We start from the raw sequence: 108,966 nt of genomic DNA, 5'->3' as shown, positions 1-108,966 counted from the left end.
TGGCAGAAAACAACAGCTTCACAATGGAGTCCATGTTAACTGTCCGGCTGAAGGATGAGCTGGCGTTCACGTCATCTGCACGGACACTGTCCCGCAGTTGAAGTGCACTACACGTTTTCAGTGTTTCATGCCTAGCTGACAGGATGCGGGTGCACGTTTCCTTGATCCTGAATATATGGACAGTTTCTGCTTTTGATTTATTTCCTAACCAGGACAAGGTACTCATAGGTAAGTTGAAATATTTTACTTTCCAGAATTTATTTTAAAAAATACAAATGGAAACAAAATATATGTTTTAGGAAACTTTACAAATCGCCTTAACTGTAACAGTTTTACACTTACATGCTAGTTTTAGACACCATCTGTGATCCTCTAGTTACTTTACAGTCCTTCGATATTTAACAACTTATATTTATTGAGTATGCAACACTTTTCTCGTCACTATATGGCTGAAATATTGCCGAGGTGACGTTAAATGTTAACTCACTCACTCATCTTTCACTGTTGCTTGAGTGGATGGGGTGGTAATGGACACAGCCGTCAAGGTTTGAATCCACGCTGCAACTACGATCATACACAGTGACTGATAAATGTAACTGATTATTTATCAGTGGGATGGTTTAGAAGCACAAAACTCCACATATTATTTTAAAGAATGTAAGGGTACTGCTGTGTGCTAGACTAAGAACAGGTTCTGTATAACGTCTATGTTCTAATTACAAAGTTTACACATTTCAATTTGATGTGATTGATTCGAATCTCGACAGTATCTGTTAGGTTGTATTTTGTGTTTGTTGTCTTAATAAATTATGGCAAAATATGTATTTTTTTCGAAACAAAGAAACTTTCGGTAGTTACATTATCTTTTACTCTGACGGTAATATAATCGTACGAAACCACTACGGTCTTCATTTAAGTACAGTTGCATGACCATATCATCATAATCAAGGGTGATCATTTTCAGTTATGAATATTTATCAAAATGATCTCATTATCTCAGTAAGGGAGTGGTGGTGGTGGTGGAATTGGGTTTAACGTCGTGCTTGAGAATATTTCGCTCATATGACGACGTGCATGCGTGTGTATGTGTATATGCGGCTGCTTGTACTAGCCCAGACTGAAGCTGGTTTTATAGTGCTAGCCCACTGAGAAACCATGCACACTGAAGCATGAATACCCCACTCAGACACATTATACTGACTCCGAGCCGACCAGTCCTTGTTGTACCCAATAATGCCGAGCGCAGGCAGGGACCACCAAGTACCATATTTTAACGTCTTTTGGTATGACGCGGCCGGGATCGAACCCGCGACCTTCTGCTCTCCGGGCGGACGCTCTAACCACTACACCACGGAGGCGGTCAGTAAGGGAGTGGTCAGACTCGGGTTGACACATATAATCTTATCCCAGTAGATCGATTCTCATCATGTCACTGGATTGTCTGGTCCAGCCTCAATTACCGTATAGCACAAACAAACATTGCATCAGTTTCTTGGTATATGACTACATTGATTAAACAATAGTATCTGGGGTTTTTTGTTATCAGGATCGGTGTCGGTGGACCTGCTGTGGGAGTCGACTTGGGAGCCCGGGGGTCGGGACAGACGCTCAGCCCTAATTCTTCCAGGCCAACTTGCCTTTCAGTTTTCCATGGGTGGAGAAAAGGTTGAACTTAACCTTAAGAGAAATCCCGACCTCAACACTCACACCCCAGCGTTTGTTGTTCGTGGGGGCCAGGTTGTGTCCGGCTCACAGTATGGGGAACCAGACACAGTAAGTCATTCACAATTACAATCCGACTAAGTTCTAATAAGAACACAATTTCTCCTTTCATATCATATTGCACATATTAGTCGCCTGGATCCATTATGTAACTGGGTGAATATCACTATCGCATGACTACGTTCACCTGTAGCATGTTGGTTATACACTACCGCTAAGTAATTAAAGGGAAATATACACCCCTATTTCATGCTGGTTAAAAATGGAATAAAAAGAAAATGTTGATTCATTGGATATGGGTATTATTGTGGGTTTTTGACCTTCTGGTTACAGCGTTACGGCGACTACTTTCTGCGTTACAACGTTTTGATAACGTTTGTAATTTCGGGTCAAATCCAATTTTCACGTGTATACACATAGGAAGTCTACATCTAAATAACCTTTTTTGCTTAATTTATAGATATTTTTACCACTATATGACTCAGGTCCACTCATTGCTGTTTTTTTTGGTTTAAGATTGAATTTCTCGATTTCAATGTTTCTCTTTGAAATAAATTTTTCTACAGAAAATATCTCTTTTAATACCTTTTTATAATTACTGAATTTTGGAATTGATTTTTTTATATTACATAAATTGATATGTTTTTTGGCAGAGATAACGATTTGATTTAGTAATGCATCATTATGCAATGAACCAAACCAAATCAAATATTTTGTGATGTTTATTTTTCGTAGTAAATAGTTATTAATCCAGAGTTCTAGATCATTCCAGAATTTCATGCTTTCACAGCATTCCCAATAAACATGACAAATGCTCTCAGAAACATCATTGCAAAAACTACACAAATCATTGTCAATCAGGTTCATTCTCGATAATTCCTTTTTAGTATAAATAACTCTTTGCAAAAATCTGTATTGAAAATTAAGAAGTTTAACGTCTTTCAATCCATGTCTATAAAAGTTAAAAAAATTGTACCAATCAAACTCACAATCATTGAATATAATGTCCCATTTAGTACAAATTTCAAGTTTATCAATTTTAGAAATCAGCTTGTCATAAAATATTCTTGAACCTTTGGAGAGCTTTAACATATTTCTTTGGTAAACATTGATGTATAAATTGTAGGAAAGAATGATTCTTGTCCTTTTAATAACATTTTTCCAAAATCAGGTAAGATGTGAAGTAGATAGTTATAGTCTAATAGTGTCCCTCTTATTTTGTATTTTATCTTTAACTTATCAAATGGCATAAATCCATGTTCATCACATAAATCCTTTACTGTCAATAAGCTCTTATCCGCCCAGTGAATAATAACATGGCAAGGATTTTTATAATTATGATTGAGCCATAATGGTTCTACAAAGAATGTAATCAATATTGTCAGAATCAGCATTGAACTTTTTGCAATAATTGTTCCATGCTTTTAAAACATCCTTCCAATAAGGGTTTTCAATGTTGAGTATTTTGTCAATATTTGCTCCATACTTGAAGATATCATTATAAGGTATATTACAAGGATTATTGTCGGATGATTTTTTACAGTAGAGCCTAAGAGTGGATAATTTTAGAGCTTCAATAAATATTTGTATATCTACCATACCTTGTCCCCCTTCAGTCTTTAATCTTTTCATTGTGGTTCTTCTTCTTTTTATCATTTTTATCATTCCAAATGAATTTGAAAAATATCTTTTCAAGGGATTTAATAAAGTCATCTGGGGGATTGGGCAATGAACTGAAAATATGTACTAATTTTGAAAGGGCTAATGTTTTTATGACAGTGATTTTTCCTATCTATGTCAAATGTCTTTTTCTCCATACTGCTAATAATCTGTTTATTTCTTCCAGTCTTTTTCTTGTATTAATCACCCATAGATCAGCAAGGTTTTGGGTAAATTTGATTCCCAGAACATCAAACTCTCCATTATACCATTCAATTTTCAAACTTTTACATAATATTTCTTCACTGCCTGCCTTTGAGCCAATCCAGATAGCTTTAGTCTTATCTATATTTATTTTTAGACCTGACATCTTATAAAAAGTATTGATTGTTTCAATAGCTGCAAGAAGTCTCTCATCTATACCATCAAGAAATAATTCGGTATCATCAGCATATTGGCCTAACTTGTATTCTTTATCATCAATAACAATTTTATCATTATTTCTTATCATTCATCCCAAGATTTCAGCTACAAGGAGGAATAAATATGGTGATAAGGGATCCCCCTGTCTACAACCTCTTTTATTTACAAAAAAAGTCAGAAAAGTGGCCGTTTTGTATCACGCAAGAAGTTGTGTGATATGTTAGTAGATTAATCCAGCGTATTATTTGTGGACCAAACCTAAACTTCTTATGAACTGAATTGATAAAATCTTTTGAAACTGTGTCAAAAGCATTTTCAAAATCAATTAGAATAAGTAATCCTGGCATATTTCTTTTTTTCGTTTCAAACATGATGTCATATAATAATCTTGTATTTTCACTAATAGTCCTCCCTTGAATAAAACCTGTTTGGTTTTCATGTATAAGTAAATCTAAGTCTTTTTACACGGTTTGTTATACATGCACTAAGTATTTTATACAGGGCATTTAAAAGAGTGATTGGTCTCCAACTTTTTAATTGAGTTCTATCTTTATTTGCTTTGGGTATGCATGTTATAACACCTCTCTTCATTGTCAAAGATAATTCATTCTTAACAGAAACATCATTAACAAATCTGAAAATCCATATTTTAAGGCAATTCCAGAAACATTTAAAGAAATCAACAGGGAATCCATCAATACCAGGACTTTTATTGTTTTTCATATTTTTCACTGCAAAGGTGATTTCATCCATATCAATATCTTTTTCGAGTTCTTCTTTTAATTCATCATTCAGAGTAGGTGTTTCGACATTCTGTAAATTAACATTTTCTTCAGAGTTGCTGTTTGATGAATACAGAGTCTTATAAAATGTTCTCAGCTGCTTTAAGATTGAGATGCTATCTGTAATCTCCTCATTATTGTCAGTAACAATTTTAGTTATAGATTTGCTGACAAAAGTTCTTTTTTCTAGATTACAAAAGTATTTGGTTGGTTTTTTCTCCTTCTTCATACCATAAAACTCTATTTCTAATCTGAATACTTTTTACTTCTTCTTCCTTTATTTGTTCTAATTCCATCTTATGTTTAGAAAGTTCTGACAGCATGGCCTCATCTATATTATGGAAATCTTTCCTTATATTGTCTTCACAGTCTCTTATTTTCATTTGCAATTCAGTAGTCTTATTATTTTTTTGCTTTTTCAAAAAAGATGCAAAAGAGATAGATTTGCCTCTGACTTTCATAAGAAAAGTTTCCATGAATAAACTATCACTTATTTTAAGTTTAACCTTATCGCAGTTCTGATCAATATTGTTAATCTCAGATGTATCATGTTCAGAATATTCTTCAAATGTTTCTTTTAGAATTTTCTTAACCAAATTACTGTATTCGGGATGAAGCAATAACGACGTATTAAATTTCCAATAGCCCTTGCCTCTTTTCTGATTAACAGTGTTTGAGAGGGTTAATGATATAGCTGAATGGTCGGTTTTATAACCTGGTAAATTAGCAGAATCCAAAGTTATATCAAACATATCATGAGAAATCAGGAAAAAATCAAGTCTAGCTTGTTTCGTTGGATTCTTTTTCCACCATGTATATTTTCTAGTATTTGTGTTCAATTCCCTCGAAACATCAAAAAGGTCATAATTTTGCAAGTTTTCTATGACAATATCCCTCGATTTAGGATTATTTAAATGTCTGTAATGTTCTAAATCAAGTGAAGGGTCCAAAACAAGATTCCAATCTCCAACAATTACTAATGAATCATTGTCAAGAGAAAGTATATTTTCAAATAGCTTGATATAGAAGTTAGGATCGTCATTGTTTGGACCATATAAGTTTGTTAATGTAAATCTTTTGTCTTCAACAGTAATGTCTACAATAATGAAATTGCCATTTTCATCTTTGATGGTTCTGTGGTTCTCATTGCTGTTGTATACAATCAGTGCATTAATACCAAAAAGCGATGTTCGTAATAAGGCTTTAGTATGTTCCGTGAATTTGTGTAGTTCCTAAGAATCCTTAATTGTTAGCCATTTATACGTGTAAACGTGTATAAAATTATACACTGCAGGATTTTGTCTTTTTCCATTATATGGGCTTGCAAGAAATATCTATTGATCCAAATTTCTCACGCTTTGAACTATTTGACATGAACTATCATGGCTAAAAGTGAATGAAATTTTGGTAGGAACAAGATGCCTGTTATCAAATAATGTGCGGTGGGAACTAGAAGAACGCAGTGCTATACGACCTTAAAATAACAAAAGAAATCACCATGCTACGCCCACCTTTTCACAGGGGATGTTCATGTATTCACATCGCTACTATGTTTTACCAGAAAGATGTCATGGGCTACTACCAGGACGTGTCCAAGGCGGCCGCCATTATGGTGAAGCGGGAAGTCCGCGATCAAGCACAATATGAATTGGTATGTTGCCATGGAAACGTAGATACATTGACAGACATGGCACTAGCTCCAGAACTTCTGTGATAAAGCTTTAGACTGAACAAATCACTCACTCAGTACATTACATATTTAACGATATGTTCAGTCTATGCAGTGTGTTGGAGATGTACAGCGCTCTTCTTCATCTTGTTACTGGTAACACATGTATTTGTTTGAACATATTTTATTAGTAGTATTATGCTAACATTTGTATAGCGCCAATATCCAGCTCAGCTGCTCAAAAGCACTTTGATTTTCCTTCGATCATTGGATGTCAAACTCAAACGGCACATCGTATTATCAGTCTCAACTCCCCGGGGATCATACAACTCTTGCAACCACTAGGTGCACCGAGTTAATGTGGCTTTCCCATCCTTACGAGGTACCCATTCACAAATGGGTGGACTGGGACACATAGTCACGGTACTTTGTCCAGGTTTTACTGCACGTTGCTGTACCCGCGACTATGTGTTTGCACGTATTCATGTGGCTACCATCTGGTCATTCGTGGGTTCTTTTAAGTGCACAGGGTTGTGTACTGTACACTAGGGGTTGTGACAACACTGAAAGAGTCAGCACACAAAGTTGACTCCAAGGGTTTTACACCCGGTCAAAGGTTGAACCAATCAACGAATAGCAAACAATGAATTCCCTGGAAACACCTTTAGTCACCACAAACTGGTTTTTAATCCGTATTAATATTTTCCTATATAATGAGCAATCAGATTGGAAGTTTTCATCATTTGATTTTATCCTGTCACAAGAACATTACAGACACATAGTTCAAACACTGTTCAGAGTTTTCTGATAAGGAACTATCTCAACGTTTCATAAAGTCGTCGGCGGCTGACGTGAAACGACCGTTATAATCGCTCTCAAGCTAGGCAAGCCGGCCTCACTCAGCCGACGTGTAATATGTGACACCTCCTCAAATTGTATGCAGTCGTAGGCCTAACATGTTGACACATGTGTAAAAAGAAATTACACGAGTTCAGTTCACAGGTTTCATGACACATTTGTTAAATAGAGATTATTACACGAGCAAGTGTGTCATACGACTTATACGAAACGAGTGCGAAATTTTAAACGAGTGCGAAATATAAAATTTGGCACGAGTTTCGTATACGTCGTTTGGCACTCTTGCAAGTGTAATAATTTCTTTATTATCCATTTTATTCATTTGCATTTGTGCAGTAAAACACGGTAAGCAAGGTTGACTGCCCAGTTCATTGACGTCACGTTCATTTGTTTAATGGCGTCACAGAGGACGAAACACAGAAATAGTGGTTGCTAGGCAAAAGTGATATGTGCACATGTGCACATATGATATTAATGACACTGGTTATGTTTCCCCATAAAATGGATAATAAATTGCCGTCTGACTAAATATAACTATACTATTGAAATGTGAAATTCAAATGAATACAACGCCCTACCTTCAGTCCATGAAACACACATTGTAACACAGGCATAAGATTAAACTTTTCATCATCATCAGATTAAACGATTGAACGAGTGTTTGGGATTAACACTATTCTAGTGTACATGAACATGAAGTCAGCTTACCCTCGTTGTAGTTCATAATATCCATATGAATGTCCATTGAATCAGCACGGAATAACACATCTATTGGGAAAGTACCAATCCATGATGTTTTGTTGGGTGTGACAAGACACTCATTCATGTGGAGAAAACAGATTGATTCACACAGTTCACCAACTATGAATAAGACATTTGCCCACCCATGACTTCAATGTAAACACAAAATAACAGCAACTCAAGACTACTATCCCATGACAAGAGGTGAATCGCCGTCCATGCCAGTCAAGTTTACTTAGACTGCACGCGTGCAAGCATGAAAATATGTCATAGCTCGCCGCGGTAGTGTCCCTCGTGGGTCTATTCTAAAAATAGATTTGACCCTTATAAAGGCTTCATCAAACACAAGGCCGGGCCCCGTTGCTCAATGATCGTAACTCCCATACTTTAACATAGACTTACGACTGTCGTAGCGCTACGATCGCTTTGAGGAACGGGGCCCAGGTGTTGAAACAATAGATGTGACTCATAGTCTAAATATAACCTGTTACCAGGGGCCTAATCTAAAAATAGATTTGACCCTATAAAGGCTTCATCAAACACAAGGCCAGATGTTGAAACAATAGATGTGACTCATAGTCTAAATATAACCTGTTACCGGGGCCTATTCCAAAAATAGATTTGACCCTATAAAGGCCTCTATACTACTGCTTACTAACTGCAATGATTTTATGGACTTGACTAAAAATATTTTCATTTATAGATTGTATTCGTCCGGTGTTCTGATATGATTGGTTTTATTGTCCGAGCCTACTTAGATACGAGTCTCCGTTTGTCCAAGTGTATATACACTGTAGTTGCTGAGCCGGCCAGTGTTACTCCCTCAGGCAAGGTAACAACAAGCTTAATCGTTAAGTCTCTTGTTATGATGCGATCTTCCGCTTTCCGTTCCGCTTTCCACCTCACCATGGAGACGGCATATTTGGAAGTAAATTGTTCAATTTTGAAATATAGGATTAGATCACATATAGTTGTATGTATAGCCCATCTGACATTCATCACCCGTATTGGAATTTCTTTCTAACGGGTCTCAAAGTAGCCTCCATTAATGATAATAATAATTTATATAGCGCATCATTCACTAATAAATGCTCTGTGCGCTTAAGATGGCAATTGACACTTGAAAAGAAATGTTTGGAGGCCAGTCTTAAAAGATGTTAGTGACTCGCTGGTATTTAGTTCAAGCCGTAGCGCGTTCCACTTCATTGCTGCATTGAAAGCGAACGACCTTTTGCCAAAGTTGGTTTTGATGTTTGGCACTGTCACTAGCATTTGGTTTTGTGATCTCAGTGAGCGTGAGGGCTGATACAGGGGCAGTAACTCTGCGAGGAACAGTACTTTTAGTAACAGTACGAAGAACATTTAATAGTAAACAAAATGAGGGGACAATGTATCTGCAACTACCCACAGTCTTGACTGCATGACCTTCACCTTGACCATGACCTTGATATTCTCGTGCTGCCAGATGGGGACGTACATCATGGCGGAGGAGCAGTACACTATCCAGCCGCTGAGAGTTGACCATGGCGGTGGAAGTGGACAGAGGGTCGCAAATCATTCCATAGCGAGGCTCATGACACACCTTAGCCTCAGAAACGACATCCTTGATTTTGGTAACATTGCTTAAATTATTTAAGAAACTTGCGTACATATTCCATTACATTATTGTAGTTCCTGGATTGCAGTCATCATCAGCAAGGTTCGTGACCCACGTTAGCCACAGAAATGACACCCTTGAGTTGGGCAAAATTGTGTAATTGGCAATAAATCTTGTAACAGATGAGTACATGTATCTGTAAGGAAAGATACAGTCTAGAGATATAGATTGGTTTTTACGCTGCATTTCAGTCCGAGATCCAGCAACAGAGGACATGGCTGCCAGCAACAAGAAGTCTTCAACAGAAGAATCACCCTCCAACAGGAGGCGGCACAAGAGGCAGGCCACGGTCAACAGGGTGGAGTTGTTGATCGTCACGGACTACGCAGTCTACGCCACGTAAGTCTCCAAGCGGATCGACTTCCGAAAGCGTACACTTTAACGTGTTAATCATTAGCGACAGACTTTCTGTCAGAAGTGATTTGTTGTTTCAGATACTTCCACGCAGCGCCTTCACGTGGAATAATAAAATATTATAGCAAGGAAAATACTTGTATGGATGTACAGCGTCTTTATTTCTGTGAATGTGACGTTTCAGTGGACTGACTGACTAACTGAGTTTGGTTTTACGCCGTTTTTAGCAATATTCTAGCAACATCACGACGGGGGACACCAGAAATGGGTTTCACGCATTGTACCCATGTGGGTCTTCGAACCCGGGTCTTCGGCGTGACGAGCCAACGCTTTAGCCACCAGGCTACCCCACCGCCCCGACGTTTCAGTGGTAGTAAAACACCGTTGTGTGACTGCTTGTGACGTCATATATTTCCCACTTCTGTTAAATTTAAGGTTATATCCAAGTATGTGCTTTGTCCGATTTTTTTAGAAATCCATTTTGGACTACCGATAAAACAAAAGCCTCTTGGTGTTTGTGCAAAGTGAAGCCTGCTGCAATGTCCTTTATTGGAGTAGTAACATGTGTTTCAGATGGTTTGAAAGGACTAAAGGTTCGTCACGGGCAGAGAGGAGGAGTCGGGCTCTTGAGAACATGAAGCAATACTACGCTTTTGTCATCAATGGGGTAGGGACATCCAGCTTGTAATTTGTTTGTCTGTACTATGCCGTCGCACGCCATATTCCAGCTGTATGACCGCGGTCTGTACCGGGATCAGACCATCCAGTGATTGAATTCATGCGATTGCAAACACTATAAACCAAACAACCCGATAGAACCGTGGAGCGTCTCTTTACGTCGCGTTCCCTGGAGATACCTCGCAATGACATAGCGATAACCTCAATACACCGATCATGTCAGCGGTAATGCAAGTCAGAAGGTGCATATGGACCGTTTTGAAGAAATATGTGTGAATATTATTATAGATATACGTACTGTTTACTTACAGTTATGTTTGTGAATAGCTCGGTGATATAAGAAGTCCCAGAGACATTGCAAGGCACGCTTGATACAGAGTGTTAGCAGATCTAGAGTTATGCCTACGATGAATCAAGGTATCATGTTTATCAACATATCACTGTCACAGAATCTTCCGGTTTCAGATCGACCTTCGGTATGCGAGCATAAAGGAGCCGGATTTCAGGATTGACGTGACCTTTGCTGGAATAGTCATGATAGATGTGAGTACATGTGTCAGTATAGTCATGATAGATGTGAGTACATGTGTCAGTATAGTCATGATAGATGTGAGTCCATGTGTCAGTATAGTCATGATAGATGTGAATACATGTGTCAGTATAGTCATGATAGATGTGAGTACATGTGTCAGTATAGTCATGATAGATGTGAGTTCATGTGTCAATATAGTGTGTGGTATATTGATGATAGACGTGAGTGGCTGTGTTGGTATAGTCAGTCAATCAGTATGCAATATATACAAGGTGTTACATCTTCAGGACCCCCAGGAATCTCTATGGACGGTGAATCTGGCCGGGGCACAGGACGGCGGAGGGGAGTTCGTTGAGTCATCAGACGCGCTGGAGTCCTTCCGGTCATGGGTTCTAAATAACGATACGTCATTTCCGCCAAATGATCACGTGATGTTATTTACAGGGTGAGAATGTGCCAGTGTTGCCATAGACATTGCGGAAACATACTTATTACCCACGTGGTCAACGTATGGGTAGTTGTATACTAATCTCGTACGTCACACGAGTGTCGTATCGCGTTGACCTGTGTCGTAACGACTTGACCTGAGATTCTAACGATTTGATTGGATAACCGATGACCTCTCAATTAGGTCACATTCTGACGTAACTATTTTTTCATTCATAACAAACACGTGAATTCATTCATTCTACAACTTAAATGCATTGTGGGAATGTAAACATCGCGAACGTTGCCGTGTCGCTGTTTAATTGTGAGTCGAACTGAGACATTATATCCGTCGAAAAACATAAACGCAATGTTTCCACCAGTGATGTTAGCCGAATGTAGCAACTGCAAACCAAGAAACGGGGTGCTACGGAGTAGTTTACTGTAGGAGGCTGTACGAGGCGATGACAACTGACATGCATCATGACGTCGGTTACCAAGGCAGTGACGTCATTACAGTGTGTCGTCATGCAAATATTGTACTAATAGTACAAAACTCTTCCGCAACCTCTTTATGAAACCGGTTTCGGTTTGAAACCAAAATATTAACAAAAAATACACTATTTTTCAATTTAATGCATGTAAGACGTGGGTAATAAATAAAATACCACACTCGGTCTCATTACATACGAATTATACGAAACTCGTGACCTTCCTATGTTATCTGACCTCGCTTTCGCTCGGTCAGATACCATAGGAAGGACACTCGTTTCGTATAATTCGTATGTAATGAGACCTCGTGTAGTATTCTCTATTTATCTTTGATAAATGTGAGTCAAACCCTTCACGGAATACATCACATTCACTCTTATCATGCTTAAGCTGGTCGCCATTTTGGCGAATATAACGTTCCGGAGCTCAAGTCAAATATAACAAAATGAATTAGTGCATATCAGATTTATCTGATCCAGTGATAGGGATATTTCATAATGTATAACGCACTGCTATGTTTATCTGCACCTGTTACAGATACAACCTGACGTATGGAGGGTCGACCGCCAACGCTGGTGAGTCTGCATGACATGTAACATCAGCAACCTTCATCGCTTCCCTCCCTTTGTTATAACTGACACGTGGGGTGGTCTCAGACCACAGTAATCTCCCTTACGATTTATATGACCCGGAAGGAAAATGGGAAAATATAGTGCCTGGTTTAAATGGGCTGTTCAGTTTTTTCAGTGTGACTTGTGTTAGTTTAAAGGTCACATAAACCCTAGGGGGTACAAATACATAAATCACTAACTGGCATCGTTATAAATGAAACCCCGTCATTAAAACTACTCATTTCGACCTTTAATTGACTTAAATCGACCTTTTAGACAACAGTGCACAATTCTCACCCGCGAACGAAATTTCAACCAATCAGAGCGGAGCGCCTCTGTGACGTCATATGAGGAATAGCTTTGAGAGCCGATGCAGAATTCATCTACATTTTAGGGGGTAAATTATCGTGTTTACAGGCTTGTATAAACCTGAAATCGTGACAACTGTTGTGGAAAATGAAAGCTATATGTTCTCACAATCTACTGTCATTTAATTTTGTCTCCTGCTTTGCCTAGTTTCCGAGTTACAACTTGTTTTCATAGACGATTCTGTCAAAATCGATTGGTGTCGTTAGGCCTTATTTGTATAAAGACTGATCCAAATTGATCCCATTTCTGTGTTGTTTTACCTCGATATTTAATCATGTCATGTAAAAATCTGTTTGTATTCTCAAAACAGTGTCGGCCCATAAGTTTTCACATGCAATACAGCAATTAATACTCCCTCGTTGTAACCCGTGTTAGGTGGTATAAACCTACACATGTTATTTGTCATCATTCACTTGATGGTCAGTTAATGAATTTATAACAGGTATAATTAGTGGTAACACACTTAGATTACCCGACAAAGGTTCCCATTTGGCATTTCTTGTGTCTGGAGTAAATATTCAACATTATAAACATCGATCAAAGGATTAACCGATAACACGCTGATTGATTAATTACTTTTATCTTTCACAGAGGAATTGTCAAAAGGTAGTGTTTATGTATGTAGATTTACTAATCTATACTGAATACACTCTGTCGTGTCGGTGTCTGCGTAAAAACAACGTCCTTCTTTCAAAGGATTAACCGGCAATACATTGATTGATTGCCCATTATTGGCTAACTAAATTACTGTTTTTAAAGAAAGGCGGACATTATGCAATTAGTTGCCAGGTGTGCTATCTTGGGTGACCAATGAGACTATACACCAATACCTGAAAAGATTTATCACTTTTTCGTATATTAAACTGTTAAAAGACACATCATTTGGAACAGTTTTGTGGATATTGATGGATACATTCCTCGAACAAGGTAATGGCCTGATATTGTTCCTATAACTTTAATCTGTTTTAATTTTAATATTTGCATTTTGTTTCTATTCATTTGTCGTAGCATTCAACAGAATCATTGTTTTCGCCGTGAAGTGTAATGAGACAGACACCATGCACTAGGGTGTGTGTGCGAATTATGATTCACATTGGCAAACTATAAAATGTCTAGATATTACAGTTTTGTTATAAATTCACTTTAAGTATCAGCAGATCGTCTGCTTTTTATTTAGTTTCAAAATGCATACAAGTGTGATGATAAACTAATTAGGATTATAAGACCAAATATAAAGACGCACATTGACTAGTATCTACATACTGGTGAGTGGACATTAACCTAATGGGAATGTAGCAAGAAATTTATCGCGCAGTATTGTGACTTCGACCCCCACCTCGCTTCCGTGGAAGAAATCGTTATGTTATAAGTTGTGTCATGCAAAATCCGTTTGGTTATGATTCCAATACATATTTAACAACGAGTAGAAAGTAGTCTTGATTTTCTAACTAGATGAAAACAAACTATAATCTCATTAATTCTAACAGATTTTTTTATTTTTAAAAATGGCGGCGCCCTGTCGGGAACATCCGCCAGTCTGAGGATAAATGGTATTTAGGTTTGTTTTCACCGAGTTACAAAATCAAAACTACTTTCTACTGGTAGTAAAATATGTATTTTATTGATGGCCAATAGGATTTTGCATGACATATGTATATCATAACAATTTCTCTCGTGGCAGCGAGGTGGGTGTCAATATAATACTACTTACAATATGATTGTTACTTCGACCACAACCTCACTTCCGAGGAAGAAATCGTTATGTTACAAGTTGTGTCATAGAAAATCTTTATGGTCATCAATCATATGCATATTTTACTACAACTAGTAAGTAGTTTTGATTCTTTAACTTCCGTGAAGCGATCTGAACACAAGTAAGATATCGTTTCAGGCTTCCACAACGCTCGCTTCGCACTCACAAACATAACCCATTTAGCACGAACTGCGGGGTCCTGTGGAAATCTGTGCATGGGGACACCATCGCCCGACCCCTAGGAGCAATTGACGACAAAGCAACGATTCGGCATGTCGTCGTTGATGTCGAGAAATCATCAAAATGATGAGCGTGCTACACATTTTCTATACAACTAACTGAAAATCGTTCCTCATATGACGTCACTGTAGTGCTCTGGCGACAGAGTTACGTAACCTGTCTGTGGTTTCGTTGGCGGGCGAGAGGGAAGCAGGCGACTTTTTTTGGCCACTTTTAATCGCTCGGTATTAATTAACCACAAGTTTTTAAAGAATAAATTTGGTGTTCCGCATAAGACTAACCACAAATCTTTCATATGTAATGGTTAAAAGAGTAACAAAAAAACAAAGTTTAGTGGTTCTTTAAATGCAAGATCAGACATACTAGTAGTACTTTATTGCAAACCATTTTGGTCCACAATCTGCACATGGTATTGACACCAGCCTTCCATGATTTGACCTCAAGTTCAAGGCTGTTTAGTGTGTTTCGGCTCGAAACTTCCGGTGACCATTTGATACAGCAAACTTGAGATGGTGTATCCAGGCCGATATTTTGCCGCTTAAGTGACAGGATATTAAGTATGGTGGACTGGCAGTCCACTGTAGATAGCAAAGAAGGAAAATGTATGTGATCTGGGGCCGGATTACTGATCAACATGGCGCTGAACCCAATCATGAGTATAGTGTATCAATGATGAACAAACTCAAAAATCACAAAGAATAATCTTTATCTCATACATGTGTCCATTGTGTACAATGAATGTTTTCTATAAATATATGAGTCTACAGGATGAATCGTGTGACTTCAGGTTTGGCGTACATCAAGTCAATGTGTAATCCGGAGTTCTCCATCTCGATCGTGGAGGAATTCTTCGAGTTTCGGATTGTCGCCATAGCTGCTCATGAGCTCGGCCACAGGTACACATTACACGACATTGGGTGTTCTGGTTAGAACTGATTAGAACCTGTCGTTGAAGGCGACGTCGTGGGTAGTGATGATCATGTATGGTGTCTTGGCTGATCGCGGGTCACGGTACCCCAACGACGTGTTTCGCTGTTCATGATATCAATCTCTAGTCCACCTTATTTATAGGCCACGTAGGTAGAATATTGTCAGTGTGGCGTTAAATACCAAAGGCCCATCCACGTACGCAGTCACTGTCTATAAATTACCAATTACCAAAAGTGAGTGACTTCAGTTTTACGCCGCTTTTAACAATATTCCATGAATATCAAGGCGGGAGACACCAGAAATGGGCTTCGCATATTATACCCATGTGAGGAATCCTACCAGTGTGTTTGGCGTGACGAGTGAACGCATAAACCACAAGGCTACCCCACCGCCACAATTACCAAAAGCGGGGATATTTGTGGATTCAGCAAAACTGCCCCTTCAATCCAAGCATGGTAACAATAATAAATATATCCCTGGTAACAATAATGGAAAGACGCTATAGAGATAATTTATAAGATAATAGAGACATTTTGCTGCGTATTTTGTATTTTCATGAAAAGCTTTCACCTTAAAATGTTTTAATTTGTATTTTCAGTCTCGGAGCTCGCCATGATATGGACGGAAATAAGTGTTTCGCATTTTTCCTGTATATTATGACGTCACGTTTCCGGTTCCCGTCAAGGTCAAAGGCTACAAATCCATGGCGCTTCTCAAAGTGTTCTATCGATTATTTCCGGAAATACATAGAGACCCTTAACAGGTAAAGACAAATTAGACGGATTGTTATACTTCAAACAGTCACTTCAGTGGACTAAAGGGATGAACGTTTGTCCGGATCTGCTACAGCACCTTGTCAAAAAACGCTAAAACACGATGTTTCTTGTTTCTCTGCCATGCATACACAAGCACGTGCGCGCACAGTCACACGCACACACATGTACATCCAGGCGCCCTTTTAGTGCGATAATCTTGAACACGACGTTAAACTCCCCTACATATCACCTAAGACAGTCTGCCGCATTAACTGATTCTCTGGGTGCTGTTTCAGCAACAACACCAACTGCATGCTGACTCAGGACGCCAATACTGACATCAACGAGATTGCTGGTTTCCTCGGTGACCAGCCTGGTCAGGTGTACTCCCCGGACAAGCAGTGCGAGGTCAAGTTTCAGAGTGAGGACTCGCATGTCTGCAGGGTGAGGAGCTCAGACAACACGCCACGTGTGGTGTAAACGTGTGTATCTCAATGTGAGGCCAACATTAGGGCTGAAGGGGTAGTTGTCGGCACAGGTACTACACATATTTACCCCAGGTACGTTTCTGTGTACAGACATGTACCCTAAACAAAGACAAACTACAGAAACGTACCCGGTACCCTAAACGACGGACGAGTACCTGGGGTACACATCTGTAGTACCCGTGCCGAAAACGACCCCTTCTGCAGCATTAGGGTTCACTGGGCTTATCCCGTTACCTGCATAATACCGGTTGAGCATAATGCCTTTTGCAGCAGCGGAGTAGCGAATGGTATTACTTCATTATAAACTACCCATAACCCGACCACACACTGCCGGTTTGGGGGAAACCTTATTTGGCTGAAGGGGTCGTTGTCGGCACAGGTACAACAGATACGTACCCCAAGTACGTTTCTGTATACAGAAATGTACCCTAAACAAAGTCAAAATACAGAAACGTACCCGGTACCCTAAAAGGCGGACGAGTCCATATTCCGCAATCCAAAACCAAAACCGTATGTAGTTGTTCCCGTTCAACTGACTCCGAGTGGTATTCATGTGCATCGCGAAATATCCGTTACTGTGTATTCTCATTACTTACCTAACGCAATCAAATGTATCTAATACAACAGTATGACAGTTCCGGTCAAGAATACGACACAATGGGAATGGATTCGTCCTAGGGTATGTTTCTGTATTCTCATTATTGCCAGGTACATATCTGTATACAGAAACGTACCTGGGGTACATATCTGTAGTACTCGTGCCGACAACGACCCCTTCAGCCTTATTTTGGTTACTAGAAATTGGTGTTTACATTTTTCAATTTAGTTGAGGATAAGTACTCACGCCAAATTGGGTACTTATTGTGTAGTCTGTATTTCTTTACCAATACGGAGTCTTCCGAGTAATTGTCCAGATTACTCGGGCGATGTAGATGAGCCGAGTTATTTGGGCGCATGCTCTGTCCGATGTCAAATGAGTGAGTGAGTTTAACATCAACTTCAATTATATCTGTAAACAAGTCTTTGCTTGAATGTTGGTTATCTGGTTCTTTGTTACGTGAAATGCTATTTTTCGCTCTGTTGGGTATCGGAGGGGCGATGATGATGATGATGATTGTATCTGTCCAGGATGGCCACAAGGATAGATACACCAACATATGCAGCCAGGGTCTGCTATGTCGGGTACCCGGGGGTGGTGGCGTCTGTGAAAGGATCGTCCCAGCTGACGGAACACCATGTGAAAAGGGCAAGGTACTCCACTTTCTAGACTAACAACTGGTCTCTGAAATGAACATATTTTACAGGAAAAAAACAGTTCGTAATAAAAAAAATATGTATAATGAAAAGGAGCCTTGAGACTTTCTTCATTTTTACTGTGGAAATCTAGACTTGCCACACTTTCATGGGCTTTCTTGGATATATTTGTTTCAGGGTCTGTATGACAGACTATTCACTTTCATAAAGATCAGAATACTGCAAAACTCTGAACTGACGAGGATTTGACAGCGTGGTCTCGCTGAGATAGCACGAAGGATTTTATGGCGCTTCAAATGATAAGCTCCGGCGAGGAGAGATGTAGTGATGACAAAGTACAGTTGTTTCTCTATTTGTTTCCAGGTTTTTGGCATGCTTGTATTGCTGGGAATCTGGGAATGATCAAAGAAACACTTGTACTTTCATGTCACTTCATTTGTTCTCTTGTCGTTTCCATCGATATATTTACGGATTTAACGGAAGGTTAAGGAAACTCTGACAGGTGGGATACCTTGCATCTGGGCTCTGGGACAGGGTATGTAAACATTCCACCTTCCCCACAGTGTAAGGGTCACCATTCATGAATGAATATGACGGAAGGATCTACAATAATGTGTGTCGATGTTTCAGTGGTGTATGGGAGGCAGCTGTGTAGCATCCACGGATATGTTGGAATGGACAGGTGAGTAAACAGAGATCTCAGGGGTAACGTTACAGGTACAACTCCGTCATCAGCTATATATATCTACTTCTTTGTACAGTTTAATCATTGTGTTAAGACTATGTTGCTGGATTCGTGAAAGCTAATACCCGTGGTCGTAACGCCTGCTGTGCCCGTCAGGGTTTATCTGAACTTCCCTTGGCCAGATGTGTGTTACTCAATATTGTATCTATTGGGATAAAAAACAATGTATCATTTCACCTCCCATCCCTCTGTAACAGGTTTCACCGTCCATCCCTCTGTAACAGGTTTCACCGTCCATCCCTCTGTAACAGGTTTCACCTTCCATCCCTCTGTAACAGATTTCATCGTCCACCCTTCTCTAACGGGTTTCACCGTCCACCCTTCTCTAACGGGTTTCACCGTCCATTCCTCTGCAACACAATTTACCCTCCTTACCTCAGTAACAGGTTTCATCGTCCACCCTTCTGTAACGGGATTCACCATCCACTCTGTAACAGGTTTCACCGTCCGTCCCTCTGTAACAGATCTAGATTTCACCTTCCATCCCTCTGTAGTAGGTTTCACCGTCCATCCCTCTGTAACAGGTTTCACCATCCATTCCTTTGTAACAGATTTCACTGTCCATCCCCCTGATAGAGGTTTCACCGCCTCTCAGCGTAAAAGGTTTCACCATCTACCCCTCTGAATCATGTCACCCGTAAGAGATGTCAGTATCTTATCTGTCAACATCAAACTGTGTTTAACGTTCCGTTTATTTTACCATCCGTCTGTAACAGATTTCATCGTCCACCCATCTGTGACAGATTTCACCGTCCACCCATCTGCGACAGATTTCACCGTCCACCCTCTGTAACAGGTTTCACTGTCCACCCTCTGTAACAGATTTCACTGTCCACCCATCTGTGACAGATTTCATCGTCAACCCTTCTGTAACAGATTTCACTGTCCACCCTCTAACAGATTTCACTGTCCATCCTCTGTAACAGGTTTCACCGTCCACCCTCTGTAACAGATTTCACCGTCCACCCATCTGTGACAGATTTCACCATCCACCCTCTGTAACAGATTTCACCGTCCACCCATCTGTGACAGATTTCAACGTCCACCCTCTGTAACAGATTTCACCGTCCACCCTCTGTAACAGATTTCACCGTCCACCCTCTGTGACAGATTTCACCGTCCACCCTCTGTAACAGATTTCACCGTCCACCCTCTGTAACAGGTTTCACTGTCCACCCATCTGTGACAGATTTCACCGTCCACCCATCTGTGACAGATTTCACTGTCCACCCTCTGTAACAGGTTTCACCGTCCACCCATCTGTGACAGATTTCACCGTCCACCCATCTGTGACAGATTTCACCATCCACCCTCTGTGACAGGTTTCACCGTCCTCCCCTCAGTGCAACAAATTTCAACCCGTCTGTATCATGTCACCGTCCCTACGTCTGTTAGAGATGTCAGTATCTGTATCTGTCAACATCGACCTATATCTAACTGTCCGATTATCTTGTCAGATGGCTGCCCATTTGGAGACACCCCCGGGGTGGTGAGAGGGGCTGAGACGTGCCAGGACCTTGTGACAGCTGACCCCCGAGTCTGTTACAACGACTCCGTCAGACTCAAGTGCTGTGATACATGCATCACCGTCCACACAGGGATTGCCGGTACAGATCATGTAGATACACACCTGTTGCGTTAAACTACACAAATACATACTTTCTAAAGTGGTACTACGTTTTCCATATGTTGTCCCTGCCTTGATTCATGTGTTGATTAATACAGTCTTGCCTGTAAACATTTCAGTCTGGATTACTCAATGGTCAAATAAATGCTATCTGAACTAAAACATAGCTGTCCTCTCTACACCAGGTTGTGACTATGGAGATCGCCAGCGTGACTGCCAGGCAGACTTGTGTCCTTCATACACCTTCGACATTCAGAACGTCTCCTGCTGTGCCACGTGCCACAACTTCTTCAACCCGACCACGCCCACCACCCCGGGACCATCTACAACGCCCACCACTACCACCCGGCCTTTAACTGTGTCGTTACTGACCACGCTAGCCGTCGGAGATGTTGCACGTGGTAGCACAGGAATGGCCCTGGCGTCTTCGGGGCCGTTTGAAAGTATGGGGGACGTCAGCACCAAGAGTGAGAAGCTCATGAAGTCGGAGTTGATGCCGACAAGTGAAATACCTGTTACCATGACCACCCGAGATACAGTAATGACAACAGAGCAGCCACGGGTATATACTTCAACATTTTCTGCACAAGGTCAGACACGAAGGTCAACTGATGAAACTGCAGTTCCAGGTGTTCCTATTTCGCCACGGTCCCCTCCAGGGTCGTCAAGAGGTGAAGGTTTAATGACCCCTACCACAGCTTCCATACCTGGTTCATCCAATGGCATGGCTACGTTAATCCACTTGGTGACGTCACCACAAACGGTCCAATCACCGCTGACCTCAATGAATACCCTGCGCCAGTCGACGACAAGAACGACGTCATCCACAGAATCCCCAAACAGCGGGACCCACAGTGGCGGTAGGTTTTGTTTGGGTTCGAGGATTAATTTTGCTGTATGTTTGACTTAAGTAAATTATTTGCTTATTTCGTATTTAGCGTCGCATGGTATGTAGCATCCTCCTTGTTAATCCTCCTTGTTAATGTATATATTGCTCTCATCATCTGGTTGTATTCACGTTTACCTTGATAACGATATAAGTATCTACTTCGAAACGTCGCTCTATGCAATAAATAAGAAGTTGTCATCCATAAAGCTGTATGTTTCATTAAGAGCATTGGTCTACGCAGGGATCCGATAACATGCATCAACCGAGTCAGCAACGGTGACCTCCCATTAGTCGTCTCTAACGACAGGCATCGGTTACTGAAGACCAATTCTATCTCGGAGCCCCACTTTTTTCCTTTAAAATCTGCTTGTCCTGTTTTTCAGGTGTCCCAAGTAGCAATATCGGAGGCTTTAAAGAAATGACACGGAAGAGGAAACTGGCGAAACTCAGACAGCTACGTGAACTGCACCTGCGCCAAAGTATGCTTCACGTGCTCCAAAACTATCTCTGTGTAACCTTTTGGATGATATGAAAATATCATACCCATGTCATGTTTTAAATTGGACCTAGAAGGGATGATGTACCGCATTTCGTAATGCAGAGTTAGATCCCTTAGATGTACCAGGACCCGCTGGTCATGATTTCTGTTCACCTCCGTTATGATGTTTAAGTGAAGACAATTTCATAACAATATCCCGCAAAATGTTAATGATCCGTTTTCACTGTAAATGATTTCGTATTACAAGAAAATATGATGTAAACTTTGAGTAAAATGTAAAAAATGTTATTATGTTACTTACTGCTTGTTCAAAAAGGTCAACTACGATAAGGTCAATAGCTAGGTGAACTTCATGTTTCATGTGTCCATTACAGCAACCTCTAGCCTCGTGAACATAGGTCGCCTTTCTACGGATGGTTATTGACAACATTTCCACAAATGTTTTCCAGCTTCATCTCACTGTTTCGTCAAATATTGCGTCTTAGTTGACCTTTATGTTGCGTTGGCTTGCGTGTGCTTGTGTTGCCTGGGTTTGCTTATCTGCTTGTGTTGCCTGGGTTTGCTTATCTGCTTGTGTTTGCTTATCTGCTTGTGTTGCCTGGGTTTGCTTATCTGCTTGTGTTTGCTTATCTGCTTGTGTTGCCTGGGTTTGCTTATCTGCTTGTGTTTGCTTATCTGCTTGTGTTGCCTGGGTTTGCTTATCTGCTTGTGTTTGCTTACGTATTCATTGTGCTTGGGTTTGCTTATGTTACTGGCCTCGAATATGCCCATACTCGGGGTGCCTCATCCTTGCTCGGGTGCTTCATACAATCCTCGGGTGTCCCACATTGGCCCTGGGGTGCCGCATACTGGCTTTTGGGTGCCCCACATTGGCCTTGGGTCCTTCATACTACCCTCAGAGTGCTGCACACTGGCCTTAAGATTGTTCATATTGGCTTCAGAATGCTGCATGCTGGGTACTCGATATTGCCACTGACTATATCTTATATTAACTTTGGGTGTATCATGCTACCCTGAGAGCGTCGCATACTGGTGTTGGGTGTGTCATGCTACCCTGAGAGCGTCGCATACTGGTGTTGGGTGCTTCATACTACCCTGAGAGCGTCGCATACTGATGTTGGGTGCTTCATACTACCCTGAGAGCGTCGCATACTGGTGTTGGGTGCTTCATACTACCCTGAGAGCGTCGCATACTGGTGTTGGGTGTCTCATACTACCCTGAGAGCGTCGCATACTGGTGTTGGGTCTCTCATACTACCCTGAGAGCGTCGCATACTGGTGTTGGGTGTGTCATGCTACCCTGAGAGCGTCGCATACTGGTGTTGGGTGCTTCATACTACCCTGAGAGCGTCGCATACTGATGTTGGGTGCTTCATACTACCCTGAGAGCGTCGCATACTGGTGTTGGGTGCTTCATACTACCCTGAGAGCGTCGCATACTGGTGTTGGGTGTCTCATACTACCCTGAGAGCGTCGCATACTGGTGTTGGGTCTCTCATACTACCCTGAGAGCGTCGTATACTGGTGTTAGTTGTCTCATACTACCCTGAGAGCGTCGCATACTGGTGTTGGTTGTCTCATACTACCCTGAGAGCGTCGCATACTGGTGTTGGTTGTCTCATACTACCCTGAGAGCGTCGCATACTGGTGTTGGGTGCTTCATACTACCCTGAGAGCGTCGCATACTGGTGTTGGGTGCTTCATACTACCCTGAGAGCGTCGCATACTGGTGTTGGGTGTCTCATACTACCCTGAGAGCGTCGCATACTGGTGTTGGGTGTCTCATGCTACCCTGAGAGCGTCGCATACTGGTGTTGGGTGCTTCATACTACCCCGAGAGCGTCGCATACTGGTGTTGGGTGCTTCATACTACCCTGAGAGCGTTGCATACTGATGTTGGGTGTCTCATGCTTGTATCTCTATTATATACATGCAGCTGTAACTGAGGAACACATCTGGCTACAACTAAGCCCTCGTATATATCCATGTATGGTGAAATCAGTTATTCTCCAGATCCTTGAGTACAAGCATCAAAGTCATAAACGTGGATTTCATATCTACCACGGGCTGTTTTCCCTAGACCTTAAGCTAAGTTGTCGTGACTTAATTGAAACAATGGTCAAACTCACTTGTTTTGCCATGTTGCTTGGAATTCAGATTCTCTATACTTCATTTGCCATAGTATCGTAGTGAAACAATGTCGTGTATCCTCTGCTTTCAAGACATTATTTCTCCTGCTGCTAGTACCGAACATGCTCTGTGTCTGCACGTGCTTTATGTGGCTTTGTGTGTAGTTGTGCAGCATCAACCTGTGACTACTGACAGCTTCTGTTCCCAGGACAGGCGGCGGTAAGGCGGCAGTGGCTGTATTACTACACCTTGCTCACCCGCAGCAGACACAACTGGAGGTGGCGACCAACGGGGAGGATGTATGGACGAGGGAGGCAACGTCTAGGTCGGCTGCATCAACAGACCTTCTCGTGGGAACATAGCATGGAGGAGATGGAGAATGATGAAGATACTGACGTTGGGGACGGGGTTGGGGGTAGGGAGAGACGCTCGGTTCAGAGCTACGTAGGTAAAATGTTAGAAGGAGGACGTAGAAGCAGACGACAATCCGTGACAGCAGACGACAATGCTGAGAGTGATGGTGAAATCAGGCATGAGCACGACACGAAAGACATCGTGTTGGCAATTGCAATGGATACTCATGGCTTAGATGCAGACGCATATAATAGCAGGAAGAATGGTTTAAATGATGACGTTAGCACTCGTGAAAATGCAAAGTTTGAAAACCACACAGGCAGCACAAGCTGTCAAGGCATGTGTAATCACATCCTTAGAATGGACCCTTTAACCACGGATCACAACCAAGGGTCTGCAAGCAATGATCGCGGCAGACATGTAGAGGTTGATGATGGTGGTGTGAGTGCTACAGAAGCCGACAATACTTCTGATGTGGCACCCATGAACACATTGCCCATGGTAACTGTTCCGTTATTGCCCAGTGTACCACCCGGAACGTCCTTAAATCGTATCTCTGACAGTTTAGATTATGATGAAGTGACTTCTACATTCACAGCTACTCAATCTATCACAGATATAGGTGTAACTACAGGGGATCCAAGGTCGGGTAGAAGTAACGAATCGATTTGGTTTTCTTTAAAGCCTACATTTCCCCAGACAAAGCCAGTTACTGCCAAGGACGAATTAAAAGGTCGCACTGTCAATCCACTAAGGGGAGGAAAACACAGTCACAGTCTACCACCATCAACTCCGGCCATATCAGCGTCTGTTACACCAAACTACAAACTGTCCAGTCCCTCCAGTTCTAGCAGCACACCTGCTTCCCCTGACTTTCTCCTCCTTCATAAGCCTCGTTCTGGTGGTTCGAGAGACTCCTGGGTGAGCGGAGTCAGGCTAAAATACAACGTCATCGACATCAGCAAGAACACAGAAGGCAAGGACCATGAATCTTGGATTTTCCACGCCATGATAAACCCAGGCATGATTCCCATGCAAACCAGACTGATCAACCTTCAACAGAAACGTCGACACCGCATGATGCCCTTTGATGGGGAAATTGTGCGTGGGAAGTCCAAAGGAGAAAGAAACCCTGAACGCCATCGAAAGGAAACAGCTTCATCTGACGCTCAAAGGGAAACTGTTGACATGAACATTCCCGGGAAACTGAGACCAAATCTTGGCGCCACGGAGGACACCAGAGGTATGATGACAGAGGTGAGCTCTAAGGGCGAGGACACACAACCAAACGTCAGAAAGGTTCCTAGGACGGACACGCGGGTTTTTAACGCGATAGTTCGGGGACAGAATCAAGATGAGACGATTCTGGCGTCACGCGACGAACATGGGAGAGTGGATCCCGCTAACCTGGGAGATGGGAGCAGGGTGGTTGTCGATCACCCATCTTTAGCTGTATACCACACAAGTCGAGACAACTCTGATGAAATCTCTAAGGACATGTATCTTATGGAAGATGCTGAGGATGACAGTTTTGAAGATTTGGAAGAGGAACATCCACCAGGTGGAGGTTTGGGAAGTACCGCTGGACTCAGTCATCAACCCCAGGACACAATGTCGCCTTACCGGAAGTGGGACAGTCACGTGGGGATGCTACGTCAAAACTGGGTATTAAAGGGAAATGAAAACGTCCGGGAAATAGGTAACGGAGAGCGTGGAGAGGATAGTGTTGGTCGGGGGTCAAGCCCACTGGTGATCTGATTCGGTGATGCGTACATGATTTCATCCTTAAACTAGATCTACAGACACTCAGTGGGTTGATTCAGACACTCAGTGGATTGACTCGATGGTCGGCAGTAGTCTACACACACCAGCTGTAAGTGCAGATTGTGAAAGTCTACAGACGCTCATACACCACTTTTTTTTAAGTGGTTAGAATATGTTATGTCTCATTATGTCTCATTACTCTACCACTCTAGTTATAAATAATAACATGCATATGCAATGTATGTCCGCGTATGAAAGTTAATATATACCATGTGCGCACACACGTGTAGGCATGTTTATCACCTTGACAAATAGTGTTGCAAATGATACATCACGTATTTATTATACTCTGCGTATAACTCAGTTTGGAATATCCAAGTGTAGTATATGTATATTAAAGTTGCTGTGAATGTTTGTTAGGTGTATGGTGGTGCTCTATTGTGAAATCTTATAGTATATAGAGGATACTAAACGACCTTCCGTTTTATACCAACCATTTTTATTAAACGAGTTAATGATTTGGTATCAAACGAGCGAAGGCTAGTTTAGTTTTCTGTTTATTACTCTCCAACATAAAATGATACAAACTGCCTACAGTGTGATGACTTTCAGCTTTCTTCGAGTCAAGCATGGTTTAATACCATTGTGACAGAGGTATTAGCATTGTGACGTCATAAGTGTAACACATTTTGACGTCATACGGCCGGCATCACGTGATGTTATTACACAATGTGTAATACCGGGTGAGTAATAAAATCATGTTCGTGAATGCGTGACGTCATAACTTGTGACGTCATCACGACAATGATTATCGCCTCTGTGTCAGTTACAAGCACTCTAAGCTGGGCCCCGTCTCGCATATCGCAATATACTAGCTTTGGCGAACGTTAGCGCGCGCAAAGGGAGCCGGGAACCAGCTTACAAGCACTCCGCTTGCCCCGAACTGCCGATAAATCGATATTTCGGAAATTTCTTGTAGAGTTTCAGACTATCGTGGTATCGCTGTGTACTTATACTCATAAATTTAGGAATGTGTATATCTCCATAGATCATGTATATGAACATAGTCGTGGTAGATTTGTTTCTTCTTTGAATCAACAGTGTATGTTTGACTGAATAAATGTTTACCTATATTGAGAATGTCACCCAAGCGTCTACTGATGTCAATTATATCAACACGAGTTGATAAAGTCTATTTATCATCCAAAATCACTCTTCATTGGTTTTTAAAGAAAAATGTACATCTCTGAACAGGGTACTGCCATTAGACTTGCAGTGAAGCGATGTCATAGCATTGTGATTTTATCAAGTTCATGACGTCATAGCATTGTCAGGGCATTGTACAATATCTGCTGTCAAAACGATATCTCCTAGGTGATATCGTTTGATCTCAAACAAGCAATATCTCCTGTGGAACACAGTTTTGGATGATAAATCATTTTGACTAACCACCAATCACGGAAATACCTACCAACCTAGTTACATGCCTGCCTAATGAGGCTACACACACACACACACACACACACACACACACACACACACACACACTCACATACAATATGAGGAATTTCCCTGAGACGTCATGAATTTGACGTCACTCTAGAAACTACGTCATACCTAATGATTGTTGACCTTATCCCACGATTGTAATCAGTGCATTTTTACCAAAGGTTTCTCAGAAAGATAAGCAAATAATTGGTAGTAAAAATACAGTGTTACTCTCCCATGTGTGCCATGCTGACTTTTATAAAACTAGTATATGAATTCTGACACTCTTTAATATCAGAATGACGCACACTCTCGCATAATAATCTCTATGTTCAGATTAATGATTTAAAGTATTGGAAAGGTTGGGTAATAAGCCAGTAGGTTAATAACTGCTTATGGTCTCAGCATGGATCCCTTGTGATCCTTTGACGACTACTTTAGACCTTTCACAAGTTCTGGATTGGTTGAAGAATTAGCAGCCGTCCTGGTTCATAATTACCAATCCCATTGCTACAAGCAGAATGTATTTTGTTCTCTCAGCGCTGCAAGATTAATTTGGTTGACATTATTTTCCTGCCTGTGCTATTACGTTTAACGCGAGTATGTGGCCTACGCATCCATCAGTATATGAGTATATATTTGCACTTGATCAAGACTGAATATTTTTAACTTGTAAATTTATGCGCACTCGAAAATTTCAGGAAAATTCATGTATTGAAATGCTAACATATTTCAAGCATAAATAAAAGTTTAAATAAAACAAAATATATTTCAAGCATATATTACATATTATTCCATACTGTTTGATTGTATCGTTGAGTACAGCAAGCTCTTTATGTTTTCAAACGTGTTATTTTAGTCCACTGTTGTATCAGTGGCTTGTACCCAAAATATTAGTAATTCCGTCATTTGGATCAACGTTTTCGATATGTGTGTCTTTCTGTTTCATTCAGAAAATACTAACGTTGACTAGCTATGGAAAAGTGTCAGATCAATGTTTTACAGAATCACCGATTTACCCATTTCAAGTAAAAATATACCAACACTTATAATTTCATACGAAACGTTTTGCTTACGTTAATATAACATCAACAAGTCTGCAGTTTAATAGCATGCGCGGTATTATAAAACAGATGAGACTCACTTTATTGATGTCTTTTTCATATTTATTCAAATTCGCATTTTCAGAATTATAGGAAGAATTTTGAGAAACTGGCCAATATTTCTAAAATATATTTACGTATTTTTTCCAAGTCATCAGATACCGTGTCAACAGATATGTACGTGTCATTTGGTGCCGAGCTGTGACATGCTGTACATCCTCTATATACAGTAGTAGCCATGACTTCGGGAACGTTCGAGACTACCCGTGCATTATTGAAACTTACAGAGCTAAACTGTACACACGTATACGTGATGTTGTCGGTCATCAGAAGAAACCCATAACGTTACTAGATTCTAATGGTCTCAGTCCACGGGAGAGTTTGTCAGTTGTAACAGGGCCTCCCTCTGCAAACCACGGAAACAAGCAGCTGGAGTTATCGTTCTTGGATTGTGTGCACCCACACCATGTTCATCATCCTGTTAGATTTCACAAGATATACGAGTTAAGGGTCACGAAGTAGACTAACATGTAAATGTGTAATGCCTGTGGTAAAACAAAGATTTCTCCAGCGGTCATCGTTATTGATACAATTAATGTGAATAATAAGTTTTAAGAAAACGGCCATGGCGCTCGAGGGCCCGTTAGCTCAGTTGGTTAGAGCGCCGTGCTGATAACGCGGAGGTCGTGGGTTCGACCCCCATGCGGGCCACGAATCGTTTTTGCTTTTTTAAATTTTTGTCCTCACCTATTGTTACATAGGACATGATGATGAATGACTAATTCAGGATAAAACTCAATTTTTATGAAGCTTTCACTTCACTTTCGATGTTACACATTGGATCTTTGGGATTTGATATCACTTTATTGAATGCGCAATCATACCCAGTGTCACAATCATTAGGCATGTGAGAGACATGCCGTGGGTGACAAGGTTGGGGGTGGGGGTGGGGTTGTCACGATATCAGTGACCGCAGTCTTCTTCCTGAAGGTGCAATTCAAGTAGGACTTACGTCGCATAAACCAAACACAATCAAATCTACAACAATGTGAACTTAAATTTCCTTCACTTTCAATATTTATATGATCAGTGATAGAGGTAAGGACACTCTCAAATTGCCTTACAACATGCTGATCTATATACGACAGAATTAATATTTAAACTGATTCAGTATGTCGACTAGAGAATGCTGTACATTGTTCTTAGATTGATCAGTTGACGTCTCACAGAGAGATGCTATGTTTGTTGGTTTAAAGACTAGTGTACACAATAGAATACCATTAGACATAAATCTCATTTTACATGGCCAAACTAAACGATTTCTCTGATTGTGTTGATTCCGTTTTGTTCCTTACTCCCCGTACGGATCCCTGTTTCTAAACAGTCTGTTTTATATATATTGCAAATGTATCCATATACATGCTGGGATAGTGCACAGATGGATATATATATTGTGCCCAACCCTTTTCTTTTATGAATAATCTATGTTTAAATCAATATTTTCTTACCCCAAAAAAGATAATAACGGTTTAATTCAGATGCATTGTCCTCAGTAAATACTTAGGTCGTAATTGTCAATTTGAAAAAGAATATTCTGCTGTTGACGGATTCTATTTGTGAGTATTGGTTCATTGAACTTGGTGTGCTCAATCGTTCTTTGGATTAAATTTGGATACAACCTTACTCCTCTAAAATAGGCAAACCGAAACATAAGTCTCAGTAACTAATTCAAACAATGACCTACTTTTCAGCCGATCCGAATTTTCTCGTGTGAAAGTGAAAAGAGACACTACAAACAACTATGGTTACACTGAATTCGAATTCCTTGCTTAATGAGAAAATGGTATTTACAAATTAATCTTAATTTTAAAGTTTAATAAAATCGTAATTCTATATTTTATGTCGAGGTTTAGGCAGCATGTCGTTAACTAAGACTTCGCAGACTGCCCCTGTTAGAAGATGTCGTACAATGATTCACAATTCATCTGGTTACACCTGTTATGTGTTTTTGCGCTTATTAAACGTGTTTTTGTAAAGTACAATGTGATTGATATAATATCAAAGCCGTAAAAGACCGACAAACCTTTCTAGCGGCCGAGCCTTTATTTGAGATTTCCACGATTTCAAGATTTCCGTTTGTCAGAGAACGTCGTACGGCAGAGCACGCTGCACGACGTGTTTGCAAGGATTAGAAGGAGCGTAGTGTTGCGATATACAAGTGATTAGATGTATCAAATAATACTGATTAATATCTATATATCCAGTTGAATGAGCTGGTCTCAAATTTCTGGACTGGTTATTGTAATAAGTTGCGCAATAGGGCGGAACCCAGTCAGCAGGAAACGAGACAGTTGTGTAATCAATGTTTTGACTTGCCGTCATTAAGCCAAGGGCTGAAAACCGTGCAAATCCTTTGTCAAATTCCAGATTCCGAGGCGACGAATATCGTAACATTTTCCAAAGTATTCATTTAGATGTCAAAGGATATATTTACCGAAAACCTTACGATTTTGTTAGACCAAAGTTTCCAGAATGAATCAGATATGCTGTAGACGATCAGAGTCCGTACAAAACATTCTCTGCTATTTTTTTTACGTATGTTATTTTTTAACTTGTGTATGTGTACAAACTACTATAATCACTATACATTCTACCATGAATCAAGAAAATACTAGATTCTGATTGGTTGTTCAGAAAAATCAGACGGCATCAATTGTGGATTGACGCTCATCTGATTGTAAGGCCGCTTCACCGCGCATTGACAAATCTTATTGTGAGAACTACTTCCGTTTGACCACAATGATGGCGGATCATAACAACAACTCCATGGATTTTGACGCTGACTTTCGAATATTCCACATAGGCAATTGGAAATTTTTGGATTAAAAATGCGTTTGATTTCATATAGATTTCGTATAGAACACTGCCGCACTACTTCAGCTTGACCACCAACATGACTAATATCAACACAACAGACGTGATGGAAATGCTGATAAAACATTTATTTAAACTCGAAAAATACAATTATATTTCAAACTGTTGCGTAACTGTCTACTTCGAAGAAAATATGTAGGTCAGACGATTCCATTATAGTGTGGCCAGGGGGGTACAGTTTCACGGCACACAAAACAATAGGCTGGTTTTAGTCGTGTGGAGTTGGGATGAAAAAAACCCCAAGATCTCGGGTATTATATAATTGCATTGAATAAACAGTAGTTTGATTTCTTTGGACAGAATATTGTTATGTTGTAATGTTAAAAAAATACGAATGGCACCTACCGCTCCCTTCACAGACGAGTTCAATTCGCCTCTCGTCCCATGCCGGATTACGCAGTGTCTTCCGCAGAGCGAGGAAGTTCGATTTTAAATGGGTCATGGTAGAATGGATTGATAACCCTATAGTGTGTTTGAAAATCAGAGACATATTTACTGAATTGATGGCGACTAAATATTTCAATTGAAACCTCACGCTACGCGTTCGGTTCCAATTGAAATTTAGTCGCCATCAATTCAGTAAAGCATGTCTCTGATTTTCAAACACACTAGGGTTATCTCCTAAATAGCCAAAGATATTGTATTAAATATGCAGTGTAATACAATGTACAAATGGCTAGTTCACTTATCGACAGGTTAGCTGCCTTCGCAAGTTCGAGTAGTTGTAAAGACACTTAGTTTCCTTAATGAAGTTGACTTAATTAGCAAAACGATAGCCCGACACACAAAATATCTTGACGATTATTACAACAATCAAACAGCCTCATGATGGCCGCGTTAATTGTGAGCGTAACTTATCATGTTCAACACACATCTGTAACATACCTTTATGACGTCATGGCATTGCAGCATGTCCTAACTCAAAACGTCAAAAATTCACCATCCCGTACATTTAGTGAAGGCAAACGTAGAGGGTAGGTTATGGTTTAAGCATCCGTTCATCACATCGAAGACCAGGGTACGATTCTTCAAACGGAGCCCCCCCCCCGTTTGATATTGCCCACACTTTTTGTAATAATAATTGATTACTAAAGTGGGGGATGTGTCTGTCTGTCTCTCTGTCTCTCTGTCTGTGGGGGCGGTGGGTGGGGTAGCCCAGTGGTTAAAGCATTCGCTCGTCACGCCGAAGACCCGGGTTCGATTCCCCACATGGGTACAATGTGTGAAGCCCATTTCTGGTGTCCCCCGCTGTGATGTTGCTGGAATATTGCTAAAAGCGGCGTAAAACCAAACTCGCTCACTCGCGCTCGCTCTGTCTGTGTGTGTGTCCGTGTGTGTGTGTGTCTGTCTGTCTCTGTGTGTGTGTCTGTGTGTGTCTCTCTCTCTCTCTCTCTCTCTCTCTCTCTCTCTCTCTCTCTCTCTCTCTCTGTGTTCTATTTGAAATATTCCACTCTGCATTTCTGTGGTTCGTCAAAAAACGCTGAGTAAGGTAATTGTTTAGTTGGTGCAAGAGTTGTAGGTGGCTGATAACCATATGTAAAGGTCTATTTGTGCTCAGTCCATTAACTAGCTGGGTGTAAACAATTAAGGTTAATGAAATTCATGTTTATATGATGGTTACCCAGCTTCCTTTTATACCAATTAATAATTATATAACACCGAGTAAAGCCTCATTATCTCTGAACCACTGGTACTCCTTGAAAACAAACACGATAATACAAAAAAGAATCTGTTAAAATGGTTCCATTGCACAACGTATCATACTTGTCTTCTAATGTATATACAAATCCTCGATTGAGCTGATAAGTGCCTTAATGAACCCTAGCTGATTTTAGGATTCAAGGGAAATGTGTTCTGTTCATCAAGAACTGCATTTCTTAGTATCCATGTACTTGACACAAGTTGTCTCCCCTACCCTGATCGCAATCCCAGCGTTAAGTACCAAGATCGATACATCAATGGAGCAGCTAACCTTCGCAGTAAGCTCCAAATAGTGGGGCCAAACCAATCACAGCTTAAACATAGCGTTGTTACCCCCGGCCCCATTACGGCGGGGTTCAGCCAATCAGCAGGGAAGACGGTCCACCACGGGTGACACAGCAACACGGAGGGCATCGTCATAGAGACGGGGTAGTCACAGTCGTTCTCCACCCGATAGTAGCGACCCACACTAGCTCAGGGAATTAAATAGGAGAAAACAATCACACTCTTCCACCATGTCGGACGGAAATACCAAGGAAGCACAGGTGAGGACGATAGCTTGGTTTGATAGTTTCATGACTTCCGTGCCTGTATGTTTGGGGAGAGGGTATACTTTCCGTGACAGTACTTTAATTTGAGGGGGATGATTTGCTTGAGTTCCGCTGTTATCTGTGAACGGGGTGTACGTGTTTGATAATATGAGTCGCAGGTATTCCGATACTTCCAAACTTAAGATCGTCATGTAGGTGAACATGTACGATTCACTATCTGGACAAAAAGTGTGAGAATGTATTAAAATACTTTACATGTTCCTTTGGACGTTTTATACTTCCAGTATTTAAAATACTACTTTCATGCACTTCTATGAATTACAAATCAGTTTTGATGGTATTGAAATCGTTGGTAATAGGAGTAGTGTATAGGCATATAAAAAACGACATATTCCTCTTATGTTGAAATATACAAACGAACGGTAAGGACATTGTGTTTAAAATACGGCACATTAATCGAACGTGTGTTTATATTTGCGTAGAGTTAAGCGATGGTGTTATCAGCGATGTTTCGTACCCATTGTACTGTTATTCCGTAAAGCATTAATTTTGCTTATGATATATACGACTAAAAAAAGAACAAGAACGCGGCCCGATTCTTTCATATTACTAAAGTTAATATGTCACACTGTGTCAGATTAATGATAGTAATATAGAAGATATGGATGTTCTTTTGAGTAGTATATTTAGCTGTATGCTACTCAACTCTGTGTGGGGGCGGTGGGGTAGCCTAGTGGTTAAAGCGTCCGGTCGTCACGCCGAAGACCCGGGTTCGATTCCCCACATGGGTACAAGTGTGAAGACCATTTGTGGTGTCCCCCGTCGTGATATTGATGGAATATTGCTAAAAGGGGCGTAAAGCTAAACTCACTCACTCAACTCTTTGTGCTCAATATGACAGAACCCAAGAGACGTGTTGAAAGGGAAAGTCTAAATCAAACCAACATTCGGTGTACTGCAAGACAATGTTGATATGATGATCGTACAAACGTTTTGTTTAGGTTTTCTTTTCTTTTCGTACCCCGATCTCATCAGTATTCAGCTATATGACACGCTCTGTAAAGATTCCAGTCTGTACCAGACAATCCAGTGATTACAATCATGAGCATCGAGCCTCAGCTCCAGATCTACCCGTGAAGATCCGGGCTGGGACTGATCTTCAGCAACCCACTCTTGTTGTAAGAGGTGGCTAACGGGTCCAGGTGGTCAGGCTCACTGACTCGACCCGTTAGTCGCCTCTTACAAAAGGCATAGGTTGCTAAAGATAATTCTAACCCTGATCTTCACGGGTTCTTATTTTCTGTATATGCGGATGGCAGTATAAATGATACTTATAGGTACACGTATATGTCTCTAATTTTCAGTATATTTTCATCTGACAACTACAAGCAAGTACTTTCTACAGAAACCCAATATCTCGGAGTCTCTAGGTACCACTGAGTTATACGTAATCTCTATTTTTGTTCAACATATTTTAAAGAAATTATATTCCCTCAACCAATTTCAAAACCTTTGATGTGTCGTATTTTTAACATGACCGGACTTCGAGTGCAAATATGCATTTTGCTTAGGCTGGAAGATAAAACGGTGATATTTTGTGAAAGCAGGCGTTGGATGTTAACCTAACTACTTTCTCGTTAAAGCCATTATAGGTAAGTGATAGTGCTAGTTTTACAGGGACCTCTTGTCGATATGGATTGACTAAGATCAGTATAAAGGAGGGGGTAGGGGGAGGGGGTGGGAGACAACGGGGAGATCACACCAGCAGTGTTCACCGATACCACTACACCGATACCCAGGTATACATCAGGGAGTTTCCTTCCTTAAGCGGCATTTAGAAGCTGGTATGATGAAGTGGAGCACTTTTTATGGATAGACAACTTCTTTGTTGCAGTAGTAGTTGCGACGTTTCGGCGTAGATCCTAACACCGTTATCAAGAAAAGGATATCATCATTTGTTGTTATCAAGCAATCATCAGGAAGGACAGTTTGAATTCCTTTAAATGGAATTGAACATGTACCTATATAGTTCTCAGACATATATATTACTGATGTTTTGGCTGCTATGGTAGGTGGCTGTTTGCCTAATAGGGGTGGGTATTGCACAGAATTTTCATATTGCAATATGTTGCGATGCGAAAGCATGTATTGCGATATGTATTGCAATATATTGCCTGAAGTATTTTTAAACAAAATACTACTTATAAGCGAGTTAATGCTTGATTTATAGAGCAAAAACACAACAAAATCACTATGCTTGATTAAGCTTTAATAACAACTTTTAATCATGATAAAATAGAAATGTGAAGAATATTTGGCACAAAGGAAATATCCGAAGATTTCCGAGTGTTACGAAGTTTTCCGAATGCAAGTCAAAATACCGGTTTTCAACCAGCGTATCGCAATACGCATCGTTTTCATGTCTGAACCGGTAAATACCGGTAAACCGGTTATATTGCGCAGCCCTATTGCCCAATGTATTTTGTGTTCTGAACAGAATGGATAAATATATTCCCCAATTTTTACGTTTCTCTTTGAAACATATGGCATTTTGGAGTATTAGTTTCATTACCGCTGTCCGTGCATGTCACAGCCGTGTTAATCGATGATCCGGCACTCCAGTGAAGTTTTATTGAGCGGAGTTAATTGATTCTCACCACATGTGGTATAATAATGTGATCACGCGAGTTAGGAATTAAATACTAAATAAAGTTCTTCTCGTGGCAAATAAAACGTGAGCGTGGTGATTCAGACATGTTACCTGTGAGCAGTGTACTAAACTAATTCTAGTCACTTTTTCCTGTAATAAAGGCAATCAAGCGCCTAAGCAGATTAGAACTTGCAGTGAAAGTGACACCTATATAACACGCTTTCCCACTTTGTGATAGTTGTGGCTGCGTTTCTTAGGAAGATAGAAAGAGGGCTTATCGATGGCTTCCTAGTGACTCTGAAATTGAAGTGAATGGGTGTAGTTTTAGTCTGACTTTAATATTCATGCGATATATAATCAGGATACACCAGAAATGAACATCATGCACCCATGTGGGGAATCGAACCTCGGTGTTCAGCGTGACGGCTTCAACAACTGAGCCACCCCTCGTCCCTTTTGGACGGAACTGTTCAGACCATACGTTCCTGTGCATTGCTGTAATCTCGGATCTGATTATACCGTGGATGCATCTGTGTAATATTAACGTCTTCAGTATATGTGGCCAGAACCCGAAAAGATTGGGATTATAATTGGTCTTCAGTAACCCATGCTTGTCATAAGAGGCGACTAACGGGATCGGGTGACTTGTGACTTGGTTGACACATGTAATCGTATCCCAAATGATGATCGATGCTCATGATGCTGATCACTGAATTGTCTGGTTCAGATTCGATTATTTACAGACTGCTGAAATATTGTTGAGTACGGCGTTAAACAACAACCAAACAATCCTTTGGCCAGGAGAGTTGCTTAGTGGTACAGCATTCACTAGAATAGAGTGGGTGATGGGACGTTGACCCGGACGTTTCACCACGAGAAGCAAATTAACACCCTTTACGTTCCCTTCAGCTGTGTACGTAAAAGACACATACAACAAAAGTACGACATGGGTTAATGTAAGAGGACATATTTATTGAATATAAGTAGGATGTTCGCATAAGAAAAATACACTGACTGTAAAGTCCTTTATATAAGCCATATTAACGACCTTTCCCTCGTGCGTCACAGCAAGTGATTTACCGCCACTGTGTGATTTGTAATGCCCTTAAAGCTGTTGCTTATTGTTATTGAGAAGTCTGGTATTTACATCACTATGCATAACGACAACTCCCAGTCTTTATCTATTTCTTTTTGTAGGGAGGTAATTAGAACGCCTTTGTGACAAAATGTAATGCCTTGTTGAACAGAGTAGGTTGTTGCTATTGTATCCTTGGTTTGCTAATCATGCTGGCAAAGCCTGACTAAACTGTCTCATTGTGCCGGGTCATGACACGGGCTTAAAACAATGGGGACGTATACAACGATGGATACATGCACAAACTTGCCTACTGTCTGTGCGATCTGTTTAAGAATTTACATTACACGGTTCATTTCTGAGGTTAAACCATCGACGGTTCGCGTTAAGGTTGTTGACAGAATTCCTGCAATGCGATATCAGAATGCAAACACACCTGTATGTAAACAATCTGACCACGGTTATTGTCAAGCCCAGTCAGTGTATGTAATAAACAAGTTATACAAGACATGGGTCTGTCTCTTATTGATTTCTTTGAAACAACAGCAAACAAATACAACCATTTTATGTTTAGAAATTAACAGGCAGTGGAAGATAAGAAACACTCAGTTAAATTAAGATGTCCTCAGGTAATTCTTCGCTTTGTCCAGTCCCCGTAATTATTCACCTGACGGTATAGTGGAGAATCACCGAAGAGGTGACCACTACAACCACTCAACATCAAGTTATTCAAGCTGTTCTTTATAATTGTCATCGTTGGGAACGAAACGGTTTAGATGTTTGTCAATACACTGACACCGAGATTCTTCATGTGACATACTATCTGGTAGTCTTTGACTGTATATATTGATACCGACTTCTACTGAGCTTTGGGGCAGCCTTATAGTCAAACCGTTCGCTCGTCACGCCAAAGCCCCGGGTTCCATTCCCCACACGGATACAATGTGTGATGTCCATTTCTGGTGTCCCTCCGCCGTGATTTTGCTGGAATATTGCTCAGAAGCTGCGTAAAACCATACTCACTCACTGTTACCGACTACACCCGCTAATGCCCAGTATCATGATGTGTGATATCTTGATGATTAAATCGACGAAGTGGAACATTGACAATGACCTCTGCCGATTATGACTAACTGTTCTCGCCTGATCCCATGAGGAGTCAATGTGGGTCACCTTCACCCAGTGGTTAGAGGGTGTGGGTGTTGTGTTCTAGTAGGATTATCTCCCTTAGCGGCCTCCAGCTCACGTTCGGCTTTCAGTAAGAATTTCATCATCTCTTACAAAAAATGAAGGGGAAAATGTTCCACCCGTTACTACGCCTCTGCGTGTACATATATTCCAGTTATACAACAGATTACAGCAGTTACAGACGAGAGTTTTATGATGTATACTTATACTGAGAATCTGTACAATCCCTTAGTTTCTTCCCTCTGAAGCCGTTGGTGGTTCGAATCCAAGTGACGTCGCAATTGTGACACTTTCAGCATCAAACCGTCGATCATGTGTTTAACCAACTGGTAGACGCGTACAAACAGTATGGGCATGTGTGACACCTGAAGGTGACAAGCCCTGATGTACTACCTCGTGTAGCTAAACCAAACTCACTCCCTCACTCACTCCTACATGCTGATACGTCATATCCGTCTTGTAGAAGGTGCTGTAATTATATACACGGAAGTGACTGAACAAGATCAATAAACCCACTCAACTAATGATAAGGATATTTTACGATCCGAAAGTAAGAACACCTACTCATGTGTTCACACGTATACCGTGTCCTGAAATATACGCATGTTAACTCCCAGGTAACGTCGAATACTACTTGTATTCCCACCATCCATGATATGAAGCGTTCATCTGGAATACTGCTATATCCATATCCCACGCTGAGTTGAGTAATGCGTGTATTGATTCCGGAATATTACAACGTGGAGCCTAATTGTATAGGTGGAAATCGAATACGTTGAAGTTATCAAAGTCCACCATATATATATATATTTCCTCAGAAATACCACACACAAAAAATCACCTTTAGGAATATTGGTTACATGTTGTGCTCGTTGTACAGGCTGCATGAGTTGAATACTCCCCAGGGAGTTGATTTGGTTAAAAGAGAATGCCAGAAAAAAAGACATACGTTGATCAAGGGAACACTCTAGTGCCTTGAGCATGAGTTGCGTGGATATGTGCTCTATATGCATATCCTATAATAATAATAATAATTATAAAATCAAGGCCCACAGATCACAGAGTCGAGTACAGTCGAGTAGACTAGCGTTGACACGAACAGAAAATGCATTTATACGCTAATCCGATCACACACAAAGTAGATCATGTCCTCTCGCCATACATGCCCCCAAACCTTTCTGTTCCCCAGCAGATCTGCTATATAAGTATAATATGTTAATATGATTATGTGTATTAATTCTCAGCTCAATGTAACTGTTAGCGACGACAAAGAGACTCGGTAGAGCTTGACAAGGCGAGGTATTACTGAGCTAAGCCAGTGTCAATGGGTTACCTGTACAAGTCCCACCCGTACCCTGAAGACAATCCCTGTCTACTGACATATCAGTCGTAGCTGATAGATCCCTAATGTCTTATAATTATCCACCCTTAATTCTTTACAAATATATGTGCGTTATTGCAAATGTCATTGAGTGAATGATATCAATATCGACTTGCTGGTATATGCCAGTCAAATATTTGTTAGCGGGTGATAAAGCTTAGGCTGTTGGGAGCTGGTGTACTGCCAAGTGTTTAGGCGCATGATGTGGACATGAGATTTGTCACAACCCGTTGCTCAATAACGATTATTACAAACAAACGTCTCGAGTTAGACACAGATAGTAGATTAGATCTGTCGGTTATTGAATTACTGTCATGGAGCAGTGGGTTACGTGAGTGATTTATACCATCATAAACTGAAAGACCGTCCTTGACGTAATGGGTTGGTATGAGGTATACAAGGGAAATTTTCTCGAGCTCGCAGAGTTTACGAGCTTTTTAATTATCTTCAAGCAAAATCACAGCTGGGGACACCAGAAATGGGCTACACACATGATAGCGCTTTAACCACCGGGCTACTTCACCGCCCCGCCTGCCTATTGTGGACGGAGTTAAGAGTATTTTGTAAAAAGTGTGATCTGCAATACGCACTAAAACACTCTGGCTTTTTTTTGTTCAATTATTCGATTTTTGTTGCTGTGATATATTTTTTTCTCTTTTTAGGAAAGCATATTATTCTGAGTAGAGCCATGCCCTTGCGTTTCGATTGTTCTAGCGTTGATCTGGGATCCAGTAGTCAGACTCGCTGACTTGGTATGTCATCGTATCCCAATTGCGTAGATCGATGCTCATGCTGTCTATCATTGGATTGTTTGGTCCGTTCTCGATTATTTACAGACCGTCGCCATATAGCTGGAACATTGCTGAGTACGGCGTTAAACAACAATCAATCAAGTATTGATAAAATAATGGCATAATAACCCCTTTTTATCATGTAAGCAAAGATATATGTTTGTCATGATTAGACATTTTCTCTTCAACGTGATTACTGACAGATAACTGTATATAATATGAGATGTGTAGGTATTCCCATGGCAGTCTTCTACACGCATTTCCAAAACGTCCACGAGAACAAACCCGGTTGGGTAGCCCAGCGGTTACAGCGTTCGCCATGACACTGAACACACGGGTTCGCTTCCCAACATGGTTTCCCTGCATGAAGCTCATATCTGGTCTCTCCAAACCCTCCGATGTCGTGATATTGCTTGTGTATTGATACGCAGAATAAAACTCCACTCTTTCAGTATTTACGAACATGTGATTCATTACAAACTTCACATAGATAACACGGCCGGCGTTTATATGGTTCTAATGTTCAGACACAAGAGCACTCGCTGTTCAGGATCTCATTTCAAAGTAAACACAGTACAGTTAGGAGTAGGTTGAGGGGCCATGTATAAAATTGGAGGAGCCATAAATGTGGACGCTGCTTACATAGCGGTGCGGCAGTTGTTGAGTCAGATCACTTCTCAGTGGGAAGCTCTCCTGGAGCGGGCCTGTCACTTGATATGCCCAGACCTATGCACAGGTGATCAAGGAATGTTTGTGTTTGGAATATGCTGTCACTGACAGTCTGCCCTCAATGGTAACGGTTTAACTTCTGGTTCAGACAAGACATTTAACTCTTTGTGTTTATTCATGCTAATGTTGTCTCACACATGGATACCAGATTCTGATTGGTTGAGACCTATTCTGTAATACCCTTACATGTAAATTACGTTTCTTGTAGTGTACGCGGGAATTGCCGAACTTGCATTACATTTGCACCATACCAACCAAAACTTTAGTATCTCGACTTAATAATGTAAGACGCCATTCTCAGGATATTTACGATATGTTTACGAATGAAATAGTTTGGGGAATAGCTTAAGTTTGTTTTCTGCCACAACCAAGTGGATAAATACCTGTTGTATTCTTACCGCTTTGGACAAAGGTATATATGCGGATTACATACCAGCAGAAATTGGGTGTGCTGTAATATATATTTGTAGTCAACCTCACCGTCACATGGGATCAACGACATGGGTTAATATATCCCTGGGGTCCGGTAGACAGTGTATGATGTATTTGGAATGTGATACCGGGGCGCGGTGGGCGAGCTGTCTCGCTAGGCTAGTGACCCAGCGGGGCCTACCTGTGACCGAGGGTAAAAATACCAGCGCCTTGAGCATGCACGAGTTGCGTGGATATGTGCGCTATATAACATAAGTCCTATAAAATATCCTCAGTTGCTTTATGATAATAATTCCCGACAATTATATTATATTGCTAAATTAGTAAGAACGGCGTTAAACCATACCCACTATTTACACTTCAAAATTCGATTGTTTATTCCAGTATGAATTCACTGTATAACGTCATATTTCAACATCCGTATAATAGAACTATCTTGGTTGTCCACCGTGATGTATAGCTCCTAGGCAGGCGTTTTAAATACAATATATTTTATATCGTCTTGTTGTTAACAATACAAATCGGACAAATGACACCATAATGATGTGAAAATGTTGGAACTGTTGATGACATTCATAGCGGTTACATGTCGTCATACATGTTACGCACCTTAAACGTGATAATATGCTCAGCGTCATTATTGAGGGGTCACCCAGATAACTGGAGTGACAGACGTCAGTAGGTCTAAGTATGTTACCTATGTTATTTACAGTTCAAGAACATGGTGTTTCACACTGTGTCATTTGATTGGATGCTGTACTGAAACTGACAAAAACAACGGATGACTAATAAAAACGATGAAAATATCGCCTGAACCCAGTGAGGGGTATTAAACCCAACTCACGCATTGAAAATACCTCAAGTGAAGATCTAAATGAGTTCGAATTTGTTTCACATATTTTCCATTTCGTCATTTTCTAATGTCGCCATTGTTCTACCAAGCATTGAATAAGTGAAGGGTACCCAGCTCGTCGTGTAAACCATGTGAATCACTTACAATAAGTGAGTGAGTGAGTTTAGTTTTACGCCGCACTCTGGAAATAGTCGAGTCTGGGTCAGACAATCCAGTGATCAACAATATGAGCATCGATCTGCGCAATTGGGATGCGATGACATGTGTCAACCAAGTCAGCGAGCCTGACCACCCGAACCCGTAAGTCGCCTCTTACGACAAGCATGGGTTACTGAAGATCAATATTCAAACCTGGACCTTCACGGATCCACTTGGAACGACCTAACATGGTTAAGAATAACTTTCTCCTGTCAAGAGAAGTGATCAACGTGCCATTTGACCTCCCTGATATTAGAATGAATGTACTTTGTTAATGAAAAAGGGAAATGAGGCGAAAAAGCAGTTCCGGCAGCTGGAGATCTTTTGACTTAGTGGTAACATCAGTTTTACATTTTCTCGTGAAACTTGGTCTAAGACTTAATTCGTAAATAAACCGTGAAATGGTTTTGGACTTTCGCCAAAATAACACGTACATTCCCATAATTATGTTGTAAATCAGCGTTACATTACGACAGGCAGTGGTTGACATATAACCTGGCGGTACCGCTTATGTCACATGACTGTCACATGACGTCTGCTGGTTCCTCCAGTTTATCTTCCCTTCACGTTTTCGTGGTTTATTAAATGCTGTGTAAATTAATGAATATTTACGAGGTTCTTTCTTCGCACACTGACCGTAGTCCCGGATCGATAACCTAGCATGCAATGCATTCATCTTTCTTATCGAGTCCAAGGCACTAGCAGCGTCTAGTTCGAGTGCTAACTCTGGTTTGACATCGATACACCATTGATACAAACTGGAAAAGGGGCTGATCAACGTTGTTGATTGAGTGAAACTTTTGTCAAACGTCGCTTCAGAAAAAATACTGTAGTGTATCGACCGTTGGGAACATGCCATTAACACGAAACGTAAAAACAGTCTTGTGCAACAAATAAACATGGGCTGATTGCTAGGGTAAACACGAAAGTGTTTACTTCTGTTTGCGAGTCGTACAAAAGAACAAACTGCAGATAACCTTACGCTGGTGTCGACCTGTATGCTGGCGCTGATGTTGTTGTTGTTGATGCTGCCATTGATTACAAGATTATGCATCATTGATTGTAATAACAAAATATTCCCAGGTTATGCTAACATCGATGTTTAGGATCAGGTTAACAACGATGCCAAAGGTATACTATCATTGATGCCGTGTTATAATGGCAATTCTACCATGACTTCAGTAAACACTGGATTGTGATTGGTTAATTAAAGTCATTCAGAGGTATATAATCACGTTATACAGGTCTCTGTTTTCCGTGCGCAATCATACATGGTTTACGGTAATGCACTATTTTTGTCTGCCCACTAGATATCTAACATGGCGGACACCAAACAACCTACCGATGCATCGATAAATTACGGCGATTTACTGTCGGAAATTACACATATGTCTTTAAAGATGGATTTAGCGATGACGGGCTCGACTCACTACTTGCGTAAATCACAGCAATAGGTGTTTATACATACAAAAGTACTTCGAAAGCATGGAAACAAATATTCAGTCGAACAAGATCAAAACATCGTCTGCTTTCCGAATAAAAATTCAGCAAAAACAAATATGTTTACGTTGATTCTATGTTACGTTAGAATAGATCCAGCAATAGACTGCTACATAATTTCCGTGTTAAATTTATTATCAGCTTTCGTCAACGATATCGCCACTGATCTTGATCCGGTAACGGAGGATGTATTAACATCGAACGCCGAAGAAATTTTAATGCCTTCCGTCCACATAAATAAACAGTTGGGTTATCAATTCAAACAAAATGATATTTTGAAATTTGTACTGTTTCAAATTCAGCGGTAGTAAAACACAATTACTGAATCTGCAAACCGTTCTGTTTAGCCCAACATATATTTTTTCTAACAGTGTAATATCGTTGAAAAGTTATTTGGCTTAGTCATGATCCCTCTTATCCGTTACACTGCTTGATCTAAAGTAGTCTATTAAAGTATAATTAATTACCTTACCGTGTTTATGCCAGAGGTACACCCTCATGTCCTGGTCCATCCTTTCGGAAATATCACCACAAATCTGGCTCTTTGTCAACAGACTCGCGAACATGCCAGCGAATCCGATTCAATTTGAATTCACTACACTTTGAAGCCACTAGGTCACAAAACACTTTCCAAAATGTAGAAAATAATATCCGTAGAATCGAATTTGAGCACAAAGTACACACATGAGTGTGTAAGAGTCACCACAGCTGTCGCACGCAGACGTAGAGGTGCGTGAAATCGTCAAGTTGACAGGGCGCAATATTCAACAGCATCTAATTCGGTACAATCCGGACTTCTCGTTACAGCAAAAGCGCCTCTACTCTTAAATTTTGTACCAGTACCAGTAATTAGATATCAAAGACTATCTCAGTCATACAATCAGGTTAACCTTGCTCAAACTGTCAGTGGCTCTCCTGTCGCATCTTTCCAAATGTAAACAATGACTTCGAGAAAAGGTCAAGGCCATGAGGTTGCTGCCACTATTCTGGTGGGGAAAGGGTCTACGTTGGAATTTTCAAATGTGAACCAAGCTTTTGAAACTTATTTGATATATGTTTTCCAACTTATCAGTTAATGATTGGTGATTGATGCATTGAAAAACAAAACGTGATTTGTTATTACTGAATCTGGAGTTTGTTAGTCATTGACGGTTTGGCCACCAAACACCCGTTTCGGGCGATACCACTTGAGATTGGAATGCGAGGCCGCTTCACGTATTGACTCGTAACCAAAGAAAGAGCTCCACCTGAAATTGTTCATAAAATTGTCATAGAATGGAGATAACCTATGTGGAAAATCAGAGGTATATAACGAAATTATAATAGTTTCTAAATTTCATTTAAAACCGAACGCGTAGCGTGAGGTTTTAAATGAACAATTTAGAGCTATTATAATTTCGTTATATACCTCTGATTTTCCCACACAGTAGGTTTATCTCCTAATTATTCCAAGGGTGTTATATAATAGATTTCATATTATGAAAACAATAAGCCAATGCTATGATCATATCGATGCCAGAATTATGTTACCATTGATGCCAAAGGCTGTATTACCATTGTTGCGAACGTTATGTTTCCATTGATGTAAAGTGCACAGTCACACTGATGCCAAATCTATATTACCACTCATCCCACGTTCATGTTACCACTGATGCCAATTTTATGTTACATTGATGCCAAGATTACGTTGAATTTGGAATAGATTATGGTAACGCTGATGACGAAGGTTACATAAATATGTATTCCAAGATGTTGAAATTAGTGTCTGGGTGATGGTACCATTAACGCTGAGATTATGTTATCCTTGGTTACCCTTGGTTACATTATGTTATCCTTAGTGCGAGCGAGTTTGGTTTTACGCCGCTTTTAGCAATAGTTACCCTTAGTATACGCTAGGAGTATACGAAGAAAAACTGAAAAATGAGAAAACTGAAGGTTTGATACGATGATAAACCCACATAAAACAAGGGTAAATATCTAAATGTAAATATGTTATCCTACAGGACAAAACAGAGGAGTATTCCAAGGAAGACAACTCCACCAAGGACTCACAACAACGAGACGGCGACGACCAGCAAGGGGAGGAGAAAGGGGGAAAGTCGGAAAGGAAGAACAGTTCAGACCGAAACCCGGATGAAGGCAACCGGCAAAATGAACAAACAGACACTGAATCAGGTATGTGTTTATAGATGATAAAATGTATATTTTGAACTAGATGTGAAAACCTATGTCTGGAAATATTTTCTTTAGTTGGTAAATGTATAAATGATGGTATTTGTCACTACGATGATGGTGGTTTGAATGAGGGCGGGTCTGTATGTTAAAGGTTCTGGTGTTACTGTCTGAAGTAAACCTATGGATGTAATTGTTTCCAAAATTGTTACATCTACTATGAATTGATTCAGAGGCAGGTCAAGGCTGGCCATCATGCAGACTCGTTTCTGTTAAAGTGAAAGCCGGCGTTTAACGTTTTGGATGATATTAAAGACCACTCGATAGCTCAAACGGGACCTCCTCTGAGGTCAGTGTGTGTCTGTGTGTCCCCGGACTTCTGATAGATACTTCTGTTACATCAAACACTGGCTCACTGACGCGTACCTGGGATCAGTTACCTAGTGAAGAAAAATTATTACGATGCCTCTGTAACATGGGACTTGCAACAAGGCTATACATAGCATGTCTATCTGGATAATGGATGTGTGCCTCCTGTATGATATATGCGTCACGAAACTACTGTGGTCTGATATGAAAAGGTCACTGTACGGGCCTCTGTAAACCAATGTACCCTCCTTACCTGGCAGGTTGACTCATGTCATCGGTTCCCAGTTGCGCAGATCGATGCTCATGCTGTTGATCACTTGGTTGTCTGGTCCAGACTCGATTATTTACAGACCGCCGCCATATAGCTGGAATATTGCTGAGTGTGGCGTAAAACTAAACGCACTCACTCACTCCTTACCGGGCATGACAGAACACACTCGAGTGGCCACTTCGTCACCTTATCTATACGACCTACCGTTTAATATTCGGGTGTGCAGATTGTGGACATTTTGTACTGACAGAGAATCTCACTTGAGTCAATTTGATATCAAATATATCAACGCGCATCGATGAAAGTTTAAATGTTCTAAACTTTTATCCACTTGATATAAAATGAGATTATATTTATCATCCAAAACCATTCTTCAACTTTTAATAACAGTAACAGCCAGTACCTTGCATGTATTAAGTACAGCTGACATGTCTAACAGTCAGATAATGTCAGTGTGACGTCACAGTTATCTACAAAGGATTCTGATGCAATTGAATTGAATCCTAGTAGGTAACGTGGTCAAAATCAAGCGATACCTCCTATGACGCCAGTTGGGATGATAAATTATAAGGTCTATCACTTCTGAAACAAAAGTGAGGGGAACGAAATAAATATGCCCTTCTCCTTACAATACAAAATGGTCAGTTGGTCCCTGATGGGACAAATCTTCCAGTAACTATTCTGTCTATATATATCCATATATCCATGATATATCTATGTACAGGCGCTAACTTATAGCTTACACTAACCCAGCTTTTTTACGTTTCTAAGGGTGCATGATGTGGTTAATAATACCTTTATTTATTTCAGTTTTGTTGTGTAAATATTATGTTTTATTTTTCGTTACAACATGCGCAGTAAGTCCTGTAAAAGTAGAACAGTGTCGATTAGATTTACTCCAACTTCCGAAGTAGACAGCTTATGTCAGTTTTATACATTTTAGGCATTGTAAGTCAACTATCCACGCTTTCCTCTTTAATACATCTAGAGCATAGGCAACATGAACACTACAAACCATCCCGCAGCTGTAAGTTCAACTGCTAGTGTTCAACCAGCGAAAACAGGTGTGCCAGAAGGTATATTACATGATAATAAGGTTCTTACAACGTTAATAAGGTGCTTACAACGTTCCGGTGAATGGGTATTACACATGACATCGATGTGTTAGGTGTATGGGTGGGATTTACGCTGATTTCAGCAATATTCTCACTGAGGACACTAGAAATGAAATGCACACATTATATTCATAGAGTATTCTGCCTGGAGAATCAACCGCATTAATCTCTAGGATAACCCCGCCCCCCGTTGTGGACGTTTGTTTGAGTAACTCCGGCGACGTGGGATTACAGAAAACAAATGTCCCTAAACTGTAACAATGATATTCCTGGGATGAGAGCATGCCCTAGCAAACAATGGCTGTCCCAAACACCGCGTTGTGAAGCAGCAGCCTTGTACAATTGTCTTGAGTAAGTCGAGCCCCGAGACGAAGCAAGATTCCAAGTAAGAGCGTTCCCCAAGCACATTTTGTACCACACAGTGACCCTAATTCCTACGACTGCTGATTGACAACTCCTCTGCATTACCTTTGCATGCACCCGTCTGTCGAGAGCCCAAACGATGACTATAACCACATGACAACACTCCTCACAGTGTCATTACATGCACCAACCCTGTGCAGAACTTACGTGTCACGCTGACGGTGACCTGTAATAAGACTCCTCAACATCCCCCATGCACCGACCCTGTGTTGAGCCCGCACACTAAACGTCAACCTGTTGTGCCCATGACATACACCAGATCAACAACGTTATAAAACAGTAGTTTCAATGCTGATAGTTTTGTTGCACATTAATTCTCAACTGACTTTTCATTAACATTTAATCAATGTCTGATGATACGCCTGGTTCTGTTAAAGATGTATTAATTCCATCGCATTATCGAGGGCTGGTTTACCACCAGATATTGTTTTGTGGTGTAAAAGATCAACAACGTTATAGAGAATGAAGGCTTGATCACGGGCTGATGTAACTGAATCGTTGTTTCCAAACCAAAACCCTGTCGTGTTTCCTAGCAACGTTTTCGTCGCTATGGCAATATATATTTCTGTGCTGACTTTCCTCTTTATTTCGCTTGTTTGTGTCAGTTTGATGTGTTGTTAGCTCGCTACAGCTTCGCCTATTCTCCGCCGCCATTTCCTAGCCGACCCCGGTAAGTAACCATCTCAGTGATCAGCTGTTTTTGATTTGATTACCAGCCTCTGCTATGGACGCGCTTGAGCCAGAATCAGGGCAGGATGGGAGTAATGACGATGGAAGTTTACCAAATACCGGTAGTAAACCTGTGAGTAAAGAAAGTATGGACGAAGCGAAGGTCAGTGTAGGTAGTGACGTAGAGCAGACAGGTTCTGCTATACAAGGGGAACGGGCGGAACTGGGGGACCACGTGGACGACAGTGACAATAAGCAGAGGGAGAAACGTTCAGGTGAACATGTCGATGCCAGAAATAGCAGCAATGATTCTGGATCACGAAATGCTATGCTGGGTTCAGAGGACACAGCCACTGACAAGTCTGCGGACGATAAGGGTCAGGATATTGCGTTAAGGGGAGATAATCACATCGGGGAAAGGAGAAGGAGGAAGAAGGAAGTGAGAATGAATTACAATCTAGGAATGATGGTTCCGGGATGAGGAAAATAAGGCCGATGACGTCACGACTGAAATTAGCCAGTCACAGTGTCAAGATCTTAATCAGTCACAAGAGAATAAATCAGAAAAGGAGGAGACCCATAACCGCCTCGATGAAAGAACGGAAACAGAGGAAACACAAGCCAAATCACATGACCAAAGTTCTCCAGACAGTGATAGTACAACACCTGAACGTAGCCAAACACAGACTGAGAAGTCCGACACGCCGGGCAGAGAGGAGGAACATGCTGAGACAGTGAACACACGTATGGATACGAACGATTCTAACCCTTCACAGGCACAGACTCAGGAGGAAACGTCCGACAGTAGAATAGCGGAAAGACTTGACCTTAGGTCGGAACACATTCAACCCCTGACTGAAGACCCGGACCAAGTCCCACAAGAAAGGCCTGCTGAAGGTGAAGGTGAAAATGTTGGTGAAGGTGAAGATAAAGGTGAAGGTGATGCTGATAGTGGCGCTGGTTCAGACAATAAGGCGTCAAGTTTGTCTGAAGAAGGACCAGCTTTACAGTCTCGCGATGACGAGAGTAGAGGGGAGGAACGGGTAACAAGTAATTCAGATGATAAGGAAAATGGTGAAGAATTACAGGAAACAGGTAGTATTCGGGTAGATGAACGGCCAGAGCTGCTGGTGGAAAATGGACATTCAAATCAGGGCAGCGAGTTACAACAAGGAAACGATTGCAATGATACAGATGAAAGGTTGCCAGCTAGGAGAGAGTCAGAGAATGGATCACATGAAGTGACTGGAACAGATTCTACAGAGGCCAAGGATTCAAGAGGAAATGCCGAAGACGACAAGAAAGCGTCCTGGCAGCGAGATATAGACAGTCGGGAATACCAGGAGTCCTCCTCACTGGATGGTCGTAAGAAGGATGAAAATGGAGACATTGAGTTTGAAACGTCTAGTTTGAGTCATTCTGAGAGTGAAGCCACGAGAGGCCGGCCGCCGATATCAACCGTGTACGTTAAGGCTCCTAGGAAACAATCGAATCCGGAATCCGACACTGCACATAGCCAGGATGAGATCGAGATTGTCAGCCAGGCCAACCGACAAGATGGCGATCAGCAGGAAATACCGAATGAGGAGAACGGGAATGAACCCGATGCTACGGAAGAGGTTAGGTATGAGGCTGAGGAAAACAGAGAGGCTGAAGTTGAGGAAAAGGTAGTGGATGAAGTTCAGGAAAAGGATGAGGATGAGGTGAAACAAGAGGTCCAGGAGGATGTTGCCAATGACGATGTTGATGGGGAGCAGGGTGAGGTTGGTGTTGAATCAGACGTTAATGCAGAAGAAACGGCCGAAACGGAAGATCAGAGTGAGGTGGTTGACAATGGTGGGGCTAAAGATGCGGTTGGAAAAGACGTTGATGAGGATGGGGAAGTGGGCGAGAGGGACAAAGCGGAGGTAAGAGAGGAGGTTGAGGTTGAGCATAGGAAGGAAAGCGTGACTCGTGAGTCAGTTAAGGATGACGATTTGGATAAAGAGGTTAAGGTTGAGAGTGAGGTCACAGATAAAGTTATGGGGAGGACAGGGTAGGGTTGAAAGCGATGAAGGTGAAAGTGTGGAGAGTGAGGAAGAAGAGGACTCAAGTAGCGAGGACGAAGACGGGACAAGCGGAGACAGTGAAGACGATGCCGAGGATGACAAGAAGTCTGCTTTAGTTCCAGGTGAAAAGACTGTACAAAGTACAGAGGTCCAAGCTGGGCAGCAGACAGAGGGGGATGCCAGGGGGAACACGAGGAAGGAGTCCACAGTCTCCGATATACCTCCTTCTGCTACAACTGACAAGAGTCAGGCCAGTATCAAGACACAGTCCAGAGGTAGCGTGGGTAATTCAGACAGTCTCTCTCAGGGCTTCGAGAATCAGGTGCTGAAAAGGACGTCCAACCTGAGGTGAAAGACGCGCCGGTCGACGCTGCACAAGCCCCAGAGACGAGAGGGGAAGAGGAGGAACAGGATAAGAAATCTGTGGCTACGTCACGAGCGTCACTGACAGAGAGATATGTGAACTGGCGACAACGATGTGGAAAGCTGACTCTTAAAAAGTAGCGAAGTGAGCATGAAGGAGAGGTCGTGCCGCATTAATGACGATTAATGACGATACACGCGGATGCAAACTGACGTTACGTGGACAAAGAACCCGCAAAGAAAATTCCCAGTTTCCAAACCAAGTGCTTGAGTCAAGAAAAAAAGAACCAGTTAGGGAAACAAAAAGATACGAAAACAGACAAGAGAAGAAGAAGGCCCCACCTAAGTCGGATGGTCGAGGGCGAGCTGTGGGTTGCCTTAATTTCGGAGATCCTTTGTCCCCAGGAGAAAGTTTCGATGGTCGTTAACGGAAAGTGCTGAAGCGCTATAGTTTGGTATGAACTCACCTGAAGTGGCGGAAAACGCTGATCCCCAATGAAGACCCCCGCACGACCCTCGGTGATCAATAGTATGACGAAGAAAAGTGACATTTCGCGAAGTGTTATAACGCTCCTCGAAGTTGATAAAGGTATACAAAAACCCGCGAACGCGCGTATCCTGCCGTTATTTAAACATTTATAACAGGAAATTAGCGGAGTTTTGTTTAAGTTAGTTGAATGGTACCGAGGAAGTTCAGGCACGTCTCTTAAGATTATTCTCTTTTAGGTAGTGTGAAATTGAGCGACAGATGAAATTCGGTGAAGTCGGCCCGTTCATGTCGTCTTTGTCGTCATTCGCCTGTTCATCTCGGTGAATGAAAAGCGCGGCGGTCCACCGCGCGGCAAAAGTACGTTAGATGCGACGCTGATTTTGCGAAGAACCGCCGCGCACGAATTCCCTGATGCCTTCCGATATGTTTGTGGCGATAATATCTGTTGTATCGATTTTGTAATTGACCATCATTGCATGTTTTCGCCTCATCGCACGGCCCCAATGCCGCATCGCCTTAAGTCGAATTATATGACTTTATCGCGATGCGCAACCTACGAGCATCATTGGCGATTAACATCCTTTGTTAGCCACCGATTATAATGGCAATGCGCCATACCGGACGCAGCACGCCGACATCCTTCATCGCACAGCCTGCGTCTACGGTGTCCCAACCCCGTACGACCCAAAAATGGTTTACTTCCATCGAAGTTAACATTTATTCCAGCTCTTAACGGATTCCCTTTCCTATCTTATGGCGATTTCCGCCCCAAAGTGCCGCATCCCCGCGATCCTCACCGCCTCTGTTTGCTCTCCTTCCGTCTGCTCCGCACCTCTTTACGATTGATCTGTTCTTTACCCAATGCCGCAGCACCGTCGCCAGTTTTCATCTCCACCGCGCCTTCCGCCGCTATTTTGACTCGCATGCACGTTTAAGCCTGCGTTTTTACGTTTCCGGCCAACCCAGTCCCTTTGATTTGTTTTGCAGACCGGCTATGTCGACCGTTCGATACGTCCTCCTGTTCCGGCCATGGAAGCGAGTTTTATGAGGAATTGATATTAGGGTGGAATATATTCATAAAGAAATGGCGATACTGCCAGCGCAATTTAAACCGCATCGCGCGTCCCATGTTTGTCGTTTATATTTCTACAGATACCCAGGTGCGCCATCCAGTAACCACACTGGTATGTGCTACCCAAATTTATTTTGCTACGGCCTGGGCCGGCGCGATCTCTACCATACCGCTAAAAGTTTGACGACTCAGTCTTGACCTAACTCTTTTTTCTCAAAAACCATCACGAAGCAACGTACGCAAATATTACCGAGAAGTGCCTCTTTTCCCAAATACCCGGCCGGTACGCAGCAGTCCAAAATGCAGCGTCCCCGCAGCCCCAAGTCGTTGTGCGGTCCGCTTTATCCAAAGCGATGCTACGATTCTTGTAGAGCTAAGATAATTGTAAATCGGTATTGATGAACTGGATTTCTGATGTTCATAAAGCAAAGAAAATCGTGAATTTCTGTTGAAGTACTATAAAGTATACGGGCGAGACGATTGTCGTAGAGCTAAACCGATTGTAAATCTACATTAAAATAATAAAATCTTTGTTGATGTATGGAGGCTGCATGAGATCGAGACAATTATAAATTTATATCAAAAGGGGCTACGAATGTTCGCGGAGATACGAATGTGCTGAGAGTAGCTTGAAAGTGGATAGCTGGAATATTGCTAAGTGCGGCCTAAAACTAAAGTCACTCACTCACTTGAAAGTGGAGGTACAGCAAACGTAAATCCTCCACAGTTCTCCTACGATTGCTTTGTGAAGCTATGTCCTGACAACCAGTTATAACCATTACAATCATATCTCTCAACCATAGATAATGATTAGTTACCTTCCTCCAACTAGCACCAGATTCCTGACTATAATCGCCATACTTTTGTAGTAGAGTCCGGTATCATTCCGCTACCCATAATTTCATATGTTTCTGGTTCCCTTAAAATTGAATAACGTAGGCATTTGTACTTCTTTGGCTTTGCGACCCGTGAAGATCCGAGGTAAAATAGGTCTTCAGCAACCCATGCTTGCCACAAAAGGCGACTGTGCTTGTCGTAAGAGGCGACTAACGGGATCGGGTGGTCAGGCTCGCTGACTTGGTTGACACATGTCATCGGTTCCCAATTGCGCAGATCGATGCTCATGCTGTTGATCACTGGATTGGCTGGTCCATACTCGATTATTTACAGACCGCCGCCATATAGCTGGAATATTGCTGAGTGCGGCGTAAAACTAAACTCACTCATTCACTCTTTGGCTTTGCTGACGGTTAAATATGTCCTTAGGCAACAAAAAATGACTTATTTGTTCATCTAAGTTTCCAAGATGAGGGGATGGAGGAGCATCGTTCAAAGGTTTTAATGTCTTCTCACAGTGTAATATGAGCTAAGTGCGTGTCATTTTTCAATATTTTATTATTTTCGTTTAGAAATACATGTATTTTGTAGGAATGGTGAGATTCTGATAACTAATAAAATTTTGTTGTGGATCAATCTCATATAAATGTTAGGTACGTCAAACATTTACCATTCTTTCTTTGGACATATAACAGGAAACGTCTTAACTGAAGGAATGAATTACCGTATAGCTGACAATGTAAGCATAGCTTATATAACCTTTATATGAGTTGTAACGTTTATTTCGTCACTATTGTGACAGGGGGTAAGAGTAAAGGGCGCAAGACAACAAAGAAGAGTCCCAGAGAGGAAACGTCCGAGGAAACGCCTCACGGTAACTATTTCGCATTCGTGACCACTCGGGACAGATACGGAAAAGGGCGAGTGGTCACGAATAACTATATATGGCAATACTGCTTGATGTAGATATAGACTGTAACCAAGTTGTTACCGTGGTTACATAACAATATAGCCACCCTCATAACCAAAGCTAAATACACCCTCTTAGAATTTGTAGAGGCTCAATACCAAAGCGACGGTTAACATTACGCTAAGTGCAGATAATAGCAAGCTGCTTTCACAACGTGAAGAAATGGCAAAAATACCCAGTGTCGATGGATACTGCTAGTCTGTATGTCATTACCCTGGCTTTGATGTTGATCCACACAGTGTTATATCGAGTCAAAGAAATGACGTTTTAATGTTTATTCCCTGTTGGACGTAACATGTAGATGTTAATGGCTATGAAGGATCAATGTGAAAGAGCTTAGCTTCTTAATCGGCTTGTAAGATTTGCATATGGAGAGACTCGTGTGAGCGAAGTGAGTCAGGAGATAATCCCCTCATTGCGGTCTTGATTTACTTGCATGCTAACATGGCACTGGGTACCTAACACAAATCTATTATGCATCGATTAATTTCCTATTAGCGAACACGGTTTATAATATGGACCTATGTCGAGGGTCTCTCATGAAGATCTGTTGGAACTGGTCTTCAGTAACCCGTGCTCGTTGTAAGAGGCGACTAACGGGTCGAATAATCAGGCTCGCTGACTTGTCAATTGTGTAGGTCAATTGGACCAATTGCGTAGGTCAATGCTTATGTTGTCAATCACTAGAATGTATGGTCCAGACACGATTATTTACAAACCGCCATCATATAGCTGGAATATTGCTCAATGTTGCGTTGAACAGTAAACAAACACACCAAACAAGAGACTCGGATGTGATGAAGTTGGCAACGATGTAACATATTAAGATTCAAGACCAGTTTACGTTTTATGGTGGTTTGGCCTAAAACCTACGAGAGGAAGGCATCCAGAATATATCAATGAAGTATATCAGTATAGGATTCGAACCCGGACCAAACTTATTAAAATAGTATGTTTACATACCAAGGACGCTCTATGACCTAGACTGTCATACTATCACACCTACCCCTGCTTATGCTTTGCTTAACCGTCAAACTAGTATGTGGATTTAAAATCATTCATTAAAATATTTACAATAATTATATTTCTGTATGCAAGATGACTATTTCTAAGATGTATTAGACATATATTCACCAACAGTTCCAGACATTAACGCTGGCGAGAAGCGTTTCGAAAACAGACCTTGACATTTTGTCGCACTGTTGAACCCAGTCATTGTGATCAGGCAGTTATGAAGTGAATGATAACCGCACGACATTGAAGCGGTGCCCACAAGGTATAGATCCTCGTTGAGGATACCGCCCTGTCACTATAGACCCGACATACAGAGACCTATCCTGTACAGGGCTCACAATGCACGGGGCATTTCTTAACAATAACATCAATGCCTGTGACGACATTCGTTTAAAGTCCTATCAATCTTTCAGTACAGCTATCAAAACGTGTCATTATATTCGAACAGTCCTCCTATTGATTTCAAGGCGGTTCAGATGTAAGGGTGTATGTGTTAGCACTTGGCGCTGTCTACCCGGTTATACAGCTGCCTCGATATACCGTCGCAACCTGAGACATTCTGGCAGGTTTCGCCAACTCTCGGGATCGATGCCCGTAAACAACAATGTACACGAGTGATTGCTTCACTGTTTGAGTAATAGGGGACGTGTGTGAAGGTAATAGCCCCGATGTTGATATCAATGAACAACAAAGGTAAACGATATTGAATACCCCGAACTCCCGTTATGGAAACATACCTGGGCCTAGATTTTCGAAGCTCTCTTAGCCCTAAGATAGTCGTAAGTAAATGTTAATGTATGGCACTTACGACTATCTTAACGCTAAGAGAGCTTCGAAAATCTGGGCCCTGGACGATTACCCTTGGGAGTGAGTGAGTTTAGTTTTACGCCGCTTTTAGCAATATTCCAGCAATATCACCGCGAGACAGCAGACATGGGCTTCACACATTATACCCATGTGGGGAATCGAACCCTTGGGAACGTCTATAGCTGGTAATGGGAATTTAGTACCTACCTGTGATGCGTTTATCCGAACATATGTTAATTAGGACTTTAACAGGGAACGTAGTGGTCTATGGGTATTAGCCCATTAGAGTTGCGCCCCTTAGTGGTACCAGAACCCTATGAATTCGAATCTCGGTTTACGCTCATTATGCCTCTCTAGGTTTGTCAGCACCCGTCGTCACGAACGCCTAAGACCTGGATTACTTCGTGTGTTCCTCTCTATCCTACTGACACGTCATAATGAAACTGTATCATGATTCAAAGAGACGTTGATCTCACGTCAGTCACACTGTTCACGTTGTTGAAGGCTGCATATGACCTTGACCTTTACCTTTGCCCAATCATGCAGTTGGACCTATATACACTTTCAATTTTATCGGTTTAAATGTACAGAACTTGTCACCGAACACTTCCGGTGAGTTTATGTGTTCCAAATACTAATCCGTGTATATACACATGTGTAGAGTTCGATGGCCGCTCCAAACAGAGGGAGTTCTTCAAGGAGGAACTCAAACGCCTGGAGGAAGCGCTCAAGAGGGAGAAGTCGAAAATAATCAAACCTGACATGTAAGTTGGCCGTTGTGACGTCATCCTCATTTACGCTGTCCGTATTTAAAATATATGTTTCCCATCTGCCACACGCCTTGAATTTCCATTCCGACGTAATGATCAAAAGATGTTTGTTCGTTTATCTCAATTTCCCCGCCGCTTGGTTAATTTACGCCCTGCATGATGCGATAAAATACTGTAAAAAGATCGGGTCAGCTTAAGCCTTCTCCTACATTTATTAAGAATTGTTTCCGAAGTAAAGTGACTAGATCTAGATCATAAATTAATTCAAAGACAAGGGTGAACTATAGAGTTACGACAGGTCGTAACGTTACGAACGCTTTGTGGATCGGCACCCAGTATCCAAGTGGTATCTAAATTGTACAATTTCATAAAATACGTTACACAATTAGTGAATTACATGTTTCTTAGTTTTCCATTTTGTTTTAATTTCGCCCGACTGCTCTGTTGCTGGTTGAGATTGGAGATGAGAAACATGAAAAATACGGATACATAACATTCAACCATATAATACTAGTTGAACGTACAATTATACTGATACAAAACATTTATACCCATGTTTGATGGTGGTTAACAGTGGTTATTCCACGGTGATGTGTTTGATACAGGAACATTGTTGTACTACATGCAGTGTATGGGTGACCGTTTCTTTGTTTAGTTTTTCTATTTTGCGAAAAAGCAACAAGCATGTGAAGCAAATAATTTATTGTTTTTCATAATCTAAGGCAAACAACAATTCTGGTATTCCCCGAAATATATAGCTTTTTTATAAATATATTTTATTGAATCATGATTAGGTTTCCCCATCACGTTATATGTCACTGAGTTCTCAATATCACACATAACAAGATTTGGAGATTTGCAAGGAAACCATTCCAACCAAATACCAAGAAGAGATTCTGTTAAAACATACTTTCACCTCTCATAAACAACAATAAACAGATCCTTGTTAAGCCTACATATATAGGAACTGATCATAAGTGATCATGGCGTGGTATGAAAAACTGGAGCGACATGCACGCCATCGAACACGGCTCCGATCACATCATCAATTAGGAAGTGCAGTACTGATCTACTAAGCAAGGCAGTTATTGATCTGACTACATAATCAATACGTGTCCCTGGGTTATATATAATTGAAGTGGCTGATTGCATCGCTCGTTGTTTCAGTAAGAAACATACACCTTACATCTTCAACACCCTGGAGCCCTACTACAACACATCGACCGTCCGGTACCTGGTGGAACTGGTGAGTTAGTGAGTGAGTGAGTGAGTGAGTGGAATGGGTGAGTTAATGGCCGCGTGAAAAGGTTAATGTGGTGTGTGAGCTGGTTGCAGAGGCGTGGTTCTGTTTGTTTGTTTTTCGCGCTCAGCTGTATTCCAGCTTTATGAAAGCGGTCTGCGAATGATCGAATCTACAATACAGCAATCCAATGGTTGACATCATGAGCACCGTTCTACGCAACTGGGATACAATGACGTGCATCAGCCAAGTCAGCGGCCTTTAAACCCGATCCCGTTAGTCCGCTCTTACGACAAACATAAGTTGCTGAAGACCACTTCTAACCCGGATCTTCATAGGTCTGGAGTGAGTGAGTGAGTGAGTGCATTGCTGGTCAAATATTACATACCTATCTATCAGCGATTATGTCGCCTTGAATATTATGATTATTAAGTTGCAAGTCAGTAATGACTGTTTGAAGGGTTAGCCTTTGTATAATAGTACATACACCAAGAAAGAGACCTCGAGAGACTTAAATGTTGCCAGCTATCTCTTTCTTTTCTGGCATGCGAGACCATTGTTGTAAGGCGCTCACTTGTGGAGGTGTGTCCCTTTGTCTGGTCAAATTCAGTTGGTCGCGGGTTCGAATTCCAGATTCTACCCGATTATGACCTGTGGTGTTGCCGCTCATGCAAGTGTTAGAGAATTTCACCAAAGAAGTGACCCTGCGACAAGTGGCGTACACAAATTCGACGAATTGTAGATATTTTTCAAAGCGGCGTAGAATCTCACTGATTCATCTCCATCGTGTACATAATTGTGCTGAGATTCTCAACCAACTGTTGCTGCAGACATATTGATGTGAGTGATACTTTCTTATAGGACAGATTTCCGTCATTGTAATATATACCCATCATGATCTCTGTGGCAGCCGGAAGAGGTACAGCACCGGTTCGTGAGCCGGAAGACCGCTATCGGCCTGTGTGACCCGTGGGTGGACTACAACATGGACACCAAGTTCCTGCCTCGCATCTCCACCTCCGCACGCGGCGTCAGCAGGTATCATGATATGGAGAAGCGAGAGTAAGTATACCTATCTACTTTGAATAACGGGCGCTCAGTCGCCATGTTTGTAATTCTGTTCATAGTTGCCTCCCTTAGTCGACAAAGTGAGTGAGTTGAGTTTTACGCCGCACTCAGCAATTTCCCAGCTATATGGCGGAGTTTGTAAATAATCGAGTCTGGACCAGACAATCCAGTTATCAACAGCATGATCATCGATCTGCGCAATTGGGAACCGATGACATGTGTCAACCAAGTCGGCGAGCCTGATCACCCGATCCCGTTAGTCGCCTTTTACGACAAGCATGGGTTACTAAAGGTCAATATTCTAACCCGGACCTTCACGTGTATAGTCGACAAAGAATCATTTGATCGTACGGTAGATCTCAGTACCAGATTCGAGTGAGTGAGTTAGGTTTTACGCCGCACTCAGCAATATTCCACCTTTATGGCGGCGGTCTGTAAATAATCGAGTCTGGACCAGACAATCCAGTGATCAACAACATGAGCATCTATCTACGCCATTGGAAACCGATGACATATGTCAACCAAGTCAGGGAGCCTGACCACCCGATCCCGTTAGTCGCCTCTTACCACAAGCACCAGATCCTGACCCTTGGTCTGTCTGTAGCATACCCTTGGTTGTGGATTATCCAAAGTGAATTGTTTTCACGTTGAGACATTACTTAACTGAAAGATGTTCAAAGCGGGTTTATCCCATGAACTGAATGCATCATGCCTTACTTGAGTAGATGACTGTTACAATTGTGTTGTTCTCTGTGGTCAGCGAGAAGATCAGAGAACGCGAGAAGCGCTCCAAGAAGGAAGGGAGCACCAGACTGCCCAAGTTCCCTGTCGTCACGCTTGACTCCAAGGAGTACGCCACCAAACCTTTATACTACAGTGATGTTCCTGAACTCAGGTAAGTGACGCCACGCCACGCCCACTTAACCTACCATCACGCCCACGTCCATGCCCATACTAACATTTATACTAGTAACCGGAACGACATAATCCCTCACTGAACAAAAGTGTTTACTTCAATAAAGGTGGCTCTGTGAATGAAATAGAAATATTAGTATTCGGTATTGACATATGCTAATGAACGGACAGAGGCGGTGCGGTTTCCAGTAAGCTAGGCTGACTGCTGGAGTCAGTTCCCTGTCGACAAATGGTTTACTGTTATAATGCGATGGATGTATTATAAACTGGATAATTGAGAATGGTATAAGTGTAAATAGTGTTACATTTATTTGGCTCTGCGGTGCTATTTATGTCCTTTATTATATCCACGTATAATTAGCTAAGACATTAATCAACTAATTAATTAAATAGCATTCACAGTTCACAACTCGTGTAAGTACCTTACAAGTTTTATGTATAATCGTCACGTGTTGCATGGCTGTATGATCCCCAGGGGGTTGAAAAAGTATCGAAAAATACGATGGTGTCCTATGACCGGAGGTAGTAATGTACGTAGCGCCGCGAGCAGGCAATATGCCTTGAAATGAGCGCCATATAAGCGGGCTATTACTATTACTGTTGTCATGCTCAGTGATGTATTATCATTATTATTATCATTTAAGGAGGGAGCTCCGCGACAAATACAGCCAGAACGCTACCAAGAAAATCGACGAAGATTACAACAGGACAAAACAAGACTTCTACCGCATGGATCTTGACAAACTTGATGAAGTTCATCCAATGAACCGCCCGCACATGCGCAATGCATATTTCGCCTACCTCCAGAATACCCCCGGCTCCCGGAAGGCGGTTGTGGAGTGCGTGAAGGGGTTGAAGGCGGAAGGCAAGGCGAACTAGGCATTGCGCATGCGTTGCGCAAAGACGTTGTAAATAATCCATAGCAATATTGTACATAGCATTTGTGTCGTGGAAATAATGTTCAGTTATCAGCTGGTACAGCATTTAGCGTTAAGCAGACGACAGTCAATGCATTTTAGAAAGTGATATTTCTAATAATGACAGACATTTCATTGTGAGTATTATTTAAAATATGAGCGTTAGGTTCATCAGTTATACATTGAAACAGCTTTTATACGATAGTATAAACGATACAATGTTTACCATGTTCCATATGTAAATAGACATGCCCAAGAAACTGTCTGAACGACGGGTCCAGCTCAATGGAGTTTCACTGTTGGGATATGTAGCCACGACGTCGTTAACAACGTTGACGTCGACTGTGCAGATGGATGCTAATATTAGCGATTATCACTTACTGTTTCCTGTCAAACATCGCCATGGTTTGAAAAGCATTTACTACTGTCAGTTAGAAGAGAGAACATTTAGGTTCCAAAATGGTGTCTTGGGGAGAAGCAGGTTAGATCAGCGGTGTCGATGGTGGTAAGCCAGTTGATGTTTGTGCATCTATATATACGTGCCTTACAAAACCACTGAGACACTGCGCTGTGTGTGGAATTTAGTCTACGATCCCCATACGTCAACTGATGTTAACGTTATTTTCACGACTTTTGTTGAACTGTTATATGTATGCATTTGTTTCGTCATCTACAGACGTGTTCAAGAGTCACGCTACATACAGTGTACCTACATATGTATATATTTCCTGTTACAGGCAATAACGTTGGGTGAAATATGCCTCACGCCGTTAACGCTTGCTTTCTTCAAAGCGATCTTAGCGATACGTCCATCTTAAAAGATGGGAGTTAAGATAATCTTAGCGCCAAGACTGTCATAAGTCCGCCTTAACTTATAGGATGCGAGTCATGGTGGATCATCTTAGCGCCAAGACTGCCATAAGTCCATCTTAAGGGATGGGAGTAAGTATCGCCTTAGTGCTAAGACCGCCCTAAGACCATCTTCAAGAACGGGACGATCCCTTCTTGGAACGGGGAGGAAACGTATGATGAACTTAACACCTTCTCGTCGGTAAGGGGCGGTGGGGTAGGCTAGTGGTCAAAGTGTCCACTTGTCATGACGAAGATCCGAGTTCGATTTCCCACATGGATACAATGTCTGAAGCCATTTCGGGTGTACCCCGCCGCGATATTGCTGGAACATCGTTAAAAGCGGTGATAAACCATACTCACTCTTACTGATACACTATGAGCGGAACACATCATGGGGTTCCGACAAAGATCCGTCCATTCTGAATGAAGTGATTTAATGTTTGTACCACGCTCACTTGAGTACCAAATCAGCATGTACCGCCCAAGAATTAAATAGCATTATATCAACTGTTTTGTCTGATTACAGTGTGGTCGAAAGGCTGCCATATCGTTAGTCATTCGACTCCAGGATGAACCGAGGTAATGCACAGTCCGTTATACGATTACATTGTCACGTCTCCAATTTGAGACCGGTGTGATCACGTGATTACATTATAACTGGGATGGACAGCGGCGAGTCCTGTTGTAAGTCACGGAAGTCATCAAATCGGCATCCGATCCAGGCGACCTAACCAGGAGCATCTCAGTCATTGGTCCTGGTCATAACTGATATAATCGGCATCCATTATCCAGTCTGTATTTTCGACGTGTCATAACCATATATTTGAGCCCTGGTGTATCATGTATAACTGATCGTTATATTATTACGCCCTGGTGTATCATAACTGATATCTTTCGTTATATTATTACGCCCTGGTGTATCATAACTGATATCTTTCGTTATATTATTACGCGCCTGATATCCTGGTGTCCGATAATTTCGATACTGATATCTTTCGTTATATTATTATTACCGCCCGGTGTCATCTGATATCTTTCGTTATATTATTACGCCCTGGTGTATCATAACTGATATATTTCGTTATATTATTACGCCCTTGTATTATTGATATCTTTCGTTATATTATTACGCCCTGGTGTATCATAACTGATATCTTTCGTTATATTATTACGCCCTGGTGTCTAACTGATATATTTCGTTATATTATTACGCCCTGGTGTATCATAACTGATATCTTTCGTTATATTATTACGCCCTGGTGTATCGCCCTGGTATTACGCCCTGGTGTATCATAACTGATATCTTTCGTTATATTATTACGCCCTGGTGTATCATAACTGATATATTTCGTTATATTATTACGCCCTGGTGTATCATAACTGATATCTTTCGTTATATTATTACGCCCTGGTGTATCATAACTGATATCTTTCGTTATATTATTACGCCCTGGTGTATCATAACTGATATCTTTCGTTATATTATTACGCCCTGGTGTATCATAACTGATATCGTTATATTTTCTGGTGTATTAACTGATATTATTATTACGCCCTGGTGTATCATAACTGATATATTTCGTTATATTATTACGCCCTGGTGTATCATAACTGATATCTTTCGTTATATTATTACGCCCTGGTGTATCATAACTGATATCTTTCGTTATATTATTACGCCCTGGTGTATCATAACTGACATATTTCGTTATATTATTTGGTATCATAACTGACATCTTTCGTTATATTATTACGCCCTGGTGTATCATAACCGATATCTTTCGTTATATTATTACGCCCTGGTGTATCATAACTGATATATTTCGTTATATTATTAATGTTGTACAGTATGCATGAGCCTGCCTGTGATATATTTAATGCTTTAACCAAATTGTAATAAATATCTAATACGTCCAAAAATTTTGTCCAACCGTCCTTGTTCTTTCAATTAATCCACCTATAGTTCCGGCGAATGGAGTCCCAACGCTGAAATTGTTCTCAGAACAGGAGCGTAGCTAGCCAGTTTGTTCATGTAAGCCCGATAGGTTGCAAAGCTTTGTATTTAGATAGAATTGAGGGCTTGCCCAACCTTTTCAGCAAAAATCATGTGTAAGCCCGGGCTTTTTTTTTATAATGGTAACTACGCCCCTGTAGAACATTCGGCAAATACTTGTCGGTCACATCGAAGTTCGGTAGCTATTCGCTAAGACCCCGTACCACAAAGCGATCTTATCACTAAGGTGATCCTAACTCCCATACCTGAACATTTACTAGCGACAATCGGAGTAATACGATGGTTTAGTGGAATTGGGAAGACAGTTCGTCTTTAATGCACTGACATGTTTGTCGTTTAACATCACACACAATAATTGTTTTTAACATCCAATGCAGCAGTATTATTGATATAAGACAAACGATGCAAGACCTTCCAAGTCGGTAACCGTGCTTTAACGTTCATCAACGATTTATGTTCCTTATGCATTAATACCCGTGTTGATCCGGGTTAGAACTGGTCTTCAGTAATCCATACTTGTAAGAGGTGACGAACGGGATCGGTTGATCAGACTCGCTGACCTGGTTGACACATCCTCGACTCCCAATTGGCTAAGATCGATGCTCGGGCTGTTAAAGTCATCACTGGATTGTCTGGTCCAGACTCGACCAGGGGCGTACCTTCCATTACACAAAAATGGCTTTGAAAATGAGAGGTTGGAAGCTCTCAAAACAATCTAAATATACAGCTTTGCAACCTATCGGGCTTACACGAAAAAATGGCTTGCTACGCGCCTGTCGATTATTTACAGAACGCCGCCATATAGCTGGAATATTGCTGACAGCTTCGTTAAACAACAAACCAAACAATCTTCATGCATTAAAACATTACAGGTTACACCTATCGAACTTCAGAAAGCCCATGTAGGAAGACGTCACCGCACTGCTTCACGCAGAGCTGGATCGAACAGCCGTAGAGTACTGTCTCAAGTCTTCTGATTGCAGTGGGGACAGGTCCTCTTTCAGAAACAGATATGGATACAAGGATCAACTGTCTTGTATATATCATATTTGGGAGGATGGAGTTAGAAAACCATCACTAAAAAAATTAAATTGATGAGTCACAACTCTGTTGTACATCTGGCTCATAATACCCAAATGGACACCTTTCTGACACCCTTACTGTATAAAGTGTCGAGAAACAGATTATGAACGATATCGGATTGTCTTTAACCTCTTTTGAAGCGTTATGCTTTACACACACTTGAAGCAAGTAACTTCCGTTGTTCTGGCACTGTAATAAGTAATATTTCATTTCCGAAGGCGAGTTCAACTGAGCGAAGGGTTTATGATTGGCTTTTTCATCAAACTGTACCAGTTAATTAATGTAAGATTATTATTCGCTATTATAAGCATGAGAGGACTCTTTGCTTTGGTCTAGTCACACAGGAGGCCCCCCAGTCTGGGTTCCTGTACAGCGCACGATACAAGGGAAGTAACTCTTGACCACTTTGATCATCCCAAGTTCAAAGGCAGGCTTTGTCAACCCAGATTGGGTCTGACAAACTGCAAAAACAACACCCAAGGGTTAAAAGGAAAAACATGTCAACTAATCGTTGATAACAGACCTACAGTGAATATTAACCGATACAGATAAACACTAAGACTTTTCCTGTATTGAGTCATAGGACCACCTTAGTTCTGATAATACCCAAAATTGTTTGCTGTGAAAAGTCATATCAAATTGTTTTGTGGAAATACTGTTAGTTACGCACTTCCAGCTAGCTGTGGTAACAAAGGGGTCCAAGATATGGATCACGCAAGCTGGAAACATTAACGCCCAGAATAATCTCACACACTCAAGCCTCAGCAAAACAAAAAAGAGGTAATACTTCAGTCTTTTTTCCAAACATACCTCTGAATACACCTGGATTTAAATGATCAGATAAATTTCCCCTTTAAGAATCTGTCCCTACACACTAAGAGTATGTCTGGAGTTCAGCGATCAAACTTCTTTCAAAATGGCTGCCTTATACAAAAACACAGTGTACTGTTGCTTCATACTTTCACGCAATGATGTGGAATGCAATATGCCTCATTAAATGAGGTGAGGTGAGGTGAAATGGGGTTTTACGTCGTGCTTGAGAATATTTCGCTCATATGACGACGTGCATGCATGTGTATGTGTGGTTGTTTGTACTAGCCCAGACTTAAGCTGGTTTTATAGTGCTAGCTCACTGAGATACTATGCCGCAGTGAAACATGAATACCCCACTCAGACACAGTATACTGACTCCGAGCCGACCAGTCCTTGTTGTACCCATTAATGCCGAGCGCCAGGCAGGGACCAACAAGTACCATATTTTAACGTCTTTTGGTATGACGCGGTCGGGGATCGAACCCGCGACCTTCCGCTCTCCGGGCGGACACTCCAACCACTACACCATGGAAGTGGTCCCTCATTAAATGTAATATGTAAACATGTCATCTGCTGCCTGTCACAGCACCAAGGCCGCAACAAGGAGTTAAAAGTATGAGCGGAACACACTTATATGTTCCAACAAAGTCCCTTCCATTTCTAAGACAACAATGTGATTGTATCACATGCACTTGGCTTTGCGTTGGCATTACATCACATCGCAATGTCAAATAATGACTTCTCACTGAATTGTTGTGAGGTTGTATATCAGAATTGACTGAAGTCAAGAAGCTTTAAATCTTAATGACTCATGTTGATTTTGCAGTGTTTGATCTCTTTACAGGGATTGGGATAGAGAACTTTGACTAAAGGCCATTTTCAGGATTATTAGCCATTAATCTGAATTTAGAATGGGCCACTGCCCTGGTATCAATAGTAAACTTCAAATTATTAATGGGCCATTTTTTATTCTAATGTGCAAAATGGCCAAGGGCCCCTACCTTTCCCAATCCCAGTTTATTCTGTTCTGGGTATTTTCTTTCAATACCAAACATGACATGAAGAGACATTGGTTCCCAATTGCCCAGGTCGATGCTCATGTTGTTGATCACTGGGTTGTCTGGTCTAGACTCAATTATTTACAGATTGCCGCCATATAGCTGGAATATTGCCGAGTGCGGCGTAAAGCTCAACTCCCTCACTCACATAAAGAGACAGGATACAATGTTGTTTTACAGTGAGACCACACATGAACATCTACTGAATGTCCACAAGCCCAATTGTCTGCTTAATTCTCTGGTCACAATGAGACAAGGAATGAATTAGAGACCATGATTTATTTATTTCTGTGTCTGTACAAAGTCGGCTCTTTTTACTTGCCAGGAAGGATGATTCCATCATACTGAAAGAGAAAACCACATATGAGCACAATGTCAACATCTGGGATATACATAGTAGAACATGGCTTACTGAGGACATGTCTCACCAAATGTGTATCAAAACAGATAGCAAAATCTGTCTTGAGTTGCAACGGAGAGTTTAGTTTTGCATGAATTATAAAGTCAGGCTGTAATGAATATTAATACAACCCGTGCCTTCATGCATATGACAGATCTTCAGTAAATTGCTAACATTTTGGCCAGATTGCCAATGGCTCACAATGTTGCCAACGGGCAACAAGGTACACATTGCCTATGTACATTCCAGGTGAACTAAATAGTGTAACTCAGTCCATGAGCTTGTCATCAGATGGATATTCTGACCAAAAATGAGAACTCAAAATAAGAGCAAATGCTTGGATGTTAATGATTGACATGTGGTACCTATAACCAGTCAAGGTTTAAAATCTTTATAAGATAAAGGCCTTACTCTATAGTAAACACCAAAAATGTAAGAAGACAGATTCAGGGTTGAAGAAAGTGATACCTTCTTTTTGGTCAAATGGGCCCCAGGACAATTGACAACATTAAAACACTTTGCAGGTATTTGTTATTGCGGGAACATCAAAAAGGAAGTGTCTCACCAAATCAGTATCCATGCTAACTATGATTAAGTCAGCTAGAGTTGCAGAGGTGAAGTTAGTTTTGCACAAATTTAAAAGTCAGGCAGCAGTGAGAATCACTGCCACCCGTGCCTTCGTGCTTCTTGACTTGAAAATAATTATGTCCACATGCACCAAGCACACGTGAAACCTCAAAGTTCTGTCTGATGAAACCTAACTTTTCCACAAAACAGATTTGTGAACACTCAATACCTCAAACCAAGTCTTGTGTAACATACTACAGCATAATTCTCAGTATCTTGTGTGATGGTTTATACTTTCTTCTAGTCAGGAGGTTCTGCAAGATGATTTATCTGTCTTCAAGGTGACGAGTATGCTACACAGCAGTCAGGAGGTTTATTCATGTAGTGTGACATCATGTGACATCATGAAAGTCACAAGTTACATTATGCATAGGTTAGAAAGAAAAATGAAAACTTTTACAATAACCTTAGGGAATTTCTAAGTTGTTTTGAAACATATGGTTCATATTTAACTTCTCAACTTCTTAGCTACTTTCCAAGATATACTTGAAATATGCAACTCCAAACGTACATAGCCAAGACATCCCCAAAACAATATAAATCTGTCTCACCAACATTGTATCAAAACAGAACAATCTGTCTAGAGTTGCAGAGGTGAATTTAGTTTTGCACAAATTAAAAAGTCAGGCAGCAGTGAATCACTGCAACCCGTGCCTTTGTGCTAAGTTCCCAGAACACAAATCCCAACACCACCAGATACATTCAATCAAAAATTTGTAGTCATTAACTGGTTGCCATGTGTCTTTTCAAAGGGGATATCAAGATCCTTGAGACTATAAGCAAAGGGAACAAGAGTCATCAGAAGATGACAAATCCCCCCAGCCCCCAATATTTGAAAGAACAAATCATCCGACAGTTGCTTAAAGTCCAACTTGATTTTTTTTAGACTAAGTCCAAATCGTTTCCATGGAAATCATAAAAAACATAAATGCTAAAAATCTGGAAACAGCAAAAGGCACCACTTCAAGCTCTGTTTGATATATCTGCCAAGTCTTGTAGAAAGATGTTGAACAGTTTTCAAGTGCTCTGGAAACGAAGCCCACCCCTCCCTTTTGAGACTAAGTCCAAAACATTTCCATGGAAACCAAGAAAAATAAAAATGACAAATCTGTAAATAGCAAAAGGCACCACTTTAGGATCTGTTTGACATATTTACCAATTTTTTAATTCTTTTTCACATTTTTATTCATTTCACTTCGGCAGGGGTAGATACATATATTATATTGTTTTTCAAAGCATATACAGTGAAGCGCTCATAAAATGTTGGACATGTCAGGTGTATAATTATATCTGTAATACATGTAATACATGATCTATTTACCAATTTTTGTTGAAAAGTATTGGACAGGGTTTTTATTGTTATGCTCACACAGATGAGGCATCGACTATATCCTTCCACATTGCATGCCGGAGGATAACAATATTTAAGAAACATACTTTCATTGGGGTCAGGGGAGCAGCTGAAGACAATAATGCTGGAATTGAACGGTGAGCAGAAGGTTTGCAGATCCAACCATTAACCCATAATTTGAGAACTATACTTTCTAAATCCAACTTATTACGGCATCTGTTAATTCTCGAGACTTCAACCATCGGATTATGCTCCAACACTATCCATGAACTTCACTAAAATTATCACTGTCTAAAATTGTCAAGACACCATTATAAACATCTGTACCTCTAGGGCTCGCACCCTTGTGAACATCAGGTAATTCCTGGATCCATTTTTTGGTTCTTGTGATTTCAGAACACCTGCCCCTGATTTTCATTACAATTTTACCTACTAATCAAATGTCGAGATATGAAATTGTTTCAATGGACATCAACACATCCTTTATTACAAAAAGATTTCTTGATGGCCTTCACTGCATGTCCATCAGCTTTTTCACAGATGAATTTCTAATTAGTCAGTGGGACTTGACTGCCATTATGACATTGAGGCTGGTTTGTAACTTACATTCTCACAGGTATGAGAGTTAAGTAGCAAATCAAATCAAACTGACTCATGGAAATAAGGGGGAATAATTTCAGATTGCACGAACAGGAATGGACTCTTGGGTTAGTGTATGCATCATAATCAACAAAGTAACTGTCTCACCAACATTGTATCAAAACAGAACAATCTGTCTAGAGTTGCAGAGGTGAATTTAGTTTAGCACAAATTAAAAAGTCAGGCAGCAGCGAATCACTGCAACCCGTGCCTTTGTGCTAAGTTTCCAGGGCATAAATTCAGCACCATCAGACACTTAGTTTTTGTTCTAACTTCAGAATTATTGAATAACTGGCCTCATTTCATATTAGTTTAATGGGAGTCTCAAAATTTCGTGGATTCTGTAACACCCCTCATGCTGTTCCTAGCTAAGATTTTGTAAATTACCTTCTGCTGGAACCATTTCATGGACTCTTCTTTGCCGATCTTGTGACTGGTTCCAACGCGGCCACGCTTTCTCCTTCTCTGGGCGACATTGAAGCCTATAAGGTAGACCAGTTAAACATGCTTAACACGTTCCAGGCTCAAGTCAGCTATATAACAGGCACATGTGCAAACTATTCAAAAACCAACCTAACATATACTTGTACATACAAGTGGGAGCGATAGGACTAACTTGAAATGATTTGCCCAAAGATCTTTCAATTATTAAAAAAACTCAAGTGAACTTGAAATGCCCTCGCTTTTCCAGTCCCAGCTAAAAATACATCTCTTCCGACAGTCATACCTGGACTAAAATCTACTGCCTTGCGTTAGTGTCCCCATTGAGTTTAGATTGATACTATAGTATATTTGTTCAAGACGATTTGACTAATTAGCTTTCAGCATACACAATGTATGGAGTTGGCACCAGATAAATGAACTTATTACTATTAAATCTGTTTTTTAAAACAAGTATACAAACATCAGCATTCCAACCTTATTTTTTTCATACATAAATCTTCACCTAGCAATGTGGTTACTTGGGAGTAATGAACAGTGAATCCAGTACACATGCACATTTCAAGGTGACACTTTTGAGATCCTAAACAAGTGTATTATTTATTGTGTCTTCCCCCTTAAACATACCTGGTCTGCCAAGGACAATGTAGAAGTCCATTCCGTAGATGCCGATGTTGGGATCGTATTTGATTCCCAGATCAATGTGTTCCTGAATGCCGAAGCCGAAGTTTCCAGTGTCGGAAAAGTTGCATTTTCTCAACTCATATTCTCTCACCTGTAATAAAGTACAAAAAAACATCCACAAAATGAAAGAAAAGGTTCTGTAGTTGACCTCACAAGTGAGATGTCACCAGGTTGTACACAGAAATACATATCTGACCCATTCACAGAGGCCCAGATAAGCTGCCTATCCGGGTAAAATATGCATACAAAATTCCAATTACGCATTGAAAAATATTTGTTGGGTACCAATTACGCATTTAAAATGTTAGATACGCAAAAAGTTTAAAACAAATGCGTACGGAATATATTTATAACAACCGCTTGCGTAATGAAAAAGACATCGATTGCTATCAAGTTGTACTGTTAGTATAGGACAAGTGTTGTACTGTCAGTATAGGATGAGTGATCTTTTATGAAATCATTTCCATTATATTTAAGTTGGTTTTGATTAGGTATGACATAAGGCAGAACATACCTGCTTAGTAAACTTACTCAATGGCATAATACTTAGGTGAGTAAAATGACTGAAATACGTACATATCTGAAAGCAGTGGGTAACGGAAAATGAAATATCCACTCAACATTCATAATACCCACTCCAACAAAATACAGTGGGTACATAACCCACATGAGCTAAATCTTATCTGGAGCTCTGCATTCACCAGGGTAATGAGGCACTTTCAGCAGACTTCAAAGGAAAAATTTGTGCATTGTAAAGAAGCACATTGTTTTAGATGTAGTTCACCAATATCCACAGCCACTGGTGCTTAAAGTTGTATGTTTCTAGACTAGTGCAAAAAGAGGTACATACAGCAACAATTGTCATTTACATTTTTATTGTCATAGGCCAAGGTACTGATAATAGCTCACATCTGCCTTACCAAATGTGTTTCAAAACATAACAATCTGTCTAAAGCTTAAGAATTAAAATTTCTACGAACTTAATATTCATGCAACAGCGAGTACCACTACAACCTGTGCCTTCATACTGAGATTAAGAATTTAAGTAATATATCATGACTGACAGAGTGAGTTTGGTTTTACGCCGCTTTTAGCAATATTCCAGCTACATCACAGCAGGGGAACACCAGAAATAGGCTTCACACATTGCACCCATGTGGGGATTCGAACCCGGGTCTTCGGCGTGACGAGCCAACGCTTTAACCACTAGGCTACCCCACCGCCCCTTAATAGATCATGAAGAGTTTGGGGTTCAATGTCACTTTGAATATTCTGTGTGCAGTCCAGTAGTTGACAGTATGTGCATCTGGGTTAAGATGACATGCAACAATATACCTAGCGGACCTTCGCACACAACCCGCTAGACACCTCAAGACAATCATATGTTGTTGGAAACAGATTTTCACAGGGCTTCAGGTACTAACACAAAATTCAACAAAAACACACCTTTCCAGTCTTTCAAGTTGTAGATCATTATGTTTTTGTGTCACAGCTTTGGTCAAGGTCGGGAGCATTATTACACTAGGTTTACATATTTCACATTTAAGAGGTTATAAGGGCCTATTTCTTTGGGGTGGACAAGATGGTTGCCTATAGCCTCAAAACTACACCATAGAGTCAAAACCAATATTTGGATTAAATATACCTCTTTAGACTAAACCATCAACTTAAAAGCAAATACTTCCAATTAAATTAGTAGGGCTGCGCAATATAACTGGTTTACCAGTATTTTCATGATGGCTAGATGTCCAATACATTAATCTGAAGCTAATATGTCTCACCTAATGTGTATCAAAACAGATTGCAAAATCTGTCAAGAGTTGCAGAGGTGAACTTTGTTTTGCACAAATTATCAAGTCAGGCAGTAGTGAGGATCACTACAACCCGTGCCTTCGTGCTGGGTTTCAAGAGCACAAAATTCAACAACACTAGATATATTCAGTTGAAACTTTGATGTCAACATTAACTGGTTGCAATGCATGTCTTACAAAGGAACAATATTTAAGAAACCTACATTACTTTACTACTGGGGTCAAGGGAGCAGCAATGGACAGTAATCCCAGAATTAAAGGTAAACAGAATGTTTGCAGATCCAACCACTAACCCATGACTTACCATCAGATAACGCACCAACACTTTCCATGTAACTTTGCTAAAATTATCACTGGCAACAAGTTTCATGATGGCTGCAGATGCTGAATACATTAATCTGAAGCTAATATGTCTCACCTAATGTGTATCAAAACAGATTGCAAAATCTGTCAAGAGTTGCAGAGGTGAACTTTGTTTTGCACAAATTATAAAGTCAGGCAGTAGTGAGGATCACTACAACCCGTGCCTTTGTGCTCCCCATATTGGGTATTTGAACAGAATGTCAGCAATGACACTAGCCAAGATTTCATTTGACTTGTCCCATTTGAAATTTTTATTTCTTAAATTGTATATCACAAATACCTTGAGTCCCTTCTCTAGGATCTCCTCAGCCTTGGCTCCTCGGACAGTACAGTGGACAGCAATTCTTTCATTTCTTCTGATACCAAAAGATCGCACAGTGTAGCGGGCTGGAAGTCAACAAATCGAGGTTAGTGCCATAAACATAAGGCCGACTGGCATGAGCATCTTCCCTTCGCATGGTTTATCATAGTTTATCATTTCACCTAGTAGTAAGAACCCTCACTAACAATGGTCAAAAGTAACAGATTTATTGATCCGTTTCTGATGAAACATTCTCAATGTCTGCATCTAGTCACCACAGAGTAAGAAATACAACTTCCACCATTCATAATAAAACTATAAACTATATAAAAGATATTTTCAAAACAGACACTTTTTACTGGATCAAAATAGCATATTCCTTGTTAAACTGCCCATAAGATAATCTGAACAGAATTTGAGATAAATATCTTTATTCTCATCTGTAGTATGGCTCCTGATTAGTGTACAAACATACCTTTAGAGAAAACGGGCTGTTGTCCAGTAAGTTGTTCCAACACTTTGGCTGCTCTGGTCAGCCTGTCACCAGATTCACCAACACAGATATTGAGACAAAGTTTGCGGATGCGTAGCTCTCGCATAACATTTGTTTTCTTCTTATCATCAACCTTGCCCTTAGGCTTTGCCTTGGCCTCTTTCTACAAAGCACAAATCTTAACATCACGAAATGACTATATAGATCTAGAGATCACTAGAATTGGTTACACACAAGAATCGACTAAGAATAGTTTGTACTAGTATGGTTTCAAGCTGCATTGAAAATTAAGCCTTTTTGATTCATTGCAGTTTAATTCCAGGTGGTTAGGTTTATGTTTGATAAAACCCTGAACAATGCATATTTCAGATATATGCATGGGCCAATATATGTCCTCCATGTGTCAAAACCCAACTTCTCTGACCGAAGTGTTTACACTCACAGTAGCACCTTATTGCAAGCCTCACAGGATATATATCAATTTAATCATTACCTTTCCACAACAGACATTTAACTGATCACTTTTATCAAATTATGCATCTTGCACGTCAATGCTAACGCCCAAACTATTTAGCAACATAAACGTATCTGACCTATGCATTGAACAATCCCTTATTTCAAACGGTTCTGGGAGCAAAGAACTGACAAAAACTTTATTCATAATGCAGTTTTTATATCCGCTAGTGATCCCTTTGTATCGGGTTGACTTTGATTACATCTTCAAAGAGACTAAAAGCCACGATGTAAGCAGATTCGTGACGGTATCCACAAAAACAGTACTGACCGCCATGATGTGTTGTTAGGAAAAGGAAGTTGACGGTGGACTGCATGCCGGAAGAAAAACATTTTTCGGATATATCTTATTTCTTTACCAATTATGATACTGATAATGCATGCATACATATGTTCACAATAGACTATTCCTAAAACTATACAATTTCAGTAAAATTCTTTAGTCTCGTGTTACCGTAAGCTTGTCACGTGACCAATGGCGGCTTCCCTCGCGACGAACGAATACAACAAACAAATTCTCATGCATAGTCAGTAATCGGACTTCAGACTCGAAACCACATTGCAAAATGAGTTCCAGTGGCGAAGAAGAAGAAAATAACAAAAATGACCCTGAAGCTCGCATTGCAGCCCGTAGATTACGCATTCAAAGACGAATCGAGGCAGCAAAACGGTATGTCACCCTTCAATAATATACACAATAGTCGACCATCCAACAAGGCTGATATATGAAGGCTGTTGTGATCGTCCATTTGAAGCTCCTACTTCTCATTAATTAACTGTGATCATTATATAAGTTCAAGATACAACACTGGGCTCTTTTCTTTATCTTATTAGTCGTTCGTTTGTATTTAAAAAGAGCAGAGAGAGAGAAACAAATCAAAACACTGTAGACTAGATATTATTAGATAAATATTAAAACTAGTTTTTGATTCATAAGATGAAACACAGTGATTTCCAGGGACATTTGGATATTTTCTTGATGGGATTCTGATGGGAAATTCCGATTCAGAAGGAAAAACGGTAAGACTTCCGCGCGTATCCCCCCTAAATTATAACGATGAGAAAATATTTCTTAGAGTGGCATTTTTAGAAGTTGGACATGTCTTTCAGCATGTTCAGATACAATTAAAGAAATATGTTAAAATTCATCCTTATCAGATGAGAAATATACATTCAGGTGATATGGTTTAACTAGAATTAAATTCAAGGGGGGATACGGCGGGAGTCTTTCCGGAAAGGTTTTTGAATGACAATTATTTAATGTCACAGAAAATAAGCCCACGTCTCAAAGCCTGTATACTGGTACTCTCTATTATCGGAGAAGCACCACACCCCATGTCGGCTGTTTACATATGCAAATTAAGTAAAAATAAATAACCTCTCTTGAAAAAGTAATTTATTTCATTGGATTGTCATGTCGAATTGTAGAAATATCAAAAGTATTCATCTTTGCAGTAACTTCTGGAACATTTTGAAACAAGTAAGACCCCTACCACCATTGCATATTGCAAGAATCAAAACTTTACTTCACCCTGCACACTGCAGCAAATTGTATGGCACATTTTAAGGCTGCAACAAATTATTTTGTTACCAGGGATTGGGATAGAGAACTTTGACAATGGGTCATTTTCAGGATTATTAGCCATTTTCTGATTTTAGAAGGGGCCACTATCCTTGTATCAATAGTAAACTTCAAAATTTTAATGGGCCATTTTTTATTCTAATGTGCAAAATGGCCCATGGCCCCTGTCTTTCCTAATCCCTGGTTACGTTATCTTTGCCTTGTATCCAAATGAATGGAAGTTTCAGATGTTTTGTTTAAAAACATGATGATATGACTAATCTTAATGAAATTCCTAAATAATTTTTAACATCAAAACTACTTTGATTCGTTACTTGTCCTAAGTAAATGTTTCACTGTGTCATTTGCTTGTTAACCCTGGCCATAGAAAGAAAATAGCAATACCGCGATAATAGAGAGTTGCTTCATTTTCCAGGTCAAAAGAGGCAATCGGGATTGACACAATCATATTGAGCGAGTTGCGATTATTATTGCGACAGAAATGAAGATTAAACATCAGTCAACTGAAAATATATATAAAATGCCAACTGTCAGGTGGCGTTCATAATCTATCATTAACTACCACGATAATAGAGGGTCCCATGATATGTACTTGTAACCTATTTGGTAGGGGTGACTATTGATGGTGAAACAACTATTGCAATAGCTGTAAATAGTCTATTGCAACATACTGTTAACTGATAATGATAGTCTATTATGACCAACTATTGCAATAGGGTTTTTTGCAATAGGTTTGAGTGAGTGAGTGAGTGAGTTCAGTTTTACGCCGCTTTTAACCATATTCCAGCTATATCACGGCGGGGACACCAGAAATGGGCTTCACACATTGTACCCATGTGGGGAATCGAACCCGGGTCTTCGTCGTGAGGAGCGAACGCTTTAACCACTAGGCTACCCCTTCGCCCTTTTTTTTGTTGTTGCTTGAATTGTCTCATTTGAAGTCATTTCCCAAATGATTGTTTATATGAAATAAAAACAAGTTTAAGTAGTTTCAGACTGACAAGAAACTTGAAACCCAGATCAAGTAAACAGTTAAAACAAATATTAAACTCAATGAAGCTGCAAGTCTGCACCCAAACAATATTTGTTTAAGAGGTAACAGGGGCGAATAACTCTAAATCAAAGTGAACGAGTCTGGTACTTCCTGTATTGTGCACTGCGCATTTATCAAAGGAAGCCAATTACAAAACTATCGATAGTCACACATACTATCGATGCATCGGTAGTTTTTAATTTCTACCATCGATTAATTGCTATCGGAGACTCAACAATTTTAATCCATCGATAGTTCGATGCATCCTTACCGCCCTACTATTTAGCATGTTAAATGTTGAAAAATATGTAATTCCAATGACCAAGATTACCCATGAGATACCTTTAAGACGTTAGAGGTGACTAGGGATAATGGTCAGGCTCACTGACTTGATTGACACATGTCATCGTATCCCAACTGCATAGATTGATGCTCATGCTGTTGATCACTGGATTGTCTGGTCCAGATTTGATTATTTACAGACCGCTGCCATATAGCTAGAGTATTGCTGATTGTGGCGTAAAACTAAACTCACTCAGATACCTTTAATATGGATAGGATTATTTTTGGCTAATGCCTTCTTTTGATCTATTATTCAGCTGATATTGATGATGTTTTCCTATTTATTATAGTATTTTGGAAATGAGCAAGTAAAGCTTTAATCATATTAAGTGCACATAACAATTATGTGTCATCTGTAATTGACAGGGCTGCGATGGGTGAAGACCCCGAATGAAAAGAAGGAAGTGAAAGAAGAACTGAGCAAGAGCAGGAAGCAGATTGAAGACAGTCGGCTCCGTTTGACCAAGCTGGACAAGGATGGATTTGAACTGGTCACTAATATACGAGTGGCTGGAGATGCTCGGGAGGCAATGCGGAGGACAGATGAAGAAGAAGCCAAACGACTGAGGTGATTTTTATAGAAAGAGATTACTGAAAAAATGTCATATTTTCGAATAGAATATCGTTATTTGTGTTGTTTATGTTTGAAAGCGATGTAGTAAAATTGAAATGAACTCTTTATTGTCCATGCATTAGGATTAGCTGTAACAATGCAGTAGCTCTGATGTTAAATTTGTTGTGAGATTCTAAGAAAGAAAATCAAGGGTATGTCACATAGTCTATAACATCATCACATAGGTGCTGTGACATTATGTATCACAACAATCACCAATTAAACAGTTTGCATCAGCATGTGACCAATTATGTCATTGTTAAATGTGCTGTTCCTATCATTTTCATGAAGCTTGCTTTGAGCTTCAAAATTTTTGTGCCTCTAATGCTTGTATACTACTTGTTGATGAAGATGATTGATTTGCAGAAAAGAGAGGTTGGAACAAGAGGCCAAGTCAGGAACAGAGAGATTTGAGGAGGTGAGAACAATGACTGGGACTGGGATGTCCAAAGCACACCCTCATGGGTAATCCTGAATCAGCACTAGTTTGAGCATGTTGAATTATTTCTTTATAAATAATGTATTTATTGCTGTTTTCAGGGTATGTATGACTTTTATGTTAAAATGGCACCTGCACTCCCATCCGGCAGCCATACCATCCAAATCATTCATATTGTGGGCTTGTATTGCAGATTACAAAGAAATGGGAGTCAGCCCTGCAGAAAGAAGTACCACAGTCACTTCATGAGGTTTGTTTGATGTTGCATTTCTATTTGGTTTTGATGTCAAAGTAAGTATTAAGTTTGATTGGAAACAAAACAGGTACTTGTTTTGAGCATGTGGGACTATTTTAATTACTCTAAGATACCATCAAAGGGATGTCTACCTGCAAGATTGCACCACATAATAATATAAAGAGATCCCACATGTTTTTGAGCTTGTAAAGATTTCTTCTTCACAAATCTGTAAATTGCCTAAAATAATATGTTTTTCTTGCAGATGTTGAAACTACAGAAGACAGCATGTGATTCCATGATTGATGAGAAAAATAAACTTATTAATGACTTTCAACTGGTAAGACAAACATTAAATACCCTCATGTTGGCCAGGCATTTCGTTAAACAGGGGAGAGAACTCTTTCAGTCTCCACATGTGTTTAGTTTCTACTCTGATATATATATTTGTTTGTTTTATGTACAATAATACTTGCATATTTTATGCTTTGCCATTCATTAGCAATAAATGAATCATTGTACTAAGAAAAAAATAGAGTGAACTCTTGTTTGGAGTGACCATGTTTGGTGAACCGCCTTAAAAGAAATTTGTGTAAATGGCTGTCATGATACAATATGGATTTTGACAGTGACGTCAAAATACACTTTCTCCTTCAGTAATACAATTTATACAGCAAGGTGTCAATATAAAAAAAATAATTGTATTTCAATAGTAAAGGTACAATTCAATACCAATATCAGCGGGTTTGACACGTTAAGCTGCATATGAGCCAATGACTTTGGACCCAAGGTTGTGTACACTGCCTGGGGGAGACTCTGACATAGACTCATAATTGTTATGACACAGCCAGTGGAAGGAAAACAGCTCTATATTGTGAGTATTACATCTAGATATTTATCAGTAAAGACAATTACACAAGCACTACTAGTGTTAAACCTGGTTTACAGGAACTGAAGTCCAAGGATGAACAGTATGTGAAGGACCTGAAGAAGATGGCAGAGGACATTGACCTGATGAAAGAAAGGATGGAGGAGCAGACGCGCAACCTGAAGAAGGCATACCGAGAAGAACTGGAGGAGATAGAGGTAAAATATCTCATAGAGGAGAAGATGAGGTAGAAACGGAATTCATCATCTCAGGAAATATTGCTCTGTCTTGGCCGGTGACATGAGTGAAACAGTCAACAGGCTTTAATGTTGTGTCAGCTTTATGTGGGAGGGAAGTCCTAAGTGATGCAGGTCTGAAATGTTTACCACTTCGCTGAAACCCACAAGCAGTGGTATGGTGTTTACAGACCTCACAAGAAGATCATACAAACCAACCCATTATCATAGGTTTCTGGCATACTCATGGGATACAATTCTTAAACTGAAGGGCAACGCCTTGAACAAATGTCCAAGCTCTATATGCCCATCATGGTCCAAAGCCATATGAATATAAGTGAAAAAAACTGTAGACTGATTTCTACGTAATAGGTTTGACAATAATTGATGACTTTATGCCAAATTCAGTTTTTCATACCATGATTAAATGACATGACAACACTGGATAACGTTAAAACATAGTACTGGTTGAACACAAATAGAAATTATTTTTTGTCAAGTATATAACACTAATTCCTTCTTATGGTGGTACAGGATTGGATTACATGAAATGACCCAGGAGATACCACTTTTTATAGTCATTGATGTCAGTAAAATGAGTGATTTACTTAGGGCAAAGCGAAAAATTTTATCATATATTTTTGTGTGTATATTACAGAGGGCATTTGTGGCTGAGCGTAACGAACTGCTGGGTGATGAGCAAGGGCAGTGGGGTGAGCAGATGAAGAAACGCAGCGACAAGGAAGACGATTACATGAAGGCCCGGGAGAACTCAGTGGAAGACTATGAGCAACAGCTGCAGCACCTACGTGTACATGACGCAGAAGAATACAACATTGTCAAGATTAGGCTGGAGACAGATGTACAGGTAGGGTCACACATGTAGCTCACTTGGTCCATGTACAGGTAGGGTCACACAAATAGCTCACCTGGTCCATGTACAGGTAGGGTTGCAAATGTAGCTCACCTGGTCCATGTACAGGTAGGGTTGCAAATGTAGCTCACCTAGTCCATATACAGGTAGTGTCACACATGTAGCTCACCTGGTCCATGTACAGGTAGGGTCACGCATATAGCTCACCTGGTCCATGTACAGGTAGGGTCGCAAATGTAGCTCACCTGGTCCATATACGGGTAGTGTCACACGTGTAGCTCACCTGGTCCATGTACAGGTAGTGTCACACGTGTAGCTTACCTGGTCCATGTACAGGTAGGGTCACTCATGTAACTCAAGTAGTCCATATGCACTCACTTACTCACTGAAATGTGAAATGTACATACACATTACAAATCAAATGCAGGTACATGCTTGGGGCTTTGGATTGGGATGAAGTGTAATGACCTGTGTCAAATGTTTCATGGTAGTAAAAATATCACCTGGGATGTATAATCTACAGCAGATGTAATGTTAATGACATGTGTGAGGATCTGTTGGCTCCATGACTGACTCCCTCTAGACGCAATATTACTAAGCTTTGTTGCGATCTTTTTACTTCGTGACTAGTTGTCTGACTGACTGACTGCCTTCATAACTGGCTCTGAACTGTTTGGTTCCATGACTGACTGACTAATTGCCTATCTGACTGACTGGCTCGTTAACTGTGTGGTTCCATGACTGACTGCCTATACTGTTCTAGACTTAGTTCCTGGCTGGAAGAGAATAAGATTCTAGTGGAAGAACAAAATGGTTTTCGCTCAAGACGTGGAACCTTAGAGCACTTGTATAGCATTTACTCAGTCATAAAAAATAGAAAACAGTCTAATAAAGTCTACTTTTGTCTGCTATATTGATGCTATGAGGTGAGGTGAAATTGGGTGAGGTGAGGTGAAATTGGGTTTAACGTCGAGCTTGAGAATATTTCGCTCATATGACGACGTGCATGCGTGTGTATGTGTATGTGCGGCTGCTTGTACTAGCCCAGACTGAAGCTGGTATTTTAGTGCTAGCCCACTGAGATACCATGCCGCAGTGAAGCATGAATACCCCACTCAGACACATTATACTGACTCTGAGCCGACCAGTCCTTGTACCCATTAATGCCGACGCCAGACAGGGACCAACAAGTACCATATTTTAACGTTTTTGGTATGACGCAGTCGGGGATCAAACCGTGACCTTCTGCTCTCCAGGTGAATGATGCTATGTAGGCCTTTGATAAGGTAAATAGACACTGTCTCTGGTATAAACTACTGCAGCTTGGCATTGACGGCAAGTTCTTACACGCAGTTCAGTCTATGTATGACAGTACCTAGCCCCAGGTCCATATTAATGATGAGTACACAGACAGTTTCTCTGTAACCTCCGGCGTTCGTCAGGGGTGTAGGTTGTCGCCTTCTGTTATTAGCAGCTAGTCACAGCGTTTAGCCAAATCATGGGATAACATAGTTTCATCTTTATTACAATTGTTGCATCTCCCAGTACGAGAACTGCTACACATGTCTAGTAGTGAACTGACTTTGTCATTTCAACATGTACAGTTGTTAGATCATCAGGAGTGTCTACAGGAACTGTGGAATGACCAGGGTAATCCTAACGGTAATAAGTTACGCACATATAGACAGTTTAAGTACACTGTTACTCCAGAACCATACAAAACTTCTATATTGCCTAGATGGCACTGTGACGTTCTAGGTAAACTTTGCTGTGGTACACTTCCATTAGAACTAGAACGTGGTAGATTCTCTTGTCTTAAGACGCCACTGGCACACAGGCTTTGTCATCATTGTAGTGATCATTCTGTCGAAGACGAAGTCCATTTCTAAGCTTTACTCAGTAATCAAACACTGAACTGACCCCGTGACTGCCTGACTGCCTACATGACTGACTGGTCCTGGGTGTGACTGGCCCCGTGACTGCCTGACTACCTACATGACTGACTGGTCCTGGGTGTGACTGGCCCCGTGACTGCCTGACTACCTACATAACTGACTGGTCCAGGGTGTGACTGGTCCTGGGTGTGACTGGTCCTGGGTGTGACTGGCCCTGTGACTGCCTGATTGGCTCCATCACTAACTGGCATCTTGTGTGTACAGATCCTGGAGCAACAGCTGCAGCAGATGAGGGCCACATACCAGCTGAACCAAGAGAAGCTGGAGTACAACTTCCAGGTGTTGAAGAAACGGGATGATGAGAACACCATCACCAAGTCCCAGCAGAAGAGAAAGATTACTCGGTAAATCAGATTCACTACCGCCATTAGGTGTCTCAAGGGATGGTTATATATTGTAGTATCAGGCCAGTACTGGGTAAACAAATACTAATAGACATTGCCAAAAAGGTTTTTTCAAGTATTCATATCTAAGCATTAATGCTGTCATGTAGTATCAATCATGGGCCAACTGCAGTAGCTTTTATCTTCACTGTCAACAAAACACTACCCAATGTAGTTCTGTGACTTACTTCGCAGCTGACATGCTGGATCTAACCAAACTACTGAATTCTCTCTCAAGAAAACATCCAATGACTATCTTATTTTCTAACTTATTTTAAGAAGCACTACATAGCTGTGTACTGATATCAATATATTGATGTAATATCAATTCATTCTGGGTAGAGCCGAAGACCCGGGTTCGAATCCCCACATGGGCACAATGTGTGAAGCCCATTTCTGGTGTCCCCCGCCGTGATGTTGCTGGAATATTGCTAAAAGCGGCGTAAAACCAAATTCAGTCAGTCAGTCAGTCTTTCTCGGTAGAGTTGTGGGAAGTAACTAATGATAACAATGGTCACTTGTGGAATGCTTCACACACTTTTCATCTTGTTGTACATGTGTGTATGGTAAATACAGTACCCTCCTATGCGCCATGATTGTTGTGGAAATGTACCTTGGTATGATATAGTGTGTGTTTGTAGCAGCCAACTCTCTGTTGCCAGGTTACAGGATGTCCTGAATGGAGCAAGAATCAAACTGGCAAAACAGGAGAAGCAGTACAGGTAAAGTTTCAGAACACACAACCCTGTGCACTTAAGAGACACCACAAATCAGTTGGTAAATGACCAGATGGTGGCCGCATGAATACGTGCAAACGCCTAGTTGTGGGTACAGCAACGTGCAGTTAACTTAGACAAAGTACTGTGACTATGTGTCATGGTCCACCCAACTGTGAATGGGTACCTCGTAAGGATGGGAAAGCCACATCAACTTGGTGCACCTAGTGGCTGCAAGAGTTGTATGATCCTCAGGGAGTTGAGATTGATAATACGATGTGCCGTTGACATTCATTGATCGAGGGAAAAATAGAAGCGCCTGTGAGCAGCCTACCTGGAACTTGGCACTATATATATAGAGTATAAATAAATAAATAAAAATTAATACATAAACAATAAATACATAGATAAATAAATTCAGGTAACATTTGGGTGTGTGGGTGTACTTACACCTCATATTGCAAGTGGAGGTGTACTGAGAATTTTGAAGTAGTACTGACATTTTTTGAGAAAGGCCATCTTTTACTGTTCATAGAAAATGTAGACCTATGATTATTTCAGAGGGTTACATGATATCATGTCTCCGAAATATCTAGTTGTGTGGATTCTTTGATGTGGTTGTGTATCCATTACTGCTTTCAAGTGTTTTGTTAATTAACAGCTTGTCTTATCTGATTAGCCTGCACTTTAATTCATTCACAGCACTTGTAGTGATCCCAGGGCCAAACAGGTCTCCAGCATCCAAGCTTATCTTTAGAGAAAACCAAGGAGACTGTTAGTAGGTGGTAGTGTGGTATGTGGTTGACAGTAGCATGAACCTTGGCTGGACAATATTACACCACTTCATCATTGGTTGTTTCCAGGGATGAGAATCAGCAACTCACAGAGGATTACAAGAGAATCACAGAACAGTTCCGGGACCTGCAGAGGAAGTCGAAGTAGGTTTGCAGCATCCAGAGATTCAGCTGCTAATGTTAGGGATTTCTATGGATATATCTCATACAGATCAATCATCGTTAAATGAATATCAATCGATTATTGATAAAAATCGGAGACGTACCTCTGAGTAAAAATGACTAAAATTTTGAAAGAAATCAACATATTTTACACCAGTGGTGATGGGTGACATATTATGGCTTGGATTACCAGCAAAATGCCATCCTGAACATACTTTAGGAGCAGTCCATGAATAAAGACCTAACTTTGTGTATTTTCTGAGGAAATTTTAACACTATTTCATCATATACGATTCTTTATGTAAGATATTATAAATATTAATTTTGTTGTCGATAATCATTAATAATCATTCTCATTGACGATATTACCGATTATCAATCATTTTAGCCAGCCCTAGCTAATGTTCAATTAATTATTATCATAAATAGACTCTACAATTGCTGATGCAGCAGTAAGCGATAGTCACTAGGGCTTGGAGGGCAGACTGTCTGCATAGACACATGTACCCTAGTGTGGGGCATTCTGAGCCATGCCAGGATTGTGGTTCTTACAGTCCAAGATTTCTCATCATTGGGATCTTTGTTTCATCAACACCATGACTGTACTAATGGTTGTCACAAAGGTTGATCGTCTCTGACATTCATCACTTTGTGATTGTATTCCACATTAGGTTGATACTGATGAAGGGATTATTTCACACAGTCCTCTCCTTGTCATGGACTCACTAGTAACCTGTGTGTGATGTACTAGGGAATTCATCTCTGTATCACTATTATGAGGGTGGACTATTCATCACTTTGTGATTGTATTCCACATTAGGTTGATACTGCTGAAGGGATTATGTCACACTGTCCTCTCCTTGAGTCATGGGCTTACTAGTAACCTGTGTGTGATGTACTGGGGAATTTATCTCTGTATCACTGTTATGAGCAATGTCTTCTGCTGTTTTGGATAATGGTTTCAAACTGAATTTACTACATCACCTACATGTGTTGTGTTTCAGACACTTCATGGCCACTGATGAGAAGAAGCTGGCTGATGTGTGGTGTATGAATGAGGAGGAGTGCAAGACTCTAGTGGAGGCCATTATGGAGGGTGACCGCATCATCCATGAGCAGCAGTTGGGTCTAGACTGGAAGCCCCCAGATCTGTGAGTGCAGACCCAGGGGGAGGGGATAGGGGGGACTATGTTATCCATGAGCAGCGGCTGGGTCTAGACTGGAAGCCCCCAGATCTGTGAGTACAGACCCAGGAGTAGGGGAAGGGGATAGGGGGGACTATGTTATCTATGAGCAGCGGCTGGGTCTAGACTGGAAGCCCCCAGACCTGTGAGTGCAGACCCAGGTGTAGGGGGAAGGGGATTGGGGGTACTATGTTATCCATGAGCAGCGGCAGGGTCTAGACTGGAAGTCCCCAGATCTGTGAGTGCAGACCCAGGTGTAGGGGAGGGGATTGGGGGACTATGTTATCCATGAGCAGCGGCTGGGTCTAGACTGGAAGCCTCCAGATCTGTGAGTACAGACCCAGGAGTAGGGGGAGGGGATAGGGGGTACTATGTTATCGATGAGCAGCAGCTGGGTCTAGACTGGAAGTCCCCAGATCTGTGAGTGCAGACCCAGGAGTAGGGGGAGGGATTGGGGGACTATGTTATCCATGAGCAGCAGCTGGGTCTAGACTGGAAGCCTCCAGATCTGTGAGTACAGACCCAGGAGTAGGGGAGGGATAGGGGGTACTATGTTATCCATGAGCAGCAGCTGGGTCTAGACTGGAAGCCCCCAGATCTGTGAGTGCAGACCCAGGTGTAGGGGGAGGGGGATTGGGGGGACTATGTTATCCATGAGCAGCGGCTGGGTCTAGACTGGAAGCCTCCAGATCTGTGAGTGCAGACCCAGGAGTAGGGGGGGGGATAGTGGGGACTATGTTATCCATGAGCAGCAGCTGGGTCTAGACTGGAAGTCCCCAGATCTGTGAGTACAGACCCAGGAGTAGGGGGGGGATAGGGGTACTATGTTATCCATGAGCAGCAGCTGGGTCTAGACTGGAAGTCCCCAGATCTGTGAGTACAGACCGAGGAGTAGGGGGAGGGGGAACTATGTTATCCATGAGCAGCGGCTGGGTCTAGACTGGAAGCCTCCAGATCTGTGAGTACAGACCCAGGAGTAGGGGGAGGGGATAGGGGGTACTATGTTATCCATGAGCAGCAGCTGGGTCTAGACTGGAAGTCCCCAGATCTGTGAGTACAGACCCAGGAGTAGGGGGAGGGGGACTATGTTATCCATGAGCAGCGGCTGGGTCTAGACTGGAAGCCTCCAGATCTGTGAGTACAGACCCAGGAGTAGGGGGGGGGGATAGGGGGTACTATGTTATCCATGAGCAGCAGCTGGGTCTAGACTGGAAGTCCCCAGATCTGTGAGTACAGACCGAGGGTAGGAGTAGGGGAGGGGAACTATGTTATCCATGAGCAGCTGGGTCTAGACTGGAAGCCTCCAGATCTGTACAGAGTACAGACCAAGGAGTAGGGGGAGGGATAGGGGTACTATGTTATCCATGAGCAGCAGCTGGGTCTAGACTGGAAGTCCCCAGATCTGTGAGAACAGACCCAGGAGTAGGGGGAGGGAGGGGGGACTATGTTATCCATGAGCAGCAGCTGGGTCTAGACTGGAAGCCTCCAGATCTGTGAGTACAGACCCAGGAGTAGGGGGAGGGGATAGGGGGACTATGTTATCCATGAGCAGCGGCTGGGTCTAGACTGGAAGCCCTCAGATCTGTGAGTACAGACCCAGGAGTAGGGTAGGGGGAGGGGGGACTATGTTATCCATGAGCAGCAGCTGGGTCAAGACTGGAAGCCCTCAGATCTGTGAGTGCAGACCCAGGAGTAGGGGGAGGGGGATAGTGGGGACTATGTTATCCATGAGCAGCAGCTGGGTCTAGACTGGAAGTCCCCAGATCTGTGAGTACAGACCCAGGAGTAGGGGGGGGATAGGGGGTACTATGTTATCCATGAGCAGCGGCTGGGTCTAGACTGGAAGCCCTCAGATCTGTGAGTACAGACCCAGGAGTAGGGTAGGGGGAGGGGGGACTATGTTATCCATGAGCAGCAGCTGGGTCTAGACTGGAAGCCCACAGATCTGTGAGTGCAGACCGAGGAAAGGGAGAGGGGGATAGGGGTTATCCATGTGCAACATGCCTTTGGCAAGTGAGGTAAAAATACAATTAAATTACGGCAGTTATTCTAGTTTTCATCATAAATAATTCCAATTTGATTTAATTAAGTATTTATTGATAATGATTGCCAAGTTTAGTGACGAGTGACTTAACAATCGTCTAGAGTCTAAGAGACTATTTACAAAATATTTATTAATAGTGATCTCTAATAGTGGAACTTAGTAAATTTGACAACAACTGAAAATCTATATGGATACTATCATTAAAGTTTGGCTAGTAAATTTTAATTTTCACTTAAATAACAAGGAAGCCAAAATATGACCTTGGAGGCCTGTGTAAACATCCATGTGAAGGGAGGAATTGTCCTGATTTGATAATAAGTGTCTGATTGTATTAGTATTGCTTGATTTATTGCAGGTCATTCATGGACAATGTTGGTCCACTACGTGGTGGCGAAGGTCCTGACGGTATGACGGCCACACAAGTGCTCCATGAAGTTCTCTCCCAGACTGGTGAGTTGTACCAGAAGCTCCTTACAATGCATTTAACAGCTATGTTTAAACCTTACAGTAACACATATCTAGATTACTTTTGACCTGCTGACAATAAATAAATATAGAATGTATAAACAACTAACAAAGCTTTACAAACATAAGGAAGACTTCAGCTGTTCTTGGTTTACGAGTGGGTTCTTTCTGAAGATTTCCCATAATAATGGATGACCTTCATCAAGATGTTTAATGTAGATTGACAGCATCTGTATATGTAGTTTTATCCCACCGGCATGTAATGCGGGTGGGTTATAGTCATCGCCTCGTCCGTCTGTCCGTCCGTCCGTCCGTCGTCCGTCCGTAATCATTTTGTTTCCGGAGCATAACTCAAACACCGTTCGATATTTTTCAGCAAAAATTGGTTGATATGTCAAACATAACCTAAGGTGGTGCCTTTTGCTATTTCCAGATTTTTGTCATTTATTTTTTTCATGACTTCCATGGAAACGATTTGCACTTAGTCTAAAATCAAGCTGGACTTGAAGTAACTGTCAGATGATTTGTCTTTCAAAGATGTAGGGGCCGGGGGGATATGTCATCTTCTGATGACTCTTGTTGTTTATTGTCACTGATATTACAGGAAGCCAACAGGAAGTGGAGGAACGAGAGGATGAGGAAGAGCTGGACGACTCAGTCGAAGAACCTCATCAACTTCACAAGAAAAACAGTATTTTCTCTAAAATCTCAGCACACACAATCAAGTCTATCCTGGAACTCCTGTGTGATGAATCTGTAAGTGTCATATACTTGCTTGGTCATAAATCATTTGTACATTGCAGTGTCTCATCACCTTGGATATCAATAGGGCTTGACTAGTGGATGTCAGTGAGCACAAGATGACACAATGTACTTGGGTAGATAAAAATGCCTGCTTTGTTCATGTTGTTAAGCCACAACTACCTGACTGGGTGTTTGACAAGGTCCTTAACTTGTTCTTTACATAGATATGGCAAACAAACTGTTACAACAAACTACAAAAAGCTGTAGATATTATCATTTACAATTTACATGTATTGCAAACTGATTCTTAATCTTGTTTACCTTTAGTGAAGAAAGTTTGCAAAATGTGTGTGTACTATCTGTAACTTTCTATTATTTAAAAGACATAATTGTTGCATATTACGATATTAGATATTTTAATTTTCAACATAACTTTCTTTTCAATTTACCCCCAGATTTTGGTGGGGGATCAGATGCAAACTTAAGAATATGTTATAATCATACTTAGACCATAACATGGCATCCATCTTATTTTACAATGACTCAGTGTGGTTGTTTGTATTGCAGGGCTTCCTGGTGGAGCAGAAACTCAACAAGTTGCTGATGCCCCTGGAGAAGGATGAGCAGTCACTGATGAAGCTAGACGCCATCTTCTCTGTAAGTTACATCTTGTAGTTGTATATATGCATGTATAGCCTGCTACAATTTGCATGCATACTTCAAGATTTGTTAGCTTAAAACCGATTCTAGCTTTGGACATGACCTGGTGATCTTTTATTTCATGATATATTCTTTTACATGATCAGATACAAATAATTGCATCTGTAAGTCAATAATCTGTGCTGTATTCCTGATGAGATGTAGCAGGGTATATGCACTATCATGGCATGATAGCTGATAGCTAGGATTGGATGCTGTTGTGTGTATACTTTGACTTGTGTGTTGTAGGCACTGGGGATCGAGACAGAGGAGGACATTCATAAGTTGGCCACCTACTTCATGCACTTCCAGGAGAAGATGCTGGTGGAGGTTGAGAAGGTACTCTTATATACCTCGCTGTACATCACAAACAGCCTGCCTGTATCAAACATATGCCTGTACTTTAGATGCTGTACCTGGACAGCACCCATGTACCTGCCTGTACATCTGACATTTTACCAAGACACACATATGAAGGCTTTCTATTTAAATGTCATTGTGGTTATTGTGTGTTCGATGTGCAGCCCCTGTGGATTAAGATCCCTTATGCACCAAGTCTATTTGTACTGTGTTGCTATTTTTTATTCTGATGGCTTGTTCCTTGTTTCAGAAAGATGATGTTCCTGAGAAGTCTGATGACCAGTCTACCAGGGCAGATGTAAGTAACAAGACTTGTCAATAAGGGCAACATGTACACTAAAGGAAAGCAAAAATTGCACGACAGTGTAACACAAACACTAATGATGTCTACATGAATGTCCTGTTACAGTAGGTGGTGTTTCAGGTGGATGAGTTGGATGAGGAGATACAGCAGCTGACAGGGAGGAGGAGTCAGGATGAGGAAACAGAAGATGCACAAGGAGATGGGGAGGAGGAGAAAGTACAGCTGGTACATCCCAATGAAGTCCTTAAAGCTCTGAGGGCATTTGTGGAGGATCACAGAAAGCCTGTCAAGTGAGTTGTATATGCAGCTGCTGATGGTGATGGTAGCCTTGGTAACCTTGGTAACCAGTTGAATGTGTTCAGTATTTAAAATATACATTTAATTATTATAAGAATGGGCGATGAAGGAGAGTGATGAGAGCTAGGCTCAGGTCATGAGGGACCGTCTTGGCAGAAAAGGGGAGGCTATCCGTGGGTGAGTGATATTACGATCGCTTCAGGGAACTAGGGATTCAAGTTTCTTCTTAACAGTCGAAAGGAGAAGGGAGAAAAGCAATAAGCATGAGTCAGGATAAGCATAAAATATCAATTTTATCATAAAAATGACATTTTGAGTGAATTTGCAGGTTTCAGATCTCAAAATGTTCCACAATAAAATGGAGATTTCATGGAATGAGTAATGATGGGCACTGAATAGTGTATTTCTGTCTGCAACAAAGGCTCACACATTGTGGTTATGTTTGTGGCATTAATCTGATTCAGGGAGAAGGGAGGCAAGTCACAGTTTAAGATTGCAACTCTGGAAGAACGAGATGACTCGGATGATTCTGAATACTGGGCCAAATATGCAGGCATCCTCTCAGACAAGAAGGAGAGGATGTGGGATGCTCTGATTGATGGACTGGACAAATACAGGTATCACACGCTCTTCGGTTTGGCATCTGAGGAAATCATTATAAATGGTGCATAAGCTATGATGATATGGAGATCATCCAGATATTTGTAAAATAAAATATGAATGTCTGTTTCACTTACCAGTAAGGAGTAAAAATTGAAGTAGCGAAAATGTGAATTGTCCTTGCCAGGAATTGATGTAAATATGAGAAGAATACATTGCCAGACAATACATGTGTAAATTTGTGTGTTGCCAGTGAAGTGCTGGGCAGTAGGTCCAGTCTGATCACAGAGACAGATGCACTTCGACAACAGAATGCAGAACTGCGCATGTTGCTGCACCAGTATGTCAACTCCAAGGTGAGGAGGTCACACCAGACAACATCAACAAGTGTTTTAGAAGTGCTCGAATATATTGGTTTGAGTTATTTTTTCCATATGTATGCTACATCCCCTGTGTTGGAAGCAATACTTTACAGTCAGGTTTCACATAGAAAAGTCACATACAAATATATAGCACATGCCAATACTATACGCAAATCTTGATATTATGTTTGATCCAGTAACCCAACCGGCCCTAGGAATTCAAGTCATTGTGAACATGAGACATGTCAGGATATGTCATCACTAAAGTCAGGAAGTATTTCAGGCAGCAACAAAAGATCTGCAAAGTTGTGAAAATACTCTTGTGTGAACTGAGCGTTATGTAGCATTGTGAGACTTCAGAGACTGCCATTATTATAAGACTACCATTATTTAACCCAAAGAAATATATCCTAGCATTGTGTAATTTTAGTTACAGTTTTTGCTCTATAAATTAATTAAGATTACCGTGTGTGTTTGAGCCGGAAATAGCAATCAGCTGTGCACACGTTTCCCGGCAAACAAGTTCAAACATGCACAATAATATAACGGGATGAATTCTGACGCAGTCGTCAGTAAAATATAATACAGAATATTAATTAACCAAAAGAAATATATCCTAGCATTGTGTAATTTTATTTACAGTTTTTATGTAAAATATATATAATCAACACTAAGGTTATACGGACCCTCATGAACGTGGTAAGCACATGGAATGGGGTAGGAAGCCATTTAAATTCACACATTTTTACCGATGTTACTGTAAACTAGCAGTCAATGGAAAACGAGGCGGTAATCAGTTCGTGATTGTTGAATGGGGTAAAATAAGCAAGCCAGTTTGTTGCTACAATAAATATATTTAGAGAAGCAAAATATATAGAGCATTTTCTGTCAACTACACTTTGTTTCGATCCGTGAGTAGACACAATATATATGACAGTGAATTCTTTGAATAATGTTGTCTGTGTTTGCCGCGATTAGGACCCCATCGCGGGGGATCGACTTATGCACGAAACATACCATTATGACACTGATTTTAAGGGTCAAGTTTGGGGGTTGTCTTATCCATGGGGTCGTCTTATAGACGGTCATATACGGTACATGTGAGTGCCTCAAGTCATTTTTAACATTGTTACCACATCATTATCGTGCAGATTATCACCTTCTAATAGCCCAGGGAGCGGTGGGGTATCCTAGTGGTGAAAGTGTTCACTCGTCACATGATTCCCCACATGGGCACAATGTGTGAAGCCAATTTCTGTTGCCCCCCTCCGTGATATTGCTGGAATATTGCTAAAGGCAGTGTAAAACTAAACTCACTCACTCACTCACTCTAATAGCCCAGATGCTTATTCAAGGGTGATGTAATGTAATGAAGTTACCTTTAGCCATGATTTTCTGCAGATGTAAGTGATATTGTTTATGCCATGTGAATAATTATTTGCTGAATAACTCTGTAACTCAGGTTTTGGACTATGACTAAAGTCACAGATGTAGACACTGAGATTGAAAATGTGATTCTCACAATACTAAACCATGAGCAGGTTGAGATTTTCCTTGGCCATGTCACTAAATACCATGGTAGAACAAAACTTTCATTTGTATTTTCTTTTTTCAGTTGTTTGAGAGAAAATTATGGCTTTGTATTTACAAGCAATATATTGAAGATACTAATAGAAATTCAGTACAGTGTGAATTATTTTCAGCAAGATTTTATAAATGAGGGCAGACTCTGATACTGTGCTCTGTCTGTTGCAGGTAAATTCAGAGCTTGAGATTCCACCAACCCGTGTTCTTCAGCTGGAGATGAATCCTCAGTGAACAGTCTCACTGACTAAACTTGTATATATACAATTGTACATTATAAGAATATTTGTTTTCTTAGAAGAAATTATTATTTATGCTGAATAACAAAGGATGGATTTGTAAATAAACACAAATGTAAACACTTACATATTCATGTTGTTTGTTATGAAACTGAATTAGGTAATGATAGTATCATTTCATTACTTTGTGTGTACAAATTGTGTATCAGAGCAAACATGAATAGCAGCTTATTTACAAAAAATATCCACACTGAAAACAAGTGTTCACGACTTCTGACAAAAGTTGTGACTGCCATAATCAGTGTTCATATAGCTGTCTCCAGGCTGTTGCAATGTTGTCTTACTTATGTCACAAATCTTGACGTCTTTTGTGACAGGTAAAGTCAGCAGTGGGGTGCATTCCAATGATGTCATCAATTCATTCAATGAAATTCATGTGTGCATTTAGGTAGTTTTAAATTCTTTGATTTTTTTGCCAGAGGTGATTTTTCCTCCTGCAACTGTGTACAACTTCTGAGTAAAGGATGCTGTTGTAAGCAGTTGTCCTGACAGATATAACAAGCACTGAAGATTAATACACGAATGTAGAATTTGAAAGGAAGATGTGCTCTGGGAGCAATGCAGACACCCAGTCACAAGTCGGTAGTGACTTTGTAATCATACATGAGGGTGACTTTTTGGGACATTCCTTTTATCTGGTGTAATGAAACAGTATCAAGGGTAGTAGGCATTAGAAGAGGACAATGCTCAACTTGTGAAAATGTTTCATAGCGAGATGATTCATTTGCAATATCTTTTTTGATTCCAATGTATAACAATGCTATCTTGAGGCCACTGAAAATCACAAGGACAAGTAAAAAACAGTTAAGCACCATTATGTTTCTAAATGTTAGAAGTAATACCAGGCTTAGGTAACAAATAATTAGATTATTTGTGCACAGCTTCAATGCATCTAAAAATTTAAACAGCAACTCAAAGTTGAGGAAGGTTCATGAGTTAGTTTCATGGATGAAACTAACACCAAAGAAATAAACATAGCACTTTGTGGATATCCTGTATGTATTCTTCTAGTTGTATATTCAGTAATTCCTTGTGACATCTTGTATCATATCTCCTGGAAAGTTTCATGTTACAGAATCTCACATCTTGCAAAATGGAAAGATCTCCACCAGAATATGCATACCTTAAGTATATATGCATTTTATCAGTATGGCCACTAATAAAAAACAGATTGCATTGCACAAAAAACAATATAATGATGGTAAATTTTAGATAATAATGCAGTCTCATTAAAACCAGATCTTCGACTCCCAGTATGATGCCTCTAGTCTTCATCAAGATGTGAAGATATCTGTGTAACTCAGCAAGCGTAGCAAATGTTTACTGAACATTCTTCAACAATTTGAACAGAAATTTAAGATCAGATTACAATCTACAAAAACAGCTTTTTGTCTGAAAATATCAAGTACCCTTAATACAACACTAATAGAATAAATTTTCTTTTTTTCAACTCTTAATGAAATATGCTTTCATGGACTGAATGCTTTTCAAGCAGCATGCCATATTCATGATGTTGAAGTGAAACCACCGTTTATATGAATTGACTGCCCTTGACATGAAAAGGTCAGTGATTGTTAACATGCAAACATGCTGATCATGCTAGCTGCTATGAAAACAAAAAGGTACCATATATCGCTACGTATAAGGCGAGAATTTCATACCTGAAATTAGGGGGTTAAGAAAGGGGGTAGCTTTATACATGGGCGGAAGACCTCTCTATTTTTTGACTGGCAATGTCAAAAGGTTCCTGACAGCCAGTGATGTTGTATACAGTATGCTGTTATCAATTGCTGAGGACTTGCTCAATGAGGACACATTTAAAATAATTTGCATCACACATATCCTGGACAGTATTATCATAGAATGACAAGTCATAACAAGAGTCATCAGAAGATGACATATCCCCCCGGCCCCTACATCTTTGAAAGAACAAATCATCTGACAGTTACTTAAAGTCCAGCTTGATTTTAGACTAAGTCCAAATCGTTTCCATGGAAATCATGAATAAAATAAATGACAAAAATCTGCAAATAGCAAAAGGCACCACTTTGGGATCTGCCTCGCATATCTGCCAAGTTTTGCTGAAAGATATTAAGAAGTTTTGCGTTGTGCTCCGGAAACAAAACCTACCCCTCCCTTTTGAGACTAAGTCCGAATTGTTTCCATGGAAACTGAGACAATAATAAATCACAAAAATCTGCAAGTAGCAAAAGGCACCACTTCAAGATCTGCCTCACATATCTGCCAAGTTATGCTGAAAGATATTGAGAAGTTTTCGAGTTGTGCTCAGGAAACGAAACCCACCCCTCCTTTTGGGACTAAGTCCGAATCGTTTCCATGGAAACCGGGAAAAATAAAAATGCCAAAAATCTGCAAATAGCAAAAGGCACAACTTTAGGATCTGTTTCATATATCTATCAAGTTTTGTTGAAAAATATACAGTTTTTGAGATGTGCTCTGGAAACGAAAGCAATCCTTACTTTTGGGACTAAGTCCAAATCTTTTCCATGGAAACCGGGAAAAATTAAAATGCCAAAAATCTGTAAATAGCAAAAGGCACCACTTTAGGATCTGTTTGATATATCTACCAAGTTTTGTTGAAAAATATCGAACGGTCTTTGAGTTATGCTCCGGAAACAAAATGATTACGGACGGACAGACGGACAAGGCGTCGACTATATCCCACCACATTACATGCCGGTGGGATAAAAATCTGCAAATAGCAAAAGGCACCACTTTGGGATCTGCCTCACATATCTGCCAAGTTTTGCTGAAAGATATTAAGAAGTTTTCGAGTTGTGCTCCGGAAACGAATCCCACCCCTCCCTTTTGGGACTAAGTTCGATTTGTTTCCATGGAAACCGGGAAAAATAAAAATGCCAAAAAGCTGGAAATAGCAAAAGGCACCACTTTAGGTTCTGTTTGATATATCTACCAAGTTTTGTTGAAAAATATTTAAAGGTTCTTGAGTTGCTCTGGAAACGAAACCCACCCCTCCCTTTTGAGACTAAGTCCAAATCTTTTCCATGGAAAAGGTTCTGTTTCATATATCTACCAAGTATTGTTGAAAAATATTGAGCGTTTTTTCAGTTATGCTCCGGAAAACGAAGCCCACCCCTCTTTAAGACTAAGTCTAAAACGTTTCCATGGAAACCGAGAAAAATAAAAATGATAATAATCTGTAAATAGCAAAAGACACCACCTTAGGTTATGTTTGACATATCTACCAATTTTTGTTGAAAAATATCGAACGGTCTTTGAGTTATGCTCCGGAAACAAAATGATTACGGATGGACGGATGGACAGACGAGGCGATGACTATATCCCACCGCATTACATGCCCGGTGGGATAAAAATGTATTGACACCAACATAGCACGTACCAAAACTCTATATTATATATATCCATAAAGCTGGTTTGTTTATAGATATATATGTACGTGCATCACTGAGGATGTGTGTGTGTGTGTGTGCATGTGTGTTTGGAAATGAAGGGGTCTTTGTCACAACTTTCATGGACAAGATTTAAGGGGTTCCTAGAATTACACAGCCCAGAAAAGACCCTAGTCTCTAGGACTCTCTTCACAGGGTACAGAGTTAAATGGTCCATGTAATTATAAGAAACAAATGTTGATATTGACCCGTGAAGAATCGGGTTAGAACTGGTCTTCAGTAACTCATGCTTTGTCACGTGAGGTGACTTGCTGCATTGGGTGGTCAGGCTTTCTTACTTGGTTGACACATCATCGTATCCAAATTGCACAGATTGATGCTCATGCTGTTGATCACTGGATTGTCTGGTCCAGATTCGATTATTTACAGACCGCCGCCCTATAGCTGGAATATTGCTGAGTGCAGCGTTAACAACAAACCAACCAACCAGTTCTTGTAATTCCAGTCCGCTACTGGATACTCTGCATCCCCATGTTTTTCAAAAGCATCCAGGTAATCTGAGGTGATGTAAATATATAACAAAAGAAAAAGGCAAATATCATTCAAAGCTTTATTGCTAAGGAATGAGACCATGTTTATAAAAAAAACAGTTTAACAATTACGTGGAAAGGTCCCTCCGGAAATATGATGATAGGTCAATGGCAAGCATTTCATCTACAGGTTATACGCAGCAGTCTATGTACAGATTAATATATACACAACCAGGATACACACAGGGCAAAGACACTGTAGCTGCCAAGAGGACCAATGAGAAAGATGGCAGGTGTCAAGGAATCATTACCTTTCCACAAGGTGTCAAAATTACCTGAAATAAAAACTTAGGACACACCTTCAATTTTTCATATTATTTAAAAGCAGATATTAATATCTACTAAATTTCTGACATTCTAGTGTGTCTCAATCAATATAACATTTATTGAAAATTTGATTCATTGGTATCATTGTTGACAAGACAACTGGTAGTTGTGCACCTGCGACGCTGGTTCTACAAACTGCACACCTTGTAAACAAAGCTTCACAGAGAGCAGGCCTATAGAGCCGTACAACACACTACAAGCAAGACGGCCTAGCTAAATGCTCAGTCAGGTGCTCGCTACCAGCCTATAGCTAAGGTTTTAGCAACATAGGAAAATTAAAACAATTACATTCAATATTGGTGTTACATAAATTCCTTCCTTTGTGATATTTATTTTAATGAAAAATGTTTTCCAATATCAACATTTTGATGCATAAAATATATTAATAACCAAACTTAATGACTTAACAATAACCATATTTTGAAGTTTCATGCTGGAATTCATTGGAATGTAACTGCGATATGATTTCTAAGTTCTTCTTGATGTTATGTACAATATATGTGAGTAATCTACACAGGAAAAATGAAAGTGACATTGCACAATGCAGGATACACAATGGTTAACATGGTATTAATGTACAAGTAAAAAATGATTTTGCCATCCCATCGGCTAACACCTTTCGCACGTGTAAGGAAGTATAAAATAAATAACTTTTTATATACACGGAGGGTATTCAGTTAACCAGGATGGCAGTTCATATAAAACAACATTTCATATAAAATTCACTTAAAAGTGACTAAACATGTAAACAATTTGAAACAACTCAAGCATTTGGTTGTCCTCTACGTTCACCAACCAATACAGGACACATACTCAATGTCATAAAATCATTAAAGACAATAAAGGAAATTGTTTTGCATAAAACATATACGGCTAGTGAGGAATGACCAAAACCTGAATTAACAAAAGAAATTACAAAAACACACAACTAATGTGAGCATAGTTTTCACTGGAGCAGTAAATAAGTATGAAAGGTAAATATTATCACTTACACAACACAAATTAAACAATGTAAACAACATTACGAATGAACTGCTCATACAACATTACTATCTAAATAATATCGGCACAGTCAAAATGGTGACCACGAAACTCTGCCACCAAAATAATGTTACCTGTCACTTAAGAATAGCATGACAGACGAATTTCAAAGCATATAAAACTTGAACATTCTTATTGTTATTACAGAAGAAGGAATCTGTTGACATGATTTATATAAATTTTGACGCATAATTAGCATAGATTGAACGGATGACTACAACCAATATTTTGAGTCAACATAAGTGCACTTTTCTTCCATTACACTGCTTCATCCACAACAATCAAATCCAGCAAATGATAAATGGACAAGCATGTTTGTTCAAGAATGCAGCATGTTGGGATATTTTCTTGAAACATGCTTACGTAAAACACATGCTCAATACACACTCCATGATGTATGATCGAATTTGACACCATTCAGTCAATGAACATATGTAGATACATTTGGATACAACTTCTTCGCTTGACACAACCAAGAGGAGTCATTCAGAACACACATGTATAGCATCAAAGTAACAAAAAAACTATTTAAAAAACTATTAAAAAAACATACAAACAAAAAAAACAGTTGAGTGGAATGGGAACTTTTCAAGCAAGTTAAACTGGAATACTGATAACTTGAAATCTCACGAAATTTTACAAATCCAACAGGAATGTTTCAGATTACCAAGTAATGCCTCAAAATTGCACAAATATACAGATGATATAAAAATAGACTTTGTTCCCATAAAAATAGCTTTTACGGTTTCCAAATCAACATTTTATTTCTTTAAAGATGGTAAATTAATTGTCATGATTCCGTGCAAGTACTTAGACATACTTCAGCTGATGATTCGTTTGAAGACCAAGTACACCGGAGCACCATATGAACCTACCGATCTTACCAGTGTTCTGCTCAAGGCATTCACTAGAGTGAACAGTACTACAAACATTTCGAACATGGGGCTCGTCAAGTTAATACCACACTCAGTTGCAGCTACAATAAGATCCTAACAACATATTTTATCACCATCATGGGATTCAATTCAAATTTAAACAGTACTTCAGTGATGTTAGCTGGAAAGTTTCAGGAAAGTCATCTAAATTAATAACCCTTTACTTAGGTATGCGAAAATCTACAAGGGTGATATATCAGTGAATAATAGATTCAAACCTTATGTTGCTGCGAGGGTATGTAGCTCTGTACACTTAACAGCACCCCAGAAATATAGACGACTGTACTACCTTCCTTTTGACTAAAATCATGTATCATAGTATATACTTACTTTGTATGATATAAGAATGTGGAAATATCTTGCTTACTGCAAGGTGATGCCATGGAAAATCAAAGGTTCTTGTACATGTTTCATATGGTGAAATAAACACCAGAAATATCAACTAAGAATATCAAAGGTTACCCTGACATCATCAATCTTCTAACTCTTTTCAATACCATCTCAAAAAACAAAAATACTATATTTTGGAGGATATGGTTCTCATGGAAGCTGAAGAGTTTGCAGCATAGAGAGACTAGAAACAGAACCTAGCTAGTCATAATGCTAACCTGTAACCATGGTAACAAAGGTTAATTAACAATACACTCCTAATATCTTCACTTAAGAAAGTCCATCTTTCGCAAACTTCAAATGGTCATATATCTCTACTCCTTTTCCCTGAATAGGACCGCTGTAAAACAGGCCAAGATGTGTGCGTAGCCAGCGCAGAAAGGACTGCAGAGCCTTCAGGCACTGATCAGGCTAGCTTGCCCTATTTGCTATAGTATCTGCATAAATGATTCATGCTGCCTGCTGCTTCAAAAGAAGGATAACCAAACCAGCACTCTCAATAAATCCCAAATATTACCTTAATAAATTAAAACATGTGATCTCATTTCATTTATCAATGCCAAATTTAAAATTATGTAATTTTCTGAGTAAAATTGATATTTTATACTTATCCGGACTCATGCTTATTGCTTGTCTCCTTCCTCTTGCGAACTTAGTGGAACACTTGTATCTCCTATTGAAGCTCCCTTCAATAAAACAGACGTAAAATCACTACTCACCAAGAGTTGTCTCTATTTCTGTTTTGGCGGGAAACCGTGGCGCCACCGTTCTCCCATGCTTCACTCTCTCCTGATTATGAGCCCGGCACCAGAATTTGCAGGGAAATCCAAAGTGTCTAGTGGGGAGGTTGGGAGGGCTTACCTCATGAGTCAGGATAAGTATAAAATATCAATTTTACTCAGAAAATTACATATTTTTCCTTATCCTGACTCATGCTTATTGCTTGTAGAATTTGGCGGATTGGCGACGGGCTGTTACTTTGGATGTCATGTAGTGATTTACATCATCTATACCCCCCTATGGAAACTTCGTATTGGCACTGTATGTAACTGCTAATCTCTGCTGCTGCTGCTGCGACCATGTCCTTCCAGCTGCCTTTTGATGGCGGGACCACAATAGTTAACTTTTGGTCCTTTCTTCTGTTAACATTTTATGTGGATTTTTGCGACTCCATTTCTTGATGCCAGCACCAAGTGGAGAAGCGACCCTTTTCCGTACGAGTATCCTTACAAGTACTGGGTCATATCACTTATGCTAGTCGTTAGACGTGCATTGAGACTTAAGCAGAACTCTGCTGAGTGTAGGCTTTGTAAGTCATGTGATAAAAGGGCGAGACTTCGTCTCAACGCCTTTGCGGGACTGTCAACTGTTGTGCTACAACCAGTGGCCCGAAATGGTGAATGCCAGAGACGTCTTCGGTGGCGATGTCCCTCAGGTAGTGGTTTGCAAACACCATGTCTGATTTCCAAAAGCAGCCCTCCATTATCGTCTTGAGCGAGCAATTCCCATGTAGAGCGAGTGTTGACGCCAGAGCTCTAACTTCGTGTGGATTGGAGGCTTTTGGAGGATCTAGTCCTGCTGCTTTGTAGGCCCGTAGTATGATAGTTTTGATCCAGATTGATATCGTAGTGCGGAAGACCTCCGCCTGTGTCGCTGTTGATATCAGGACGAAAAGTCGTTTGAACTTGTGTCTCCTGATTCTGGATCGTTGTAGATATACTTTTAATGCTCTCACTGGGCACAAGGATAGGTCGTGCGATCTTGTGGTCCAAGGACAGAGGATAATGCTGGGACGTGGAATTGTCTGTCCGGCTGACCTGGCACTTGATTCTTTGCAATGAAATCCCACCGTAGTCCCATATGCACTGTGTTTTGATTTTCATCAAAGCGTGTTCTCTCGTAGTCCAGAGCATGTATTTCCGACATCCTGGCTGCTGTTGCTAGGGCTAGCAGGAACAGCGTCTTGTGTGTCAAGAATTCGAAGGATGTCCTGTCTAATGGTTCGTAGACGTCACTGGTGAGATGTCGCAGAACAACGTTGAGGTCCCACGCCGGAGCTTTGAATCTCTGTTGTTGGTCCTCCAATTTATAAGAGCGTAGCAAGGCCAGTAACTCTGGTACTTTCGTTAGCTTGGCACCTGTCCTCATAGTGATGACTGAACTCAATGCCGCTAGGTATGTTGAGAGTGTAGACCCTTTTAACCGTTTTGTTTGCAGTAGGTGACAAATGTAGTCCGCCACTTGAGGGTGCGTCGCCTTTCTAGCTGAAAACCCGTTCCTTGCAGCGTATGTCTCAAAACTTCGCCACTTGTCATCGTATGCATGTAGACTTGCGTAGAGCTAGTGTCACTGCTTTCGCTGCTCTGGCGGAGTACCCTCTCTTGTTCAAGCACGCCTTGATACAGTCCACACGTGTAGTCGGAACGCCCCTGGGTTGCCGTGTGCCTGCTTTGTGTGAGGATGTACTAGTAGATTCGTCCACTCTGGTAGTTGCAGTTGTGGTGGTCCTAGTTCTTTTATGAGAATGGGGAACCACACTCTCGCTGGCCAGTAGGGCGCGACCAAAATCAGTTGTAGGTCCATGGTCTGGCTGATTTTCTGCAACACCCTCGGTATTAGAGCTGGCGGTGGAAACGCGTACGAGTTTAGTCCTTCCTAGGATATGCTGAGAGCGTCCGCTGCCCACGCTCGTGGATCTGGTATTGGTGAGACGAATGTTGTTAGCTGACTGTTGAAGCTTGTGGCGAAGAGGTCTATTAGTGGGGTTCCCATCTCCTTGATGATCTGTTTGAAGATCTCTGGATGTAGCATCCATTCCCTTGGAGACGGTTGAGTTGGACGGGAGAGGGCGTCTGCTATCACATTCATGGCTCCTGGAATGTGGCATGCTTGCATGTGGATGTTCAGATCGCCGGTTAGGGTCGAACAGTTGAAAGCAGAGGTCCAGCAGGTTCGATGATCGTGTTGATCCTTGCTTGTTTATGTAAAACGCCACTGTGGAGTTGTCCGTGTGCACCATTAGATGAGCATTCTGTAGAATGTTGGTCCAGTGGAGTATGGCGTTGACGCACTGCTTTCATTTCCAGCATGTTGATGTGCAGATTTTCCTCCTCGTTGTTCCATCTCCCGGCCGCCACTTCGTTGTCGAGGTGTGGTCCCCAACCTTGGAGTGACGTGTCCACGTACAGATGAGTCTTGCACTGCGGCTCTGCTAAGTAGGTGCCTTTGCAGACATTCGATCTCTGGGTCCACCATAGTAGATGTGGTCTTAGGTAGTCCGGGAGACCGAAGGGGTCCGGGTCGTCGAGATGAGCATTGACAAAGACCTGTAACAGGCGTAGTTGTAACCGACCTCTGGCTGTCATGTCTTGAGCTGACGTGAGGAGACCCAACAGACTCTGCCATTGTCGTAGTGGCCATGGAGAGAGTAGAGCTTGTGAGATTGTCTGTTGAATCTTGAGCCATCGGTCCTCTGGTACTGACGACGCGGTTCTGCGCCGCGGAGAAATCTGATGCCTAGGAACTGCAGGTCCTGTGTAGGTTCTAGGTCCGACTTGAGTAGATTCACTAGCCACCCCAGTTGTGTAAGCAGCTTGATGGTGAAGTCCAACTGTAGTCTGAGATGCTTGGGATCTTGATGTACTTGAATCCCGCCGCCGCAGGTAGAATGCACCTCGTAGACTCCTCGGATGATGTAGATATGTGACTATGGGCTTCGGCCACCCTTGTAAACAACCAGGGGCCGAATGATATTCCAAATGGCAGGACCTTCCATTGGTAGTGTAGACCGCCCAGTGTAAACCTGAGGTACTTCCTCGAGGCCGGATGTACAGGAATATGCAGGTAGAAGCGCCCTGTATATCTATGCTGGCCATGTAGTCCATCGGACGGATGAGGTGGAGTAATTGAGGTAGATGTATCATGCGGAACTTGGGAGGACTGCGTAGATAGTCTCTGTTGAACGCCCTCATGTTGAAGATATGTCGGAACTTTTCTTTGGAGTTTTCTTGGGCACTAGGAAAACTGGGGAGTAGAACCCTGGTGTGATGTGGGCTGGATCCATGACTTCTATGGCTTGCTTCTCTAGTAGAGATGTGACCGCCTCTCGTAACCTCTCTGTCAGATGGGTCTTGAAGCCGAACTTGTGAGGGTCGACTGTAAGCGGTGGAGATGCTTTTAGTTGTATACGATATCCGTTTCTTAGGATCCTGGATACAAACGGATCTTGCAGTAGTCCCCAGTTTTCCCAGTACAGTTGAAGACGTCCACCCACTTGTGAAGGTTGTACGGGAACGGCTGGGGGTGGAAGACTCCAGTCGTTCAACCCCTCTTTCATCGCCGATGATCCCTGGCTTCTGGGTGCCCTGCCTCGCCCGGTCGCCCTCTATAGTTGCCGGTTGGGCTAATTTTAAAAGAATCTTTTCGCCTCTGAGGTACCTCATTTTCTTGTCCCTTGCCTTCTGGATCCCGCTAACTTCGACCTGCCCGAAAGTAGCTGGGATGTCTGCCTGATGACGCTGGCCAGTGTATCAATGGACTTGATCATGAGGACCTCTCTGGAGCTCCTTTGGTGACTTCCTTGGCAACGCTTGTCAAATCTCTCCAGCTTAAGATGGATAGAGTTGACCATGGGGGCTGTAGAGTGACTTGGTGAAGCCGCTCACCCAGCTGCAGGAGGCTTAGGAGACCTTGTCGCCTTGCTAGTGCTTCAAGCGCGGAGATGGATGAGAGATGGTCTTGGTCATAAATTGCTGGTCCTTCTTCTGCATAAGGAGTGCAGAGTATATCATCCTGTCTTCTTCCGCAGTAGAGTCCCTGAACTTAGCGATGAGCGTTTCGCTGACTGCCCCTTGATCTGTTGAGCCGAAGAACATTCGCCTGGGCTTCATTTGCGCCAACTTCTTGTCTTCGATCTTATAAGACTTGGTCTTTGCATCACTGATGACTTTGTAGTTCTCGCCGATGTCCTGTGCCTCTCAGGAACGGATCCATGTTGTGGGATGAGAACTTTGGCGCTTGAACTGTGGCAGATGCAGCGCCTGGGCTTCGTGGCTTTCTTGAAGGCCGCGCCCAAGTTCCTCTGGGACCGCCAAGCGATGGGATCAATCGGTGGAGAGAGTGATCGACGCCATCATCCTGCATTAGATAGGTGTGAGCTGCATTCACTTCCTTAGAGGGTGACGCCAAGTCCAGACCGTTGGCCATCCAGTAGCGTATTTCTGAGTCCGGAGAAAATGATCCCGCCGCCGCCCTCTGTGACAGGTGGATTGAGTAAGGGATCTTGTTCCTCCTCCGCGTGATCTGGGGTGACCTTCGGGCGACTGCAGGGACCTGCGTGGAGACTCGCGCGGGCGACCTTCGTGGAGACCTTCGTGGGGAGACCTTCGCGGAGACTCCGCATGGAGATCGGCGGGAGAGGAGCCCAGTGAACTGCATGCGCGGGTGACTCCGGGTGACTCGGCGCCGGAGATGAGCTTACATTTTGGTTCGCGAATGCCTCGGGTGAATCCCTCGACGATCTGCGGATGTGGAAGAAGTTTTGGAAACTGTATCCAAGTCCTTCGCGAAAGTGCCTTCGCGAATGCTGATCATCTGAGTCCGTGATCTGGGGATAGGCGATTGGTCCTTCGGCGAAAGTGCCTTCGCTAATGCTGATCGTCCGATTCGTGATCCGGGGATGGGATGAAGTCGCCCTTCGAAGTGCAGCCTTCAATGCTGATCGTCCTGAGTCCGCAGCAGGGGATGGTTGAGCGCCCTTCGCCGCAGGCTGGTCCTGAGGCGTAGATCTGTTCCCAGATCGCCACGCTGGCGGAGGGCCTCTCTGAAGCGCCGCTCATGCGTTGGAACCTTCGCTAAGGCTCGGGTCCTCTCTGCGGGCTGTTGGGTGTTGATCGTATGATGCCCTCTCCAGTGGCGGCTTGTCCATCATTTCCATGATCTGTTGGGAAAACTCCTGCATGAAGGTCCCCCGGTTGAATGTCTGCGGTGATAGATGAGCAGCCTTTTCTGGTGGTGGTAGCCGATATGGTCCAAGGATCGCTTCATCTGCCGGGCCAGTGTAGATACCTCGGGCTGGCGGAGAGATCTGCGCTGAAGTCACCGCAATGCTGAGACTGGCCTCTTCTTGAGGTGATGTATCTCTGGGATGACGAAAGCGGCTGCTCATCGAGAGTCCCTGTTCTGTCAACGGACAATCTCGGCCGAGAAAGTCCTGTGTAGTCTGCGCTGATTTCCCGTAGAGGTGGTCGTCGCCTGGGGGCGCGTAGCCGCTCTGCAGATGACTGACTTCTTACTCTTAGGCTGCGACGATGGGACGTCCGGAGTAGCAGGCCTCTTCTTGGAGGTGGCGGACACCGCTCCACGCCCCCCCCGAGGAAGTCTCCGCGAGCACCAGACGGAAGAGGGTCGCCTGACATCAGTTGACTCGCGGAGGGGACTCCAGCTGGTTTATCCATGACCTGACAAACCCGCCTCGACTCTATCTGCAGCACGCCTAAGGACTAAAGAAGGTAATTATTAAATGCAAAACTATTTAAATGCTGGCAATGAATGCAGCCGTAGCTGGAAGAACATGGCTCAGTGCAGCCAGGGCACAGTTGATGAGGGTCAGCAGCAGAGAATCAAATTCTACAATTGAAACAGGTTTTCATGAAAGGTAAACAACTGAACAAACACTGACAAAACCGCGGAATAAACAGTGCTAAATAATGACTCAAATTTCAAACCATATTGTAGTAGAATACTAAGCTAAACCTCTATAAAAGTAGAATAGAGGATAATAACTAAGTAATAAAAGGATATAGTGCCGTATAAGGCAACAGGCGCTCTCACAACCTGCTCACAGGGCGAAGAAAGAGAGAGTGAAGCATGGGAGAACGGTGGCGCCACGGTTTCCTGCCAAAACAGAAATAGAGACAACTCTGGTGAGTAGTGATTTTACGTCTGTTTTATTGAAGGGAGCTTCAATAGGAGATACAAGTGTTCCACTAAGTTTGCAAGAGGAAGGAGACAAGCAATAAGCATGAGTCAGGATATGGAAAAATAAACATATTTCATAAAAGCTGATTTTACCTCTACATTTCAAAATATAGCACTGACTCTGATCAATATCTAGACACTATTGTCCACCTTATGTCAACACAGCTAACATCAAGCCTCAGATCCTGATG

General features: G+C 41.2%; 3 protein-coding genes and 1 non-coding gene across 5 annotated transcripts; 3 read left to right on the top strand and 1 right to left on the bottom strand.

Moving 5' to 3' along the window:
* The first annotated feature begins 29,629 nt into the window (after positions 1-29,629).
* Trnai-gau lies at positions 29,630-29,703 on the top strand. Its single transcript has one exon. It is a non-coding gene; the product is annotated as a tRNA-Ile (tRNA).
* Positions 29,704-33,913: 4,210 nt separating this feature from the next.
* LOC124273057 (nonsense-mediated mRNA decay protein 2-like) lies at positions 33,914-63,864 on the top strand. 2 transcript variants are annotated; one of them, XM_046708267.1, is made up of 8 exons: positions 33,914-34,172; positions 46,979-47,150; positions 55,607-55,678; positions 58,257-58,359; positions 59,533-59,611; positions 60,516-60,667; positions 61,434-61,568; positions 62,233-63,864. In XM_046708267.1, exons 1-8 carry the CDS (start codon positions 34,143-34,145, stop codon positions 62,465-62,467), a joined length of 978 nt encoding a protein of 325 aa, XP_046564223.1. In that variant the 5' UTR covers positions 33,914-34,142; the 3' UTR covers positions 62,468-63,864. The 2 variants fall into 2 exon arrangements, with proteins under 2 accessions (XP_046564223.1, XP_046564224.1); XM_046708268.1 differs by lacking the exon at positions 55,607-55,678 and having other exon boundaries at positions 33,915-34,172.
* Positions 63,865-68,589: 4,725 nt separating this feature from the next.
* LOC124273055 (60S ribosomal protein L11) lies at positions 68,590-76,279 on the bottom strand. The gene is made up of 6 exons (XM_046708266.1): positions 76,220-76,279; positions 75,418-75,598; positions 74,922-75,028; positions 72,411-72,558; positions 71,730-71,824; positions 68,590-68,669 (listed from the first exon to the last, which is right to left on the bottom strand). The coding sequence occupies exons 1-6, from the start codon at positions 76,223-76,225 to the stop codon at positions 68,640-68,642; spliced, it is 567 nt and encodes a 188-aa protein (XP_046564222.1). The 5' UTR covers positions 76,226-76,279; the 3' UTR covers positions 68,590-68,639.
* Positions 76,280-76,404: 125 nt separating this feature from the next.
* Positions 76,405-95,185, top strand: LOC124273054 (dynein regulatory complex protein 1-like). The gene is given in 21 exon segments (XM_046708265.1): positions 76,405-76,618; positions 79,272-79,290; positions 79,292-79,473; positions 79,885-79,936; positions 80,151-80,207; positions 80,458-80,532; positions 81,141-81,278; positions 81,955-82,164; positions 84,330-84,469; positions 85,171-85,230; positions 86,088-86,162; positions 87,185-87,331; positions 89,764-89,858; positions 90,478-90,629; positions 91,185-91,274; positions 91,566-91,655; positions 91,927-91,974; positions 92,101-92,270; positions 92,742-92,894; positions 93,131-93,233; positions 94,995-95,185. Coding segments are annotated over 21 exon segments (2,223 nt in total). The 5' UTR covers positions 76,405-76,514; the 3' UTR covers positions 95,058-95,185.
* Positions 95,186-108,966: the final 13,781 nt, after the last annotated feature.

This window comes from Haliotis rubra, unplaced genomic scaffold (assembly GCF_003918875.1).
Source record: "Haliotis rubra isolate DU_JTF1 unplaced genomic scaffold, ASM391887v1 Scf176, whole genome shotgun sequence".
NCBI lineage: Eukaryota > Metazoa > Mollusca > Gastropoda > Lepetellida > Haliotidae > Haliotis > Haliotis rubra.
Note: the sequence above shows the minus strand (reverse complement) of the source record. Positions and strands in the feature narration are given on the sequence as shown.

Excerpts from the sequence above, each read along its gene's own strand:
- LOC124273055 (XM_046708266.1), bottom strand. Across the intron at positions 71,825-72,410 it reads CATTGTCCTTGGCAGACCAG|GCTTCAATGTCGCCCAGAGA; the intron begins GTATGTTTAAGG and ends TCTACCTTATAG. Across the intron at positions 68,670-71,729 it reads TGAAATGGTTCCAGCAGAAG|TATGATGGAATCATCCTTCC; the intron begins GTAATTTACAAA and ends TTTCTCTTTCAG.
- LOC124273057 (XM_046708267.1), top strand. The coding sequence starts at position 34,143 with ATGTCGGACGGAAATACCAAGGAAGCACAG. Across the intron at positions 55,679-58,256 it reads GTCCGAGGAAACGCCTCACG|AGTTCGATGGCCGCTCCAAA; the intron begins GTAACTATTTCG and ends ACACATGTGTAG. Across the intron at positions 58,360-59,532 it reads AAAATAATCAAACCTGACAT|TAAGAAACATACACCTTACA; the intron begins GTAAGTTGGCCG and ends TCGTTGTTTCAG.